Below are 144179 nucleotides of genomic sequence, written 5' to 3'. Positions count from 1 at the left end.
CAGAGGCATGTGACTTTGGTTTAACCATTAATGAGGGTTTGTGGGATGTGGGATTTTTGTTCTGACCATGCAGAAGTGCCTACTAGCTGAAGCCCAACTGGACTTCAAACAGTCACTACAACAGGCTTTGTCATTAGAAAATGCAGCAAGTGGAGCATGTAAAATACAAAGTATGCAGATGGAAGTGGATGCCCTCGACAGACGGACTGAGCTTGGAGGATGCCACTTGAGTGAAGGCAATTGCAGAGCCTCACTCAGGACATATCCTGAACAGAGGGACTCTAGGTCAGCCGTCAGCAAAACTCCGAAACAAAGCCAAGCCGTGGCCAAAAGGTTTTCTTCAGGGTCCAGGCCCGCAAGCTGCCGATATGCAGACTTGAAGCCGCAAAAGAGTCCAACTGGGCCCGCGTGGAGTAGGAGAACTTGGAGGTTCTTATCCAGGAGAGCATGCACCCTGGAGAGTTAAATTCCTCAGCAACATCCAAATCCAAACCAGTCAAAATGAATGTCTGGTTAAATAGTCACCAGGTTCAAATCGAGGTTGATACCTTCATGACTGTATCAGTGATTGCTGAACCAGACTTTATTAAAGTTTCACTCTGGATTCCAATCCTTAAGTTTATGTAAGACCTCAGCTAGATTGAGAACCTTTATTGGTGAATCTTTACAGATTAAGGGTACAACTTTGGTTCCGGTCTCATATGAGAAGCTGTTGGTTTAGTTACCGTAGATGGTAGTAAAAGGTTTGGGCCCAAGCCTGATGGGATGAAATTGTTTAAGAAACAATCACCTTGATTGTCTCAACATTTTTCTATTAGATGACTGTGTAAGTGAAGTCCTACTTAAATACCTGGAGATTTTTCAGAAAAGTCTAGGGCCTATCAAAGGAGCCAAGGCAACATTATAGGAATCAATTCCACATTCTGCCTGGCCTGCCCAGTGCCACTTGTTTTACGTGCAAGAATAAAGGCAGAAAGCTGGAAAGCAAAGATTCCAAGCAGGGCAGTTTACGGAATGAACAGCACCAGTTGGACTGATTGTGAAGCGTGACAGGTCGATTTGCCTTTGTGGGATTTTAAACAAATGGTAAATTGCTTCTTGCAGTTGGATAAACATACAATCCCTCATGTAGCTGAATTATATGCAAAGCTGGTGGGGGGGGGGGGGAGTGGTTGTCTTTCACACAGCTGGACATGAGGCAAACATACATGGTTAAATGAGGATTCCCAGAACTCTGCTATAATTAATGCCCATAAGGGTTTGTACCAACATACGATACTGCCATTTTGGGATATCATCAGCCTGTGCCATTTTTCCGCCAAAGCTGGAGAGCATTTTACAAGGTCTACCCCAGGTTGCCATTTATCTGGATGACATGCTAATAATAGAAAGATGAATAAAGAGCACTTACAGAACTTGGGACATAGTCCTTAGACATTTTTCCAAAGTGAGTGTATGCCTTAGAAGGGAAAAATATGTTTCAGGCACCCTAAGTGATAGAACATTACAGTACATTACGGGCCCTTCAGCCCTCAATGTTGTACTGACCTGTGAACACAATCTGAAGCTTATCTTACACTATTCCATTCTCGTCCATATGTTTATCCAGTGACCATTTAAATGCCCTTAAAGTTGATGCGTCTACTACTGTTGCAGGTAGTGCGTTCCACTTCCCTACTCTGAGTAAAGAAACTACATCTGACATCTGAATTTAAAGCTATATCCCCTCGAGTAAGTCATCGCCATCCAAGGAAAACTGCTCTCAGTGTCCACCCTATCTAATCTTCTGATTATATATCTCAATTAAGTCACCTCTCAACCTTCTCTCTAATGAAAGCAGCTTCAATCCCTCAGCCTTTCTTCGTAAGACTTTCTCTCCATACCAGGCAACATACTAGTAAATCTCCTCAGAACCCTTTCCAAAACTTCCACATCCTTCCTATAATGTGGTGACCAGAACTGTATGTAATACTCCAAGTACAGCTGCACCAGAGTTTTGTACAGCTGCAACATGATCTTGTGGCTCTGAAATTTGATCCCTCTACCAATGCACCTTAACAACCCTATCAACCTGGGTAGCAACTTTCAATGATCTGGGTACTCTGGACATCGAGATCCCTCTACTCATCTATGCTACCAAGAATCTTACCATTAGCCCAGTTCCTGTTACTCCTTCCAAAGTGAATCACCTCACATTTTTCCACATTCAACTGCATTTGCCACCTCTCAGCTCAGCTCTGCAGCTTATCTACATCCCTCTGTAACCCATAACATGCTTTGTCACTACATACAACTCCACTGACCTTTAGTGTCACCTGCAAATTTACTAATCCATTCTTCTACACCCTCTTCCAGGTCATTTATAAAAATGACAAACAGCAGTGGACCCAAAACAGATCCTTGCGGTACACCACTAGTAACAACTTCAGGTTGAATATTTCCAAACATCACCCTCTGTCTTCTTTCAGTCAGCCAATTTCTGATCCAAACCGCTAAATCACCCTCAATCCCATGCCTCCGTATTTTGTGCAACAGCCTACTGTGGGGAACCTCATCAAACACCTTACTGAAATCCATATACACCATATCAACTGCTTTACCCTCATCCATCTGTTTGGTCACCTTCTCAAAGAACTCAAGAAGGTTTGTGAGGTATGACCTCCCCTTCACAAAACCGTGCTGATTGATCTACTTGGGCTGCAGAATTGACAATACTGAGTTAAACTAATTAGAAGATAAAGTGAGGGCGATTGAAGGTGCTCTAGTCTCATGTCAGTACTGGACCTCTGGTGTCTCCTTGGATTGGGTGAATTATTACAGAAAGATCAGCCTTCTAAATGACCTCCTAGCTAAGTCATAGCCTTTAGGGAAGCAAAGAAGCAGCTATCGTTGTCTTAGGTATTGACACATTATGATCCCAAACAAGAACAGGTGCAAACATAGAATGGCTCATTGTATGGTAATGGGGTAGTGTTAGCTCATACATGGTCCAATGGAGAGGAATGCCTGACAACATATGCGTCCCAGACTTTGGTTAACACAAATACACTCAAATAGAGAAGGAAGGCTTTGTGTTCATCTTCGGTGTGAGAAAGTTCTACTAACGTCTTTACAGACGTAAATTTGTAATAGTAACAGTAACAGACCACAAACCCATCCTACGGGACAAGGTGATGCTCCCCATAGCTTTGAGTTGAATTCAGCAGTAGGAGTTAATTCTAAGTGCACCCAGTTACAAATTGGAACACTGGCTGGGAGGCCAGCAAATGTGGATGCCTTGAGCTGCCTCCCACCGGCAGATACACCACTCGTGGTGCCGCTGCCAGAAGAGTCCATTCTGGTTTAAATTTTTTTGGATACTAATATCACATAGTGAACACAAATAAAGATCTAATCCTGGTGAAACTGAAACAGCTGGTGGTGATGGAGGGAACAAAAGGGGCTTCAAACCAGAATTGTACCCTTTCTGGAGCCGGTGAGACCAGATCACCCGAGAAAATAGTGTTTTATGGGGAGCAAAAGTGATTGTCCTGAGCAAAGGTTGCTGCCAGATACTGGCAGAACTCCTAGGTGTTCAAAATGAAGATGTTGGTGAGAGGTTATGTTTGGTGACCAGGAGTGGATGCAGGCATAGCCATGTTGGTGGGGCAGTGCCCAGAATGCCAGCAAAGACAAACACTGTTGCCAGCAGCTCCTCTGCTTTGGTGGGAATGGCGAGGTAAACCCTGGACTTGGTCACGCATTGACTATGCCTGCCCTTTCAATGTTCTTAGTCATTTGTGGACACCCACTCAAAGTGGTTGGACATGCATAGATTTCATTGGTCAAACACTGGGATGATGATAGAAAACTTGCAAGCACCGCATGCAATATATGGATCCTGGTTGTGTTGGTCATGGACAATGTACCATCATTTGCCAGCAGGGAATTCAAGTATTTCCTAAAGTCGAATGGCATTCTGCATACAAAAACAGCTCCATGTCATCCATCATCAAATGGTCTGGTGGAGAGAGCAATCCAAAGTTCAAACACAGCTTCATTTGATACCAAACAGTTCCAGTTTCTATTTGATTTTTGGACCGCCCTCATGCAACTGCTGGGATAGATGCAGCAGAGTTGCTAATAGGGAAAATACTCCATGCCAAGTTAAATCTGAACTTCCTGGACCTGGGGGTGGAGGGTATAATGATGCTGCGGCTTTAAGAGGTGTGTTTTGACCTGGTTTCTTTTAGAGAGAGATTGGGGTAGAGGTGTAGAACTGCCTATGAGAAGATAAACAACTTCTGAAGCCTTATCTTTTTTCTAAGTTCGAACAATAGAAACAGCCTGAATGGGTGTGGATGAGTTCCTGTAGAACTGGGATTTTTTTAGCTTTAACTTCCAGCAGCTGCTGTTGGGGTCTTGAAGAAGTGAAAGTTATTCTTTCCCTCTCTCAGTTACAGCCAAAAGCTGGGAATTATCTGCCTGCTACAGACATTGCATGTGAGGCAATCTGTTTTCTGAATTTGCCTTATGCTATGGGATGTTATTATGTTAGAACAGTTAATTAACAATAGTTACTGTGTCTGTTATTAAGTTTTCCAATAAAGTAATGTAATTCCAAGTTCCTCTTTTTCTTTTATATTTTAACTATAGTGTTTGAATAAATTGTTTTGCTTAATGTTGAGTAGTTTGACTAATCAATTTGCATCTGGAGCCAGCACCTCACGTTTGCCTTTAAAATAAGAGATTGTTAGGGTCTAGGCTACCTTCTTAATACATTTTGAGGGGATCTGGTCTGGTCCATAAAAGGGTGAAATGGCATCAGGAATACCAATGCCACACACAAGGCTCCTAGCCAAGAAATGACCCTGCATGGGTAAGAGGCATGTTTAATATGATGTCAGATCCTGTGATGTACAAAGTACAGGTAGGTGAGGCAGTCCTGAACAAACACACGGACCTTATGAAAGCTGCAAACAGGGCAGGAGTAAAACATACCCAACCCCTCAGAACAGCCGGAACACCTAGTGTTGAAGAAACCCCACAATCTGAGATGGTCTTGATGGATGTTGCAAGGTCAAGAGTGTGATGCTGGAAAAGCACAGGTCAGGCCACATCTGAGGAGCAGGAGAGTCGACATTTTGGGCATGAGCCATTCCTGATGATGAGCTCATGTCTGAAATGTCGATTCTCCTGCTCCTCGGATGCTGCCTGACCTGCTGTGCTTTTCCAGCACCACACTCTCGACTCCAATCTCCAGCATCTGCAGTCCTCACTTTCTCCTCCAAATCTTGACACCTTTACTATCTAAAGAGGAGGATAAATTTCTTCTGAGAGGCTCCGGGCACAAGAAGTGGGCCACACTGCAGTACACGCTGCCCGCCCACATCTGCGCTATGTCAGAAGATCTGGACGTGGTGCAAAAAAGCCCCAGGAGAGGCTACAAGAGAAAACAAAAAGGCCTGTGTTCCCTTGGGGGGAGGGATGTAATGTTTGTAACAAGCCCAGCTCGGTGGACCTCATAAAATGAGCTCCCTGATTTGGGGCTGTTAATCAGGTCCACTCAGGGAACCCTGGCTGACAGTTATAAACAGGAGTGTCAGAGGTTCTGTTCATTCTGAGAGCTGGCTCTGAGGGAGGTGGACCAGTGTCAAGGACTCTCCGCGTGTGAATAAATGGTAACTTGGTGATGGGATACTGGCCTCTATGGAGTTGTTTCTTGCACACCTTGTAACAAGCACTGCCTAATTCAAGCACTAATTCTATTTGACAAGCAATTCAGCAATTTAGAGGTTTGAAAGAACATTTTGTTTTCATCAAAATCTCCCCAGTACATTGCTAGGAATGATTTAACTTGGGAAGGGAAATGGACAGCTTTTTCTGCAGTTGGAGAAATCTAAAACAAGATGAGATGGAGCAAATATAGACAGAAATTGGTGGAGAAACGCAGGTGTGGCAGCATCTGTAGAGAGAGAAACAGAGTTAACATTTTTCGAGTCCAAAATGATGACTTCAGAATTGAAGACCACTCATATTGGACTCATAACATAAACTCTGTTTCTATCTCCACTGATACTGGCTGACCTACTTAGTTTCTGCAGCACATTTTGTCATCTTTTCAAATTCCAGTATCAAAATCAGAATCCCTGCAGTGCGGAAACAGGCCCTTCAGCCCATCAAGTCCACACTGACCCTCCAAAGAGTAACTCACCCAAACCCATTCCCATACCTATATTTATCCCTGACTAATGCATAGTTCTTTGCTTTTTAGATATTTTTCTAGCAATCTGTCACAGATGTTATTATATACTTCTGGCATAGTTGGGACTTCATCCCAGGGCTCCTTGCTCAGAAGTAGGGACAACACCACAGCACACAAGAGCCTGTTGTTATTTTTATTGTGATAGAGTAAAATTGGTTGAAATGTTTTCAGGAAATTCTTCATGCAAAAGTTTGTGGCAACATCGAATGTATTTTTTTTTCAGAAGGCCATTTAGCACTGAAAGATTGTTTAATTCACTGCTAACTGAAAGTCAGAGAACTCCAGTAAATGCCTCCGTGAATAGTGCTGTCATGCAAGCACTATTCACATTTAATCGCCAGCAGATTGTTTTCATCTGATACAATAAAGTGAAGATTTCTAATGTTAGTATTTTGCTGCCCTTCTCTGTGATGTTTATGAGAGCCAAGCATAGGGATAATCAAAGTTAACCAAGTGGCAAATGGTTATGAATACATTCTCTGAAGGAGTCCAGTGCCTGTTGCTGAATTTGAAATAATGAACAAATTATTCCTGCAAACCAAATATTACAAGAGTGTCTTCTCAGTGCTTCATGCAAAAAATGAGTTACGGAGAACAATTCAAGAGAGGAAACTGTAAAAGAGAGTGATGAAACTGAAATCTGGATTCACTACATCACAATTGTAGAATGATGTAGCATAGATTTGGTCTACTGTGCCTGAGCTACCAATGGAAATAGTTATTTAATGAATACCAATTAGCCATTCTTAATGAATCATGGTTTGTACAAAATTCCTACTGTGTTACCTTCTTTTCTATATTTTTTATTTTAGACTGTTTTGCTGTAACTAGATACAAAGGATATTAGCCGAAGGAAATTCGGGGTGTTTAATTAGTCACAATTCAGTGTGATATAAAATAATGGATTAACTGTGATTACATTTCAAAAAGTAAATAATTGTATTTAGGTATGGAATGTTTCATGATGCCTTGAGTATATGATAATAGTAGTAATTAACTCATTTAGATTCATGAATTTTGTTTTTCCGATTATGCCCCCTTCAATATTAATGTAATATTTAAATGGTTCTGAGGCTAGGCAGTTAATGAAGAATTGATGATTCAGTACTTAAGTTGAGAGAAACTTTGAGATGATGGACAGAGGCTGCTGGTTTGCTGTGTAAATCACAGTTCACAACTCGCCAACGCTTGAAGGGCAGTTAGAGATGGACCATAATTGCTGGTCCAGTCAGTGATTCTCACTCCCATGAACAAGTTTTTTAAGAAGAAGTGTTGATCATTATCATCATCATTAGTCTAATGCGGCTATTACTTTTCTGGTTCGTAAAACATAAATGAATAGTCATTTCGTTGTTATGCACAGTTTGTGTGCTGCTGAAGAAAGAGATGTACTGACAAAGCTTTGTACTCAACAGGCCAAACGAAGAATGCCACATTTCAAAGGGGACCATTTATATGGTGTAATAAAGGGATGCTAATTTTTAGGAAAGTTGATTCTGATAGTGCACTAAAGAGCTATTACACACACAGCCTTCTTTAATTCATGAAAGGCACAATGGCTGGACACATTCCTTCTTCCTACAAAGGATCCTTGCATAAGGAGATACGTAACTTCTAGCAAGCGAGAGTGAACCACGTTATATTCCTGGCTGATAAACTGATTGTGAATTTAAGTCTTGGCATGTTCTTGATCATTTAGCAAATACTGTCCAATTACAAAACCACGTCTAATGTTAGGCATTATGTTCTGAGTTTCGTTTGCATAGACCGAGTACAAGCAGTATTGTGCCTATTGTGAATAGCTGATGGGATGTGCAGATTGATATAATCCACTAGATTTTGGGACATGTGGCACATGGCACCTCATGAGTACTGAAATTCAAATACCATCTTACACATTTATGTAGTAAGTGGAACATCTGGCTTGACCATTGCATTCTGTCAGTGTTGAATGTAATCAGGATGACACACACAGTAAGTGTAAAACAGTTAGCTTCATCTGTTGCTTTTTTTTTTCATTTGCTGGATGTAGTAATTTAAGGTAGACTGGCTTTTCCGGTTTGGAAATGGTGGCCTTTGGTCTACTCATGAGCATGTGTCATACACAGGGAGTAATTAACTAACTGGACAAGCCATTATCCTGCAGGATATCTTTGATATGTCTTACTTCAGTGTCAAACTTATACTGTAAGCAAATAGGGAATGGGACCTGTTATAGTGTTGCCAATAGATCAACCTGATAGTATTTAGAAATGTGGCACATAGTAGTACATTTATCTCTGCGCTAAGAGGCCTGGGTTCAAGTCCTGTGTGCTCCAGTGTAATATCATAATATGTCTGAACAAGTTAATTAAAAATCAGTTAGCTCAATTGGCTGGGTGGCAGAGTGATACCAACAGCATAGGATCAATTCCCACACTGGCTGAGGTTACTGTGAAGCACTCTCCTTTTCCACCTTTCCCCTTCCCTGAGGCATGGTGATTCTCTATTTAAAGCACCACCAGTCATTTCTCTAATGATATTCTGATGACTTTACGTTTCGTTTTACCTAACCCTCTGTACTTCATCATTTTGTCAAATCTGCAGAAAAATTAAGATGAGTGAGTGTATTAGTATTTTAAAATTATTATATGCTTTCTATTTGTTAACTAAATGTACACATGAAACATTTATTTTTATTGTTTAAATGCAAGGTAGTTTTCACTAAAATTAGTGCATGTGGCTACAAAAGTATTATGCATTTTGAGATGCAGGAGTTACTGGTGAGGCCAGCATCTGTTGTCTATCCTAATTGTCCTGGAACTGAGTGACTTGCTGGGCCTTTTGAGAAGGCAGTTAAGAGTCAATCGCATTGATGTGGGTTGAATCACAGGTAGGTCAGACCAGGTAAGGATGGCGAAACCTTTCCCTAAAGTGAACCAGATAGGGTTTACAACAATTAATGTTGTCATTAGGTACATTTATTTAAAACAAAGCTTTATATACCATAAAGATTAGTTGAATTTAAATTCCACCAGCTGCCAGGATGAGATATGAACACTCATCTTAAAGCATTAGCTTGGGTCTCCAGCTTTATTGGTTCAATGGCATGACTTCTGCATTGCCAGCTTCCCCAGCTTGTCAGAAATTTCAATTATTTGACCCTGATATATAACAGTATGAATTTTTAATGCAAGCTGATCCTCTGCTGGTGAAATAAAAAAACTACTTCAGTTATTTTCAATCTATGCAAGTCACTTACATCCCAAAGCAATTAATATTTTAAAGTGTAGTCACAATTGTAATGTAAATGAAAATATAAAGAAATAATTCAAACTGTCAGTGATAAAATGATTTTAGTTTGTTGCATTACATTGTTCAAAATAACTATGCTGTGAGTGGGAGTTTGAAATTTTTGGATATTTTTGCCTGAAAGAATTGATTTCCTTGTTTGTGATATTGGGAGCAATATCATTCTGGAACATTCCTGCCTGTTATGGGTGTTGACAGCAGTTCTGTAATTCCTGTTGACTGAATACTGCAAATAAAACATGAATTCTATCATTAGAGGTTAAAGTGCAAGATTATGGGTGGCACGGTGGCACAGTGGTTAGCACTGCTGCCTCACAGCGCTGGAGACCCGGGTTCAATTCCCGCCTCAGGCGACTGACTGTGTGGAGTTTGCACGTTCTCCCCGTGTCTGCGTAGGTTTCCTCCGGGTGCTCCGGTTTCCTCCCACAATCCAAAGATGTGCAGGTTAGGTGAATTGCCCGTAGTGTTAGGTAAGGGGTAAATGTAAGGGTATGGGTGGGTTGCGCTTCGGTGGGTCGTTGTGGACTTGTTGGGCCGAAGGGCCTGTTTCCACACTGTAATGTAATCTAATCTAATCTGACCTCCAAAGATGTGCAGGTCGGGTGAATTGGCCATGCTAAATTGCCCGTAGTGTTAGGTAAAGGGGTAAATGTAGGGGAATGGGTGGGTTGCGCTTCGGTGGGTCGTTGTGGACTTGTTGGGCCGAAGGGCCTGTTTCCACACTGTAATGTAATCTAATCTAATCTGACCTCAATACACAGAATATTTTCTGACTTTATTTGATAGATTAGTAGTTAGAATTACATTTTGTGTGGCTTCATTTTAAGGTGCCATTTTGCCTGGACAATGATAGCTCCAGTGAGGAGCTGGATTAACCTTCGACTGGCTAAGGTTTTACTGTTTGTCAATTTATGCACCTACATGTTGAAGGGATGTATTTGACAAAAATGATAAATATGAGGTTTGGTTGGCTTGGCTTCAATTTCTTCAATTCAAGAGATTGTTCGATCAAGATGTTAAATATTAAAGAGTGGATCAGACATAGGTGCTGTTATATTGGGTGATTATTCCAGAAGGAATGCATAAGTGGAAGATATAGAATGTAGGGAAATAGATGGTGACACCTTGCAAAATGTCCAGATTACAGAGGAGAAAGTGCTGGATGTCTTGAAACGCATAAAGTGGATAAATTCCCAGGACCTGATCAGATGTACCCTAGAACTCTGTGGGAAGCTAGAGAAGTGATTACTGGGCCTCTTGCTGAGATATTGGTATCATCGATAGTCACTGGTGAGGTGCCGGAAGACTGGAGGTTGGCTAACGTGGTGCCACTGTTTAAGAAGGGTGATAAGGACGAACCAGGGAGCTATAGACCAGTGAACCTGATGTCGGTGGTGGGCAAGTTGTTGGAGGGAATCCTGAGGGACAGGATGTACATGTATTTGGAAAGATACCAACTGATTGTGGATAGCATGGCACTGTGTGTGAGAAATCTACCCACTTCCTCTGGCAGCTCATTCCATACACGTACCACCCTCTGCGTGAAAAGGTTGCCCCTTAGGTCTCTTTTATATCTTTCCCCTCTCACCCTAAACCTATGCCTTCTACTTCTGGAATCCCCCACCCCAGGGAAGAGACTTTGTCTATTTACCCTATCCATGCCCCTCATAATTTTATAAACCTCTATAAGGTCAACCCTCAGCCTCCAGTGCTTCATGGAAAACAGCCCCAGCCTATTCAACCTCTCCCTATAGCTCAAATCCTCCAACCCTGGCAACATCCTTGTAAATCTTTTCTGAACCCTTTCAAGTTTCACAACATCTATCCGATAGGAAGGAGACCAGAACTGCATGCAATATTCCAAAAGTGGCCTAACCAATCTCCTGTACAGCCGCAACATGACCTCCCAACTCCAGTACTCAATACTCTGACCAATAAAAGAGTTATGAACCTGCACTCCAAGATCTCTTTGTTCAGCAACACTCCCTAGGACCTTACCATTAAGTGTATAAGTCCTGCTAAGATTTGCTTTCCCAAAATACAGCACCTTGCATTTACCTAAATTAAACTCAATCTGCCACTTCTCAGCCCATTAGCCCATCTGATCAAGATCCCTTTGTAATCTGAAGTAACCTTCTTTGCTGTCCACTACACCTCCAATTTTGGTGTCATCTGGAAACTCAATAACTATACGACTTATACGCACATCCAAGTCATTTATATAAATGACGAAAAGTAGTGGACCCAGCACTGATCCTTGTGGCACTCCAATGGTCACAGGCCTCCAGTCTGAAAAACAACCCTCCATCACCACCCTCTGCCTTCTACTTTTGAGCCAGTTCTGTATCCAAATGGCTAGATCTAACCTTGCTAATCAGTCTCCCATGGGGAACCTTGTCGAACGCCTTACTGAAGTCCATATAGATCACATCTACCGCTCTGCCCTCATCAATCTTCTTTGTTACTTCTTCAAAAACTAAATCAAGTTTGTGAGACATGATTTCCCACGCCCAAAACCATGTTCACTATCCCGAATCAGTGCTTGCCTTTCCAAATACATGTACATCCTGTCCCTCAGGATTCCCTCCAACAACTTGCCCACCACCGACATCAGGCTCACCGGTCTATAGTTCCCTGGCTTGTCTTTACCGCCCTTCTTAAACAATGGCACCACATTTGCCAACCTCCAGTCTTCCGGCACCTCACCTGTGACTTCGATGATACAAATATCTCAGCAAGAGGCCCAGCAATCACTTCTCTAGCTTCCGACAGAGTTCTCGGGTACACCTGATCATGTCCTGGGGATTTATCCCCTTTTAACCGTTTCAAAACATCCAGCACTTCCTCCTCTGTAATCTGGAGATTTTGCAAGATGTCACCATCTATTTCCCTACATTCTATATCTCCCATGTCCTTTTCCACAGTAAATACTGATGCAAGACACTCATTTAGTATCTCCCCATCTCCTGCAGCTCCACACAAAGGCTGTCTTTCTGATCTTTGAGGGGCCCTATTCTCTCCCTAGTTACCCTTTTGTTGTAAATGTATTTGTAAAAATCTTCTGAATTCTCCTTAATTCTATTTGCCAAAGATATCTCATGTCCCCTTTTTGCCCTCCTGATTTCCCTCTTAAGTATACTCCTACTGCCTTTATACTCTTCTGAGGATTCATTCGATCTGTCCTGTCAATACCTAAGACCATAAGACATAGGAGTGGAAAAAAGGCCATTCGGCCCATGGAGTCCACTTCACCATTCAATCATGGCTGATGGGTATTTCAACGCCACTTACCCACACTCTCCCTGTATCCCTTAGTTCCTTGCAAGATTAAGAATTTATCAATCTCTGCCTTGAAGACATTTAACATCCCAACGTCCACTGCACTCCATGGCAATGAATTCCAGAGGCCCATCACTCTGGCTGAAGAAATGTCTCCTCATTTACATTCTAAATTGACCCTCTCTAATTCTAAGGCTATGCCCATGGGTCTTTTTGGAAACAAATTTCCAGGGTCCACCCTTTCCAAGCCATAAATTATCTTATAAGTTTCTGTTAGATCTCCCCATAATCTTCTGAACTGTAATGAATACAATCCCAGGATCCTCAGCCGTCCATCATACATTAGGCCTACCATTCCAGGGATCATCCATGTGAATCTCTGCTGGAGATGCTCCAGTGCCAGTACATCCTTCCTGAGGTGTGGGGCTAAAAACTGGACACAGTATTCCAAATGGGGCCTAACCAGAGCTTTATAAAGTTGCAGTAGCACATTACTGCTTCTACATTACAACCCTCTTGAGATAAATGACAACACTTGGGAAGCATGGACTGGGAGCAATTGTTCCATTGAAAGGGCACTATAGATATGTGGAGACTGTTTAAGGAACAGATGTTGCGAGTGATGCATAAATGTGTTCCTCTGAGACAGGCAAGAAGGGGTAAGATAAAGGAACCTTGGATGATGAGAGCGGAGGAGCTTATCATCAAAAGAAAGAAGGCAGCTTATGTAAGGTGGAGGAAGCAAGTGTCTTGCTCAGCTCTAGAGGATTACAGGTAGGCGAGGAAGGAGCTCAAAATGGTCTGAGGAGAGCCAAGAGGGGCCACGAAAAAGGCTTGGCAGGAAGGATTAGGGAGAATCCAAAGGCATTTTACATGTATGTGAGGAATAAGAGAATGATCAAGGAAAGAGTAGGGCCGATCAGGGATAGCATAGGGAACTTGTGTATAGAGTCTGAGGAGGTAGGGGAAACCCTAAATGAGTTTTTTGCTTCTGTCTTTACAAAAGAAAAGGACCTTGTAGTGAATGAAACCATTGAGGAGCAGGTAAGAATGCTGGAACGGATAGAGATTGAGGAAGCTAATGTGCTGAAAATTTTGATAAACATGAAGATTGACAAGTCGCTAGGGCCAGACCAGATTTGTCCTCGGCTACTTTGGGAAGCAAGAAATGTGATTGCTTTGCCACTTGCGAAGATCTTTGCATCCTCGCTCTCCACTGGAGTTGTACCTGAGGACTGGAGGGAGGCAAATGTAATTCCTCTCATAGGGAAATCCCCAGAAATTACAGACCAGTCAGTCTCACGTCTGTCGTCTGCAAAGTGTCAGAAAGGATTCTGAGGGATAGGATTTATGACCATCTGGAAGAGCATGGCTTGATTAAATGCAGTCAACACGGCTTTGTGAGGGGCAGATCATGCCTTACAAATCTTATTGAATTCTTTGAGAATGTTACTAGACAGGTTGATGAGGGACGAGCGGTAGATGTGGTGTATATGGACTTCAGCAAGGCATTTGATAAGGTTCCCCATGGTAGGCTCGTTCAGAAGGTCAGGAGGAATGAGATATAGGGAAATTTAGCTGTCTGGATACAGAATTGGCTGGTTGACAGAAGACAGTGAGTGGTAGTGGAAGGAAGTGCCTGGAAGTCAGTAGTGAGTGGTGTTCTCAGAGCTCTGTTCTTGGGCCTCTACTCTTTTATTTTTATTAATGACATGGATGAGGAGATTGAAGGATGGGTTAGCAAGTTTGCAGATGATACAAAGGTTGGAGGTGTCGTTGACAGTATAGAGGGCTGATGTAGGCTGCAGCATGACATTGACAGGATGCAGAGATGGGCTGAGAGGTGGCAGATGGAGTTCAACCTGGATAAATGCGAGGTGATCCATTTTGGAAGGTCGAACTTGAAAGTTGAGTACAGGATTAAAGACAGGATTCTTGGCAGTGTGGAGGAACAGCGGGGTCTTGGTGTGCAGGTACATAGATCCCTTAAAATTGCCACCCAAGTGGACAGAGTTGTTAAGAAAGCATATGGTGTTTTGGCTTTCATTAACAGGGGGATTGAGTTTAAGAGCTATGAGATCTTGTTGCAGCTCTATAAAACTTTGGTTAGACTGCACTTGGAATACTGTGTCCAGTTCTGTTTGCCCTATTATAGGAAAGATGTGGATGCTTTGGAAAGGGTTCAGAGGAGGTTTACCAGGATGCTGCCTGCAATGAAGAGAGGTTGATTGAGCTCAGATGCTTTTCATTGGAAAAAAGGAAGAGAGGGGACATGATTGAGGTGTACAAGATAATGAGAGGCATAGATAGAGTTGATAGCCAGAGACTTTTTCCCAGGGCAGAAATTGTTAATACAAGGGCTCACAGTTTTAAGCTGTTTTGTAGAAAGTATAGAGGGGATGTCAGAGGCGGGTTCTTTACGCAGAGAGTTGTGGGAGCATGGAATGCGTTGCCAGCAGCAGTTGTGGAAGTGAGGTTATTGGGAATATTTAAGAGACTGCTGGACATCCATATGGTCACAGAAATTTGAGGGTTCATACATTAGATTTACTTTATATGAGGATCAATGGTCGGCACAACATTGTGGGCTGAAGGGCCTGTTCTGTGCTGTACTGTTCTATGTTCTATTATATTTGCTTTCTTAACCACGGACTCAACCTGCAAGTTAATCTTTGGAGAATCTTGTATTATCACTCCGAGATCCCTTTGTACATTGGCATTACGAATTTTCTCACCATTGAGAAAATAGTCCATGTCTGTGTCCTTTTTTCCAAAGTGCAAGACCTCACATTTGCTCACGTTGAATTTCATCAGCCATTTCCTGGACCATTCTCCTGAACTGTCTAAATCTTTCTGCAGCCTCCCCACCTCCTCAGAACTACCTGCCTGTCCGCCTAACTTTGTATCATCGGCAAGCTTCGCCAGACTGCCCCAGTCTCTTCATCCAGATCATTAATATGTAAAGTGAACAGCTGCAGCCCCAACACAGGACCCTGCGGGACACCACTTGTCACTAGCTGCCATTCCAAAAGAAAACCTTTTATCCCAACTCTCTGCCTTCTGTCAGCCAATCCTCAATCCATGCCAGCAGCTCACCTTGGAACACCATGGGCCCTCACCTTACTCAGCAGCTTCCTGTGCGGCACCTTATCAAAGGCTTTTTGGAAGTCTAGGTAGATAACATCCATAAGACCATAAGACCATTCGGCCCATCGAGTCCACTCCGCCATTCAATCATGGCTGATGCGCATTTCAGCTCCACTTACCAGCGTTCTCCCCGTAGCCCTTAATTCCTCGAGACAACAAGAATCTATCAATCTCGGCCTTGAAGACATTTAGCGTCCCGGCTTCCACTGCACTCCGTGGCAATGAATTCCACAGGCCCACCACTCTCTGGCTGAAGAAATGTCTCCGCATTTCTGTTCTGAAATGACCCCCTCTAATTCTAAGGCTGTGTCCACAGGTCCTAGTCTCCTCGTTTAACTGAAACAATTTCCTAGCATCCACCTTTTCCAAGCCATGTATTATTTTGTACGTCTCTATTAAGTCTCCCCTTAATCTTCTAAACTCCAACGAATACAATCCCAGTATCCTCAGCCGTTCCTCATATGTTAGACCTGTCATTCCAGGGATCGTCCGTGTGAATCTCCGCTGGACACGTTCCAGTGCCAGTATGTTCTTCCTGAGGTGTGGGGACCAAAACTGGACACAGTACTCCAAATGGGGCCTAACCAGAGCTTTATAAAGTCTTAGTAGTACATCTCTGCTTTTATATTCCAACCCTCTTGAGATAAGAGACAACATTGCATTCGCTTTCTTAATCACGGACTCAACCTGCATGTTTACCTTTAGAGAATCCTCGACTAGCACTCCCAGATCCCTTTGTGCTTTGGCTTTATTAATTTTCTCACCATTTAGAAAGTAGTCTATGCTTTTATTCTTTTTGCCAAAGTGCAAGACCTCGCACTTGCTCACGTTAAATTCCATCAGCCATTTCCTGGACCACTCTCCCAACCTGTCGAGATCCTTCTGTAGCCTCCCCACTTCCTCAGTACTACCTGCCTGTCCACCTAACTTCGTATCATCGGCAAACTTCGCTAGAATGCCCCCGGTTCCTTCATCCAAATCGTTAATATATAATGCGAACAGCTGTGGCCCCAGCACCGAACCCTGCGGGACACCGCTCGTCACCGGCTGCCATTCTGAAAAAGAACCTTTTATCCCAACTCTCTGCCTTCTTTTAGACAGCCAATCCTCAATCCATCCCAGAAGCTCACCTCGAACACCATGGGCCCTCACCTTGCTCAGCAGCCTCCTGTGTGGCACCTTATCAAAGGCCTTTTGAAAGTCTAGATAGACCACATCCAGTGGGTTTCCCTGGTCTAACCTACTTGTTACCTCTTCAAAAAATTCCAACAGGTTTGTCAGGCATGACCTCCCTTTACTAAATCCATGTTGACTTGTTCTAATCAGACTCTGCTCTTCCAAGAATTTAGAAACCTCATCCTTAATGATGGATTCTAGAATTTTACCAACAACCGAGGTTAAGCTGATTGGCCTATAATTTTCCATCTTTTGCCTTGATCCTTTCTTGAACAAGGGGGTTACAACAGCCATCTTCCAATCATCCGGGACCTTTCCTGACTCCAGTGACTCTTGAAAGATCTCAACCAATGCCTCTGCTATTTCCTCAGCCATGATATTAGTGGATGTGCAGGTAAAACTTTGATGGATGTGGAAGGCTCCTTTAGGGCCTTGGATGGAGGTGAGGGAGGAGGTGTGGGCACAGGTTTTACAGTTCCTGCGGTGGCAGGGGAAAGTGCCAGGATGGGAGGGTGGGTCGTAGGGGGGCGTGGACCTGTCTATTGTATCCGTTGCTCACTAATATCATCTATTGTATCCGTTGCTCCCGATGCGGTCTCCTCTACATTGGGGAGACTGGACGCATCCTAGCAGAGCGCTTTAGGGAACATCTCAGAGACACCCGCATCAATCAACCAAATCGCCCAGTGGTTCAACATTTCAACTCCCCCTCCCACTCTGCCGAGGATATGGAGGTGCTGGGCCTCCTCCACCGCCGCTCCCTCACCACCTGGAGGAAGAACGCCTCATCTTCCGCCTCGGAACACTTCAACCCCAGGGCATCAATGTGGATTTCAACAGTTTCCTCATTTCCCCTTCCCCCACCTCATCCTAGTTTCTAACCTCCAGTAACTCGACCTGTCCGGACTTGTCCGACCTGCCCAGCTCCTTTTCCACCTATCCACTCCACCCTCTCTTCCCTGACCTATCACCTTCATCTCCTTCCCCACCTACCTATTGTACTCTATGCTACTCTCTCCCCACCCCCACCCTCCTCTAGCTTATCTCTCCATGCTTCAGGCTCTCTGCCTTTATTCCTGATGAAGGGCTTTTGCCCGAAACATCGATTTTGCCTGTCCTCGGATGCTGCCTGAATTGCTGTGCTCTTCCAGCACCACTAATCCAGAATCTGGTTTCCAGCATCTGCAGTCATTGTTTTTACCTTGTATCCCATCGGGGCCAGGAGATTTATCAATTTTAAGACTTTTTAACTTTTCTAGCACTATCTCTTTCGTAATAGCAACCATACTCAACTCAGCCCCGTGACACCCTTTAATTTTTGGGATATTACTCATGTCTTCCACTGTGAAGACTGACGCAAAGTACTTGTTAAGTTCTCCTGCTATTTCCTTATCTCCCATCACTAGGCTTCCTGCATCAGTTTGAAGTGGCCTAATGTCTACTTTTGCCTGTCGTTTGTTTCTTATGTATTGAAAGAAACTTTTACTATTATTTCTAATATTACTGGCTAGCCTACCTTCATATTTGATCCTCTCCTTTCTTATTACACTCTTTGTTATCCTCTGTTTGCTTTTGTATCCTTCCCAATCTTCTGATTTCCCACTGTTCTTAGCCACTTTATAGGATCTCTCTTTTTCTTTAATACATTTCCTGACTTCCTTTGTCAGCCAAGGTTGTCTAATCTCTCCCCGGTTAATCTTTCTTTTCTTGGGAATGAACCTCTGTACAGTGTCCTCAATTATACCTACAAACTCCTGCCATTTTTGCTCTACTGTCTTCCCGGTTAGCCTCTGCTTCCAGTCTATTTTAGTCAGTTCCTCTCTCATGCCCTCATAATTACCTTTATTCAACTGTAACACCATTACATCCGATTTTGCCTTCTCCCTTTCAAACTCCAGACTGAACTCTATCATATTATGGTCGCTACTTCCTAAGGGTTCCCTTACTTTAAGATCTTTTATAGAGTCTGGTTCATTGCAAAGCACTAGGTCCAGAATAGCCTGCTCTTTTGTGGGCTCCATGACAAGCTGTTCCAAAAAGCCATCCTGTAAGCATTCCATGAATTCCCTTTCTTTAGATCCACTAACAACATTATTTACCCAGTCCACCTGCATATTGAAGTCTCCCATGATCAATGTAACCTTGCCTTTCTGACATGCCTTCTCTATTTCCCGGTACATGTTGCGTCCCTGGTCCTGACCACTGTTAGGAGGTCTATACACAACTCCAATTATGTTTTTTTTTGCCTTTGTGGTTCCTCAATTCCACCCACACAGACTCCACATCATCCGACGCTATGTCATTCAATACCATAGATTTAATTTTGTTCTTAACTAACAAGGCAACCCCCACCCCCTCTGCCCACCTCTCTGTCTTTTCGATAAGTTGAAAAACCATGGAGGTTTAACTGCCAGTCCTGACCCCCCTGTAACCAAGTCTCTGTGATGCCTACTACATCATAATCATTCACTATTATCTGTGCCATTAGTTCATCGGCTTTGTTATGTATGCTACGAGCATTCAGGTAAAGTGCCTTAATGCTAACTTCCTTATCATTAGAGATGTTGGAAGTCATATGTCCTAAGTTATCCTTGCTTTTTACTGCATTCTCAGTCTGCCTCAATTTTAAATCCGCCTGGAAACATTCTATCCTGCTGCTTATCTTGCCATTTATCTCCATACTCCCTGTCGTTTTCACTTTCCCTTCCCCCCAACTCAGAAGTTTAAAGTCCTACTGACCACCCTATTTATCCTCTTCGCTAGAACATTGGTACCTGATCGGTTCAGGTGGAGACCGTCCCAACGGTACAGATCCCCCCTGTTCCAAAACTGATGCCAATGCCCCATGAGTTTCCCTGGTCTAACCTACTTGTTACCTCTTCAAAGAATTCTAACAGGTTTGTCAGGCACAATCTCCCCTTACTAAATCCATGCTGACTTGTTCTAATCCAACTCTGCACTTCCAAAAATTTAGAAATCTCATCCTTAATGATGGATTCTAGAATTTTACCAACAATCGAGGTTAGGCTAATCGGCCTATAATTTTCCATCTTTTGCCTTGATCCTTTCTTGAAGAAGGGGGTTACAACAGCGATTTTCCAAACATCTTGAATTTTCCCTGACTCTAGTGATTTTTGAAAGATTACAGCCACACCTCTGCTATTTCTTCAGCCACCTCCCTCAGAACTCTAGGATGTAGCCCATCGGGCCGGGGGATTTATCAATTTTTAGACCTTTTAGCTTTTCAAGTATTTTCTGTTTTGTAATGGCTACCATACACAAATCACAAGGTTCCTTCTTTTTCTTAACCAAACCCTCAATTTCTTTAGTCATCCAGCATTCTTTATACCTACTAGCCTTTTCTTTCACCCTAACAGGAATATACTGTCTCTGGATTCTCGTTATCTCATTTCTGAAGGCTTCCCATTTTCCAGCCATCCCTTTACCTGCGAATATCTGCCTTCAATCAGCTTTTGAAAGTTCTTGCCTCGTACCTTCAAAATTAGCCTTCCTCCAATTTAGAACTTCAAATTTTAGGTTTGATCTATCCTTTTCCGTCACTATTTTAAGACTAATAGAATTATGGTCACTGGCCCCAAAGTGCTCACCAACTGACACCTCATTCACCTGCCCTGCCTTATTTCCCAAGAGTAGGTCTAGTTCTGCACCTTCTCCAGTCGGTACATCCACATATCGAATCAGAAAATCTTCCTGTATACACTTAACAAATTCCTCTCCATCTAAACCCTTAACACTATAGCAGTCCCAGTCTTTATTTGGAAAGTTAAAATCCCCTACCATAACTACCCCATTATTCTTCCAGATAACTGAGATCTCCTGACAAAGTTTTTTCTCAATTTCCCATTGAGTATTGGGGGAGTCTATAATACAATCCCAATAAGATAATCATTCCTTTCTTATTTCTCAGTTCAATCTAAATAAATTCCTTTGATGTATTTCTGGGATTATCCTCCCCGAGTACAGCTGTAATGTTATCCCTTATCAAAAACGCCACTCCCCCTCCTCTCTTGCCTCCCTTCCTGTAGCATTTGTATCCTGGAACATTAAGCTGCCATTCCTGTCCACCCCCGAGGTAAAAACAGTGACTGCAGATGCTGGAAACCAGATTCTGGATTAGAGTGGTGCTAGAAAAGCACAGCAGTTCAGACAGCATCTGAGGAGCAGGAAAATAGACGTTTCAGGCAAAAGCCCTTCATCAGCAATACAGGGCAGAGCATCCCTGAGCCATGTTTCTATAATTGCTATATCACATCCCAAGTTCCTAACCATGCCCTGAGTTCATCTGCCTTCCCTGTTAGGCCTCTTGCATTATATAAATGCAGTTTCATGTATTAGGCCTATCTTGTTCTGTTTTGTCCCTGCCTGCCCTGTTTGACTCGCTTCTTTTCTCAACTGTACCAGTCTCAGATTGATCTCTTTCCTCACTATCTCCCTTGGTTCCCACCCCCTACATTACTAGTTTAAATCCTTCTGAGCAGCTCTCGCAAAGCTCCTTGCCAGTATATTAGTCCCCTTCCATTCAGGTGCAATCCGTCCTTCTTGTATAGGTCACTTCTACCCCAGAAGAGATTCCAATGATCCAAAAATGTGAATCCTTCTCCCATACACTAGCTCCTCAGCCACGCATTCATCTACTCTATCCTCCTGTGCCGACCCTCACTGGCTCGTATCACTCGGGAGTAATCCACATATTACTACTCTCGAGGACCTCCTTTTTAAATTCCTGCCTGATTCTATGTGTTCTCCCTTCAGAATCTCATCCTTTTCCCTTCCTATGTCATTGGTTCCAATGTGGACAATGATCTCCTGCTGGTCCGTCTCCTTGAGAACATTCTGCACCTTCTCTGAGATATCCTTGATCCTAGCACCAGGGAAGCAGCACACCATTCTGATTTTTTGCTGCTGGCCACAGAAGCATCTGTCTGTGCCTTGGACTAGAGTCCCCTAACACAATTGATCAGTTGGAACCCCACGTACCCCTCATTACATCAGAGCCAGTCTCAATACCAGAAACTTGGTTGTTTGTGCTACATTCCTCTCAGAATCCATCACGCCTGACATTTTCCACATCATCCTTGTTTGAAATGTGGATAGCCACAGAAGACTCCTGCACTACCTGCCTACCTGTGTTACCTTTCCAGGAGTTAACCCATCTAAGTGACTGCATCTGCAAGTTTTCTCCCTTCCTATAATTGCCATCCATCGCACCCCCTTGCTCTTGTAAATTTTTCATTGCCTCGGTCTCACCAACTGATCCATTCGATCTGATAGAATTCACAACCAACGGCATTTATTGCAGATATAATCCTCAGTAACCCGCAAACTCTCCCGAAACACTCACATCTAACAAGAGCACATCACTCTACTAAAGGCTATTTTTGCTTCTTTCAATTTACAGACCCAGAAAATAGCACTCTCTTATTCCTCTACAGAATACTGCTCCAGGTTAAAGTAATACTTATGGCTTATGTTTTTAAGTTTAATCAAGAGACATAAGACATATCTCAATAAAACATTAATCAAGAACCCCCTCTACTCATTACTGCAGACTTACTGTAAGGTCACACTTAAAAAAAAACTTATGTTTCTGTGCTGTGACCAAACAGGTTCCTCCAAGATCAGTTGTGAATTTCACTGTTTGTTCCTTTTCCCAGACACACCCCAATGTCCAGTGATCCATGAATTCAAACAGCAAAGGCAGTAACTGCGCAGGTTCACTGCTGTGTCAGTTAGCAGTATGGATTTCTTTCTTTCTATTTTTTTTTCTCTCTCTCCTGCACTGACCTCATCACATACTGCCTTTGTCTGTTCCTCTCCCTTTTCAAAGTGCTGTTGTTTTGATTTTTTCCTCCAAAGTTTCAAAACAATGCAACAGCATATAAAACAGTAATTGCTGCTTCTGGAATTTGAGGAAATCACCTCCAACACCTAAAATACCTCAATAAAAAAGAAGCAGCCTGTTACAGTCAGAAATTTTGCCCATCCTCCATTTTGGATTACCCAGAAGCTTTGTTAAGCCTTTTCAGTTCTGTTGAATTCCTAGACTGTGACCTGCTTTTGTAGTCACGATATTGGTATAAGAACAAAGAATTATAGCACAGGTACAGGCCCTTCTGCCCGCCAAGCCTGCGCCAATCCAGATCCTCTATCTAAACCTGCTGCCTATTTTGCAAGGATCTGTATTCCTCTGCTCCTTGCCCATTCATGTATCATCTTAAATGACGCTATCGTGCCCACCTCCGCTGGCAACGGGTTCCAGGCACCCACCACCCTCTGCATAAAGAACTTTCCATGCACATCTCCCTTAAACTTTTCCCCTCTCACTTTGAACTCATGACACCTCGTAATTGAATTCCCCACTCAGGGAAAAAGCTTCTTGCTATCCACTCTGTCTATACAGATTTTGTCAACCTCAATCAGGGTCCCCATCAACCTCTGTCTTTCTAACGAAAATAATCTTACTCTACTCAACCTCTCTTCATAGCTAGTGCTCTCTATACCAGGCAATATCCTGGCAGACCTCCTCTGCACCCTCTCCAAAACATCCACATCCTTTTGGTAATGTGACAACCAGAACTGTATGCAGTATTCCAAATGTGGCTGAACCAAAGTCCTATACAACTGTAACATGACCTGCCAACTCTTGTACTTAATACCCCATCCAATGAAGAAAAGTATTCTGTATGTCTGCTTGACCACTATCAACCTGCATTGCCATCTTCAAGTTACAATGGACCTGAACACCCAGATCTCTCTGTACATTAATTTTCCCCAGGGCTCTTCCATGTACCGTATAGTTTGCTCTAGAATTGGATCTTTCAAAATGCATCACCTCGCATTTGCCTGGATTGAACTCCATCTGCCATTTCTCAGCCCAAATCCCCAATCTCTCTCTCTCCTGCTGTATTCTTTGACAATCCCCTTCACTATCTGCTACTCCAATCTTAGTGTCATCTGCAAACTTGCTATTAGATCACCTATACCTTCCTCCAGATCATTTATGTAAATCAGAAACAACAGTGGTCCCAACACAGATCCTTGTGGAACACCACTGGTCACAGTTCTTCATTTTGAGAAGCTCCCTTCCACTACTACTCTCAATCTCCTGCTGCCCAGCCAGTTCTCTAACCATCTAACTAATATAATCCTGGACCCCATGCGACTTTACCTTCTCCATCAGCCTACCATGTGGAACATTATCAAACACCTTACTGAAGTCCATGTATATGACACCTACAACCCTTCCCCCATCAATCAACTTTGTCACTTCCTCAAAGAATTCTATCAAGTTGATAAGGCATGACTTCCCCTTCACAAAACCATTTTGCCAACACTGATATGCCCATTTTCTTCAATATGGTTCATCCATAGCTAATCTGGTCAACAGTATCCCCCAGGATGTTGATAGTGGGGGCTACAGGGATGGTAATTTGATGGTATTGTGTGAGGCCAATGCTACTTACCAGCTCAAAACTTGCTACGTTTGGGGCTGCATGACTTAGCACTGCTGTCTCACACCACTAGGGACCTGGGTTTGATTTCAGTCTTGGCGACTGTCTACTTTGAGTTTGTACATTCTTCCTGTGTCTACATGGGTTTCTTCCAGGTGCTCCGGTTTCCTCCCACAGTTCAATGATGTGCAGATTAGATGGATTGGCCATGGAAATGCAGAGTTATACAGTAGGAGGGTTGGTCTGGGTGAGAAGCTCTTTGGAGTGTAAGTGTGGACTCACTAGGCTGAATGGCCTGCATCCATAGTGTAGGGACTCTATGATTTGGAGACACACTGCTTCAATATCTGAGTCATCAATGGTGCTGAACATTGTACAATCAGCAGCAAAGATCCTTACCTCTGACCTAGTGATGGAGGGATGATGATGTGTGAAGCACATGGTTGGTCCTACGACACTAATTTGATTAATTCCTTCAAAGATGATTTGGGGTCACAATTAACCAACAACCACAACCATCTTCCCGTTCATATGACACCAACCAGTGGAGAGTTTAACCCCTAATTTGTGTAGTTTTTTTTGCTAGGCCTCTCCCAGCCCAATTACATGGGTGCCTGAAGATGCACTTGGCTTTATTCATCCATAAACACTTCAGTAAAGTTAACCAAGACTTTCTGGAATTGTAGTCAAGAATGTGATGCTGGAAAAGCACAGCAGGTCAGGCAGCATCCGAAGACCAGGAGAATCAACTTTTCAGGCAGAAGCCCTTCATCAGGAACCCTCTGATCTCCAGCTTCTGCAGTCCTTATTTTCTCCGATCTGGAATTACAGCCCAGAATTAATAAGCTGCTTATCCCCATTCCCCCACCTTATTTTCTACACATAAATCGACATGTTCCTAGCTACCATCATTTGAGGAAGGGCAACTAGACCCAAAATGTTAACTCTGATTTCTCTGCAGATGGTCCCAGACCTGCTGAGCTTTTCCAGCAATTTCTATTTTTGTTTCTGATTTACAGCATCTGCAGTTCTTTTTGTTTTTATTTTGTATAAAGATAAAAATAGGTTAACCTATTAACAACATAAAGGATACACATCTTAAAGGCTCATTGTCTCTTTTAATGTACTGAAGAAACAAGGACTATTGGTTTTATACAATGTTTAATACACCATCACCTCAAACTTAGTTCATAAGGTCAATACAACATTATAGGGTGGAAACATGGTGTGGGCAAAATTTTCTCCCACAGACCCACACCATCCACACTAACCTTTCTTACACAATCAAATTAATATTACAAATTATTAACCTGAACAGTTGACCCTTTTCGCTCTCCACAGATGCTACCAGATCTGCTGAATATTTCCAGCACTTTGTATTTATTTTTCATTCAGTAGCCTCTTCCACGACCTCACTCCATCTTCAAAATAGTGAAGAGATTTTAAGTGAGGTTGACACAAATCTGAATACTAACTGAACCCACCTTCAAAGCAAAGTAAAAGAGAAAATGCTGGAAATACTACAATTCTATGGTCAGAAATTATGATTACTGATGACCAAAGATTGCCCAATTGATTCAGGCCTATGGAGTTGGAAAACATTTTTATTCTTAGTTGTCAGAATGGTGGCTTCTGTAATAAATGTCTTATTCAATGAGATTGAAGGATTAAGTAATAATCAAAGGAAGGACTGAGGAGAGGGAGGAAGAGGGAGAGTGGGTTACTGAGCAAGAGTCCAGGTTGTACTAGCTAGATATAATAGTTATCTCCTGTAATAAGTGTCTTTAACATGATGAGTGGTGGTATGAAAAAAAAAATCAATATGGCACATGATGGTGCAGAAGGCTTTGACTTATATAGAATATTCAGCTGTTTTTCCATGAATTAAAAGAAACTTAAAATATTATATTGTATAAATATTAAAATTGCAAGCTTATATTTATAACACAGCATTGCTTTGGAAATGAAGAGCAAGGATGGTTGGGATTAGCTCAAGAGAGAACAATTGAATTAGGTTGTCCCCCTTCCACGATCACCACATCATTTTCAATATGGTGTCACACTGACGTCCATCAAGAAACTTCAGAGTTCTCAATAAATAATTCTGTTGACAAATCCTGAAAGACTCTTCTTTTATTCAACCCAAGCGTCATTTAATCCTGACGTTAAAAGACGACACTTGAATTGCTCCAGCACAGAAGGATGTCATTATGTCCATGTTCCTTCTTCAAATAAGCAATGTCCCTGCCACCTTCTCCCTGAACCCTGCATGTTCTTCCCTTTTGTTTTTAAATGCTATCCTAAAATCGCAAACAGCTTCATGAAAATAAAAATAAAAGTTGCAAAAAGTAATGATCAAAATAATTCTGACAATTATATGTCAATCCCCTCTTAGATCACGTGCTTAAAAAGGATATGTTTGTATATTTTTTATCATTCCAGACAGTTCAGGAAAATCTTCAGGCAGGAGAGCATGAACCCGACATGTTGGACAAGTGCTGTTCTCTTTTAGCCATTTCTTGATACACTATGGGAGAGCAAATCATAAAAATAATATTTACAGAACAGCTTGAAATAATACTGTATCTTTAATAAGATAAACAGTCCAAGGTGCTTCACAGAAACATTAAAGCAAGGTCTGCCATTGATCCATATGAACAGATTGAAGCAGATAGTCAAAAGCTTGGTCTAAGAAACAGGCTTTAATGCAGTCTCAACTTCACAACACTTTAAATCTACCATGTGCAGAAATTGCAACAATTACCCTTTTTCCAATACATTCCACTTGCATTTTCCAGAACTATCTGAACAGTCATTGGTCAAACAGAGCTTGAGTATCACTTAAAAAAAAGCATTTTGTTGAAGCTTTGAGTGCAAGTAAAAAGCTTTGACAAAATGTGCATTTTTTTCAGTGATACAGCAATCTGAATCATAATTTTATTTCAATGAACGGTAGCCTTTCAATTTTTGGAAATCTTATGAATATCACATAATACTGACAAGGAGAGAATTATACAAAAATGTGCCATTCTTGCAGTACTTTAAATGCTCTTGTATTTATCAAAATATCTTGTCTTTTGTTTTTTTTTGCGGATTGTGGGGGCCTGGCGCTGGACAAATTGGCTGTTATTTTCTGTATCACAACACTAATCTCAAATGCGCTTCCTGGATAAAAGACAATTTTTTTTGAGTCACAGCAAATTTCAATTGTCCTCCCTTGCTGATGAACATGAAAATTCAATTTAATTTTTTTAACAGATCAGAAATAGCTTCGTTGACCCTGGTTTCACTGTGTGCAGCAAAGAATTGGTTCTATGACCATTCTTCCCTGCACACACGTTGTTACCACCCAAGCAGGCCATTTCTTATAACTGATGAATGATGAAAAATGAGATGAATTGACAGCTATGCTTACCATTTTATGGAAGTGATGTTTGCATTGAAGCACACACATAGTGTCTGGTGTTAAATCTTCATGACAAATAATACATGGCTCATCATCAAATGTCTGTGAGAAAAAATAAGGAAAGTTTTTCAAAGACTATTAAAAACTATTTTAAAAACATCTTGCTCATTATGCTCCATCTAATGACCTTAGCTCAGCTATAGGTCTGTCTTCTGACCTTCTTTCCACTAGGAATACATTATGCTACATGGGGAAGTGAGGAGACTTGACATTGGCAAAGTTTGTCCTATCTTAGAATAGAAACAGTCAGCTGGAATTTAATTTTTAACTGATGTGGAATTTACTGCAAAGTGGCATCTCAGGCATCTGTGTTAAACTTGTAACTGCATCCTTCAGTTTAAATGTTTTCATTGTAGACCCCCGAAGTGTGAACTGGTGGAAGACAACAGGATATCTGGGACCTTACTGAATCAATGAGATTGAAGGATTAAACGATATTCAAAAGAAGGACTGAGGAGGAGGAGAAGGAGGAGGAGGAGAAGGAGGAGGAGGAGGAGGAGGAAGAGTGGGTTACTGCACAAGAGGTAGCTGTTTAAGTTGTTTAATACCTGTAGGCTTTCTCTGCAAGAGGAACTGAGTTTGTCCTATTCCTCCACATGTTCCACTTGGCTTAATTCTTTTCTCTTTAGAAATTGTCTAATTATCTTTTGAAATCCATAAACTGACCTGTTTTCACTATACTTACAGGAGTTGCATTTTAGATCATAACCGTTTACCGGGTAAAAAGTATTATCCTCATGTCATATAGAGGCATAAAGGTCTCCAAGCAGCAAAAATGGTCTTCAGCCCATTGAGTTTGTTGGTACCTTAACTCAGTGTCCTCAGGTTTGTGACCTGTCCACTGACAGGAACAATTCATCTCTATCCTCTCTCAGATCTCTTCTCCTGTGAAGGTTAACAGCCCCAGCTTCTCCAATCTATGCTTCAATCATCAATACAAGCATTCCAGTAAATCTTTGTTTTTATGAATCCTCTTTACCTTCCTATCGTGCCTGAAGCATGGTGCCCTGAATTAAATATAATATTCAAGTTCCCAGATCAGTGCTTCATTGTAACTTCCTTGCTATTGCACTCAAAGCTTCTATTTATAAAACTACTTTGGATGTTGGAAATCTGAAATAAAAATAGAAAACGCTGGAAACACTCAGCAAATCTGACATCATCTCTGGATTCAGAAACAGAGTTTCAGGTTGATGACCTTTAATTTGAAATGATTAAGGTGAATAAACTGAAATGTTAATTGTTTCTCTCACCGCCACTCACTCAATTATTGAAACTCTATCCTCTTCATACTGGCTCAGTGGTTAGTACTGCTGCCTTACAGCACCAGGGTCCCACGTTCAATTCCAGCCTCAGGCAACTGTCTATGTGGAGTTTACACATTCTCCCCGTGTCTGTGTGGGTTTCCTCTGGGTGCTCTGGTTTCCTCCCACAGTCCAAAGATGTGCACGTCAGGTGAATTGGCCATGCTAAAAATTGCCCATAGTGTTAGGTGCATTAGTCAGAGGGAAATGGGTCTGTGTGGGTTACTCTTTGGAGGGTCAGTGTGGATTTGTTGGGCCGAAGGGCCTGTTTCCATACTGTAGATAATAAAAACAAGATTTGAAATTCAGCCCTGTACTCGAGTTTTATTTATTCATTGATGGGATGTGGGTGTTGCTGGCTGGCCAGCATTTATTGCCTGTCCTTAGTTGCCCTTGAGGTGTTGGTGCAGAGCTGCCTTCTCGAACCACTGTAGTCCAAATGCTGCAGGCAGTCCCACAATGCCCTTAGGGAGGGAATTCCAGGACTTTGACCCAGCGGCAATGAAGGAACGGCAGGATAGACAGTCTGAGGTCTTTTCTTATCCCTACCTTTTTGTTGTAAGGTATACTTTACTATCACTTACTGGAGGAGTGCTTTCATGCCATTGTGAGGCAGTCTGAACTTTGTTCACTTTCCAAGGCTGTGACCGGGCATTTCTAGCAGCTGAAACAGTAGTTGGTCTCAAACCTTCGCTTGATGCTGCAGGTAGTGTGTGTGAAGCACCAAAGTCAGACGTTGGCTTTTGTTGAACAAGGGTTGCTGGCAGTTGAAAGGTGGCAGGCGCAACCTGGACCTATAAAATGAAAGATAGGGAGAAAGAAGCATACGTGCACCATGAAATTTCTTCAATGAAAATAATGAGTCCTGACAACAGGACGGAGGCACGGTGGCTCAGTGGTTAGCACTGCAGCCTCACAACACCAGGGTCCAAGGTTCGATTCCAGCCTCATGTGACTGTGTGCAGTTTGCATGTTCTCCCTGTGTCTGTGTGGGTTTCCTCTGGGTGATCCGGTTTCCTCCCACAGTCCAAAGATGCGCAGGTAGGTGAACTGGGCATTCTAAATTGTCCACAGTGTTAAGTGCATTAGTCAGAGGGAAATGGGTCTGGGTGGGTTACTCTTTGGAGGGTCGGTATGGACTGGTTGGGCTGAAGGATCTGTTTCCATACTGTAGGGAATCTAATCTAATCATTTAATTTTGAATTTCCCATCATACATACATTTCAATTACAATTTTTAGCTAACTACCACTTGCAAATAACACAGCAGAATTAAGCCTAGTTTTTTTTTCTGAGTTTAATATTTAGCTTTAGCTGCTTCGATCCTAATTCCCTTTCTAAGCCTCTCGCTGCAAACTAACAAACATTAGCCATTGAAGGGGCTAGTGGAATGCATGAAACTTTTGGGAACTAGACCTAGTTCCACTGAAAGTGACAGGTCAGCTCCTGGTGATCACTGTTGGAAGATGAGCAAGAACTGCCTTTGGTGCTCAACTCTGCAGTTTAAGGAGTGTTCAGCGAAAACAACATACTCCTATGACAAAGAATGGATTACCAAAATGTTGTGGAGGGGTGGACAAGGTCAGAAGTCACACAACACCAGGACCTAGTCTAACAGGTGTATTTGAAATTACAGGCTTTCAGAGTGCTGCTCCTTCTTCAGGTGAAGTGAAGAGGAGCACAAAAGCACAGATTTTTTAGGCAGAGAGATCAAAACGTTGTACAAATGATGTGAATGGAGTGTCAACACGTTGAATACCAAATCTCTGCAGGTGATCACAAGTGTCTGATGATATGAGTAGAACGTCACCAGCTGAATAGCAAGTGAAGGGATGATCTATGATCTGATTATTTAAAGCAGAGATATAATTACCACAAGTTAAAAATAAGGCGGCGCTGGAGACAAACCAAATAGCTGGAATAACATGCGAGGTATAAGAGTCGTGTACTGAGGGTCTAACCAAAGTAACAAGTAATCCAAAACTGTACAAACTAATTAAGGTAGAGCGATCATAAATTATCAACATGGTGTCAAAACTGGACAGTAAGGAAGATTTTACAAATAAGACCAATAGAATACCCTTCCTCTCCAGTACTTCTCCGGAGCAGACAGATTATGCTATGTTCTTTGCAGCCTTCAATATGTCATCAGTGACAACGAACATCTCGCCAAGATCATCCCTACACCTCCACTTCTCACCTTTGAACAACCACCGAACCTTAAACAGACCATCATTTGCAGCAAACTACCCAGCCTTCAGGACAACATTGACCAGAACACCACACAACCCTTCCATGGCCACCTCTGCAATATCATTAACATGGATAACCACCATCACTCGTGCAAACACCAACCAGCATGTACATGACAGAGACAATACTGGCTGAATCACAGGAGTATATCTCATACACTGCTAGCAAGGATACTCCAAAATATGGTATATTGGCGAGACCATGCAGATGCTATGTCAATGGATGAATGGACACTGTGCAACAATCGCCAGGCAGAAATGTTCCCTCCCAGTCGTGGAACAGTTCAGCGGTCAAGGACATTCAGCCTCTGATTTTCAGTAGGTGCCCTCCAAGGTAACTTTCTAGATACACAACAACACAGAATCGCTGAGCAGAAACTAATAGCCAAGTTCTGTAGCCATGGAGACGGCCTCAACCGTGACCTTGGGTTCATGTCATGCTACATGTAACCCCACCATGCAGTTCTGTACCTGTGAGGTCTCCCTTACTGTCCAGTTTTGACACCATCATGTTGATAACTTTTGATCGCTCTACCTTTGAACGGCTTTGGATTACTTGTTACTTTGGTTAGACCATCAACATGTGACTCTTATACCCAGCATGTTTGGTTTGTCTCCAACACCATCTTATTTTAAATTTTTTGTAATTACTCCCTGCCTCAATTGATTGGATCACAGGTCATCCCTTCACTTGCTATTCAACTGGTGACACTTTACTCACACCGTCTGACACTTCTGATTATCTGCAGAGACTTGTTATTCAACTTGTTGGCATTCTACTTACACATTTTGTACAATCTTTTGATCACTCTGCCTATTAATTCTGTACCTATGTGCTTCTCTTCACTTCACCTGACAAAGGAGCAGTGCTTCGAAAACTTGTGATTTCAAATAAACCTGTTGGATTATAACCTGATGCTGTGTGACTTCTGACTTTTCCAAAATGTGTTACCTCTGGAGATAGTACCCAGAGAGGTTGTAAAATGAGCTAGTAAATCAACAGCTGTTGTGTCATGATGCTGAGGTGATGGAGAGAGGTCAGTGAAGAAAGGTAGAACAACCAGCTCTTCGCAGTGAGATGGGGACTCTTGGGTTATGGTTGACAGAAGGCTGCACATTTTGCTTGGAATTGGGGCCATTATCAGTCTTGTTCACAGCCCAAAGATAAAAGTAGATCAAAGTGAACAAGTCTGTGTTTTTGACTTAAATCTCTACACATATGTTCAGACGGAGGTATGGAAACTTTTATTTCACCACATCCTTCTCTCTCATACATTATGAGTAAACCTTCAAAAACTTGGGACCACACCTCCATCCTTTGAAACAGTAAACAGGGATAACTGAGGCATCCAGCTGTTGAGTTTTCTTCATTTAGACAATTTTCAGATTCTCACCTTTGTTTTGTCCTGATGATCCAAAATGAGTTCTGCCACTCGATTAATTATTTCATCGCATACTAATCCAGAAAGGGAACCGCCATTTGCATTACGAACCTCTCTAATGAAATTAGTCAGATGGGTGCTGTAAAGCAGAGTGAACAGTTTTGGTTCAGTATTGGCTGTAAACAGTCATTACTGACTTTATTATTCTAGTCGACAAGATGAGAACCTATGTTTAAGCAAAGGTGGCTCATAATAATAGAAATATTCATGTAAGATTACATAAGTGTAATTGATTTGGCTTCAAACCTACCTTGAATAATGAGGAAACATGGTCAAAAGACGGCTGATGATTTTATCAAAGCTGCTTTTGGGTTGCAGAGATGTTGCATTTGCAGGTTGACTTGTTGAATGCAGAGTATCAGGAGACGTTGCAATTTCTGGTACAATGTGTGTGCCTGATCTATTATTTACTGGTATCCAGGCAGACTGTGGCTTTGTCAAAGAACTGTCATGTTGAATTTGGTTTAAGGAAGACTGGCTTTGTAAGCTGAATGTTACAGATGTTACAGGTGAAGCCTTAGCCGTTGCTTCAGCAGTCCTTGGGGCTGCTTGCATTAAAGCCGCCAGAGGTTTCTGTGTTGCAGCAGCTGAGGCTTGTGCAATAGACGCAATCTGGTTTTGTATCTGCAACTCTTTACTTGCAGAAGAGAAAGATGCTATAATGGCAGGATCATCATTCTCCAATAGCATCTAAATTTAAAACAAAAACATCTTTCAATGGGAACAAGATAAATATAGGTTTTCTCTGTATACTTATGTTATGAATTCTGTTACAATGTTACTTTATACAAACCATGTAATCAAACACATTTTTTGACCCATCACCAAAGGATACTTCTATTCCCAAAACAGGAATCATCTCCACATATGCCCCCCTTACTGTTGAAACTGCCTCCTCTCATTTACACAGTCACAGTCTTACGAAATGGAAATAGACTCTTTGGTCCAACTCATCCACGATGACCAGACATCCTAATATGACCTAGCCCCATTTGCCAGCATTTGGCCCATATCCCTTTAAACCCTTCCTATTAATGTAGCCATCCAGGTGCCTTTTAAACGTTTATGCATGAATTTATTCGTGAATTTATGCATGAATTTATGTAAAACTCTGTTATTTCACTTTTTAGATTGGAATCAATCTAAACATCAGGTCATAGACAGAGAACACAGGGGGCTAACACCTTCAACATATTGTCTAGCTATCACCATTGTTAACAGCTAACCCGAGAATGCAACTTTTAAAAAAAGGGTTTTGTAATTTACACATGAAAGGAGTGAAACTATCAATGTATTCTAACAGATGAAAGGCTTAACAGACAATCAATTCTTCAATGTATAACTTCAGTTACAACACACTGCAAATTTTTGCTATAAATTCTGTGTTACGATCGAGCCCTCCACAATCACCTGATGAAGGAGCGTCGCTCTGAAAGCTAGTGTGCTTCCAATTAAACCTGTTGGACTATAACCTGGTGTTGTGTGATTTTTAACTTTATCCTTGAGGTGGCAGTGGTGTGTTGCTTCCTTGAACCACTGTAGTCCAGTGCTTTAGGCTGTGTATTTGCTTGTGCATTCTGTGTCACAGCAACATAGTTAATGACAATCTGAACATCTGGCCTTTTCTGCTAGTTTAAGATGTTCAGTATTCTTAGACCATTTGCCCAGGACCGAATTAATAATTTTTAAAAAGTGTAAGGATTAGATGTAGTGACATATTTTGCGAGTTTATACACACACCCTGCAGATAAATTCTGAAACATGACTACAGCATTTTCTTCAGGTTCTATGATTTTGAATGGAGTAATCTCCAATTCTATATAATTTGAATAACCTGTAATATAAATGACACAAGATGCACATTCTTCAACAGATTGTATCAGCATTATGGTTTCAAACATGTAAGTTTTTGTGATATGTTTCACTAAAAATCACTTACGCTAGAGTTTGGAGGTGCTGGGAGACTTGGAATAGAGATCGGTGGAAGGCTGCTTAGATGAGCTCCATTCTTTAACCGAGTCAACTGGTTATTAAGGTCTGTCTGTAAAGGTGAATACTTACTGTTAGTACTCAATCTTGAGAACCTTTCAATTATTTTCCCCCAAGTATTAATGAAAAGTCAACATGGAAAATGTAACTGTAAAAGACTATCAACCATCATCCAGAATACCCGTGGTTGTCTTCGTGCAAATCTGAACCTGAGCATTATTCAGCTGAAGAAAACAAACACAATATTCTGTCTGCTGACACAAGAATTAACTCTTTCTCCATATTAATTAAACAGTATACAAAGTAATCTGTAGAATTCTATGTGAGGTAAACATTGTACCAAATCCAGCCCGAACTCACCTCACTTTGATTGATTTGTTGGTTGATTGTAAATAGAAATGTTTTCCAGGCTGCAACTGACATTTGCCGTTGTGGATTAGTTGGGATTGGGCTTCTGCATGAAAAGAGAACAGTCAAATATCATAAAATTCCCCTGAGAATTGCATGCCATGTTGTTTCCTACACTGATATAGGTCTTGTCAGGATTTTCCTCCAAAATCATATTAGGCAATTTGTATGCACATCTTTGGCTATATTTTGGGAATAGATTTCTCACCACATCGGATCATATACGGAACCCCTGTTTACAATCCCTGTATTTATTATCTGTTTCATTTCATGATGTTTCCAACAGTGGAAATGCTGAATTTATATCCCATTTCTAATTGCCTGGGTGGCTACCTTTGGAAAGCATTTTTCCATCTTGACTTACTCGTCTAATTCAGAGGGTATTAGGAGTCATGTAGATTAACATCAATTAAAATCAATTAGTGAACCAGTGAGCATTTTATAAAAAAAGAACATAGTTTTGATCGTTACTGATGGCTGCTCACAAAGTTAGTGATCTGATTTTACAAATTGCTGGAATTCTTGACTGCTGGACTGCCACTGCCATGCTTTGGAAATGAGCACCGACAAACACTAGACAAGCTCAGCATGAAGACTAGATATAATACCAGATTAAGAACACAAAATGGAGCATGTGCAGTTGCAAAGCAAGGGAAAAAGAAATGCAGATCAGTCAAATTTGATGATACTAAACATAATAAGGCTAGCAAGTTTGAAAGAAACATCCTAGAAATTAACAAATGAGCTGGATAGAACATTTAGGTGGACCTTAGATGGACAGGACAATGGTAGAGGAATGGATTGGAGAAAAGCATGAGTGGTGCTCATTCAGCAAAGTATGATGGAAAACAGGTCAAACACACTTCCTCTCCCCTTTCAGTATTCCAAAGGGACCATCCCCTCTGCGATACCTTGGTCCACTCAGTTATGAGATGTAACCCCTGCCTTTTTATCTCTTCTCTGCCCAAGGTCCCAAACAATCCATCCAGTTGAAGCAGCAATTTATGTGCATTTCTTTCAAACTTGTCTATTTACTTTGTGCTCACAATGTGATCTCCTCCATTATTGGGGAGAGTAAACATAGACTGGTTTGTGCAATCCAGTTAGCTTCTGCTTAATGTTGACTAATTTAACCTAGTTAATAAAGTAGCCTCAGTATAACTGTTGAACTTTTGCAGTTTCACTTTAGTGACACGGTCAGACTTGCTATTTTGTGACCTGCATACTCAATTGGCCTTCTCTCCAGCTCCTGTCCTCTCTGTTCTTTATTTCCTTGTGCTTACACTTGTCCGCAGCTTTGCTTCCAGCCTGGCTCCTGTCCCTAACCTTGGCTCACCTCTCGCTGTCTCACAGAACCTTTGCCCATTCATGAATTTGCATGGGAGATTCTGGCCTCCGTCTAGTGTTAGGAGTTAGACAGTACAGATAGTCCTGGGACTCCAGCTGATGCATGACTGCACTGACTAACTTCTGCCATGAGATGAACCCTGGTCTATATAAGAATACTGCAATATGAGCAAACTCAGCAAACACCTTGTGTTATGTGATTTTTTAACTCTAAACTCAGTACGGAATGCTTTGGAGAAGCCCTAAAGCGTTCACCCTGGACTCAAACATTAAATCTATTTCTTGTTCTTTCTCCACATATGCTGCCAGACAAATGGTGAGTTTCCGCAGCACTTTCTATTTTTATTTCAGATGTCTAGCACCCATAGTATTTTGCTTTTATTTTACTGTATGGCAAGTGTTTGATTGTAACCTCAGCCATTGTGGGGACGGAACACATGGTGTGGGCATCACTCTGCATTGCAAACCACTCATCTAGCCAATGGAACTAATTGACACTCTACTCATCATGACTGGATAAAAGTGTCCAGAGAGTTCCTCCCTTCCCTGAGGCCTGTCATCACTGCACCTTGGAACCCAGGTCAACAATTGTAATGAAATTCCAGATGCAGACATTGCTTGTAAATGTTGCTGTCGCAGACCCCCACAAACTCCCAAAGCTGTAGCTGCAGCACAGCATCTGCACTGCCATATGTATGGAATCTTATTTTATTGGTTTAATTCATGACAGTTTATGTATCTTAATACAGTTTTTAAAAAACTTTTTAAACTGATTATTTTATCTAATTTAAATTATAGGTGGGATAAATTAATTATTTACTCCTGACCTCCCAGCAACATCTTACAATTTTTTCTCCACACCACTGACTCATTAGAATTAAGTCATTGTCACGTGTACTCAAGTACAAAGTACTGTATTTCAGTGAAATGTGTACAATGTTGCCACACAAGGTGCCATCTTAGGTACAAAGTACCTTGGTACAACAAACCTTAGATACTAAAATGGATTAGGTACAAAAATAGAGAAATAAAGAGAAAAGCTATAACAGCACAGTGTACTCTTTTAGGAAATAATTCATTGCATAAAATAATCAGTGCACAAGGTAGAGAAGCCATGACTTGGAAGTGCTGGTGTTGGACTGGGGTGACAAAGTTAGAAATCACACAACACCAGGTTATAGTCCACCAGGTTTCTAAATAAACCTGTTGGACTGTAACCTGGTGTTGTGTGATTTCTAACTTTGTGGAGAAGCAGGGGTGTAAATCCTGAGATTGTTTAACACTTGATCCAGAATGACAGAGGGGGTTTCAGATGTTTTGGGCCAAAAGACCTCCTCCACCTGTACTTCACTTGTGGAGAAAATGGCAATAGAAAGAGAAAGCCCCCTAATCCTAGAATTATAAATTAAACAACATTTCAGACTCACCTGGTAAGTGCCTTCATTTTATCTATCATACGCTTGGCATCGTCAGCTGCTCTATAATGGGAAAAGAGCTGTGTTCTCCACCAGCTCTCCAGCACAGACACCTAAACAAAAGTAAGGCAGCAATATTACATCGAGGAGATCAAAAATAGAAGTAAAGTAACCGGTAACACTTCAATCAAGTAGCGTTTACTTTAGTATGAAAAAATCCTAACTTCTACAAAATTGTAATAATATTATCCTGGAAACTATCAAGATGTGGCCACATTTCTTTCTGGCTCTTACTAATAAAAGATCACCCTTTGTTCCCAACTCCAATAATCATGTCTGAATGAAATGGTGTCCTGTCGTGTTTTGCCCACATTGAGATTAAATCACAGAACTGTCTGAATTGAAAAGACCCTTACATTAGCTTAATGAAAAAGTATAGCATGGTATAGTTTTGAAGGCTGGAAGTGAAGGTGAACCCTGTCCAATCCATTGAGAGTTGGGTACATTGAGGGAACTGGTGTTGATTTTGGTGAAAAAGGAGATTTATTAGGGAAAGAAGAAATAAATCAGATATTCAGATTGCAATCCAAAATCCTTGGCTGGAAAGTGTGCCAGTGAGAGTATTAACTCCGGAGGAACAGCTTTATATCCTATAAAGACATCAATGAAATAGAAGAAAGATCTTGCTAGTGTTGCTGCAATCTCTAACTTATTGCTGAAGAGCAAGGAGAGGAACTGTCATACACTGCAGCATTCTCATGAAAACATAAAAAAACTAGGAACAGGAGTCGCTATTCAGCCCACTCCATCGTTCGATGAGATCATGACAGATATTCTACTTCAACACATTTCCTGTACCAACTCCTTGGTGTTTCAATACATAAAAAGCTATCAGCCTTAGTCTTCAACATATTCAATTTGGTGACAGAGAATTCCAAGTTTCGGCACCATCTAAGTGAAGAAACTCCCCCTTATCTCAATCATAAATGGTCTTCCCCTTATCCTGAGACTGCGTTCCCAGCCAGCCCCAGCTAGGGTAAACATCTCTCATGCATCTATTCTTTCAATGCCTGTAACCAGTTTGTAAGTATGAATGAGATCATTTTTCACTCTTCTAAACCCAAGAATATTGACCCAGTCTATTTAATTTTGCTACATAGGACAATGCATCCATCCAGGAATTAGGTTAGTGACCATTTGTTGCACTTCCTCTCTGGCAAGTGTATCTTTCCTTGGGTAAGGAGAAAAAATAGCATTCAAAGCTCCAGGCGTGGTATCATCAAAGTTCTGTTTAATTGCAGTATGCCATTTTTAACTCCATGTGCAAATCTTCTTGTAATAAAGGCCAACATACCACTTGCCTTAATTGCTTGCTGTACTTGCATTTCAACATTCAGTGCCTTATGAACAAAAGGGGACATCAAAATCCCTTTGAAATGCAACACTTTCCAGTCTCCCATCATTTAAGGCATACTCTTTTACTACTGGAGTGTTCACATTGTGATTCAGCTGCCAATTTTCTGCCATTGTATCAATTTGACAATTTTAGAAGGATAAAAGACTGACGGAGTCCTGTGGAAAGTCAAACACTTCTGGTTGCAAGTCCAGCAATCAGCAAACTGAATTGCTCAATTGACACACACACACAGTGTGACCTGGAAATAATACCAGTGGGATCCTAAGGCTGTGGGAGTATACTCAAGCACAAGTTACTGCCTTCAGGAGAAGTTTCTCTAAAGGGAAAAAATTGAAAATGAACTTTAAAATCTCTACCTCTGCATCAGTCGCTCTTTTATTAGTTTCTTGGTACATGTCATCACTCTTTCTAATGGCTTCTTCCAGCTTCTTCTTTTCTCTTGATGACTGATTACTAAAAATTCAGCAAAAATAATCATCTTTTTTAAGTATATAAAAGAACATTCAATTATGTTCTTTTTTTTAAAAAGTACAAGAACAAAATACATTCCAGAAATTTCTGTTGGGAGTCCAAAATAAACTTGCCTTATTTGTTCAAATTCTTGTAAACGTTTCTCATAAAGTTGTTTGTTTTCCTGAATATTTTCACTGTGCCTTCAGGGAAAATTAAAATTAAAATTAAGTTTAAGTTTAAGATAAAAATACCACCCATGTTCCTGTAACAGCAAAGGACACATTCTCCTTTTAGAGCTCCTGATTGAAATCAGAAGCCAAGAGGTTTGTTTTTGTTGATTAAGGAAAGAAATTAGCAAACTATTAGAGAATCTGCTTAGAGAAATGCTAAAACAAAGTCCCTTCAAAAAACTGCTGACAGGTTAAACGGTAATGAGAACAGGGAAATACTGGAAGGATTCAACATGTCTTCAAAAGAAATCTGCTGTTCTTGAGGTCTTTATGACATATGAACACGAATTTCAACTCGCGCATATTTCTCTTAGTAAGCTGTTCAACCATGACTTCAGACTATATTACATCTATTAATATGGCTCAAAAGAGAGATAAGTTGCCAAAGCTCTTTTGTCTTTTGCAAGAAGCAAAGCTTTAGCAGTGTCTCTTTCTTTTATTCTGTATTGCCAAACAACTGTTGAGATACTGATGTTCCAAATCCAGTGACCAGGACAATATTCCAACAGCATTCTCTCCCAAGGCAACATGCCCCAATCACTCAAAAACCAGTTCCGTCATCATTATGCCCGACACCAGACTCCTGAAGCACTGCTCTACTCTGAATCCAGTCACTGCAGGAGACTCCCAGCGGGACAGTGGAAACATTTCATCAATGTCCTCAAAGCATCCCTGATCAAAATTTCCACTGATGTGATTGCTGATTAGCCTAACATGAATAGCAGAATCTGTGAAGTATTTATTAGACTAACTTGCCTACAGAGCTACATTGTGCTAAGAAATACTAATACAGAAACAAAATACTATAAAGTAAAATATCAAATAAAAACAGAGTATGTTGAACACACACAGGTCAAACAGGATTCATCAAGACAGAATACAGAGTCAGTATGGCAGGTCAATGATCTCTAGTAAGATTCAATCTCCTACAAATAAACCCTAAACGTCTTTAGCTCGGTACACTGAAGAGCTGAGAGGAGTAACAGGGCCTTGCTTTAATGCCTCATGCAAGAGATGGGTTCAAAATGCTTTCAGATGTTTGAGTGATATGATGAGGTGCCATATCAAACTCAAGTCACATGCTGTTCCCAGCCAGTGTTTTTCTGGCAGCGCTGTACAGTATTTACTGAATGTTTGTAATTTTAAAAGCATTTGATTAAAACTCACTGTAATCTATTCTTGCTGAATGCTAGCTTTCAAATAAAATCCTGACATTTCTCCCATACAAAGATGACACTGAAAAGCAGATTTTGTAATCAGCATGTGAGCTGGAAACTGCTGTGCAGAAATAGGCCGTACACAACATTGGTTAGGCCACTTTTAGAATTTTGCATGCAATTCTGGTCTCCTTCCTATTGGAAGGATGTTGTGAGACTTGAAAGGGTTCAGAAGAGATTTACAAGGACGTTGCCAGGGTTGGAGGATTTGAGCTATAGGGGGAGGCTGAGTAGGCTGGGGCTATTTTCCCTGGAGTGTCGGAGGCTGAGGGGTGACCTTATAGAGATTTATAAAATCATGAGGTGCATGGATAGGGTAAATAGACAAAAGCCTATTCTCTGGGGTGGGGGAGTTCAGAACTTAAGGGCATAGGTTTAGGGTGAGAGGGGAAAGATATAAAAGAGACCTAAGAAGCAACTTTTTCACGCAGAGGGTGGTACGTATATGGAATGAGCTGCCAGAGGAAGTGGTGGAGGCGAGTACAATTGTAATATTTAAAAGGCATCTGGATGGGTATATGAATAGGAAGGGTTTGGAGCGGCAAATGGGACTAGATTGGGTTGGGATATCTGGTCAGCATGGATGAATTGGACCAAAGGGTCTGTCTCCGGTTCTGTACATGTCCATGACTCTGTAACTATATGACATATTTGTACATTTATAAGTGATGAACTGAGAAAACTATTTAACTGCTATTAATTCATCAGGTTAATCAGACAATTCCATATGCAAACCAGGACCTTCCATTTATATCTTTATATTTAATTATGTAAGTGACGCAATCAGATAATATTCAGATCCTATTTAAGGCTTGAATAGTTTGAAATAGCGAAAGGAATAAAATAGAATAGAATGGTCCATATTCTGCTTCATATATTTCAATATAACTTTGCCCCAAAACAGAAAGAGATCCTTTGTTTCTTGAACCTCCTAATATTATGATAGCCACTGTGATAACTTTCTCTGAAAATATACTTGCAACCTGTTGCGCTTTCTACGAACAATGGCCAACCAACTTCCTGTCTTAGATAAAACTTTTAGCTTGTTTCTGATGACAATAGAATGCTTTATTTTAGTAAATAATTTGCTTGGAGGAAATAATTCAGGGCTTCTGGGCAACACTGGCTGGGCCAACATTTATTTCCTATTGCTAGTAGCTCTTGAGGTGCTGCTGGTGAGCTGCCTTCTTGAACTGCTCCAACCCATTTCGTTTTGGTCAACTCACAATGCTGTGTGGGGTGGAGTTCCAGGAGTTTTGCCCAGTGACACTGAAGGAATGGTAATATATTTCTAAGTCAGGACAGCAAATGGTTTGGAGGGAAACTTGCAGGTGGAGTAATTCCCATATATTTGCAGTCCTAGTCCTTCTAGATGGCAGTGGTTGTGGGTTTGGAACCTTGGTGCATTTCTGAAGTGCACCCTGTAGATGGTACACACTGCTGCTACTGAGCGTCAGTGATGGAGTGAGTGAATGTTTGTGGAGGTGGTGTCAATCAAAGGGGCTTCTTTGTCCTTGATGTTGTCAAGCCTAGAGTGTTGATGGAGCTGTACCCATCCAGGTAAGTAGCGAGTATTCTACCACACTCGACGTGTCTTTAAGATGGTAGATGGATTTTAAGGAGCTAGGAAGTGGGTTATTTGTCTCAGAAACTCTAACCTCTTATAACTCCCTATTTATATGGCTAAACCAATTCAGTTTCTGGTGAGTAGTAACACCCCGGTTGTAGATAGGGATTAAGCTATGATATTGCCATTGAATGTCAAGGGTCAATGGTTAGATTCTCTCAAATAAAAACCAAAAGACTTGCTGACGCTGTAAATCAGAAACAAAAACAAAAATTGTTGGACAAGTTTAGCAGGTCTAGCAGCATCTGTAGAGTGAAATCAGATTTAATATTTTGGATCCAATGACCCTTCCTCAGATTCTATCTTGTTGGAGATGGTCACTGCTTGACACTAGCGTGGTGCAGAAGTTACTTGTTATTTGTCAATCTAAGCCAGGATATTGACCAGGTCTTGCTGCTTTTGGACATGGTACTGCTTTGATATCTGTGAAATCTTGAATACTGATGCAAATTGTATAATCATCAGCCAACAGCTCCACTTCATTGATGAAGCAGGCGAAGATGGTTGTGTCCAGGACATTACCCTTGGGAAGTTTTTTTTTTAAAAGTCAACTTGAAAACATATTAGTCTAAATGCATGCATGACAAAATAAACAGGATACCCTGATTTAGAAAATTCCAGGGCTGCAAAAAGAGGGGCTTTTCCATTGCAATAAGAAATTTTCTTTCAAACGTGTATTTGGTTTATTCACATACAGATAAATCAGGCAGTTTATATGTCAACTAAAGACTGGTAGTTATTTAAACTGTGTAAATTCTTAATCCAAATTTTACTTACATTTGATTTAAATCAGCAAGTGATTTAACTTTTGATTTGAGTATTTTTAAGTTATCATTATTTTCTCGCTTTTCTTGTTGACTCTTCTTGATTTCACTTTCCAAGTCTTGGCGTAACAAGTCAAGCTCAGATTTTAGTAACTGCAGAGAGGCATAAAAAAGGAGTTTATTTCCAAAATGCTTCCGAGTGTTTACTTAAATTGATGGAAAGTATTACAGCAAAAGTGACATATACAGGTAGGGAGTTTTGAGATTTGTAGCTCAGATTGAGTTTCTGAATGTAAGTTCGCTCACTGAGCTGGAAGGTTTGTTTTCAGATGTTTCCCCACCATATGAGGTATCATCATCAGTGAGCCTCTGGTGAAGCACTGATGGCATGGCCTGCTTTTTATTTATATGTTTAGGTTTCTTTGGGTTGGTGTTGTCATTTCCTGTGGTGATGTAATTTCCCATGGTGATGTCATTTCCTATTCTTTTTCTCAGGGGATGGTAGATGGGATCCAAGTCAATGTGCTTGTCGATCGAGTTTCAGTTGGAATGCCATGCTTCTTGGAATTCTCACGCATGTCTCTGTTGGGATTGTCCTACGATGGATGCGTTGTCCCAGTCGAAGTGGTGTCCTTCTTCATATGTATGTAAAGATGCTAGTGAGAGTGGGTCTTTTTGTGGCCAGTTCATGGATCCTGGTGGCTAGTTTTCTGCTTGTTTGTCCAATGTAGTGTTTGTTACAGTTCTTGCATGGTATTTTGTAAATGACATTAGTTTTGCTTTTTGTCTGTATAGGGTCTTTCAAGTTCTTTAGTTGCTGTTTTAGTGTGTTGGTGGGTTTGTTGGTTTCCATGGTGTCAAGAGGTGTGAGTAGTTTGGCAGTCATTTCCGAGATCTCTTTGATATAGGGGAGAGTGGCTAGGGCTTCTGGACGCATTTTGTCTGCTTGTTTGGGTTTGTTGCTGTAAAGTTGGCAGATTGTGTTCATTGGGTACTGCACCAAAGACGTCTCGGAAATGATTGCCAGACTGCTAGACCTCTTGGCATCAAGGTAGCCCACAAACCCACCAACACACTAAAACAGCAACTAATGAACTTGAAAGACCCTATACAGATAACAAGCAAAACTAATGTCATTTGCAAAGGACCTTGCAAGAACTGTAACAAACAACAATTGGACAAACAGGCATAAAGCTTGCCACCAGGACACATGAACATCAACTAGCCACAAAAACACATGACCCACTCTCACTAGTATCCTTATATACAGATGAGGAAGGACACCACTTCTATTGGGACAACACATCCATTTGGGACAAGCCAAACAGAGACATGCGCAAGAATTCCTAGAAGCATGCAATCCAACTGGAACTCTATCACCAATCTCATTGACTTGGATCCCATTTATCACCCCCTGAAAAAAACAACAGGAAGTGACATCACCACAGGAAGTGACAACATCAATCCAAGGAACCCTAAACACACATACCATCAATGCTTCACCGGAGGCTTACTGATGATGTTACCTAGTATGGTAATGAAACATCTGAAAACGAACCTTTCAGCTCAGTTAGCAAACTTACATCCATATACAGGTAGTTCATTCTACTTACAAGACTTTTAAAATAATTTATTAGCCGACCACTCATGGAGCTGACAGTGTACAATGAGTGATAGCAAATCAAAAGCCTATTTAAATTTCTAATAATTTGTTATTTCCTTTGACTTTATTAGAAATAAAAAAATTGGCATAGATGCAAAATGTTACTGTAAAGCAAATGATAGCAAATTTCAGCCCATTATACATCTCTGCCAATTTTTGAGATGCCTTTTAAATGACAATTTTAGCTGCCTCAACCACCACCTCTGGCAGCTCATTCCGTACATGCACCACCATCTGCATAAAAAAGTTGTCCCTCAGGTCCCTTTTAAATCTTTCCCCTCTCACCTTAAACCTCTGCCCTTTAGTTTTGGACTCACTACCTTGGGAAAAAGACCTTGTCTATTTACATGCCCCTCATGATTTTATAAACATCTAGAAGGTCACACCTCAGCTTTGATTAGATTAGATTAGATTACTTACAGTATGGAAACAGGCCCTTCAGCCCAACAAGTCCACACCGCCCCGCCGAAGCGCAACCCACCCATACCCCTACATTTACCCCTTACCTAACACTACGGGCAATTTAGCATGGCCAATTCACCTTACCTGCACATCTTTTGGACTGTGGGAGGAAACCGGAGCAGCTGGAGGAAACCCACGCAGACACGGGGAGAACGTGCAAACTCCACACAGTCAGTCGCCTGAGGCGGGAATTGAACCCGGGTCTCTGGCGCTGCAAGGCAGCAGTGCTAACCACTGTGCCACCGTGCCGCCCACACTCTGACACTCAAGGGGAAAAAGCTCAGCCTATTCAGCTTCTCCCTATAGCTCAAACCCTCCAATCCTAGCAACATCCTTGTCAATCTTTTCTGAATTGTTTCAAGATTAACAACATCTTTCCTATAGCAGGGCGACCAGAACTGAACACAGTATTTCAAAAGTGGCTTCACCAATGTACTGTGCAGCTGTACATGATGTCCTAACTCCTATAATCCATGCACTGACCAATGAAGGCAAATGTGCCAAATGCCTGCTTTACCACCCTACATACCTGTGACTCCACCTTCAAGGAACTATGCTCCTGCACCCCTAGGTCTTTTTGGTTAGCAACACATCCTAAGGCCCAACCATTAACTGTGCAAGTCCTATCCTGGTTTGCCTTAACAAAATGCAACACCTCATATTTAGTTAAATTAAAGTCTATCTGCTACTCCTCAGTCCATTGGCCCATCTGATCACGGTGCAACTGTACTCTGAGGTAAGCTTCTTCACTGCCCACTATATCACCAATTTCCTGGTATAAATTTGTACTTAAGAGTTTATAATGAAGTGGCTGCAAATTTGAGCTTGAAAATAATATTTCATATGGGAAAATTTTGCAGGTACCTCATTTCGCTTTACTAATTCAGACATCTTTTCTTCAAGTGCAGTAATTTCATCTCTGCTTCGGTTTGCAAGCTGATCATATTTTTCTTCTGCTTCTTGCAGTTGTTTCTGCAGAACATGATGCTCTTTCTCAATTCTCAAAATATCACCCTATTGATTAGACCAAGCAACAATGTATTAGTTTTACTGATATCAAATCAGTTTAAGTTCACAGAATATAACATTAAAATTTTGTCCTCCATAGGAAGTGCACTGCACTTTATGTTACTGCCGCTATTGTTCCGACACAGGGTAAATCCTCCTGCTCAATTTAAACTAGTAACACAGAAAAGATTTATCCTGTGCAGCAATCTGTGAAAATTCGAGAGGCCAAGAGCTAGTTAAAGTAAAACGTAACAACGTTATTTCTTAAAGTATAACAGAATAATTAACTAACAACCTTTCTCTAACCTATCTTTTACTTTCCCCTTCTATAATACTAGTCCGATAACCCCCCTGAGTAAGGTTTACCAAAAATTCAAATTTAAAATCCAGCCAGCTATCAAATTTTCTCTTTTTATCTTCCTCTGTAGATGTGCCCTCCAGGTCGGTGTTGACGTTTTTTTCCCTCTGTGCAAACTCCTTCTCCAGACTCCTCCTCACAGAGAGATCTTACTCGCAGCCTGTATCTGTTGGTCTTTTGGCAGTTCTCCTCCAATTGTTCCAGTCTTTTCCCAGTCTTCTACCCCAAAATATTGGATTGTTTCATTGTTTTTTTTAATATTGTCAATATACTAAATTCAAACTTGATTGGAGATTGGTATTTTGGGGTATAATTTAAACTGATTGGCCAGGCAACCCAGCTAATCTAGCAGTTCGACCAAATGTTACATTGTTACCTTACTCAGAACACTTGTTGCTGCATCGGGTAGTTCTGCTGGTTGCCAACTCTCTTAAAAGTACAGTACCCCTTACACCTTCATAACTCTATACTATTATTTTATGGCAAAAGCTCAGGAGCATTAGTTGTGATGGAGCCTAACCATAAAACCTGAGCACATAATTCATGCTGGTATCTCTGTATGACAGAGTCATGACGGAGACATTACTCTTTAGACAATATGAAAACACACCAAACAAAATATCTTTTTCAACCACTTGAAAAGAAGGGAAGTTCTTCTAATATTTAGTCCTCAACTAATATCAGCAACACAGGTTATTAGATTTTAGATTAGATTACAGTGTGGAAACAGGCCCTTTGGCCCAACAAGTCCACACCGACCCGCCGAAGCGAAACCCACCCATACCCCTACATTTACCCCTTACCTAACACTACAGGCAATTTAGCATGGCCAATTCACCTGACCCTGCACATGTTTGGATGGTGGGAGGAAACCGGAGCACCCGGAGGAAACCCACGCAGACACGGGGAGAACGTGCAGACTAGGTTATCTGGTCATTTATCTTATTGCTTTGTTTGTGAGATCATGTTGTGTGCAAACTGGCAACCATGATCAAAAATGAATGTATTAGTCATAAGATGTGTTGGGAAATCACCCAACAATGTGAAACCAAGTACATAAACGCAAATGCGGAAAGTCAGGAGGCATGGGATAGAGGGAAATTTGGCCAATTGGATAGAAAACTGGCTAACCGGTCGAAGTCAGAGAGTGGTAGTAGATGGCAAATATTCAGCCTGGAGCCCAGTTACAAGTGGAGTTCCGCAGGGATCAGTTCTGGGTCCTCTGCTGTTTGTAATTTTTATTAATGACTTGGATGAGGGAGTTGAAGGGTGGGTCAGTAAATTTGCAGATGATACGAAGATTGGTGGAGTTGTGGATAGTGAGGAGGGCTGTTGTCGGCTGCAAAGAGACTTAGATATGATGCAGAGCTGGGCTGAGGAGTGGCAGATGGAGTTCAACCCTGCCAAGTGTGAGGTTGTCCATTTTGGAAAGACAAATAAGAATGCGGAATACAGGGTTAACGGTAGGGTTCTTAGTGAGGTGGAGGAACAGCGGGATCTTGGGGTCTATGTTCATAGATCTTTGAAAGTTGCCACTCAGGTGGATAGAGCTTGTAAGAAGGCCTATGGTGTATTAGCGTTCATTAGCAGAGGGATTGAATTCAAGAGTCGTGAAGTGATGTTGCAACTGTACAGGACTTTGGTTAGGCCACATTTGGAGTACGTGTGCAGTTCTGGTCGCCTCACTTTAGGAAAGATGTGGAAGCTTTGGAGAGGGTGCAGAGAAGATTTATCAGGATGCGCTGCCTGTGGGAGTGGTAGAGTCAGAATCTTTGGTGACCTTTAAGCGGCAATTGGATAGGTACATGGATGGGTGCTTAAGCTAGGACAAATGTTCGGCACAACATCGTGGGCCGAAGGGCCTGTTCTGTGCTGTATTGTTCTATGTTCTAAATGTTTTCTTTCATCGCTTACCTGTTGATTTTCAAATGGCTGTAAAGGATCAGTATTGATGTTGGTATTACATAAAGATTCCTGATGAGCCTACAATAAACAAGACAAATATTTTCAAAATTAAGCACCCAATACATAAATGCTAGTGGAAGATCGTTCATTTCTTTTTCCCCAAAACTGTGAAACTTTTAACTTTCCTCAAAATTTGCATCAGCACAGCATTTCCTAATTTACTGCATCCTCTCTAGTACATTTAATCTCTGTGACCAGGTTCATCTCAGTTTTGGCAATAATTACAAAGTATTTTGTGGTAAATATTTACAATATTTTCCTGTATTATCATTTGGGAATTTGGACTTTTACAATATAGGCAGATGGGTTTTGGTTTCAGTCCTGTGAATCACAGAATCCCTACAATGTGGAAGCAGATCCTTCGGCTTATCGAGTCCACACCGATTGTCTGAAAAGCAGCCCTTTCCAGATCCACACCCCTAACCTATCCTGTAACCCTAATACACTTAACCTGCACATCTTTCAACTGTGGGAGGAAACCGGAGCATCGTGAGGAAAATCCACGCAGACATGGAGAGAACGTGCAAACTCCACACAGACAGTCGGATGAGGGTGGAATCAAACCTGGGTCCCTGACAGTGTGAGGCAGGAGTGCTAACCACTGAGTCACTGTGTCACCATAAAGCAGCTGTTTCCATTTAAAGTCAGCATGTCATTTGGAAAAGTGACCTAAATATATCATTTCCAATGAAGCATTAATAGGATTTAGTAAGTATTTCTGTATATAACTGTGGTGTTAATTGATAAAGTATTTACACTACTGAGTCCATGGGCTACTGGTGGTTTTAGTCTGAGTTCAGTTCAGAAGAATCAAATTTCAGTTTCATGTTAGCAGAATATCAGTTTAACCGCAGAAGAATCAGGTTATCAGTTGAGAAGAACAATTTGTTAGGTTTGTAGAATCTTCATTTGAGAGACGTTGTATATGTTTTCTGGTTGTCAGAACTGAAAGGTGGTTAATGCCATTATAACTGGAAAGAAGTCTTAAAACTCGTTCGGCTGGCGAAGGAGGAGAACTGCAAGGAGTCAGTAAAGAAGGAAATTAAAGTGTTGAGAAAGAAGTTACATTTCTCTGGGACTGAGTATCTGTAAAATATATTGTTGGAAAATAGATTGAATCTATAGGTTTGCCGTTTATGTTAAGATCTTTTCAAATTGACTTATATATTTTGTTTCTTTTTCTCCTTTATGCAATAAACGTGAGTCCTGGCAGACTCAGGTGAATGTGTTTGGTGACTAACAAACATGGTAAACAATTACAAAAACAAAATGTAGATCTGTCAAGCCAGATTTCATTGTGGAATCTTACTTGCCCAGTATTATTATCAACTGAGATCATAACAATCTATGGCACTTAAACAGGGAAATCAGCCCATAGATCCATACCTGTGTTTATGCTCCACAGAGTCCCAACTCATCCTGTCTTACCTAACATTATCAATATTATCTTCTCAGTTCCCATCTACCTTGTATTTACCTAGTTTGCCTTAAATACGTGTAAACAGCCTTATGGTAACAAGATCCACATTCTAACCACTGACTAAATAATTCTCTTCTGAATTCCTTATTAGATCTATTAGTGACCATCTTACATTTGTGATCCTTGTCCCGGTTTTACCTGCAAGAGATATATCTTTTTAACGGCTATCCAATCTAATCCTTTCATAATCTTAAAGGCCTCTAGAGAAAAGAGCTGCACTTCATTTAACAACTTTCCTGATAGGTATGACTTCTGTTTTGGTTCCTTTCCAGTAAATATTTTTCCCTCTCCAGTAACTCTATGCCCTGTTCATAATATGAAACCCAAAATCCTCAGAGCACAGCCTGCCAACTGTAAACAAACTTATTACTCCTTTGCAATTCTATTTCTGTATACATGAAATGATATTTAATGATATGTCTGGTTCCTCAAATTATCTCCTACGTTTAGAAACTATTTCTCCAAGTAGCATGTGGCCTTCTTATTGTGCAGAGAAAATATTATCTCACTCTTAATGTGTGAAAATAAGAAACCGCCATCATGAAACAAGCTGATCTACACATATTTTAAAAATATTTTTAAAGACAAACATTCTTTTGTCGTTTGTTTGGAAACATGCGCTATTTGGGTTAAAAGGTCCTTTTAAATTGGCAGCCAGTCTTGCTTCTTTTCTGTGCAAATAACTAAAGTAGTAATATATTTCTTGCCTCACAGTGATCAGAACTGATCAATGTATACCAAATAAAGAACAGTCTCCTAGTTAATTTTTTTTCTGTATTATATTTTCAATTGTTTTATCTTACAACCCCTACCATCACTCCCCCGCCTGTTTCATTTATGACATTCTTATGGTGACCCAGAGAAGTTTGCATTTAGTGTCAAATCTAAATTGCTGTTTGTCCATCATTTAATTCCCAGTTACATTAAAATTCCTTACTATGTTCCTTTCTTTAGCTGCAGTTTCTTTTAAATTTGGGCACTTCAAAACACATCTTCTAACTCTTTCTACCGCTCCTCACCCCCACTTAATCTCCCACTCGTCCTCTCACCACATCAAAGGATCTGGTCCCAATGAAATCAGTGAAGTTTATCGAGCCATGACATATGTTGGCCAGGTCTTGCATCAGAGTATGGATTAATATCCAATGATTTACATATTATTGTTGAAATATTAATTCCTAGTGCAGTACAATGTAAATACTTAATTTCACTTAATGAACTTGTAACTGATGGACATGATAGAGGTGATGATAAATACTCAGCCAGTTCTTTCCTTCCCATGTAACCATACAGAAAATGCTGGCTATAAAGTTACATTGATGTGATAACATTTGATTTCTGTTCCATTATAATGAATTGACTATTTTGGAATGCCAAGTTACGTTCTATAATGATTTTATCCCTGGACTTAATACCTTAAAAAAAATTAAAGCCTCTAACAAAAACTCAACTAGCTACTTCAGGTTTGGTTTTCCTCAGAAACTTGATTTACCATCTCTGAATCTGATGTTAAATAACTGGGATGTTTATTTCCTTACTCCCAACTCCTCCTTTAATGAAGACTGAATTATGGTTCACAGAAAGCATGCAGAACTAACAGTTACAATTACCAACAATGAAATCTACACATAATTATCCTTACCTGTACTGCAATAGTCCTTAGCAATGGACCTCGTTTAATTTCATGCTTATTGTAACTTGTATCAGGCTCGCTGCTGTTTATTTTGCTTGATGCACCATTAGTATCTTCATGTTTAAAATTGCTCTGAGGCATTTCTTCAAGTGCACCCATTACTGTTGTATTAGCACTAGATGACAGTCTCATATGTTCCATTTCATTTGCCATGGGGTTACATCCTCCATCAGAATTGAGAGAATTAAACTGATAATTATAATTAGTAAAAGATAGATTTGAAAAATTAGGGATTGCTTGTGGTATATCAGAAGGTATATGAGTGGATGATACATCATTGCAGAATGTTGGATTAGAAGATGATTGAGCAGCAGGAGCGTTTAAGTAATGATCAGTGAGTGAATTGCTAGTCACCGAATTATGATTCAATAAGCTCATATCTGAGCTATGAATATCTGGTCTTGCATCAGAATATGGATTAATATTCATATACATATTATCTGTTGAAAGATTAATTTGTACTTCAGTATCATAATGTATATGCTGATTAGGGTTTTGTATTTCACTTAGTGAACTTGTAACTGATGGACATGATAAAGATGATTGATGAAAAGACACAGGTTTAAATTCCTTAGCGGTGGGGTTGAGATGAGCCATTGGACGTAGGCTTTCATTAGAAACTTCATCTGAGTTAATCTCGGATTCTTCAGCGCCTCTTGCTGCTGCTTTTTCATTTATAGCCAAGCTCTTCAATTGTACTGCATGCTTCATCAGTCCTATCAGATTGTTAATCACCACAAATCGCAGTGATTCCATAAGGAATGATTTCAAGCCACCTGTCTTTCGCACCAGCTCTTGGGCCTCTGGTGGGAAGTTTTCGAATTCTCCAACTAACATCGGGTTATCAATTTCCATTGGACCATGTTCATTCAGAATTTGAGCAAAGTAACTAGGAAAAAATAAGAATGGGGAGTTGAAAGCAGGGTGGAAAAAAAACCTCTCAGTAATTTTAAACCAGAAACATTGATATTGGTTAAATACTAGTACAAGAGACATGAATTAATAATAAAAACAAGTCAATAACCAAAATGTAGGGTAATATTTCAGGGATACTCCATCCGAACCCAGCCCAATTTAAAACATTTCTTTTCGCATTTGACTATCAACCGATCTATTGTACATTGCTAGCATTTTCTATTTTAAAAAATCAGCATTTTATGTTTTCTTTCACCATTTTATGCATCACTATAATTTAAATACAGTTATAATAAATTTTTTTCAAATGGCGACCCATTTAATTTAATCGATATCCAATGAGCAAACTGGATAACCTAAAATAGTGCAAGTGCATCCTGTTTAGGTTATGGCCTAAGAATGAATTGAAAAAGAAAGGGCAGATTGCTGCAGTGTCTTGATTCACTGAACATCCTGTTGTGCGCAGGCTCAATTTAACAGCTGATGTTACAGTATCACAGAGGTTACTGATGAAGAATCGTTTACTGCTACTTGTCTGTTTCCATGCTGTACATCTCTATGACTCAATGACTCTAACTACTTCTCTTGGAATGCTGGTTTACAATTGCACAATTCAAAATACTGTGATAAAAATAAATTAGTCTTGTATAACTTTAAACAACAAATTACAGATCATTTATCCTGAATATGTGGTGTCATGCTGGGAATAGTTTCATTCGTGATGGCTGCTTTCCACTAACTCACCAAAGTAGCTTGAGGGGAGGTGATGACATAGTGGTAATGTCACTGGACTAGCAAGCCAGAATTCCAGTTTAAAATTCTGGGTGCATACGTTCAAATCCCACCATGGCAGATGGTGATATATGGATGGAAATTTCAAACTGAATATTAAAAGTCTGGAATAAGAAGAGTTTATCCCCTAGGACTAGGTAACCACTGACGATTGTCATTAAAACCCATCAGGTTCACTAACATCCTTTTTGAAAGGAAATCGGCTATCCTTAATGAGTTGTGCCGACATGTGATTCCAGACTCAGAATGAGAAAGTCTCCAGCATGCAGGGTGAAGTCACCTGCTGCTTTTCCACTGAACTACTAGGAAAGTCTGGCTTAGAAAATGCAAAACACAAGAATATATCTCAATAGCATCACCTAAACATATAAATAGAAAGCGGGTCACTAACACCAGTGCTTCACTGATGATGTTACCTAGTATGGCGATGAACCATATGAAAATGAACCTTCCAGCTCAGTGAGCAAATTTACATCCTGAACCTCAACCTGAGCTACAAATCTTCTCAAAACTCGCTAACTGATATGAACACTGCATCTATTTGCAAGGCTAAACTCAAGCATAAAATGGGTGCTCAACAGCACTGCAATCTAAAATAATACAATTAATAAAAAAAAGTTTGACTCAAAATTATGCTAAATGATGCTTAATTATGGTATTAATACAAAGAATATTAGTGGATTTTAGAAACACAGCATAGGTGACTACACTATTTGTGTCATTTTGCTTCTTGCTCCATCCAGGGAATAATATAAATCCATACTTACTCATACAGGCTTTCACGTGTTGGGTCTGGATTATTGTCTAGGACCCGCTGGTAATGATTGCCATATACTTGAGAATCGTAACTATCTTCAAAATTCTCAAGCTGAACACGAAGGTGTTCTGGTACCGTAAAAGGAACTGCAGAGCTCATTTGTGTACTATAGAAGAGAATCACCAAAACAGATTAATACATCAGATACACGGTCAATAAAATCTTAGTAAGATATTTTAATGGTTTCACATTCAATTCTGCAAATGTAATAGCTTCAATTTCTATATTATACCCACCTGAAATGCATCATTTTATTTTTCCCTTCTAACTTCAAGCCAGCTGGAAACAATATTTATAAGCTAAATAACAATTAAGTAGTGCTGGTATGAGTTATTTCAGCTGATGAATTAAGAACACAGTAGTTGGCACACACTATAATCTCACAGAAACTCAATAAAAGTTGAGCTGTTTTCCTGGTATGAGGTTTTCCTGTTTTATTTCCTTCCAAAATTAGTCTTTTCCACTCCAATTGCACTGAAAACACTGAATCGCAATGGAACCAAGGATCATTGAATCCTTATTTTTTTTCATCTTATGACCATGGATTTCATTGTCAAAGAACATCTATCCAAAACAATTGCTATACCTTTTAAATGGAATGACACAAAGGTAGGTGGAGTGATAAGCAGTGTTGAGGAAGCAGGAGACTGGAGAAGGATGTGGGCAGGCTATATGAATGGGAAGAGAAGTGGCAGATGAAATACAATGTGGGAAAATGTGAGGTTATGCAGTTTGGTAAGAAGAAGAGGTATTGGCTATTTTTTAAAACAAGAAAGGATTTGGAAAGCTGAAGTACAAAAGGAGTCTAGTTTTGAATTCCCTTAAGATTAACAGACAGGTTCATTTGGCAGTTAGCAAAGCAAGTGTAATGCGAGCATTCATTTCATGAGGGCTAAAATGTAAGAGCAGGGATGTACTGCTGAGGTGGTACAAGGCTCCGGTCAGACTGCATTTGGAATTCTGAGAGATGTTTGGGCTCCATATCTAACGAAGGATGTGTTGTCCTTGGAGGCAGTCCAGAGAAGGTTCAGAAGAATAATCCCAGCAATGAAGAGCTTGTCATATAAGGAATGGGTGGTATGGTGGCTCAGTGGTTAGCACTGCTGCCTCACAGTGCCAAGAATCCGTGTCAATTCCACCCTCGAGTAACTGTCTGTGCAGAGTTTGCACGTTCTCCCAGTGTCTGCGTGGGTTTCCTCTGGGTGCTCCAGCTTCCTCTCACAATCCAAAGATGTGCAGGATACGTGAATTGGCCATGCTAAATTGTCCCAGTGTTCAGGGATGTATAGGTTAGGTGAATTAGTCAAGGGTAAATGTAGGGGGATGGGTCTGAGTGGGTTACTCTTCAGAGGTTCAGTGTGGACTGGTTGGGCTGAAGGGCCTGTGTCCACACTGTAGGGATTCTACAGTTGAAGACTGTGGGTCTGTGCTTGATGGAGTTTAGAAGAATGAGGAGGGAATCTGATTGAATCTTAAAAGTACTTACAGGCCTGGATAGAATGGACATGGAGAAGACATTCCCAATAGCAGGAGAGACTAGGAGCCATGGGCACAACCTCAGAATGAAGGGATGACCCTTTAGAACTGAGATGAGAAGAAATTTCTTCCACCAGAGGATGGTGAATCTGCAGAACTCATTGCCGCAGAAGGCTGTAGAGGCCAAGTCATTGAGTGTATTTAAGACAGAGATAGATAGGTTATTGATTTTTTAAAAAATCATTCATCGTTTGGCTGGCCAGTATTTATTGCCATCCCTAGATGCCCTTGAGAAAGTGGTGGTGAGCTACTGTCTTGAACTGCTGTAGCCCTTGTGCTGTAGGTCGACCCACAATGCCCTTAGGGAGGGAATTCCAGGATTTTGACCCAGTGACAATGAAGGAATAGCGATATATTTCCAAGTCAGGAGGTAAGTAACTTAGAGATGAACTTGCAAGTGATGGAGTGCCCATGTATCTGCTGGCTTTTTCCTTTTAGATGTAAGTGGTCGTGGGTGTGATGATACTGCTTCTTTAACAAGCTTATGTTGCCCTTGGTTTAATTTCAGGTCATAAAAACATAGGTTCCAAAAAGTCTAAGTTTGAAGGGTTTTGAGGGTCACTTTGATTGGAGCTACCAGATACTGCCTTGGGTAAAAGGCTTCCAAGTTTCAAATAAAAAATGAATGGAATGTGGCCAATTCTCCCAGCTCAGCTTTTCTCTGTCTGATTTGATGTTTACCTGTCTGGCTATTCACTGAAAGTAGTCAGGCCGTGTTGTGAAGCTGCTGGACCCAAAGAAGCAGGTCCATGCTGATCCTCCCGCTCTGACCTCTCTCCTGTAAGACCCTGTGTTTGATTTTACCTTTTGTGCCATGGGGTGTTTATGGGGATTGTTGCAAATATTGGGAACAGCATCATTAAGTTGGTAGAATTTGCTGGGTTCTCGGATAGGTTAAGTTATTCTGTATTCTATTTTCTTTTGTTTGTGTTTTATTTGGTAATCTTGTAGATAAATTCTCTGTTTTGTTCAGAGCTAAGTGGTTTGACCAGCTGCATCCCTCCTGGAATATCCACATTACACCTGCTTAAAACAACGAGAAAGGTTAGGGTCTGGGCTACTTTCTTGAAATGTTTTGAGGTGCTCTGGCCTGGTCCATAACAGTGTCTTTGGAAAGTGTTGTATAAGAATCTTTGGTGAATTTCTGCAGTGCATCTTGTGGATATGGTGCCAATCAAGCAGGCTTTATCCTCGATGTCGTCAAGCTTCATAAGCATTGTTGCAACTGCACCCATCCAGGCAAATCATAGTCATACAGCACGGAAAGATGCCCTTCAGCCCAACCCATTAAAGCCAACCAGTTCTCCTAAACTGAACTAGTCCCATTTGCCTGCATTTGGTCCATACCCCTCTGAACCTTTCTTATCCATATCCAAATTTCTTTTAAATGTAACTGCACCACCTATACTACCTCCTCTGGCAGCTCATTCTATACACGCACCACTCTCTGTGTGAAAAAGTTGCTCCTCAGGCCCTTTTTAAATCTTTATTCTCTCACCTTAAACCTATGCCCTCCAGTGCTGGACTCCCCTGCCCTGGGGAAAAGATCTAAACTATTCACCCTATCTATGCCCCTCATGATTTTATGAGCCTTTGTAAGGTCACCTCTCAGCCTCCTAGGCTGGGAATTCTTTCCCTGGAGGATATCAGCCTCTTTTTATAACTCAAATCTTCTAGTCTCGGTAACATCTTTGTAAATCTATTTTTGCACCCTTCAGAGTTGCAATAACATCCTTTAGCAGGGTGACCAGAATTGTACCCAGTACTCCAAATGTGGCCTTCACAATGTCTTGTACAACCGCAACATAATGCCCCCAACTCCTGTAAACAATGCTCTGATCGATGAAGGCAAGCATGCCAAATGCCATCTTCACCACCCTGTCTATCTGTGACGCTATTTTCAAGGAACTATGTACCTGAACCCCTAGATCTCTCTGTTCGACAACACTCCCCACGGCTCTACTATTAACTGTGTAAGTCCTGGTTTGCCAAACCAAAATGCAATACCTTGCATTTATCTAAATTAAACTCCATCTGCCCTGCCTCAGCCAACTGGCCTAGTTCATCAAGGTCCCGTTATACCCTTAGATAACTTTCTTCACTGTCTTCTATACCACCAATTTCAGTGTCATCTGCAAACTTACTCAGCATATGTCATATATACTCATCCAAATCATTTACAGAAATGACGAACAACAGTGGACCCTGTACCAATTCCTGTTGCACACTGCTGGTCACATGCCTCTAATCTCAGCAACGATCCTCTACCACTACCCTCTGTCAACTACCGTCAATTTTGTATCCAATTGGAGAGTTCTCCCTAGATCCCATGTAATCTAACTCTACTTACCAATGTGGAATATTCCATCAAACTCCTGATTTATGGACAGGCTAGAGGAAGTCAGGAGGGGAGTTACTCACCACAGTATTCCTAGCTTCTGACTTGCTGCCATAGCCACTGCATTTATGTGGAGAGTCCATTTGAGTTTCTGGTCATTGTTACCCCCAAGGACATTGATATTGTTGTCAGTAATTGGGAACATAATTGAATATCAAGGTGCAGTGGTTATATTGTCTGTCATTGTCATTGCTTTGCATTTGTAGGGTGTGAATGTTACTTGTCATTTGTGAGCCCAAGTCTATGTATTGTTCAGATCGCATTGCATTTGAACATGGACCGCTTCAGTATCTGAGGAGTTAGGGATGGCGCTGAACATGATGCAATCATTGGCGAACATCCCCACTCACCTTATGATAGATGGAAGATCATTGATGAAGCAGCTGAAGATGGTTGGGCCTATGACACCACCCTGAGGAACTCCTGCAGAGATGTCCTGGAGCTGAGGTGATTAACCTCCAAAACCCACAACCATCTTCATGTGTGCCAGATACAATTCCAACCATAACAGTTAGGGGAGATCAAGGATTAAAGGCAGGAGAATGGGGTCGAGAAAATGTCAGGCATGACTGAATGGCAGATCAGACATGATAGACCAAATGGCCTAATTCTGCTCCAATATCTTATAGAATTAAAGGGAAATAAGGATCTGATGTAATCCAATAAAGGTGGTGCAATAAATAAGGTGTTATACCAATGGGCTGACAAAGACAAAAAATCATTAAACCATCTTACCATCTTCCTTTTTTCCCCCCAATCAAATAATGAAGTTCACTGATCTTATGCATGGAGCTCAACAAGCTATTTTAAAACAACTTTAAATGTTTAATTTAATTAAAAAGTCAATAATTCATTTGAACTATTTACTGAAATTGGAACACCTCCAATCAGGAACAAATCTGATTCACAGTATACGTTTTTTCTTGCTGCAGAAATTGGTTCTTGAAATACTACAGAATTCCAGAAAATCACAGCATGTGGGAATATTGATAAAACATTCACATACAGTACTGCATTATGAGGCATTTTTGGTACCAAAATACCAATTAAGTTTAATCACAACAAACGATTTATTTACAGCAGTAAAAACAAACTCTTTATAAAAAGACAAACCTACCCTGCCATGTGGTTAGATGTCCAGTAGCATGACAGGGTCTGATTCTCAGACCAGGAAAGGTAATGGTTCAGTGACTCAAAATGTTGCCAGGAATGGAGGATTTGAGCTATAGGGAGAAGTTGAATAGGCTGGGGCTGTTTTCCCTGGAGCATTGGAGGCTGAGGGGTGACCTTATAGAGGTTTATAAAATCATGAGGGGCGTGATAGGATAAATAGACAAAGCTTTTTTTCCTGGGGTAGGGAAGTCCAGAGCTAGAGGGCATAGGTTTAGGGTGAGAAGGGAAAGATATAAAAGATACCTAACAGGCATCTTTTTCACACAGAGGGTGGTACGTGTATGGAATGAGCTGCCAGAGGAAGTGGTGGAGGCTAGTACAATTGCAACACTTAAAAGGCATCTGACTGGGTATATGCATAGGAAGGGTTTGGAGGGATTTGGGCCAGGTGCAGGCAGGTGGGACTAGATTGGGTTGGGATATTGGGTCGGCATGGACGAGTTTGACCGAAGGGTCTGTTTCCGTGCTCTACATCTCTATGACTCTAGTTGTTGAGAAGTGTGGTGCTGGAAAAACACAGCAGGGGAGGCAGCATCCGAGGAGCAGCAGAATCAACGTTTCGGGCTTAAGCCCTTCTTCAGGAATGTCCTCACTTTCTCCTAGTTGATCTCTATGATTCTAAGCTGGGACATTTAGCATTTGTTAAGACTGACTCCAGGGCCATCTGGTTAGGAAAAGGCAATCAGTTTCCACTATCAATTTCTACCAGGTAAGAAATATGGCTGCCAACTCACTCAAGGTTCACACATAAATCCCACCCACTTATATCAGGTACTAGAAAGTTCACTAGGAACCTTGGTATGTGAGGGTGGCTGGGGCAGGAAACAAACCTTGATTGTGCACCATTAAAGTTTAATTACAATGGACACAAAATAGTCAGGCATATTATAAAAAATTTCAGAGAATGATGATGTTAGGAGCAGGTTAACAATTTTATTACAATTTAGCATGCTCACAAAAGTTCACATATTTATCAGAAACGTATTAGTTAACTTCAGTACTTGAGTTGAAAGTTATTATTTTGGCAGGAAATCAACAAAAGCAATACTTCAGGGAAATAATATAATTTTCATATAAAGTTAACAGAGGATCTATATATTGCTGCAGGGTTCAATAGAATTGTTTTGAGATTCACATATTCTTTCTCAAGTAATTAAGTAACCATTTTCATCATTATTTCTGCCTTATTTGGCTAAAGAAAGCCAAGTGTATCAAAGAAGTGACAATTCTTTTAAAATTAAAAATTCCTGGAATTTAGCTTCAAGCGAAGCCACAAGTATATTACTATCAACACCAATGAAAAGCTGCCTAAATAACTGTATATCTATATTGTCAGAAAACAGAACTTCCTTACTGCTTCATTTTATTGGAGTACATCTGACTCATTCATTTCCATTTAATTCCATTTATAAGCTACAGCTTTTTTTAAGCTAAATATTTCTTTACATCTTAATGCTTAGTGTTGCTATGTGAACCTGTCTTTAGATAAAGCATGCTTCGGTGATACTCCCTCAAACTTCCAGGAACACCTAAGAGGGGCAATATTCCTCTTAAGCTAATTCTCTTACTTAGTAATACTGTACATGAATATTGCTTAAAAGAGAGACATGTCACCAAAAACTTCCTTCTTGCATTCATCATGACAAAGTCAAGAAATCCAAATTTCAAATGAGAATTATATCAAAAGAGAAAAGGGCGCTGATCAGTTTTGAAAGCCGACTGATTAGCTGATGCATTGCCAAAAAGAATGCAATGGGGCAGAATAGACTCCCCAAGCTCCAGGGTAATGCAAAAAAGGGTCATGGGCTACCTCCCAATTATTGACGGATTGGCCAAAGCTATTGATTCTATCATAGTGACAGAGTACAGACCATACACAACTAGCTTGCAGGTATAAACCCAAAATAAAATTTAATTGCTCGATGTGATTCTGCCAAAGTGAAGGACTTGCTGAACAATCCTAAATATGCTAATAGTCACTCTAACAATCAAATTAAGGCAGTCATTTGAGCTTGAAACATTTAAGTTTGCTACTGTTCTTTGCAAACAAACAGAATTATTTTCAAGCCTTACGCCTTTTTCTGAATTCCTGGGAGCTTTGCTTTCTGCTTGGCAGCATTTCGCCAATTAGTTTACTTGCCTGTATTGTATACTGATGTGGCCATTTGAAAATTGGCATTTCTGAAACTATCCAAACTACTGCAAGACAAAGCACTTTGGCAACATATTTTTGTTATTCTTACTTGCAGGTGTGCTGTTTTACTGGGAATACTTACAAGATGCCATCATCGGAGAATATTTCATCATCATCCTCCTCACGGGCTCCAGTTCTGACTGACCCAGACAGAAGGAGAAAAGGCTGAGAAGCAAAATTAAGTGTGAATAAAAACACAAGTTTAGAGTCTGCACAGTTATGAAAAACACAGCAAAAAGAGTATTTGTAATCTTGTTTCATTATGGCTTAAGGCTGGGTAGAACAGTTTGGATTTTAATCCTTTCCGTAATCCTAAAGAATCTTTGATGGGAATTTTCTCTCATGGAATATTAGGCAGAAAGCATCATAATATCATAAATCTTGTCATGAAAGCAGATCAATTTGAAAACGTAGAAGATAGGAGCAGGAGGAGGCCATTCAGCCCTTCGAGCTTCCTCTGCCATTTGTCACAATCATGGCTGATCATCCAACTCAATAGCCTAATCCTGCATTCTCCCCATAACCTTGGATCCCATTCACCTCTAGTGCTATATCTAGCCACTTCTTGAATATATTCAATGTCTTGGTATCAACTACTTCCTGTGGTGATAAATTCTACAGGTTCACCATTTTTTGGGTGAAGAAATGTCTCATCTCTGTCTTAAATGTTTACCCTAATCCTCAGACTGTGACCCTTGATTCTAGACACACCCACCAACGGGAACATCCTCCCAGCATCCACGATATTTAGTCCTGTTACAATATTTTAAGTTTGTATGAGATCCCCCTCTCACATACATCTGAACTCCAGCGAAAACAATCTTATCCTAGTTAATCTCTCATGCATCAGTCTCGCCATCCCCAGAATCAGCCTGGTAAACCTTTGCTGCACTCCCTCGTGAGCAATACCATCCTTCCTCAGAAAAAGAGACCAAAACTGCACACAATATTCTAGGTGTGGCCTCACCAAGGCCTGTACAATAGTCCACAAAACAACAGGACTAGCTCAGAACCACAGCAACCTCCATTTCTCTTTCACCCATTCCCAGCATTTTGATACACAAAAACATCTTGGTTTGAATCTTTTCCAAATTATTCCACCGACTACATTACAACAGCAGTTACTCAATCTCATCTTTAGGTGTTTTTGAGACTCTTGCATTGCTCTTCATCAACACCCCCCTTTTCTGTAAACACACTATTTCGAGTTACCCCTGAAAAGACTGTTAATTTTCTTACAATTGCACTTGCAAAATCCAAATTATCTACCTTTGACCTCCAGTCATCCCAAACTTTCTGTAATATTAAAACCATTATATTCTTACTCACTCTTACTGTTCCAGATTATGACCGTCAACTTCACTTCCTTAAATCCAAGAGACTGGGACTTAATCAGATGTGGCATGCAACTGAGCCTGTCCATGAGATCTTACTCCTCTTTTGACCCTCTTTCCAATAAATTACAGGTCATTCAGTTCTCATTTATAACTGACACTATTAACGGTTCAATTTCTTTAAGTCCTGCTCCCGCGCCCTCAAATCTATCGCCATCCACTCCTTCACCCTTGCAAACTATCTCCCTTTTCTCTCCAAATCTCTTCAACACATTATTGCCTCTGAAATCCACTTTTATCTTTTTGGAACTTTATATCCGAATCTCTCTGTTCTGGTTTCCATACCACTAATGAAGTAAACTGGCTCTTAACAGAATAAAAAATTATATCTTCATTGATTGAGACAAAAGTAAACAATCCTTTCCTGGCATTCCTGGATGTGTCTGCAGATTGTAACATGGATAACTATACCATTCTTCTCCAACGCCATTCAACTGTCATTCAGCCAGGTAAGACTTCACTTGCCTGGTTCTAAGTCTTATCTAATCATAGTCAGAGAATTACCTGTTATGTTTCCTTTCCACATTCCAGCACTATTACCTCTGGTACTTCCCAAATATCTATCCGAGTCCCTCTCCATTTCCCATCTACAACTTTCTTCTTGCCAACATCATCTCAAATCAGATTCCACATACATGCTGATGACATCATATTCAATGATCCCACCATTGTCTCCAAAAACTCAGACTGCTTATCTGACATCTACCAGCAGAAGGGCTGAAACTAAGTGCAATAAATTTTGAGTTATCTGGACCGGGTGGTGCACTTGGATAAACTGCAGAATTGGGCTGAGAGGTGGCAAAAAGAGATCAATGCAGATAAATGTGAGGTGATTCACTTTGGGTAGAATAACAGGAAGGCAGAATACTGGGTCAATGGAAAGATTCTTGGTAGTGTGGATGTGCAGAGGGATCTTGGAGTCCATGTACATACATTCCTGAAAGTTGCCATCCAGGTTGATAGTGCTGTTAAGAAGGCATACGGTGTGTTAAGTTTTATTGGTAGACGGATTGAATTCCAGAGCCGTAACGTCATGCTAGCGTGGCCGCACTTGGAATATTGTTTGCAATTCTAATCGCTCCATTACAGGAAGGATGTGGAAGCATTGGAAATGGTGCAGAGGAGATTTACCAGGATGTTGCCTGGTCTGGAGGGAAGCTCTTATGAGGAAAGGCTGAGAGACCTGGGTCTGTTCTCATTGGAAAGAAGAAGGCTAAGAGGGGATTTGATAGAGACATACAAGATGATCAGTGGATTAGATAGGGTAGATAGTGAAAGTCTTTTTTCTAGGATGATAACGTCAGCTTGTATGAGGGGGCATAACTACAAATTGAGAGGTGATAGATTTAAGACAGATGTCAGAGGAAGGTTCTTTACTCAGAGTGGTAAGGGCGTGGAATGCCCTGCCTGTCAATGTAGTTAACTCAGCCACATTGGGGAGATTAAACAATCCTCAGATAAGCACATGGGTGATGATAGGATAGTGTAGGGGGATGGGTTGAGATTAGTTCACAGGTCGGCCCAACATAGAGGACCGAAAGGCCTGTTCTGCGCTGTATTGTATTTGTTTTATGTTCTATAGGTTTAGGGTGAGAGGGGAAAGATATAAAAGAGATCTAATGGGCAATTTTTTCACGCACCATGTGGTACGTGTATGAAATGAGCTGCCAGAGGAAGTGGTGGAGGCTAGTACAATTGCAACATTTAAAAGGCATCTGGATGGGTATATGAATAGGAAGGGTTTGGACGGATATGGGCTGGGTGCTGGCAGGTGGGACTAGTTTGGGTTGGGATCTCTGGTCAGCATGGATGAGTTAGACCAAAGCGTCTGTTTCCGTGCTCTACAACTCTATGACTCTATCTGTATTTTATGTCGTAACTTTGATTTTTAAGGTTTTGGCAAGGGCTTTAGCATCTGCAGTTTTGTTGTTTACCTGGGTGCAAATGAGCTCCCATGGATTTCACATGGAATACTGCATTTTGTAAGCTGGCAACAGATTAAAAGCTGCTTCTCGCAAGTACTAGAAAATGCCAGTGGATGGAGCATTTCAATTTGAAAGGAGATGAATAACACTGGACAAAGAGTGGGCAGGAAATAACTACAATATTACTAGAGAAGAAATGCTCGGGAAATTAATGGGGACTAATGACCAATAAATCCTTGAGACCTGGGATATTAAACAAAGTATGTACAGAGACAGTGGAGGTATTTGGTAGTAATCTTTCAGGAATCCTTAGATTCTGGTAAAGTCTCAGAGGATTGGAAAACTGCCAGTAATAACACATTTACTTTAAAAAAAGGAGACAAAAAAGGTAATTATATGCCAGCTGCTTAATGCCTTTTATTGGGAAAATATTTGAGTCTATGACAAAGGATGTTATAACAGAGCATTTAGAATTACATAGTGTGATCAAACAGAATCAGCATGGCTTCATGAAGGGTAGGTCATGCCTGACAAATTAATAGAATTCTCTGAGGAGCTAACAAGCAGGATAGATGAAGTAGAAACCCTGGATATAATAAATTTGGATTTTCAGAAGGCTTTTAATAATGTATCACACATTAGGCTAATTAATAACAGTCCATAGTGTTGGAGGTAATACATTAGCATGGATAGAGGATTGGCTGTCTAAGAGAAAACAGAGTTAGTAAAAGAGGGACATTTCAGAACTGCAACTAGTGGAGTGCCACAGTAATCAATGTTGGGCCTACATATATTAATGATTTGGAACAGAAAAGTGAAGGTACTATCATGAAGTATGTGGCTAAAGCAAAAATAGATGGTACAGCAAGTGATGAGGGGAAGTGTGTCTACTTCAATGCCAGAAGTATCCAGATTAAGGTAGGTGAGCTTGAGGCATGGATAGATACCTGGGACTTCAATGTGGTGGCTATTTCAGAGACATAGATAGAGCAGTGTCAGGAATGGATGCTGCAGGTTCCAGGGTTTAGATCTTTCATTAAGAACAGGTAAGGCGGTAAGAGAAGGGGAAGTGTGGCCTTGTTAGTCAAGGACAGTATAACGGTGGCTGAAATAATGTTTGATGAGGACTCGTCTACTGAGGTGGTATGGGCTGAGGTTAGAAACAGAAGAGAGGTCACACTGCTGGACGTTTTTTTTTAGAGGCCTCTGCAGAGTTCCAGGGATGTGGAAAAGAGGATTGGCAAAACGATTCTGGGTAGAAGTGAAAGGAACAGGGTGGTCATTATGTGGGGGACTTTAACTTCCCCAACATTGACTGGAAATGCTGTAACTCTACTATGTCAGATGGATCAGGTTTTGTTCAATATGGGCAGGAAGGTTTCCTGACACTGTATGTTGAAGGGCCGGCAAGCGGGGAGGCCACACTGAATCTGGTGCTTGGTAATGAACCATGCCAAGTGTTTGATTTAGTGGTAGGTGAGCACTTTGGAGAGAGTGACCATAATTTGGTTACGTTTGGTTTATCGAGGGAAAGGGATAGGTATATGCCACAGGGCAAGAGCTATAGATGGGGGAAGGGCAATAATAATGCAATTAGGCAAGATTTAGGATGCATAGAATGGGTAGCAAAATACAGGAGATGGGGACATTCGAAACGTGGAGCTGGTTTAAGGAACAGATATTGCATGTCCTTGATAGGTATGTCCCTGTCAGGCAGGGAAGAAGTGATAAGGTAAGCGAACCGTGGTTTACCAAAGAAAATGCATCCCTTGTTAAGCGGAAGAAGGAGGCATACGTGACATTGAGGCGAGATAGTTCAGATGAGGCGATGGAAAGTTACAGATTAGATAGGAAGGATTTAGAGAGAGAGTTAAGAAGAGCAAGGAGAGGAAATGAGTAGTGTTTAGCAGGTAGAATAAAGGAGAACCCTAAAGCTTTCTATAGGTATGTGAGGAATAAAAGGATAACCAGGTTATAAATAGGGCCTGTCAAATACAGAAATGGAAAGTTGTGTGTGGACCTTGAGGAGATCGGAGAGGTGCTAAATGAATATTTCTCATCTGTTTTCACTCAGGAAAAGGAGAATATTATTGAGGAGAAGAATGTGATATGGGACATTAGATTAGAAAGGATTGAGGTTAGTAAGGAGAAGGCGTTATCGATTCTAGAAGGAGTGAAAGTAGACAAGTCCCCTGGGCCGGATGGGATTTATCAGAGGATTCTCTGGGAAGCTAGAGAGGAGTTGTTGGAGCTTTCGGTCTTGATCTTTGAGTCATCATTGTCTACAGAGTTAGTACCACAGGACTGGAGGATTGTAAGTGTTGTGCCCTTGTTCAAAAAGGGCAGTAGAGATGACCCAGGTAATTATAAACCAGTGAGCCTTACATCCGTTGTCAGAAAAAGTTTGGAAAGGATTATAAGAGATAGAATTTATGATCATCCAGCAAGCAACAATTTGATTGCAGATAGTCAACATGGTTTTGTCAAGGATAGGTCATGTCTCACAAACCTCATTGAGGTTTTTGAGAAGGTGACCAAGCATGTAGATGAGGGTAGGGCAGTTGACGAGGTATACGTGGACTTCAGTAAAGCCTTTGATAAGGTTCCACATGGTAGGCTGTTGGAGAAAATGCAGAGACATGGGATTGAGGGTGATTTAGCAGTTTGGATTAGAAACTGGCGTTCTGTAATAAGGCAGCGAGTGGTGGTTGATGGAAAATATTCAGCCTGGAGTCTGGATATTAGTGGTGTGCCACAAGGATCTGCTTTGGGATCACTGCTGTTTATCAGTTTTATAAATGACTTGGACACAGGCATAAGTGGATGGGTTAGTCAGCTTGCAGATGACACTGAAGTCGGTGGAGTAGTGGATAGTGTGGAAGAATGTTGCAGGGGGATTTAGATAAACTGCAGAATTTGGCTGAGAGGTGGCAAATGGAGTTCAATGCAGATAAATGAGGTGATTCACTTTGGGAAGAATAACAAGAAAGCAGAATACTGGGTCAATGGAAAGATTCTTAGTAATGTGGATGTGCAGAGGGATCTTGGAGCCCATGTATATAGATCCCTGAAAGTTGCCATCCAGACTGATAAAGCCGTTTAGAAGGCATATGGTGATTTCGGTTTTATTGGTAGAGGGATTGAGTTCCAGGGCCGTAATGTCATGCTGCAACTATACAAGAACACTAGCACGGCTGCACTTGGTATATTGTGTCTGGAGGGAAGCGCTTATGAGGGAAGACAGAGAGACTTGGGTCTGTTCTCATTCGAAAGGCGGCGGCTAAGAGGGGATTTGATGGAGACATACAGGATGATGAGGATCAGGTAGATAGTGAAAATCTTTTTTCTAGAATGATGACGTAAGCTTGTATGATGGGGCATAGCTGCAAATTAAGGAGTGATAGATTTAAGACAGATGTCAGAGGCAGGTTCTTTACTCAGACAGTGGTAAGGGCGTGGAATGCCCTGCCTGCCAATGTAGTTAACTCAGCCACATTAGGGAGATTTAAACAATCCTTGGATAAGCATATGGATGATGATGGGATAGTGTAGGGGGATGGGCTTAGATTAGTTCACAGATCAGCGCAACATTGAGGGTCAAAGGGCCAGTTCTGCACTGTACTGTTTTATATTCTATGAGGATGACAAAATGTCTGCAGAACGATATAGACAGATTGAGTAAACACTAGCAAATGGAAAATGAAAGCTTATGCATTTGCCAGGGAATATAGAGGAGTGGAATATTATTTAAACAGAGAAAAATGTCAGTAAGCTATAGAATAGGTTGGATTTGGGAGCCCTCATCTAGAAATCACAGAAGCTAGCATCCATGTTCAGCAAGTAATAGGGAAGTCAAATGGAACGTTGGCCATTCTTGCAAAGGGAATGGAGTAGGAAGGTTTTGTTACAACTATACAACGCACCACTCAGACCACAATGGAATTCCATAAACAGTTTTGGCCCCTTATCCAAAGGAAAGAAATACTGACATTGAAGCTCAGAGAAGATTCACAAGGCTGACAGCAGGAATGGAGGACTGTTTTATGGCGAGATGTGGAGCAGGGTGGTCCTGTACTTACTGTTGATTAGAAGAATGAGGGGCGACCTTATTGAAACATACAAGGTTCTTAGGGTTCTTGACAGGGTAGATGTGAAAAGGTTGTTTCCTTTGTGCCAGACGGCATAATCCTACAGTAAGGAGTGACACATTTGAGAGAGAGATGAGAAGGAATTTCTTTTCTCAGAGGGTAGTGAATCTGTGGAACTCTTTATTGCAGAGGGCTGTCAATGCTGGGTTGTTAAGTACATTCAAAGCTGAGATAGATTATTAATCAGCGAGAGAATCAAGGGTTATTGGAAAAAGGCAGATAGCAGAGATTAGGATTATCAGATTAGCCATGGTCTCTCTGACTGGCAGAGCAAATTTGATGGTTTGAATGGCTTACATCTGCTCCGATGTCTTATAAAAGATGTCCTCATAATTAACAAAGAGCAAATTGTATTAAGGTGCAGAACTGTGATGGCTCAGTGGTGTGGTAGTCAATATTTACTCAGCCGTACATAACTAGAAAGATATTAATCCAAACAGTTGTTGGAATCCCACAAATATTTTCAGTACTATAGAAGAGGGGTTTAAAGTCAGTGATGCCATATATATTGGGCACACATTACTCCTGCTGGAAAAGTTCATTCATGTGGTTTGATGTCAATGCTCTCAATAATAAACAGCTGTGAATGTTCAAACATAGAAATGTAAAGAGAGGATTCTTGTGGTGCAGTGACATTACCCCTCCCTTTGAACCAGGAGGCTCCGGTTCAAGTCCCACCTGCTCCAGAGGTGTGTAATAATGTTACTAAATCGGTTGATTGGAAAATATCTAAAAATAAGAATGAGGTGCCAAAGGGATGTCAGTGCTCACAACAGCACGAGCTAGGGTCTTCAAGAGATCAGCATCCAGAATGGAATTTTTAAAATATAAAAACATGTCTACATGCAGAATATTATTACAGAGTCTTGAAACAATAAGATAGTCCAAATTATGGGAAATTACTAAACTACAGTGGGAACTATATCATTGCAAAGCATGAGTGCATAGGTATGGTAGTTCTTCACATGTTAAGAAAGAGAAAAATCAGAGACACAACCAGAGTGTGGTTCTAGTCTTCACTCAGTTGCTTCCTAGTAGACAGTTTCAGAATAAACTGTGCAAGCATCAGGCCAGAATAATTGCCCATTTCCACAAGTCAGAATAATAGTGATAACACAATAAAATGCAGGGGTCACTTCTGAAAAGCAAAGATGAAAGACTCAACAAAAATCACATGATGCTATTAACAAACCAGTGAAAGTTAGACAATAATTGATTATCAAAATACACCTTACCTTGGAATCCTTTGGTTTCTTTTTTCTGTTTCTAATTTTACTCCTAAGGCCAATATTCTGCACAAAAATCAGAACAATTAACAATTAGTACATACAATGAATCAGGTAATGGTCATTTCTGACCATTACATACATTTCCATTACACTTTACTGAACTTTATTTCTGGTTCAAGCAAAATGTTTTACATTTACGTATAACATAACGTCTTTAATAAGGGGTTAACATATTACCAAAACTCCCAATGTTTTCTGTATGGTTTTGATTTAAAATTCAACTATTCCTCAGTTAGAAGTTGGAATTGCAATTGTGTAATAAAACCTCAAGAGAGGAGAGTACTGCATGGACTTATAATTATCACTGAAGACTCACTTGATTGTGCTTGAATTTGAATTTTCAATAAGATAGTAAAGAAAATGCAACCACCAAAAATCTAACTGCATGTGTGGCACTAATTAATGTACTGCAGATAATTTGTTCTTATTTTCACATTTTGTCTGAAGGTGCTGACTAAGGCTCTCTTTTTTTTAACTTGCATGATTGAGTGATGCCTTGCAATACATTTTTGACTGGAATGTTGCTGTATCACATTCTTCCTTATCAATTAGATGGTTCGGATGACTGGAGGACATAGGAAATGTCCATTTTCCTTCTGTTTTTTTTCTTTATTCTTTCATGGGATGTGGACCTCATTGGCCAGGCCAGCACTTTGAACTGACTGGCTCTCTCGGCCATTTCAGTGGGCACTTAAGAGTCAACATTGTTGTGGGTCTGGAGTCACATGCAAGTCAGGGTAGATAATGACATTAGTGAACCATCTTACCATGTTTGACAATGGTTATCTGGTCATTATTAGACAGTTAGAGTTTACTGAATTCAAATTTTACCACCAGTCAGTAGGATTTGAACTCATGTCTCCGGAACAGTAGCGTGGGGCTCTGGATTATTAATCCAGCGACATTACCACTCACCACTGCTTTCCCATTGGGGATCTGCTCTTAGTGGATGCATTATAATGTAGGTTCTCGCCATGGAATGAATGGGAAATGTTTAACCGCTCTTGCTGCATGTGAAAGAATCCGTAAATGTCATCCTATCATTTTATTTCATGACTTTGTTTTCCAATAGTATTTTAGAAGAGAAGGGGATATTGAAAAAAAAATCATTGCAGTTCATCTTGTTGGTATGTACAGCAAATATCTCATTTCTTGCAATGAAGCTTTTCTCCAGTATTAATTTACTTTGCTGATACACTGTCTCTGTTGGTAATCCATACTAAATGTTCCACCTCCAGTTTGCAAGGTTATTAAATCTAAATTGCCTCCTCATCCTCCCTCTGTGCTGAAACCCCAGGAACCCTGAATCATCAATGGTTATGTTGTGTTTATTGATATCTATTTCATCCATATCCTTTCGGACATAATGAGTGTCACTCCTGTCTCAGTGATATTTCTCATCTTTGTTTCAGAAAGTCATGAGCTCACTACCAAAACTGAGCCACTTGTACAGAATGACATCTCCGTGCACTTTTTGAGGGAATGATGCATTATTCCAATGTGGCTGACACCTTAAAATTCACAGTCCTTTGAACTGCTTTGCTAGATGGAAACAATCCCATGTAAAATTTGAAGGGGAGTGGGGATTTCTTCCAGTTTCCTGGTCAATATATATTCCCAGGCTGACACTAAAGAAAAAATCTTTGGTTATTATTTTATTGCTACTTATGCGTTTTGTATGCGCAAAAAAAAATTGGTCATTGCCTTAACAGCATTGAATATGCTTTACATGTACTTAATTGGTTGTGAAGCACCTTGGAAAGTTTTGAAGTCATGATATAAAAATGCAGCTTTTATACAAAGGATTATACAATGTCTTCTCGATTCAGTGTAAACATTCCAGTTTAGTGAAGCCACACCTTTCAACTCGGATGTATACATTTTTAGTCCAGCTATCTTTCTTGCACTATTTCTCAAAAACAGTTGACCATAAGTGTACACATCATTCCACATAGGGGTAGACCACAATATTTGATGGTCAGTAGTGCTCAGGAGTAATAGGCTATAGTGATCTGGGAAGCAAATATTATCCAAATGATAAATTTCATTTTTTACATGGAAATCAATCATAAATGAAATGTTTGCGCAGCATGGAACTACAACTTACAGATAATTCTTCATTCTCCGGTTTCTTTAGTACAGTATAAGGTGCATCTATAGAAGGAAGAAAAGTAATTTAAGATAATTGATCTGGAATTAATCAAGTGAAGTGATACCATGATTGGAACCAAACATAAAACTTTGTCCAGCAACTATGTAGAAAATACAGAACTTATACAAGTTAATTTACAAAGCAACATACATGCTGGTTAAAAGTTTTACGTATCACACTTAATTTCATAAAAGAAAACTTCACTTCTTTGTCTCCAAATTATAAAAACAACAGAAGAATTTTTGCTACTATCTATTTTGCTCACAAATAGTCAGATTCTGGAAGTAGATAAGCCAGTAGAACATGAATTAGATTTGTTCTATCTTTGAAAAGGAAACTGCTTTTTTTTGATAATGTGGCAATTCAATTAAATCTCAAATCCTGAAATCAGCAATTGGCATATTAAATGCTGTAGGCTTGAGGAGCGTGAATTGCTTGTTCCTGCTCCGACCACTTATGTTCTAAGAGCTGATGAGTAAAACAACTTCATCATGAATAGTTCCACATAGAAAGGAAACTGCTACATGAGAATGGATTCTGATCCAAAAGTTAAAGGACAGAATGCAAGGCTTCTTCAGTTCTGAAGATGTCACATCAGACTCAAAATGTTAACTATTACTCTCTACAAATGATGCCAGACCTGCTGGGTTTCTCCAGCATTTACTTTTGTTTGTTTTACATTTTCAGTATCTACTTTAGCCACTTCCAATCTTGCAAATGTCGCAACTCCTTTAGCAGAGAGGTGTTGGGAAGGAATCAAAAATACTGTATGTCACTGCCTTCAAATGTTCAACTTAGAAATGTATTACACAAACTAATTTCTGAAATAGCAATTTTTACATATAATCTTCAATTATCATTTACAGATTAAAAATGGAATTTTATGAAGAATTTGAAAAGTCATTAGTAAGTAGCTTTGATAGTTGCTTAAACACATACTCGTTACTTAAATACATACCCATTGTATTAAAATATTCATCTAACGGAACGTGTAGGGATGGAAATTGTTCTCTTTTTTCCTCCAACTTCCATATAAAACTGCGGGTTTTTGTAGGTGATTCCTGTTTCAACTGCTCTACAATTTCTTTAGTGCTATCAGAGAATGGGAGATCAATCTTTGATGCATCCAACAACTCTAGTAGAGAGTTCAAGTCCAACTGCTCTATGCAGTTTGAGTAACGACTCAGAAACAGCTCAGCTGCTTCACTGCCTGGAAACAATTAAATCAATACTTCAAAATCAACATAATAAAGTATAGAAGTTATTCTTTATATATTAAACACTCTTAACTTTCTTAAATTACAGAAAAGGTTCTGCTTAAAACAAATAATTCTTAACAATGACACAGGAACAATTACCTAAGCACATTGATTGAAAACATCACATCAAATTGAATACAAATTCACTTTTATGCAGCTTTAGCATTCAGTACATTTTGCTCACATGTGCAGTTCCTTCTTATTTCACCATTATTCTTAAATTAATTCATCGGACACTTTTCTGTTTCATACAACATTGCATCATAGCTTGTGTGCATATTTGGATGCATTGTCATTACCTGCATCATTTAACCAATTGATCCAATCTAACAGCTTGTTGTCAACCTCTTGGCACTTGCTCAGTGTGTAGAGGAATTCCCTGGTTTTTATTCTGTTATTCTTTTGTACAATGAGGTCAAGAAGTTGGCCCATAATCTGGCATGATTTGGAGGAACCTGCACAAAGCACGTCATAATCCTGTTCACTTAGAACATGAAATGAAAGCAATTCTTGAAGTAGATTTGAAACATTCTGCACCCCAGCTTTTAACTGTTCCTTGTTCTCAGTTATCAGCTGCAACATTCGATCGCCTAGAGGATTCCATGAATGACCTGTGTATATACAGACATCACATTATAAAATGAAAATTCAATATGCACTTGAAATCCATACATCTTCCTTAAAAGTCCTCTATGAATTATTGTGAATGACAGTACAGCAAAACCAGATAATACCAAAGCACAAATACATTTTTTTGCATAATTGTTCACCAATCACATTCAACCATAATTAATGTGATACAAGCAGCTGAAAGCTACATCCCTTTAGGTAAAGTCACCATAGCCCCAGGGGACCATAGGGCTGCTCTCTCATTACAGACAGACAATAGGTGGTGTGGCACCATGACCCAGGCGATGGGAGAGTTTGAGGAGGAGGGACCTTCATGGTAATCTCAGCCTGTGCAGGGATTGAACCTACTCTGGTATCGCAAACCAGCTGTCCATTCAGTTAGCTCAGCTGGTTCAATTCCCACACCAGCATGAAGGACTCTGCATCCTAACCTCTCCCCTTGCATGAGACATGGTGACCCTCAGGTTAAACCACTACCAGTCTCTTCTCTCTCTCTCTCCCCCTCTCTAATGAGAAAGCTGCAATATGGTCTGGTAAGACCAAGGCGACTTTACCTTTACATTCCTTTCCCAACAGTACGGATGTATAAGCAAGTCAAATGGTTTAAATTCTCCCTGCCTGACTCCCTTCCTCAGTTTAGGCCAGCAGTAATTGAATGAATGATTGAGCAAATTCAAGGCTGAAAGGTTGCCCCCTGTTCCTCTGCTCATCAAGCCTAACCAAATAGGATTTGACAATTCAATTTGACCCTTATGGGGTAAATTTGAAAAAAAAAAGCAAAATCGACATCACTGTGGCTATGGACTAATAAATTCACTAGTAATTGAGCTTGTCAAAAAAAATCTATTTATAAGTAAGTTTCTAAAACTAAAAAGTGTTACAGCACAAATCAGCCATTTGGCCCATTAAGTGTGTGCTTTACATCCCAAGCAACTAAACAAATTCCATTCACCTTCCATTCCTTATACACTTTATTATTCCTTTACAAACATCTAAGCAAAAAGTTCTACAATGTAACTAATCAAAATAAAAAATATTTTTCTAACATCTCTCTTTCAATGATCTTATACTTATGCCTTGAATCATCACAACGAATGAACATTTTTCTTTTTACCTGTTTTAGAATTGTTTTCATCGTTTTTGCTATTTTTTTCAGTCTTTTCTTTTATCTGTTTTTCAGCGTTGTACCTTGAAGCTTCTTTTTTCAACTGTTTTCGGGATTGTTTACGATCTTCTTTAATTTTCAATTTCAATGCACTACAAAGAAAAATATTAACGGCTCAGTAACAAATATATATTATTTGAACAATTGCTACTTGGAGATGACCACAGCAACAAAGAAACAGGTCAGAAATGATGACTGCAAGAGCAACAATGAATACAAGTGTAATCACCTTAAAGGGAAGAGAGACATTGTGTACATCAATAATGACAAACACTGTGGCTGTGTTGGAGAGGTTACCTTCTTAAGGAGAGCAAGATTGACTTACAGAAATTTAACTATGCAAGTGCCAGATATTGCTGAAAAGCAAATGCAATTTAAACATTTAAAATATGAATGTAAATAACTCGTATCAAAATTAAAAACTGAGAATACAGCCAAAATGCAACAGCAATATGTCAATGCTTTATACAAAAATGGAGTTCAGCCAATATTCAAAATCTTCCAACAAGACCGCAACAATTTATGCTAAGCAAAACTTTTCAGCTGAACACAAAGTTGAAATTAGACAAGCGGTGAAAAGTCACCTTTAGAAATAAAATGCAAAAAATGTAAATGTAAAAATTTCAAAACTTTTTACAACTTAAGGTGAACAGATAAAGTTAGCTCTTTAATATCAAGAATTAATCACTAACAGGGATCTGGTTTTAAATGCAAACTGGGCTTCCTTTACTCTGACCAGAAGAAAACCAAAAAGTAGCACAGTCCATGTGTATCTAGTTCAAACAGCTATTTGTGGTATCACAATTAAAAGCTCGTGGCTACTTGTGACAGGTACAAAGAAATCTTTACCTTGAACATTTCTGCTTCACAACTGTTTTTGCAGGGTCTTTGTTTTTAGTTATTTTAGCCTCAAACTGAAAAAAAATACATTTAGTCAGGATAAAGATATAAATGTGCACCTTTTCTGTTAAAGGATCACTAACAAAACATTCTCTAATGCTCATATATATCTAAGTTGCTAGATAAATTGCAACATTCCATTGCAAATGAACTTAAAAATACAACATTGTCTGCTTTGGACACCAGTAGACAACACTATAGATCAAACAGTCAAATCTAATTGGGGTGGAATTTTACTGGTGCATGCAAGTGTTGAGGGTGGGGAGGGGTCAGGAGATTGAGTTACATGACATCATCAGGATGGCTTTGTCAGAGAGTTGGACTGTCACTGGAATTAGCAATCCACTTCAACAAGATGGAAAGGCAAACAAAATAATTAAGTTTTACTGAAGAGATGTGACAGCCTCCCTTTTGAAGCTGCTCTAGATCTCCTTTTCTCAGCAGTGCTCTCCCAATGGGATTGTCAGCTAGCTCTCCTTCTCTTCATCCTTCCATGATCTAATGAAAATTAATTGACCCACAGAAGACTGCTCCAGAAACTAATCCAAGAGGGGTAGGAACCCAGAAGTACTCCAAGCATCTAAAAGTTTTACACAAGTAAAAGTAATTCTACAGGTGTGCTTGAGCTTTGTTTGTGCCCTAATGTTACTTGAAAGAATCCCCAGCTTATATTAAATGTTGTCCCACGATGTCTGTGACAAATAAGACCAGTGGATGTCAGGAAAATAAAGTTAGGCAAGCATCAAATCTATCAGAACTATAAGTTCTCCAGCCACTGCTGAGAGGATGTGTGGAAGTAAAGGTCAGGAGAGATGAAGATATCTCTCATAATTAGGTCTTCCTTCAGTACCTTCATGGTGAATCTTCCTGACATGCTCACTGGCAGGCCTGATGATACACATCTTTTCTTTGGTTGCTTCCCAAATTCTATCTGCTGCTAAGACCTCATTATGTTCTTGGGTGCGTGTAGTCTCATATCTATCTGCAACTTTGTAGATTGAAGAATGCTTTAAAATAATCCCTGAAAACTGTTCAAATTAATCAATGGCAACCTTGCATCTTAATCCATGCACTGGGCTGGATACAGTGCTCTCTTCTCCAAATTCCTATTCCACTCACACTTCATGAAGAATGATGGTCAACTGACTGTCATAATGCCAGCTCTCATCTCACCCCTAGGGAGTTGTAAGCCCTCCTGAGAGAAGCTTGATGCTTTAGCTGTTTCTGGTGCTTAGAAACAGTTTGCAACCATCCTCTTTCTGAGGTAATTTATGAAACAGTTCCCCTGATACTGGTCCCAAGGGCACTATACTGATTTCCTCTTGTTTTTCTCTTTCAACTCCCCTCACAACTTATCCCACCTTCACAACTGCCTGTTTCAGTCTTCCTGCCTCCTTAACATAAAGCTGCTTTATGCCCCTTACCTGTTTGACCCAAATAACTAACTTAGTTGTTTACCTCCCTCGAGAAAACAATAAAAAATAATGAAACACAATGATTGTGAAAAATAACTTCTTTTTTTGCCTAAGGAGATCTGCTTAAGAAAATCCTTACCTCGCATTTCACAAGACCTTTTGAATTAAAGATGACAATTTTTGAAATCTGTCCTCCACAGTCAGGCGTGAAACATTGACTTCTGAGAAATTCCTTCAAAATGAAAAAAATGGTCTGATTACGTTTAAAAGGAACACTTTAAAAATCTGATCTATTAGGATTTATCTGTAGTCCACTAAAGTTGAATCCCTTAAAACTTATTTCAAATTTGTACCTGAAGTTCCTGCCATGGTTCACTTGATAGCCCTCTTTGCTTTAATTCATAGTTTCATAGTAATAGAAGCAGGAAAAGGCCATTTGGCCCATCGGGCCTGCTACACCATTCATTAAAATCATGGCTGATCTCTCCGTTGTCTCAGCTCCTCTACCGTGCATTATCCCCATAATCCTTAATTCCCCTACTATGCAAAAGCCCATCCAACTGTGTCTTGAATATATTTAATGAAGCTGCCTCTACTGCTTCCTTCGGCAGAGAATTCCATAGATTCACTACTCCTTGGGAAAAGCAGTTCCTCCTCATCTCTGTCCTAAATTTATGCCCCCTAATCTTAAGGCCATGTGCCCTAGGTCTAGTCTCACCCACCAGTGGAAAAAACTTGCATACCTCTACCTTACCTATCCCTTTCATCAGTTATATGTTTCTATAAAATCCCCTCTCAATCTTCTAAATTCCCAGACGGCTCAACCTCTTCTCATAGGGTAATGCCCTCATCTCCAGAATCAACCTGGTGAACCTCCTCAGCACTGCCTCCAAAGCCAGTATATCCTTCCTCAAATAAGGAGATCAGAACTGCACCCATTACTCCAGGTGCGGCCTCACCAACACCTTGTACAATTGCAGCCGAATCCCCTTGCCCTTAAATTCAATCCCTCTCGCAATGAAAGCCAATATTCTATTTGCCTTCCTGATTACCTGTTGCACCTGCAAACCAACTTTCAGCGATTCATGTACGACCACGCCTCAGTCCCTCTGCGCAACAGCATGCTGCAATCTTTCACTATTTCAATGATACTGACTTACTAATTTTACTTTCAACGTGGATAACCTCACATTTACCAACACTGTACTCCACGTGCCAGATTCTTGCCCACTCACTTAACCTATCTAAATCTCTCTGCACACCCTCCACATACTCTGCACAGTTTGCCTTTCCACTCAATTTAATGTCATCAGCAAACATGGATATGTTAACTTGGTGTCCTCTTCCAAACCATTTAAATATATCATGAACAGTTGCGGGCCCAACGCCAACCCCTGCAGCACCCCGCTCACCAGTGACCTCCAACCTAAGAAAGCCTATTTATCACAACTCTCTGCTTTCTACTGGTTAACTCTATCCAAGCTAGTACATTCCTCGCAACTTCATGTATTCCTATGGAGAGTCTTTTATGAGGCACCTTATCGAAAGCCTTCTGGAAATCCAAGTATATAACATCCACCTCTTCCCCTCCATTTGCCACACTTGTTAAATCGTCAAAGAACCCCAGCAAGTTTGTCAAACACAAGCTTCCCTTCCCGAATCCATGCTGTGTCTGCCTGATGGAGCCCTGTCTACCCCAGATGTCTCACTATTTCTTCTTTCATTTTCCAGCATTTTCCCGACAATAGATGTTAAGCTAACTGGCCTATAGTTACCCGCCTTTTGCCTACACCCTTTTTTAAACAGTAGCATGACATTCCCTGTCTTCCAGTCCACTGGGACCTGCCCAGAGTCCAGTGAATTTTGGTAAAATACCACAAACGCACCTATTATAACTTGCATTATTTCTTTCAGCACCCTGGGATGTATTCCATCATGACTGCATCTACGTTTAGTAGGGGACTTATCTACCTTTAGACCCTCGAGCTTGCTCAACATTACTTTAGTGAATATAACTGAATTGAGGTCCTCACCTTCCATTGTAACCTTAACATAATTTTTGGCATTTTAGATACATCATCCACTGTGAAGAATGACACAAAATTGTTACCTTATGGGTTCAAGTGCCACTCTAGAGCTTCAGCGCAAAACATAAAGACACAGAGAGAATGCTATCTTAAGTTCCAACTTACTAAAATGCAAACCAAGGTCCTGCCTGCTTCTCACTGGATGCAAAGATCACATGGCATTGCTTTGCAGTGTCTCAGTGTCATTGTCACATAACTATTTGTTACAGTTTATTCACATACTTGCTTCCAATTTTCTTATGTTACAACAGCAATTACAATTTTATTTAATTGGAGAGATACTAATTACATAGCTTGAGGGCACCACCCTACTCCAACTGTCGGACAAGGTAGTACGCAGACTCCATGAGCCACTATAGCACAGAGATTAAATCTGCGCAGTTGGCACTATTCTATGCCATACTTCACCATATCTGCCAATCTTGAAATGGGATTTTCAGCAAAAGCTTGGATGGGAACAAACAAAATTGTAACTTCTTTAAGACAAATAATAATGGACTGAGAACTATTTTGAATGCAATCCATTTCACTACTGTAAAATTCAACTAGTCATTGGTTTTGTGCACAATCTCAACCTTGTTCATATTCTTGCAGAAATCCCACAATATGCATTCATCACCATTTATCAAGGGAACTAACCTTGTCATTTTTATCTTCAAAGGAAGCTGCTTTCAATTTCTTCCAGCAATTGATGTGATATTCCACACAACACTGGAGGCAGCACATTACTTGAATAAAACCCTGGAATATGAGAATCGAAATTATCAATAACATGTATTGTAAAGTTAAATAAATTACTAATTTCCTGTAGGCACAGTGAATGGTTACTGACTCAGCTGAAAGTACAAGGTCAAAGATGACCATAGCATAATTCTGATTTAGCAAAAATGACTGTGTGTATGTCCCTGGCTAAGTCAGCATTTGTTCTCATTGTTCTTTCTTAATCCTGGAGGACTGATCAATTAAAACCACTTGGAATGTGCCAGTTGCACCTTAAAATTCATTACCTTAAAATCAGGGTCTGTGAAGTAGATCTGGACCTTAGAATGTCCCTGGCAATGTTGATAGCGACAGATTGCATCGGGTACTGGAGGAAATCGGCATTTCTCTATGTATTCTTCCAACATAGCCTAAAAGATAAATTTACATGAAGAAACAACAACTTTACACTGAACATTTTTAAAGTGCAACAGAAAATCATATTTAAAAACTAAAAGAACTGCGGATGCTGTGAATCAGAAACAAAAACAGAAGTTGCTGGAAAAGCTTAGCGGGTCTGGCAGCATCTGTGGAGAGCATTTCAGGTCCAGTGAGTTCTGAGGAAGGGTCACCAGTCCCTGTAACATTAACTCTGATTCCTCTTCACAGATGCTGACAGATTTGTTGAGCTTTTCTAGCAACTTTTGTTTTTGTGTTATAAAAATATATTTGTTTTAATTAGGAAACTTTAATGATGAGCATGGTCCACAATGCAGGATAATACAGGGATGAGAAAGATGAAAAATGGCAAAACAAGTGGATAAGATGGTAAAGAACCAAATAGCAGACTTGCCTTAATCGGTCAGGGCATTGTGTATAGAAGGTGGCAAGTCATGCTACAACTATTTAAGACTTTTCTTAGTCCATACTTGGAGTCAATGTGTGTTGTTCTGATCCCCACATAGAGGAAGGATGTGGAGGCTTTGAAGAAGGTGCAAAAGAGGCTTGCTAGAATGTTAACTGGATTGGAATGTATTCACTACAAGGGGAGGTTGGACAAACTTGGATTGTTTTCACTAGGGGCTCTGGGTGACCGAATAGCAGTATATAATATTATACGTGTTATGGACAGTGTGGATAATTGGAGTCTTTTTCCCAGGGTAGAATTGTCATATCCTAGAGGGCACAGGTTTAAGGTGAGAAGAGCAAAGTTTAAAGGAGATTTAAGAGGAAAGTTTTTTTTTTAAACACAAAGGTGTTAAGTGCCTGGAATATGCTGCCAGGGGAGGTGGTAGAAGCAGAAACATTTGTAAAGTTTAAGAGACATGCAGACAGACACATGAACAGGCAGGGAATAGAGGGACACAGACCATGTGTAGCAGATAGGTTAGTTTAAAATAGCATCATGATCGGCACAAACATGGTGGGCTGAAGTGCCTGATCCTGTACTGTACAGTTCCACGTTCTAGAAAGGCTTAAAAATTAGTGATCAGAGACAAAAAGCTCAAAGCTTTCTGCAACAAGAAATCACAAACACAATAGAGCAAAAAGTAATTACCAAAGTAATTTCAGCATAAAGATTCTGAAAATTTTTACATTCTAAATGCGACATTAAATAAGTAGAATTCTGAAAGTACTGAGAGATAAATGCAGTTTGGTTCATTTTTGAACTCTAAATCTAATAGCCATTTGACTTGGTCAGAATGTTAACTTTCAAATATTATGCTCAGAGCTGTTGTTGATATTGGACAAGTCAAATCCCAGAATTAAACTTGATAATTTGGCTAACGTGTGATCAGTCATATGAGATTGTGAATGTACCTTTAAGAAAAATTGACATTTATTGCATGAAAAGAACAAAAGCAATGCTGCATACAGAAGACAATTTGGAAAGAGCTCATCATAGACAACATTAAGAAAGTTTCAATCCTTTTCCCAGAAATATCCTTTACAGAGTCAATCCCAGTGAAGTCTCAATCCTATTGCCACTTTAAAATGTTTTACTTAACTGACAAGGTTGCAGTGTTCTCTTTTGGAAACTTTCTGCATACTCACCAAACCAAAATTCTGCACATTCTCAGTTTCTCCCTAAGACACAGGCTAACTCTGATTCTGCCTTTTCTCACTGATCTCTAAAATCAGCTTAAAACTTCTGATGGCCTGGACTGCTAAAAGAGTTTAAGACCTCCTTCCAGCTCTGATAGCCTTCCTGCTTGATGACACTGGTCACTTGATGCGTAGATCATTAAAAGTTTAAGGTTGTAAACAATTAGCAATTATCATGTTTTAGTAATTTAGTTTAAGTAGGATGCTTTCTTAGAAAGGCTGTTTTGAATTCTCTATTCAAAAGTTACTTTCTGACTTTTTTAAAGAAACAAGACACTTTCACAGAACTATGCAAAACTTAACCCTACTCTGGATTCCAAGTTCCTAATTAACAATAATATATCGTATTGCAATGTATTTAAAAAGTGTTACCTTTAATTTTTCAGCCTGTGTTTCTTCAATAACAACAGTTGTTGTGGGCCATGTTAGTATGCCTGGAACAATCTTACGGTTTACCATAATTAAGGATTTAGTGAAAGGATCTAAAGCATCAGCAAATCTGGGGTAAAAATACAATAGAAATGGAGAAGAATCAGTTGAAACAATGTGTTTCAAAAAGTAACAGCCACTTTATAGGCAATGGATTTGAGGGTGGAAGGAAAGAACAAATAAACAGTATGAACCAACACAAAATAAGATATGAGGCAGGACCAAATTTACAATAGAAGACTCAGTGCAGGTCAAATCTGAATCAAGTCTAACTTGTGCACCTGCTTCCACTTCACAAACTTTCGCTCAGTCATTAATTACTAAAGCAAAACGTTTCACCAATGTCTCTAGTGCCCAAAAGATATAAAAAGCACATAACCTTCCTTGATAACGCAAAAACAGAAAGATATCAGTAGGCTATTGATTTTTTCAGATTGGTTCCAGGGGCAAGAGCGTTGTCTTATGGTGAGAGATTGAATAAGATGGGCACATACTCTCAAATATAGAAGACTGTGAGGCAAACCCCTGGAAATATAAATTTTGAGGAGCTGTACAAGGTAAACACAAATAAGTTGCTTCCCCTGGCTGTGGAATCTAGAACATGGGAACATAGTTGACTATGAGGACTGATAAGGAGAAGTTTCTTCACTAACGGTTGGGAATCTTTGCAATTCTCCACTCCTGAATGTTGAAGATGCTCCATCATCAAATTTCATGCTCAAATGCTGAGTTATGCTTTGGCCATCCCTGAAAGTTTGTCGTAATTCTCAGCATACCCCATGATGATATGCAAGACATGACCCGAAGCAACGGAACCACAACAGATCCAATTCACATGCAGACCAGGATCAAACAAGGCTGTCTCATTACATGAACTCTTGATCAGTGACTGCATGACTTGATCAGCTCTGCCATATTGTCTGCACACGTGACTTGAGACTCCTGAGACAAGGAGTGTTGACATGGCAAGACAGCCCCAAGAGGACAGAAGAAACACTTTATGGATTCTCAAAGCCCCTTAAAAAAGTGCAATTTTCCTATCAACAACTCGTAAACAATAGTCCAATACTGCTAAATGGAAGGTATGCATTTGGGAAGGATGTGCACATCTTGCCACTCCAAGTTGTGCAGTGATACCTAAACCTCATAACTCTCCAAAAATACTTATTTTCTTTCCATTATGAACATATTCTCTTAATCTTTATCACAGGCAAATTAAATACCCTAACACTTGCCCCCTCATGAAATTCGTTCACTGCTCCCTCACTTTTTCTATGTTCTACTGTAGCTTTCTATTCCATCTCCACAACTTACCCCAACTTTATATACAACTCTCCTTTCCTTCATCCAAAATTATTGATACGAATGGTAGAATCCTGAGATTCCAGTAATTCCCACAGGACATTATACTTTGTCAAGCAAACAGAGGTCCCCCATGCCACTTTCTATCAATGGATTTTGGCCACCAACCTGTTCTGTCGGAAGTACACTTTGCCCAGGCCGAAGAATGCCAAACAGTCAAGCCGCTGCTCTGGGAATTGTTCCAAGATTTTATTAAATTGATTTTCAGCCTCAGTCAGCTCCTACGTTTAGGTAAAGTACAAATTAGTGGTTCCCAAATAGGATGTACACAAGAACGACAGCTACTAAACATTTACTGCAAACGCTTAATGTATCCTCTACCATGTAGGTGAATTATCACAGTTATGCTGGGGGTCACTCCATATGACATGGAGTGTTTGATGTCAGTTACAAAACATTTTGGTTCTTTAAAGGATATTAATGTGGGTAGATATTCAATAGAAAAAAAAAACAAAAACAAATTGTGTAGCCATTTTTTGATATTGCTTATGTATGCAACAGTATACACTGTTTAAAATTTCATAAGTGATATTAGTCCATTTCATCTCTTAATAATAAATTACCTAGTGGTCACACTCGACAGGAGGAGCCTGTATCTTTTTCTGGTACTGCATTTATAAGTGCTATTTAATGTGTATGTCAGCAAATGAAACTTTTTTGGTTATGTCTGCTTAATAAGTACAACCAAAACAATGAAAGATGAAGTTCATTTTTGTAAAGTTATTTGCATTTGCATTTTTCTCCTTTGGTTGGTTTGTTACATGTCTACATGTCCTTCCTGCATTTATAGGCTAAATCAGCATGTGGTAAGCGATTTTGTAAAACAAATATTAATATTCTGTATCAATTTCTGACTGTTTTTTAAGAGATGGTATGAGTGGAGATTGGAAAAAGAGGTCATCACTTCTTCAAACAGGTAATACTCCTAATTCAAGGCAGAAATTGCATTGTGGATATTTGCACAGGACTCCCAAGTGTGTCTCAGTGCTGAATATGCTAAATAGAGTGCTACCCAAGGATTCAGGTGAGAGAGAGAGAGGGGAACATGTGTGAGATGCTGGTGATGGTGTCAGTCTCATTGGTGTAGGGGAGGAAAGACACTAAGTTTTATCACAAGTTGTTATTCCACAGACTTATGTCAACACAAAACAAGTCCCTGTGTGAGTGTACTGGGTGAGGTCACGTGGCAAGAATTATCAAAGGACTAACAGCATACTAGAATCCAATGTTTAGTTTCCAACACGAAAAATTGGGAGTCAGATATTGATATATTAATGGTAACCATTGCACTACCGTTCACAAGAAGAATGCCCATGTGGTCCACTTATTAGATGGAGTTCTGGCTCAGTTACTGATATAATAGTTTACTTCCCACAAAATACATTTCAAACATGCTCACTTACAGTAATAATTGAGAACTCTCAAAAAGGAATCTGAGAAAATGATGGCTCATACCTCAGGTAATCCAATACCAAGGAGGGCACAGGCATGACCATAGATAATTATCACATATTCACTAGTGGATAAAGATGCTTCCTAGAAAAGGAAAAAAAATTAATAGCTAAGTATGTTGGAAAATAGGAGCTCTGGTTTGTACTTAATAGATTTCTAAACGTAATAGAGTTCTAAGTGCAGATGACATAAGTAAAAAAAACTAAGTATGTATCAACTTTAACCTTATGGCTTCAAGACAGACTCTACAGTTCTCAAGTCCTTGATCAAATCAACATCTTTATACTAACAAGTGCTTCCAGAAGACAATACATGATTCTTCAGCATAACACTGTTAACAAAGAATGCTTATGTGGCTCGGTTTTTAATCCTTTGAGATGACACAAACCATTTTCTCTCTTTGATGAAGTTGTCTTGACATCTCACAATTGATTGGCATAGTTTTAATTATAATCTTATTGGTTTTAGATCTTCTATGTAATTAGCTCTGATCATAGGAACAAAGGCATCAATTGCATGTTCACATCTTACCTGGGATATACATTATTGCTCTAGTCATAAAACTTCTCGATTAAGACATATTTATATTTCAATCTAATGGTTCAAGGGTATGTCTTGGGGGCCAATTAAACATTATCTCATGTTATTCACTTTACAGTAGTGCAAATTCTTCTCCTTTCTTTCAAACTTCTGGGGTCAACATTTTAAAGTTATAGTCATTGAGCCTTTTGAAAGGTTCATATACTGATTCCAATAAATTAATCTGTGGTATGAAAACTTAATACAGTTATCTTATTGAGGTTGGAGCTTGTAAAAAGACAAATGGCATTATACCTTCTAATACTAATGGCAGTTTCTCCTACTAAATATAGGTTAAATCTTTGATTAAGTACAAATTCCGATCAATTGTCTTACTAAGGTGTATGCCTCAGTACATTGCTGTAAACTCAATACATCTAGTTGGTATTGAATTTCAGCTATTTTGCTGAGTGCAGAATTACACTGAGTTTAAAGTATCTTCCAAATTATGTACTGCCTTCTCTAAGATTGCCATTTCTTAAGGGTTTAAACTAGTTTGGCAAGGGAGCGGGAATCAGTGCTACATATCTGAGAAGGGGCAGTTGGAGATGGAATTGTGACAGGATGTAGTGAATCTATTGGGAAGGTTTCTCACATGATGAAACAAAGGGATTGGTTAAAGTGTGTCTGCTTTAGCGCAAGGAGTGTCAGAAATAAGAGTGATGAACTTAGAGCATGGATCAGTAGTTGGGGCTACAATGTTTTGACCATAACGGAGACATGAGTTTCACAGGGGCAGGAATGGTTGCTAGATGTTCCAGGATTTAGAACATTTAAAAAGAACAGGGAGGGTGCAAGAAGAGGAGGAAGTGTAGCATTGCTAATCAGAGAGTGCATCACAGCTACAGAAACGAAGGTTGTTGAGGAAGGTTTGTCTACTGAGTCAGTATGGTATAGGAACAGCAAGGGAGCAGCCACCTCATTGGGGGTTTTCTACAGATCACCTAATAGCAGTAGAGAGATTAAAGAATGCATGGGCTGGCAGATTTTGCAGATGATTTGCAGGATTGTTTTTATGGGTGAATTCAACTTTCCCGATATCGACTGGAATCTCCTAAGTGCAGACGGTTGGATGGAGCCGTTTTTGTCAGGTGTGTTCAGGACGGCTTCCTTATTCAGTATGTAGACAGGCTGACGAGGGGAGAGGCCATTTTGGCTTTGGTGCTTGACAATGAGCCAGGACAGGTGTCAAATCTCGCATTGGGAGAACACTTTGGTGACAGTGACCATAACTGCCTCATATTTACCAGAGCCTTGGAGAGGGAATGGAACAGTTACCAAGGGAAGATATTTAATTGGGGAAAAGGAAATTATGACACTGAGCCAGGAGTTGGGAAGTACAGACTGGGAACAATTGTTCCACAGAAAGGGCACAGCAGACATGTGGAGACTGTTTAAGGAACAGTTATTGCGAGTGATGCACAAATTTGTTCCTCTGAGACAGGTAAGAAGGGGTAAGATTAAGTAACCTTGGATGACGAGAACAGAGGAGCTTCTCGTCAAAAGGAAGCAAGGATCTAGCACAGCTTTAGAGGATTATAGGCTTGCTAGAAAGGAGTTCAGAAATGGACTGAAGAGAGCCAGGAGAAAGCACGAAAAAGGCTTGGCAGGAAGGACTAGGAAGAACCCAAAGGTATTTTACTCATATGTGAGGAATCAGAGAACGATCAGGGAGAAGGTAGGGCCGATCAGGGATATCGTAGTGAACTTGTGCGTGGAGTCTGAGCAGATAGGGGAAGCCCTAAATGAGTTTTTTGCTTCTGTTTTCACTAAGGAATGGGACCTTGTTGTGAATGAGAACTTTGAGGAGCTGGGATACAGTCTAGAACAGATCAAGATTGATGAAGTTGATGTGCTGGAAATTTTGGCAAGCATTAAGATTGATAAGTCCCCAGGGCCAGACCAGATTTATCCTTGGCTGCTCCGGGAAGCGAGAAAGGAAGTTGCTAAGCCGTTAGCAAAGATCTTTGCTTCCTCACTCTCCACAAGTGTCATACCGGAGGATTGGAAGGAGGTGAATGTTGTTTCCCTTTTCAAGAAGGGTAAAAGGGAAATCTCTGGCAATTACAAACCAATCAGTCTTACATCTGTGGTCAGCAAGATTTTGGAAAGAATTCTGAGGGATAGGATTTATGACTATTTGGAAAAGCATTGCATGATTAAAGGCAGTCTGCATGGCTTTGTGAGGGGCAGGTCATGCCTCACAAATCTTATTGAGTTCTTTGAGGAGGTGACAAGAGAGGTCGACGAAAGACGAGCAGTGAATGTGGTGTATATGGACTTCAGCAAGGCATTTGGTAAGGTTCCCCATGGTAGGCTCATTCATAAAGTCAGGAGGTATGGGATACAGGGAGATTTGGCTATCTGGATTCAGAATTTGTTGGCTGACAGAAGGCAGAGAGTGGGTGTAGATGGAAAATATTCTGCCTGGAGGTCAGTGGTGTCACGTAGGGCTCTGTTCTTGGGCCTCTGCTCTCTGTATTTTTTATAAATCACTTGGATGAGGAGGTTGAGGGGTGGGTTAGTAAATTTGCAGATGACACAAAGGTTGGAGGTGCCGTTGATAGTATTGAGGACTATTGCAGGTTGCAGTGCGACATAGACAGGATGCAGAGCTGGGCTGAGAAATGGCAGATGGAATTCAACCTAGATAAATGTGAAGTGATGCATTTTGGAAGGTCGGACTTGAATGCTGAATATAGGATTAACGACAGTATTCTTGGCAGTGTGGATGAACAGAGGGATCTTGATGTTCAAGTACATAGATCCCTCAAATTCACCCAAGTGGATAGGGTTGTTAAGCATATGGTGTTTTGGCTCTTATTAACAGGGGGATCGAGTTTAAGAGCTGCGAGGTTTTCCTACAGCTCTACAATTCCCTGGTGAGACCACACTTGTAATATTGTGTCCAGTTCTGGTCGCCCTACTATACGAAAGATAGAGGCTTTGGAGAAGGTGCAAAGAAGATTTACCAGGATGCTGCCTGGACTGGAGGGCTTGCCTTATGAGGAAAGGTTGACTAAGCTTGGACTTTTCTCTCTGGAGAGAAGGAGGAAGAGAGTTGACCTGATCGAGGTATACAGGGTAACGAGGGCATGGATAGAGTCAATAGCCAGAGACTTTTCCACAGGACAGGATTGACTGGCATGAGGGGTCATAGTTTTAAGATATTAGGAGAAAGATATAAAGGGAAGGTTCGGCAGAGGAAGGTTCTTTACACAGAGTTGTGAATGCATGGAATACGTTGCCAGTGGTGGTGGAAGCAGAGTCATTAGGGACTTTTAAGCGACTGCTGGACGTGCACATGGATAGCAGTGAGTTAAGGTATGCGTAGGTTACATTATTTTATTTTACATTAGGATTAATCCTCGGCACAACATGCGATGGGGAGTATTACACCATCAAAAGATTTGAGTACATATAAATGTACAAGATTTATTGTTAATACTAGTTTAAAATGCAATCAGTTGTAGTAACAATCTTCCATTGTATATGAAATTTAAAAACCACTGAACGGCACTGATATTTTTCATGTATTTAATACCATTTTTATTCATTCCAAAGTATAGAGACCAAATAGCAAACATTATACTCATGCTCCTTGGAACACAGGCAGAATAATCATAAACTTACCCCTAGTTTTTCAGGATTCACTAGGTTCAGCACCTTTAAGAAGGCATATTTTGCATTGTGGGCACGCTTGTCCGATAAGGCTATATGCCCATCATGAATCAGAGACTTCAATTCATTCATCATGCTGTTTGAGTTATTTACAGGCATCAGCATCTAACAAAAGAAAACAATCAGAGGCTACCACCTTGGCATCTTCAAGTTTATACAGTACTTTTGTTTTCAAATTCCTATATGGTCTCATTCCTCCACTCCTGTCTCTGGCAATTCAAGTTCCACAGCCCTCCAGGACATCTGTGCTCATCTGACTTTAGCCAATTAGCATCCCAAATGTTAACTGCATCAACATTGTTGATGCCTTCAGTTACCTTGGCCCTAATCTCTGGAATTCCCTCCATAACCTGATGGCCTCTCTAGCTATCTCTCTTTCTTCCATTAAAACTTGCCTAAGACCTAAAAGTTTGCTGAAGATTTTGGCCTTCTGCTCTAACATCACTTTATGTTGTCAAGGTTTTATTTTTGTACGGTCTTGTGAAACATTTCAGAACATTTTATTATTTTAAAGGCTATAATATAAATTGATGCCCTTGACTGCCCTTCACATTCACTCTGTAGTTTAACAGAAACCGAAGGTGCAATCAATCTGCACCAATATACAACGTGAAAAAGGACAGAAAAAGTACCATACATTTTATGTTGGCAACATGTTCTGACGTAAGCACAGCATTTCTGGTTGTTACTCATCCCTGGTTTCAATGAAAGATGAGGGAGCAGATTTTCAATACCAGCAGTATCAGACATTATCAAATGGCCACCACCATCTCTCAGGTTCAAGAAGGTGCACTGGAACTGCCAGTCACTGTCGGATTGCGTTCAGCAATGGGGACAATGTTTTGCAGTGGTGCTCACACTTAAGGTAAGTCGAGAATCCTATCTGTGTCAGGCTGGCAGGCCCCAGTGGGGTAATGTTGGGTTGGGTTGCAGGTGAATAAGAATTTGAAGGTCATGAGAGTATATGCTTACATTTAGTCAGCCATGAGCCTAACTGGCAAAACCTGCTGGGCCTGAGCCTCTCTTGCCATGGTTAAAAATGGGAAGCTCTCAAGTGATTAATAATTAGCTACATAAGAGCTTAGATTGGCCGCCAGATACCTTTCGTCACTGGGAAGATTGCAGTGGCAATGCTAGGAGGTGCTGGGAACAGTACTTATGATGTGATGCCGAATTTTACAGCCTTTTCCATTGTTTGTCAATACATCCCTGAGCTTTGGAGAGATATTTAACACCTTTGTTGAAGTCAGAATGCATACAGCAGACCAATTAAAATGACAAATTAGACAGTATTATGAGTATTACCACTGCCATAATTAAAAGATCTATTTTCTATAATGTGCTTAGATTCTAATATTACGAAGTTCCAGTATGAGTGTTTAGTCATGCAATAATTAAATATTACGTGTGTTTAGTCACCATTTCTGGGTGGTGTGGAAGACGTGATCTCATTCCATTTCTTTCCTGGTTTCTCTTGGCCTCATTCTTGTGGCTTTCAAATACTGGCTTAATTGGTACCTTTGACTGCTCTCTGGAGAAAATAGAGTTCACAAATATTATGATTCCAGGTTACTACTGGACAAGTCAGGTGCCAGAATGCAATCTAGATTGATAGTTTATTTTTGTTGCATACCATACACAATCCGGTTTGCTTATAATAATATGGTTATTAAGCAAAAGAAAGAAAAATCAAGTAAACCAAATGAAGCTATCTCAATATATCAGTTTGAAGGATATCAAAGCACAGAGCAAAACAAAACTTCAATTATACCTCTTTTTTATATGCGGTACTGGGCTTGAAGTAAATAAAATTTCAACTCGTCTGCTGGAACTGCAAGTAACTCTTTAATTATAATCATGCTCCTGAGCTTTCCTTCCAATACTATACTATCCCAGATGGAACTTCAAAAATTTAACTTCACCTCATTTCCGCCAATTGTATCCCAATACTCTGACTGGGATTAATAACAGCGACTGCTTATTTTAATACAATTTACTTTCTCTAAATTCCTTTTCTTGGGAAGAATGCTCAGTGTATGTTACTCCATCAAGACTTCTCAGCACTTCTAAGCTTGATACATGCTTCTTTCTTGATTGTCTCACCAGCAGAGAATAAAAAAATTAAAGTCAGAGTCTGAAAAATTTTTCCCATCATCCTTCTGGGTAGTTCCCTATGCATTCTAGGTAAGAGCATCTTGCTTAGAATTATGGATATTGTAGGTTTTTTTTCCCCAGTGCTGATCAACAACTCCTATAACACAACAACATATGTTTAACTTCAAATTCCAAGAATCTAAACTTGCAGTGAACAATGTTAAAATGTGTATTACATTTATTTAAATATGTATGTCAGTTTCATCACACAATACAAATAAATTCTCATCATCACTCCAGGGGCTAACTGACACTCTCTCAGGAATATCAGTTAATCATTAAATCTCCTCATACACATTAACCTAATCCACATACCACTAGTTTAAAATCCAAACTTAAAAATAAATGATATCAATATGTAAATCTCACACTTCATATCACATGGTACAAAAACATGCTCGGAATTGCGTGGCAAGTAACTTGCCTCCTGAATTCCCAAACATGTACACTATCTAAAAGGCACAATTCAGTACAGCAATTGAATACTCTTGCCTTACTATGATGCCTTGCCATTTCCAAAGCACTCAAGAAGCACGACACCATCCAAGAAGAATCAATCCACTTGGTCAGCAGCATCCCATTCACCACATAAATGTTTACTGACTCCAGCATGTTTGCACAGTGACGGTTGTGTATACACCATACACAAGATACATTGCAGCAACTCAAACACGTTCTGACAAGTCTTTCTAAACCTACAACTTTTATTATCTTGAAGGAACACTGTAGGAGATCGACAGGGATACCATCACCCACAAATTCCACTCCAAGCTACACACTATTCCAACTTGGAACTATATAACATGCCATTCAGCTTCACTGAGCCAAAAACCTGGAATTCTACTCCAAATAAGACTGAGGGTTTACATGCATTGAACATTCAAATTAGGGAGAGGTTTAGGTGATTTACCCCCTTCAGACCTGCTTTGTTACTTAATAAGATCATTGTCGATTGGATTTTGGCCTCAACTCTAGTTTCATGTCTACCTCACATAGCCTGACTCCGTTCTCTACCAAGGATCTATCTAACATAACCTTAACAATATTCAATGACTCTCCCTCCACTGCCCACTGGGAAAATAATTCAAAAGAACAATCTTAATTGTAGTTTCCTCTCTACAAACCTGAGAGACCTGTTGAGTTTCTCCAGCACTTTTGGTTTACCTTTTCAATTTCCTGCATCTGAAGTATTTTGCTTTCATTTCTGAGAAAAAAAGTTGTAACTAGCCATCCAATTAACCAACGGTACAACTGCCACCAGCAGCAGCTTTCTTTCCACCGATTGCAACTTTAAACTCAGCTTGTAGTTAAGTTTTATGCCGACCATATAACCTAAATCTCAGACTTTGAAGAGTTTTGGATCAGCTGAGAATAAGGTGCCACATTTCTATACTATCTGAGCATACTTACTTTTTGGTGTTTGCTTCTTCTTTTAACCCATCAGTCTTTGATCTTCTATGATCTGAAGAAAAAAAATTTAAAATTAGTGTACATAAAAAGATAGACAATAAAGGTTTATAATGCAGAGTTAATCAGTCTCGTCATTTCTGATTGATTAAGTCATTGAACCAATCGGGAGTTTGCACTACAGGAACAGATTTTTTTAAAATTAGAGTCATTCAGCATAGAAGCAGGCCCACTGGCCCACCATGTCTATTTTAACCAACTAGCAAATAACCTATTATGCCATGGCACTTTAAATGCTCATCCAGATACTTCTTAAAGGTTGAGAGACTACTTCCTCCACCAGCCTCTCAGTCCCATAAATCTACCATCCTCAGGGTGAAAATATGTTTCCTCAGATCTCCTCTAGACCACTTATTCTTAAACCTTTGCCCACTGGTCTTAGATATGTCTGTGATGAGGAAGAGATTCTCATTATCTACTCTATCAATATTTGTCATAATCTTGTATATCTCAATTCAATCTCCCCTCAGCTTCTGCTGCATGGAAAATAAACCCAGCCTATCCAGTCTCTCCCCATAACTAAAACATTTCCTTCCAGACAACATTCTGGGGAATGTCCTCTGCACCTCTTTGGTGCAATCACATCCTTCCAATAGTGAGGCAACTAGAACTGCATACAGTATTCCATCTGTTGTCTAACCAATGTTTCATAAAGTCGTAACAAGACTTACTTGCTCCTATATTCTAAGCACCAGCAAATGAAGGCAAGTATCCCTTAGGGCAGCACAGTAGCTCAGTCATTAGCACTGTTCCCTCATAGCGCCAGGGACCTGGGTTTTGATTCCAACCTTGGGTGACCGTCTGTGTGGAGTTTGCACACACTCCCCATGTCTGCATAGGTTTCCGCAGGGTCCTCTAGTTTCCTCCCACAGTTCAAAGATGTCCAGGTTACGTAGATAAGTAATGCTAAATTGCCCTGTTATATCCAGGGATTTGCAGGCTAGGTGGATTAGCCAAGAGAAATGTGGGGTTATGGGGATAGGGTCTGGGCAGGAAATTCTTCAGATGGCTGATGCAGACCCGATGGGCCGAATGGCCTCTTTCCACATCTATGATCCCATATGCCTTTTTCACCACCCTGTCTATGGATCAATATTTGTGAAAATAGTAGCATTACAATGACTAAAGTGGGACATAATGATCCAAAATGTGAATGTTTAAACTCTGTAAAGCAAATGGAAGTCAGACAGAGCAAGAGCTATAGCAACTGAAATAGGAAATTGAAAACATGTTACTGAAAATGCACATCTCTGAATGAAAAATTCTTAAAATGTTTTATTGCACCGGTAAAATACGAAGCATCCCAAAAGTATAATGAGTGATTTTGTAAGACCACAAGGAACAGAATTAGGCCATTCAGCCCATCAAGACTGTTCTACCACTTTATCTTGGCTGGTATGTTTTTCAACACCTTCTCCCCCTAACCCTGATTCAGGGTCAGACATGAGATGAAGTGTAACAGCATTGTTGTTAGCATGTCAAAAAAAGAGACACTCAAAACACAGGTAGACTTTGTTGAATGCAAGCATGACATATGGTTTAAAACAGCTAAAAGCAATTATGACCTCCACCTCATAACTGTAATAGTAAGGATCATGGATCTTCAAAATGTAATTGGAACATTCAGATTTCTGCATCCAAGACAATAAAAATTAAGTTTAATCTATGATTTCCTGTTGAATTAAATACTTAAAATACATACACATCTTTATTAATTTCCAAACACTGTGGAATATCACTGAATAGGCTAACAGGGACTACAACATAATCACCATTCACTAATGTGAATATCGATCGAGCACATGTTAAAAAAGAAAAAAAATCAGTGACAGTCTTTATCAAAATATAGTATGGACCAAATGTGGAACTTTTTAAAAATTTAAACGGTATGTATATAAACAGAAGTACTATTACTTTCATCTTGCAGCTTTTTAAGGAACTTTTCTTTCTGCTGAATTAAATCTCGAATTCCATCTGAAACATCTTTGCATAATTCCTGAGCTTTAGCATTAGCATCGATGGCTCGTTTGTGCTCTCCCATCGAAAATAAGGCATCACACAGACGATAATGACCCTGACAAATTAAAGTTAAGAATCAAAGTAAGAATTTGAAGCTAGAGTGCTTTCACAGGATATATCGGGGGAGGGAAAAAAAAGGTGTATAACAGCCATTTTCACATGAACATAGCAGCTTGCCATTTATTTAAACCCAAAAACTGTGACGTGCCTTTCAGTATCACTTTGTATACAAACATATGAAGCAGTCCATGCCTGTTCACACCAACACTTGGGCAACTGCTGATAAAGAGCAAATGGCATTTGCTTCACACATTTAGCGCCAGGTAACGTACATCTTCAACAAAAGAGAAACTAAACATTTCCCCTTGACATTCAACCATTATACCGGATCCCCACCAGCAACATTCTGAAGCAGCCACTAACTAGAAACCTTGGAAAAGATCAGAGGTGGGTATTCTGTGGTGAATAACTCACATGTCCCTCCACTCACCCATCCCACCCCCACCCACGCCCCAAAAATTGCAAGGAATAAGTTGGCAGAGGTGGTGATGGAATATTCTCCATTTGCTTGGTGAGTACAAAGAATTTGATGTCATCTGGAAATAGTAACCCATTTGTTGTTTTAAATATTCATTCCATTCATCAGTGACAGACAGTGGCTGCAAATTGACTCATTGACTAGATATGCTACAGCAACTTGCCAAAGCTAATTTGATAAGACCTCCCATAGCTGTGACCTCTACTGCTTAAAAGAACAATGGCAGCAGGCTGAGGAGAACAGTTACCTACAGATTCCATTCTGCAACATCACCATCCTGACTTTAGCAGTATAATTGCTCTTGCTTCACTGTCACAATCAAAATTCTGGAATATCCAATTTAACTGCTCTGAGAGTGCATGGAAACAGACCCTCTGGTCCAATTCATCCACACTGACCAGACATCCCAATCTGACCTATTTCCACCTTCCAAAATTTGGCCCATATCCCTCAGAACCCTTCCTATTCATATACTTGTTCAGATGCCTTTCAAATGTTGTAATTGTGTCCACCTCCACCTCTAACAGCTCATTCCATATACGCAGCACCCTCTGCGTTAAAAAGTTACCAGTCAGGTCCTTATTAAATCTTTCCCCTTTCACCGTAAACCTATGTTCTCTAGTTCTGGACCCTGCAATTCAAGAAAACAGCTCACTCAACTAACTCAAGGGCAATTAGGGTTGGCATTGCTGGTGTTACTGACAATGCCTCTCTCCCACTAATGCCTAAGAAAAATATTTTGTCCAGTTATTCCACTATATCAGTGCTGGGTTAAGAAAACTTAAGTATAGGAGATTTTTGTCAGCTAGTCAAAAGAAACTGAGAGCAAGATCTTCCATTTTCACCGAGTATGTTAACTGAAGGGTTATTATAGTTGTTCTAAGGGCAGTTATATTTTCTGAAATAGACATCATATCCAGAAAATGAAATAAATGAAACAAACCAGAAATGAAATGAAATCAATTGGAGAGAGGCAATGTGAGAATATGACAGCACCATATTTGTCAACAGTGGCTTGGTCGTAAGTGAGCTATGTCAGTTTCACATTTCATGAGTTTTTTTTAAAATAAATCCTCTACCTTGGCTTTTAACATTAATATTAATGGTTCAAATAATTCAAATTCTAAACCTGAGAAGAATTATGGACATTAGCAATATTAAGATTAGCTTTATCATATTACAAGCGCAGGAAACAAAAGAATTATCCTACAAGCCATAAATCTTTAGCAACTAATGTACGAGTCATAGTACTGTATATCCTTAAAATTAGACCTCTTAAACATGTATTCTATTCAAACCATCCTTATCATATAAGGTCTGAATGTAAATGTCATCACAATTTGCATTTCTTTTAATATGGGTTACAAACTGATTCCAGGAATATTACTAAGCATTTTGTTGCAATATAAGTTTGCCCTCAATGTGTTATTAGATTAGATTACTTAGTGTGGAAACAGGCCCTTCGGCCCAACAAGTCCACACCGACCTGCCAAAGCACAACCCACCCATACCCCTACATTTACGCCTTCACCTAACACTATGGGCAATTTAGCATGGCCAATTCACCTGGCCTGCACATCTTTGGACTGTGGGAAGAAACTGGAGCACCCGGTGGAAACCCACGCAGACACGGGGAGAATGTGCAAACTCCATACAGTCAGTAAGAAATTTGAAAACCACATTATCAGGGCTATAATGATAACACATGATAGTGGATACACAGCCGGGAGAGAAATATAAATGGAAAATAAACTAACCTTGGGCCAATTAGGTTTCAATACAATGGCTCGTTTTCCATCACCAAGTGCTTTCCTGTAAAGGAAAATAAGAACATGATCAAACATCTCTTTCCACTAGTAAACAAATTACCAATTTAAAGCATTTTTTTCTGGTAATAATTAACAGTGCAACAAATGAAGTTAAAGACATTGGATACTGGCAGGCTGCTGCTGGAACCGGTTCTCAGCAAAACGTCAACACCTTCAGGAGAGGGTGGGGAATAAAACAAGTACAATGGGTTTGACACAATACAAATGTGCTATTGGCCCATACTTAATCATTCACCTGTTGCATGTTAAGTGATCTGGTGAGAAGAACAGGTTTTAATATGTATTCATGACTAACTCAAAACTTGGCTGATAGCTTTCTGGTTGCTCCTTCCCCCGGACAAATCTAACAAAACACAGCTTCTAATATTTTCAAACAAGTCAAGGCTCATATTGCACTAAGTATGTGCTGATCCCTTATTACAAAAAGTGTTGGGTTTGAGTAGGAACCCTTCTCTAAGGCTTTGACTGGGAAAAATATATTAAAAGTATTACTGAACTCCAAATTAATTCTTTGTAATTTATCTGAAGTATACCTGAGATTACTGAATAAATGAACCAAAACTAGGCAACTTCCCGAAGGAATGCTCAAGAGTATTCAGTCATTTCTCTGAAGAGTATACTCAGTTTAAAAAGTTCTTTACAATAACTGGCCTCCTGAACAGAGCATCTACTTGCTGTACATATTTCCCCTCTGCTGAATGGCAAGAATGCTTTACAGCTTAAACTACACAACAACATATTTCAGCAGCTCACCTTCCAAAAACATAGGAAAGCTTAAACAAAAAGTTAGAGGGAGGATTGTGTTCCAATGGAATTTAAACTGCAAAGGAGTGAATAATTATCCCATGAAAAAACACCAGTGGCAGCAAAGGATTGACTGGATTGATTGTATTGCAACACGCAATGAAAATCCCAACCTACTTCCAACAAGGATTGCTGGGTAACCTGAACAGGTCCCCTTTCCATAACCCAAAAGTGTTGAAATAGAAGTTTATCCCTACAACTGCTTCAGTTCAAATCAACTAAAGTCTTGGAGTGAGTGTAGAATTTGGAGCATTCTGATTGACATACACAACTAGCTACGAGATAAACTTGCTCGCCTCTCAGGTGAAGAAGCACCAACAAGTTTGCTTGGAGCCAGAAAGATTCTAGAATGTTAAAAGAGAGAAATTTCCAGATATTTGCAAAATTCATTAAAGGTAAAGAGAGCTTATTGCTGGATTTTCAAAATGATATTCTTCTGCTGCGATTCCAACATGGGACAGTGATTAGTTAACATTGCTTTATGCATGGAAAATCATGTCTCACAAACTTGAGTTTTTTTTTGAAGAGGTGAGCAAGAAAATGGATGAAGGCAGAGCAGTAGATATTGCCTACACAGACTTTGGCAATGCCTTCGACAAAATTCCACAATGCAGAGTCATTAGTAAGTTTAGATCACATGGGATCCAGGGAGAGTTACCCAATTGGATACAAAATTGGCTTGAAGGTAGGAGACAGAGGGTGGTGGTAAAAGATTGTTGCTCAGTCAAGAGGGCTGTGCCACAAGGATTAGTACTGGGTCCACTGCAGTTCATCACTCATATAAACAATCTGGATGAGAATATAGGAGGCATGGTTAGTACATTTGCAGATGACACCAAAATTGGTGATGCAGTGGACAGTGAGGAAGGTTATCTAAGAGTACAACAGGAGCTTGATCAACTAGGCTAGTGGGCTGAGGAATGGATGTTGTATTTTGTTAAGACAAACCAGGACAGGACTTGCACAGTTAATGTTAGGGCCCTGGGGACTATTATCGAATAAGAGATCCAGGGGCAGGTAAATAGTTTCTTGAAAGTGGCATCACAGGTAGACAGGGTGGTGAAGGAGGTGTTGGCACATTTGGCTTCATTGGTTGGAGCACTGAGTACAGGAATACAATTACAACATGTAAAAATTATTTGGACAGTTGCATGGATCGGAAAGGTTGAGGGGGATTTGGACCAAGTGCAGCAAATGGGACTAGTTGGATTTCAGTAACCTGATCACCATGATGAGTTGAGCTAAAGGGTCTGCTTTCATGTAGTATGCCTCTGACTATGTTTCAAAGGTATTTTACTGGTTGTAAAACATTTTGAGTCTTCCTGCGGCTGTGCAAAATGTTACATAAATGCACATCTTTCTTTAGGATAAAGCAGAATAACATCCCCTACTGGGGAGAGGATGGCATAATGGTAATGTCACTGGGCTAATAATCTAAATATTCAGGTAAATATTCTGGGGACACTTTCCTGAACCCAACAATAAGAAATAACAAGGGTTAAATATCTTTTCTGAACAGTCGTGTGTCAACAACGCATACATCAATGAGCACCAGAATACCTAACTAGTTGTAATTACGTAATTATTTTGAAGACTTACCCGTAATTTTCAATTCGTGAAAAGCAGAGCGCTCGATTTCCATACAGAATTTGATTATCAGGCCTGAAAGAGATTGAAAATTAATGTAATCAATAATCCATAAACTTAATATTGGCTGCAAATTTTGATGGGAGAAAATGAGGTCTGCAGATGCTGGAGATCAGAGTGAAGAGTGTGTTGCTGGAAAAGCACAGAAGGTCAGGCAGCATTCGAGGGGCAGGAGAATCAAAGTTTCAGGCCACAGCCCTTCATTAGGATTGAGGCTGGGAGCCTCCGGGGTGGGGAGATAAATGGGAGGGGGTGGGGCTGGGGAGAAGGTAGCTGAGAATGCACTAGGTGGATGGAGGAAGGGGTAAAGGTGATAGGTCGGAGAGGAGGGTGGAGCGGATAGGTGGGAAGGAAGATTGACAGGTGGGACAGGTCATGAGGAAGGTTGGAACTGGGGTAAGGTTGTGGGAAGTGAGGAAACTGGTGAAGTCCACATTGATGCCTTGGGATTGAAGGGTGGCACGGTGGCACAGTGGTTAGCACTGCTGCCTCACAGCGCCAGAGACCCGGGTTCAATTCCCGCCTCAGGCGACTGACTGTGTGGAGTTTGCACATTCTCCCCGTGTCTGCGTGGGTTTCCTCCGGGTGCTCCGGTTTCCTCCCACAGTCCAAAGATGTGCAGGTCAGGTGAATTGGCCATGCTAAATTGTCCGTAGTGTTAGGTAAGGGGTAAATGTAGGGGTATGGGTGGTTTGCGCTTCGGCGGGTCGGTGTGGACTTGTTGGGCCGAAGGGCCTGTTTCCACACTGTAAAGTAATCTAATCTAATCATAAGGCATTCTTCCTCCAGGCGTCGGGTGGTGGAGGCGGCCTAGGACCTGCATGTTCTCGGCAGACTGGGAGCAGGAGTTGAAATATTCGGCCATGGGGTGGTGGAGTTCATTGGTGTGGGTGTCTGGAGAGGTTCTCTAAAGCGCTCTGCAAGAAGGCGTCCAGTCCCCCCACTGTAGAGGAGTCCGCATCGGGAGCAACAGATACAATAAATGACATGTGTGGAAGTGCAGGCGAAACTTTGATGGATGTGGAAGGCTCCATTGAAGCCTTGGACGGAAATGAGGTGGGGGGAGATGTGGACACAGGTTTTGCAATTTTTGCGGTGGTAGGGGAAGGTACCAGGACACCCGCACCAATCAACCCCACCGTCCTGTAGCCGAACATTTCAACTCCCACTCCCACTCTGCCGAGGACACGCAGGTCTTGGGCGTCCTCCATCACCATTACCTCACCACCTGACACCTGGAGGAAGAATGCCTTATCTTCCGCCTCAGGACCCTTCAACCCTAGGGCATCAATGTGGACTTCACCTGTTTCCTCATTTCCCTTCCCCCCCACCTTACCCCAGTTCCAATCTTCCAGCTCAGCACTGTCATGACCTGTCTCATCTATCAATCTTTCTTCCCACCTATCCTCTCCGACCTATCACTTTTACCCCCACTTCCATCCACCCATGCACTCTTAGCTAAATTCTCCTGAGCCCCACCCCCTCCCATTCATCTCTCCACTCCCGAGGCTCCCAGCCTCATTCCTGATGAAGGGCTCTCACCTGAAACGTTGATTCCCCTGCTCCTCGGATGCTGCCTGACCTGCTGTGCTTTTCCAGCAACACACCCACGACTGCGAATTTTAATGAACTAGAAGCACTTAACTCCTGTGAGACAGAAATTATGTGACCCTCTGGTGAAAGCAGTTTTTGAGTCATTCATGGGATGATGGCATCACTAATGGGCGTGTGTTACCCATTCCCAATTAGTCTGGAAAAGACATTAGTGAGATGCCTTCTTAAACCACTGCAGTCCTTGAGGTGTATTATTAGTAAAGTTAAAGTACTGTTAGGGAGGGAGTTCCAGAATATTGATGGCATGACAATCTATTTCCAAGTCAGGATGATATGCAGTTTGAGGGAAATCATGCAGGTGGGAGGATCCTGTGCATCTTCTGCCCATGTCCTCCGAAACGGTTCAGGTCACACATTTGTAAGGTATTGATGGAGGAGCATTGTTGAGTTACTGCAGTACACCTTGTAGGTGGCATGATCAGTGATGAAGGCAATAAATATTGTATGTGGTAGGTGACCAATTTCTCTTGTTACAGTCACAGTGATGTACAGCATGGAAACAGACCCTTTAGTCCAACTTGTCCATGCCAACCAGATATCCTAACCTAAGCTAGTCCCATCTGCCAGCACTTGGTGCATATCCCACTAAACTCTTCCTATTCATATATCCATCCAGATGTCTTGCATGATATAGAGATTCTGGGGTGAAGAGGAAAACATTGCATCACACTCTTATAGAGGGTGAATAAGGAGATAGGAAGCAAATCACTTTCTGTAGAATTCCTACCCTCTGACCTGTTCTTGTGGCCTCAGTATTAAAAAAACTAGTCCAGTTCAGTTTCTGGTCAATAGAAAACATCAGAATGTTGGTAGTGGGGGATTTACCAATGATAGTGCCATTAGATTGTCTCTTGTTGGAGATAGTTATTGCCTAGAATCTCCATGGCATGAGTAATACTTGCCAGTTATCAGTCCAAGACTGGAATGTTTCTCAGTCTTGCTGCACATAGGGGTGGACTAATTTAGTATCTTAGATGTTGCACAATGATTAGGTTTATCAATTTAAAAAAAAAATATCAAATAGTAATTAATCCCTTGTATCAATAGAACAAATTAAAACAGTGACAGAATTTAGATGAACTTAGGCTCATGTTCTCATAATTGAATAGTCAAATCTTTACATTTTCAAAATTGTAAGGTTTAAGATCTTCCTCATCATTAATTTAAAAAAGGCTTTTATTCAATCATTTAGAACACAAAACAAGACTGCCTACAAAAAGCATCTAATACAAATATCAGTCTGTACAAACAAATATGCAATGTTCCATCTTCATTCAAATACCTTAAATCAATTGCCTTGGAGTACCAGCTTACTGCAGCTTCATAGTTTTCATTTTTAAATTCTTCATTGCCTTTTTTTTTATATTCTTCACTTTTCTGAAATGATAAAAAGAGAATTTAAATTCTAAAATATGTTACAGTCTCATGTACCGTCTTTGCTACAAATATATAAATTCCTACAAAATCACAAGCATATCCCTTACATACATAACCACTGATCTAGTGCCTCTGATTTATCTGAAGATTGCAATAGAAATGCAATATTTAATGTATTACCAGCAGCTATAAATGTTACAAATATGGGAAATCTAGAATTGCATCTCAGTCAAATTTTTAATAAGTTCCTGCCCATTTCTCCAGGAAAATAAGTTTGATAAATATTAGAAATGGATAGTAATCCATCAAATACTCAGTGTATTTTGTTTTTTCTATTCCTTATGAAAGGTATTTTACACTTACCCCAATATATTTTACATTGGATTACATATAAAACAGGATGCATTTCAAGAAAATTGTCAACACAAGTTGCAGGAAAGGGATTTGTAACTTTTCGAGCTTTGCTCACTTATTAATCCCCTTGAGCATAACTCCAAAGTCTATGTACACCTCTCCCAAATAAGAATAAAAAAAGTTCGTCTTTACAGTATCTTCAAACTTCCCAAGCACTTTACAACCAATTAAGATCTTTGGAAGAGAAGTCACGGCAATGATATAGGAATTGTGATACCCAGTTCGCACATAGAAAACTCATATAACATCAATGCGATAATGACGAAGTAATTTGTATTTAAGATACTGTTGAGAGGGTAAATTTTGGGCTGGAGATAGAAACATAGTAGGATTAGACTACTCAGCCCTTCGGACCTGCTCCTGTATTCTATTTGATTATAGCTGATCATCCACCCCAGTAGCCCTGTTTCCGCTTTCTCCCCACATCCCTCGATCCCTTTAGCCCCAAGAAATATATTTGGATCTTTTTTGAAATTTTTCAATATTTTGGCCTCCTGTGGCAGAGAATTCCACAAGCTCACCACTGTTTGGATGAAGAAATTTCTCCTTACCTCTATCCAAAAAAAGCTTACCTTTTATCCTTTGGACTTGTCCTTTTGACAGTGACCCCTGGTTCTGACTTCCTGATCATTGAGATATCTTTCCTGCATCTATTCTGCATAATCCGGTTAGAACTGTACAAGTTTCTACGAGGTCCCCCTTCCTTCTTCTAGACTCCTGCAAATATAGTTGTAACCAATCCAGTCTCTCCCTGCCATGCCAGACATCAGTTTAGAAAATCTTCTTTGCAATTCCCTCAATAGCCAGAACATCCTTCCTCAGATAAGGAGACCATAATTGCACACAATACTCCAGGTGTGATCTTACTAATTGCCTGTTCAGTTGCAGCAAGACATCCCTGCTTCTTTATTCAAATCCTCCTGCGATGAACGCCAATAAACCACTTGCCTTCTTCATTACCTGCTGCACTGCATGCTTACTTTCAGATACTGGTGTACAACGAGACTGAGGTCTTGTTGCAGCTCACCTTTTCAAAATCGTACTCTATTCAAAAAATAACTTACCTTCCTGTTTTTTCAACCAAAATGGATATCCTCACATTTATTCACATAACACAGCGTCTGCTGTGTATTTGCTTGCTTATTTATTGTCCAAATTGCATAGAATCGTCTATACGTTCTCCTAACAGCATACCTTCACAACTAGCTTTGTCTCATTTGTGATCTTGGAGATATTATATGTAGTTTCCTCATCTAAATAATGAACAAATATTGTAAATAGCTGGGCTCCAAGCACTCATCCCGATAATATCACACTAGTTGTTGCCTGCCACTTAGAAAAAGACCTGTTTATTCCGACGTTTTGGTTCCTGTCTGCCAACCAGTTCTCAATCCATTTCAGTACACAACCTCCAATCCCCATGCTAAGCTCTTATGTGGAACCTTATTGACAGGCTTCTGACACCAAGGTAACACCACTACTCTACTTCAAAGAATACCATGTGATAGGAGATAAAAGAAACTGTCCCAAAAAATCACTTTATAACATTTAATGGCTACACACTAGCGTGACTGTAGGACTATACATTATTTAAATCTCTTCATAAGAGATTTACTTTGCTTTGTAACCTCCCACAAATCATTATTTCAGCAGAAGGCCATTTTCCCCCTCCAGTGTGTTCTACCACTCAACAGGATTATGGTTTATACGTAATTTCGTTCTATACCTATGCCTTTGCCAAATATCCCTTAATAATTTTGCTCGTAAGCCATTAATCATTTTGGCTAACAAAAATTTATTCCTACAACCCGTTAATTGTACAATGAAAAATATTTATTACTTTGAGCAGTTTGATAGGTACAGTTTTTATTCCCCATGCAACAAGAAACAAATGACCTAATCCCAACATAAAGAATTTTGTTGAAAATGCATATCAGTCTTCACAGCAATGGTCAAGAAAATGTCAGGTAACATTAATATTGGAAGGAAACATTCAAACATATTTCAGCTGTAAATTCTTTACTTCAATTTGCAGCTGCATACAATCCCATAACAGAGTTCTTTTCTCTCTTTCTACTTACCTGATGATCTCCTTTTGGCACTAAATTAAGAATATTTTCACCACCTAAGACCATCTTTACAATATATGCATCTGCAAGAAAAAAAAGTGTTGAAAATAAACATAGTTCCTTCACAATTTGCATAAACTTTTGATTTATGACAGATCAATTAGTAACAAACAAATAACACATCTGCAAACCTTAAGATCCCAAATTTGGTTTGGAGTCAATGTTGAGAGGGTTCATTTTGCAGATTGGACAGTAGGGGTAGCTTGCCACTACTTATTTTCCCTCTATTAAAACACAATTTTAGACAAGCAGGTCTGCATTCAGTTACAGTCCCTCCTACATGAAATATTTGCTAGATATGCTCACAGTTAAGCAGCCATAAAGGCAAGATGTGAGAGCAGGCTTAACGGGCGGCACAGTGGCGAGCTCTGCTGCCTCACAGCACCATGGTCCCAGGTTCAATTGAGGTGACTGTGCAGAGTTTGCACATTTTCCCTGTGGGGTTTCCTCCATTGCTCCAGTTTCCTCCCACAGTTCAAAAATGTGCAGGTCATGTGAATTGGCCATGCTAAATTGCCCATAGTGCTAAGTGCATTAGTCAGAGGGAAATGGGTGAGTGTGGACGGGTTGGGCCGAACGGCCTGTTTCGACACTATAAGGAATCTAATCTAATCATATATGTCCTCCAAGAATTGAAACTTTTAAAAAAGGATGAGAAAAGGCACAGAAAATTGGAGACAAATGCAGGAACTCAAACTTCTAAAGTCACACATTATTTTCAAAGACTTACACTGGAGCAGAAATTCTCCTCAATACTTGACCCATAGCAAATTCCTAATTTCAGCTGGAGCAGACATACAACAGTGGTCAGGATGTTACCTCATTAGATGGGCTGGGCTGAGAAGGTACATTTATGAACGAAACCGCTTTGTAATAGTACTGAAAAGTAGCCACTAGCTGTTATAAAGCTGATTTATCTTTTGCTGCCAACTCATACAATGATGCATATCACAACAGACATGTGAACATTTCCAAAATAGAATTAGAATGGAGAGGAGAGAGGCTGTTGGAGAATAAATAATGTGAGAGGGCAACACATAAAGGCAAGAGAACCAACAGAAAGCCACTGAGGGCACAGAGTGAGCAGGAGGAGAAATTGGGAAGTCAACAGAAAAATGCCAGAACAGAGAGCAGATGTATCAGGTGGAAAGGTTAGCTGAGGAAAGAGTTGGTCTATTAAGGATGCAAAAGAAACCTTCATGTATCAGCAAAGGAAGGATGCTGCCAGGATTGGAGGATTTGAGCTACAGGGTTAGGTTGAGTAAGCTGGGGCTGTTTTCCCTGGAGTGTCGGAGGCTGAGGGATGATCTTATAGAGGTTTATAAAATCATGAGGGGCATGGATAGGGTAAATAGACAAGGTCTTTTCCCTGGGGTGAGGGACTCCAGAACTAAAGGGTATAGGTTTAGGGTGAGAGGGGCAAGTTATAAAAGTAACCTAAGGGGCAACTTTTTCACGCAGAGAGTGGTGTGTGTGGAGAATGGGCTGCCAGAGGAAGTGGTGGAGGCTAGTACAATTGCAACATTTAAAAGGCATCTGGATGGGTACATGAATAGGAAGGGTTTGGAGAGATATGGGCTGGGTGCTGGCAGGTGGGATTAGATTGGGTTGGGATATCTGGTCAGCTTGGATGAGTTGGACCAAAGGGTCGGTTTCCGTGCTGTACATCTCCATGACATGCCTGAAGTACAACATTATGACATTGCATTGCTGCAAAAGGAGGTACATGTTCTGAGTGTTACACTTAGAGATAAGGGAAGGTATGAACAAGTTAGTACAGAATAAAAAAAAACCCAAGAGACAAGCAATATTGAAAACTGGTGGCTCATCTGGTCTGGATAGAAAACATGTTACATTGCTCAGCAGGTCCTTAATGAGTAGTTCGTCAAGGGTCATGGGGAGAGAACAGGAGAATGGGGGTTGAGGTACATCAGCTATGATCAAATGGTGGAGCTGACTCAGTGGGCAATATGGCCTAATTCTGCTCCTGTACTTTATGGTCTTTATGCATGTGCAGAGCCAGCGACTCACAAGTTTGTTAATGGTACTCAATATAATAATTCAAGAAATGGGAAAGAATGAACCAGGAAGCTCGAGATCAGTTAGTATAACAGCACTGGGAAACAATTTATCAGAAATTTGGTCAGTGATAAAATAACATTTCAATTGGAAAAGCATGAGGTAAACAAGGAAACCTAGCTCAGATTTATAAAAAATAAATTATTTCTGATCAACTTGATTTACTTCTCATCATGAAATAGCTAAAGAGAAGATATTACAGGGGATAGCTTGGAGTGAGTGGAAGCTTGTGAGCTGGGCTATTTTATATCTCCCCTCCCCCCCTTCAGCCAAAAACATACCTTGCAAAGGTCTGGAATACCTAATCCGATTAATCTTCCAATTTTTTTTAATCATAATCAGGATGAAGGAAGTATTATAGCATTTGCAGATGACTTGAAACATAGCAACATATTAGTGATTAGGTGTCATGAAGCACATTTTTCTGGTATCCATTTGTTCTGTGAAAGCCAGAAAGCTGTGAAAATTATAACACGCAGGGGGTATCCTCTTCCATATTTGAACTGATGCCATGAGATTTCATGACTTCCAGAGTCAATGTTGAAGATGCCTTTGACAGCTTCCACCTTAGTATATACCACTGTGCACCTATCTCTGGGTCATTCCTACTGGTGGAACAAGACATATCCAGGATGGTGTTGTCTGGGATGTTGTAAGATTTGATTCTGTTGGTATGACTATGTCAGCTTGTTGTCAGACAGTTTTCTCAATTTTGGCATTAGCCTCCATATGTTAGTAAGGAAAACTTCATACGGTTGACACGGCTGCATTTGCCATTGTCACTTCCAGTGCCTTAGTTGATGCCAGGTGGTCCACCTAATTTATTCCTTATTTTCCTTTCTAGATGTTCATACAACCACCATTTCATATGGCAACTGCCCAGACTTCAGGTTGGTGTTACTAAAGCCAAGACATTAGATTTTTATGACAAACATCATCATTCGACCTTTATTTCAAATACAACCATCTGTGACAGGTGGATTCAAACCCAGATCCCCTGTACATTACCTGGGTCGTTGGATTTCTTGCTCAGTCACAATACCACAAAGCAATCGCCAACACATCAATCGATACATTGGCTTTCAGCTTAAGTATTTGCATGCTGAGATCCCCATGGGTAATCTCCTTTCGTGTTGTACTGTTCTCAGACTACTTACATTGAAAGCAGACAATCGCAACAGCTGACATCCGTGATCGTTTGGTTCCAGAGTTCACTTCCACACGCAGAGTATTAAATTCTCCTGTGTTTTCGATCTTTTCAATGACCTTATTGAGGTCATAATTATTCTGTGTAAAGGAAATGAAAAGAAGATGCAGAAACTACATTTTTTCTGCCCATCTTCAGCATCAGGCAAAAAAATGGTGCGAAATTAAACAATAATTACTGTCATAAAAATAGAAAATGCTGGAAATACTCAGCAGAATCTGTTGAGAGTGTCAAGAGTTAATGGGAAAGTTAATAACTTTACTCCGACTGCCATTCCTTTCCACATACAAGCAGTGAATGCTGTCTGATTGAGCAGGAAGGTATGGGGTGAGAATTCTACTACTTTCCCGCCTCCCTTTTATTTACTCCAGGGCAAGAAGGCTCGAGGGTAACATTCCTTTTAGAGCTCAAATGGAAGCCCTTTGGTGGGAATTTAAAGATATTTGAAAAATGGTAGGTGCCACACCATGCCAGGAAAACCTCCCTGCTGGGTAGGCCTAGAATCTAATAATGGGGGTCCCTCCACATTGGGCCCTCTTCCTGCTCTTCATTAGGTCCTTCAATGACCCTGCTCAACTCATCTTTTCCACAGCTTTCAGTGTCAGCCCACACCGCGTAGGCCACAAAGCAATACTGACTGTTGTCCACTGCTCCCTGCATCCCGCTGATACTGGACAAGGGTCAACCTTTGATTGTCCATAGCGTTTGGAGACAGGATATCTGCTCTGTCCAGCATAATTTCTGCGAGAGGTGGATATGGGGGAGAAATGATCATCAGAGGCAGGGAGCATCCTCAAAAAGGCTGGTTTCTGATTGTGATTATATCCCTTCTGGATGCGTGGAAATGGCCAGTACAGGTTGAGCCAGCATTCCAATTGGTAGATGGGCTCTGAAAAATTTTTACAAAGCTTTTCAATAATTTGCAAGTATTCAAGCTTGGGTTAATATATAATACTTCAGCATTTGAGAGAGCAGTGCTTCTCAACCTGTGATCCATGAGGGTCTTTCAGGTAATATGTGGCATAGTCACAGGCAAGGAGAAAGTGAGGACTGCAGATGCTGGAGACCAGAGTTGGAAAATGTGATGCTGGAAAAACACAGCAGGCCAGGCAGCATCCGAGGAGGAGAATCGACGTTTCGGGCAGAAGCCCTTCTTCAGGAATGAGGCTGGTGCGCCAAGCGGGCTGAGATAACCTTGTAGAGGGAGGAGGAGAGCTTCTTCAAGGTAGGCATATTTGCAAGAGGATTCGCAGTAGGTTAAGATCAACTAGGAGAAAGTGAGGAATGCAGATGCTCTTCTCCTCCCTCTACAAGGTTATCTCAGCCCGCCTGGCACACCAGCCTCATTCCTGAAGAAGGGCTTATGCCCGAAATGTCGATTCTCCTGCTCCTCAGATGCTGCCTGGCCTGCTGTGTTTTTCCAGCATCATATTTTTCAACTCTAGTCACAGGCAAGGCCTTATGATAGACCACGCCAGAACCTTTATTCCATCAAATAACCAAACCAGCTGTGTGTGGCATAAGCCACCCTGCACATGAGAAATAACTTGTTTTCAAGCAAAGTTAATGTTACTGTTAGAGCAAATAACATTGCTGCATTGAATTTCCAACTTCGAAGGACTGCGAACAAGGAAGAAGAACTGACTGAACATAGAGCCAGCTCACTTCAAAAGACTGAAGTTTACCATCTTAGAAGCAGATATTGCAGTATTGAAGCCTCACCAATTGATTTGCCATGCTTCCTATTAATTCTGCTGAGGATTTTGCCAATGGAAAGCAAAATGTGTCAGACACAGGACTGGTTGGCACTTTGCTGGGTGCCTTTTATTCTACAAAAGTTCCAGAATCATTACCACTGGGGCTATTTCGTAGATATTACACACAAATGCACAAAGACAGGGAAGCTTACTGTCTCAATTCTCTTAGCAAATATTTTACATCTGGACATTCATTAAAATTACATTTTAGACCCCAAGACTGAAGACTGGTCAAAAATTCATCCAATAAAGGTTCTATTTCTTTACATTATTTGACCTAAATCCTGCTGCAGAACAGTAACTTGATTTAAGTTCTTTACAAATAACTACATGCAAGTTATTAGTTGCTCCATGAAGTCAATTATCTACATGCTTTACTCACCTTATCTATTTCATTCCATAAATCTAATAAACAGGACAGAAATGTTGTAGAACGCTGCAAAAGAAAACTTAAAATGTAATTGAGTTTCTCAAATTTACTTGCAGTGGATTTTAAAAATTTCAGCAATGTTTCAGTGCAGATAAATGTCACAATTTCCTGTAAATAAATTGCAGGTCATTGTAGTAAGCAGTGACCTATTCATTGAAACAACAGGTGGAAAGCCAGAGTCTGACTAGAAATTTGAAAATAATCTTGGCTGATACTTTAATGGATTACTGAGTGACTGCTGCATTGTTATGAGAGTTATCTTTTAGATCATATTTAAACTGATGACTTTAATGTGTCCCTGTGAAGACATACAAGATCTCTGACAGTATAATTTGAAGAGCTGTACAAAAAGGCCTAGCAAACCACTCAGTTCAAGGGCAATTGGGGATTAGCAATAAAAGCTAGTCTCGCTTGCAATGCATATATCCTATGAAAGAACAAATAAAAGGAAGGCGTTCATGGTGTCTTAGCTGACAATTACAATACTTTCAATACTAAATTAAAATTATCTGGTCATTTGTTGTATTGCTATATGTTGGATCTGGCTGTCCATTAAGCAACTGACATAGTGCCTACACAATAAGTGATTACACTTAAACAATTTAAATTTTACCCCTCCTTCCATAAGTACACATTGCTGGGAAAGGGTGCGACAAGCGGTAAAACTCTCCAGAATATTCCTTATAGCATTGTCATTATGTTCTTCTCAAAGAGATATCAACCAACAATAGAAGGGCATCACAGGCAAGGTTCTTTTTCCAATGAACAGAAACTCATCAACATAAATCACCAGACGTCAGTTGATGAAATTAGGGACAATATACCTCCTCTCTGCAGAAGAAATTTCATGTCTGATTGTGGCAGCATAGATTTAAAAAAAAAATGTTATCCTTTGGATGTTGGCAAATTGGATGCAGAATCTGCTGACTGACAGAAGGCAGAAGATGATGGTCGAGGGATGTTTTTGTGACTGGAAGCCCGTGTCCAATGGGGTTCCTCAGTGATCAGTGTCAGGGCCCTTGCTGTTGTGGTACATGCAGACTTAAATGAGGGAGGGTTGATCAGTAAGTTCACAGATGATACGAAAATTAGTAGGATGATACAAATTGAGGAGGATAGTCACAGATTACAACAGGATATAATCAGGCTGGTCAGACGGGATGATCAGTGGCAAATGGAATTCAATCCTGATAAATGTGAGGTGATGCACTCGGACAGGACAAACAAGGAAAGGGAATATAGGACAGATGGTAGGACCCTAAGGAGCACCATGAATCAGAGGGACCTTTGTGTGCATGTCTACCAGTCTCTTAAGGTAGTGGGCAGGTAGATAAAGCAGTTCAGAATCCATGTGAGACACTTGTCTTTATTAGCAGAGGCATAGAGCTTACAAGCATAGAGTTTAAGAACAAGGAGGTGATGCTGGAAGAGTATAAAATGTTGTTTAGGCCACAGCTAGAGTATTGTATGCAGTTCTGCAATGTGCATTATAGGAGGGATGTGATTGCACCGGAGAGGGTGCAGAGAGATGTACCAGAATGCCGTCTGGGCTGGAGAGTTTTTGGAGACTGCAGATGATGGAGAATCAGATTCGAAAAGTGTAGCCTTGGAAAAGCACAGCAGGTCAGGCAGCATCTGAAGAGCAGGAGAGTCAATGTTTCAGGCATAAACCTTCATCAGGAATGGGGAGGGGGAAGGGGCCAAGAGATAAATAGTGGGTGTGTGGTGGGGCTGGCAGGAAGGTAGCTAGGAAGGCGATAGGTGGATGCAGGTGGGGAATAATAGTAGCAGGTCGGTGGGAAGCATGTAGCAGATAGGTGGGAAGGAAGGTCGGACAGGTAGGACAGATCAAGAAGGCGGTGCAGAGTTGAAAGGTTGGATCTGGGATGAGTTGGAGGGAGGGGAGATTTGGAAACTGGTGAAGCCAATATTGATGCCATGTGGTTGGAGAGTTTTAGTTATGAAGAGAGATTATATAGACTGGGGTATTTTTCTCGGAGCAGAGGAGACCGAGACAGAACTTGATTGAGATGTATACAATTGTGGGGTATAAGACAGGGGGGATGGGAAGAAGCATTTTCCCTTGCTGAAGGGATCAGTGATTCAGAGAGAGGGGCGTATAGATTTCAGAGAAGGTGGAGGAGGTTTAGAGAGGAAGGGAGGAAAGATGTTTTCACCCAGAAAATGGTATGAATCTGGAACTCACTACTTGAAAGGGTGGGAGGGGCAGAAACCCTTATAACATTTCAGAAATATTTCAATAGAGTCATATAGCATGGAAATAGACCTTTTGGCCCAATTCATCCACGCGACCAAGTTTCCCAAACTAAACTTGTCCCATTTCCTGCCTTTGGCCTATATCCTTCTAAACCTTTCCTATTCGTGTAATTATCTAAACATCTACTGAATCTTCTAACTACCTTCATCTACCATTTCCTCTGGAATTTCATTCCACATCCAAGTCACCACATGTGAAAAAGTTGCCCCTCAGGTCCCTTTTAAATCTTTCATCTCTCGCCTTAAAATTAAGTCCTCTTGTTTTGAACTCCCCACACCTATGGAAAAGATTTTGCTATTCACTTTATCTATGCCCTTTATGATTTTATAAACCTCTATAAGTAACTCCTCAACCTCCTATGCTCCACTAAAAGAAGTCCCATCTTATCCAGCCTCGCTTTATAACTCAAACCCTCCAGTCCCAGTTACATCCTCGTAAATCTTATCTACACCCTCCCCAATTTAATAATATCTTTCCTATAGCAAGGCGACCAGAACACATGTGATACCAAAGCAGACAAAGCTATGGCTGGAAAATGGTATTAGAATAACGAGGTTCTTGTTTTTGACCTGTGCAGATTCAGTAGGCTGAAGGGGCTGTTGTAGACCCCTATGACTATGTTGACATTCCAGCCAAGGCCAGCAATAGTACTTCAGTGCACAATCGAGTGTAAATGCTGGGGAACTGGAGTCAAAGACAAAGACAAAATCAGGCAACAAGGGCATACCTAAACCTGTAGGTTCTCTTTTACAGCCACCATGCCAGTGGATCCAAAGAAAGGGAATTCATGGAATGCTTACAGGATGGCTTTTTGGAACAGCTTGTCATGGAGCCCACAAGGGAGCAGGCTATTCTGGACCTAGTGCTATGTAATGAACCAGACTTTATAAAAAATCTTAAAGTAAGGAAACATTTAGGAAGCAGCGATCATAATATGGTAGAGGTCAGTCTGCAGTTTGAAAGAGAGAAGGCAAAATCGGATGTAATGGTGTTACAGTTAAATAAAGGTATGAGAGAGGAACTGATGAAAATAGACTGGATGCAGAGCCTATTGGGGAAGACAGTAGAACAAAAATGGCAGGAGTTTGTGGGTATAATTGAGGATACTGTACAGAGGTTCATCCCCAAGAAAAGAAAGATTATCCGGGGAGTGATTAGACAGCCATGGCTGACAAAGGAAGTCAGGAAATGTATTAAAGAAAAAGAGAGATCCTATAAAGTGGCCAAGAGCACTGGGAAATCAGAAGATTGGGAAGGCTACAAAAACAAACAGCGGATAACAAAGAGAGAAATAAGGAAGGAGAGGATCAAATATGAAGGTAGGCTAGCCAGTAATATTAGAAATGATAGTAAAAGTTTCTTTCAATACATAAGAAACAAACGACAAAAGTAGACATTGGGCCACTTCAAACTGATGCTGGAAGCCTAGTGATGGGAGATAAGGAAATAGCTGGAGAACTTAATAAGTACTTTGCGTCAGTCTTCACAATGGAAGACATGAGTAATATCCCAACAATTAAAGGGAGTCAGGGGGCTGAGTTGAGTATGGTTGCCATTACAAAAGAGAAAGTGCTAGAAAAGCTAAAAGGTCTTAAAATTGATAAATCTCCTGGCCCCGATGGGTTACATCCTAGAATTCTGAGGGACGTGGCTGAGGAAATAGCGGAGGCCTTGGTTGAGATCTTTCAAAAGTCACTGGAGTCAGGGAAAGTCCCGGATGATTGGAAGATCGCTGTTGTAACCCCCTTGTTCAAGAAAGGATCAAGACAGAAGATGGAAAATTATAGGCCAATTAGCCTAACCTTGGTTATTGGTAAAATTCTAGAATCGAAAATGTGTTGCTGGAAAAGCGCAGCAGGTCAGGCAGCATCCAAGGAGCAGGAGAATCGACGTTTCGGGCATAAGCCCTTCTTCAGGGATTCTTGAATCCATCATTAAGGATGAGGTTTCTAAATTCTTGGAAGAGCAGGGTCGGATTAGAACAAGTCAACATGGATTTAGTAAGGGGAGGTCATGCCTGACAAACCTGTTGGAATTCTTTGAAGACGTGACAAGTAGGTTAGACCAGAGAAACCCAGTGGATGTGGGTCTATCTAGACTTCCAAAAGGCCTTTGATAAGGTGCCACACGGGAGGTTGCTGAGTAAGGTGAGGGCCCATGGTGTTCGAGGTGAGCTACTGGTATGGATTGAGAATTGGCTGTCTGACAGAAGGCAGAGAGTTGGGATAAAAGGTTCTTTTTCGGAATGGCAGCCGGTGACAAGCGGTGTCCCGCAGGGTTCAGTGTTGGGGCCGCAGTTGTTCACGTTATATATTAGTGATCTGGACGAAGGGACTGGGGGCATTCTAGCGAAGTTTGCCGATGATACGAAGTCAGGTGGACAAGCAGGTAGTACTGAGGAAGTGTGAAGGCTACAGAAGGATCTAGACAGTTTGGGAGAGTGGTCCAGGAAATGGCTGATGGAATTCAATGTGAGCAAATGCAAGGTCTTGCACTTTGGAAAAAAGAATACAAGCATGGACTACTTTCTAAACGGTGAGAAGCTATATAAAGCCAAAGTACAGAGGGATCTGGGAGTGCTAGTTGAGGATTCTCTAAAGGTAAACATGCAGGTTGAGTCCGTGATTAAGAAAGCGAATGCAATGTTGTCATTTATCTCAAGAGGGTTGGAATATAAAAGCACCGTTGTGCTACTGAGACTTTATAAAGCTCTGGTTAGGCCCCATTTGGAGTACTGTGTCCAGTTTTGGTCCCCACACCTCAGGAAGGTCATACTAGCACTGGAGCGTGTCCAGCGGAGATTCACACGGATGATCCCTGGAATGGTAGGTCTAACATATGAGGAACGGCTGAGGATCCTGGGATTGTATTCATTGGAGTTTAGAAGATTAAGGGGAGATCTAATAGAAACTTACAAGATAATACATGGCTTGGAAAGGGTGGATGCTAGGAAATTGTTTCCATTAGGCGAGGAGACTAGGACCCGTGGACACAGTCTTAGAATTAGAGGGGGTAAATTCAGAACAGAAATGCGGAGACATTTCTTCAGCCAGAGTGGTGGGCCTGTGGAATTCATTGCCGCGGAGTGCAGTGGAGGCCGGGACGCTAAATGTCTTCAAGGCAGAGATTGATAAATTATTGATGTCACAAGGAATTAAGGGCTACGGGGAGAATGCGGGTAAGTGGAGTTGAAATGCCCATCAGCCATGATTGAATGGCGGAGTGGACTCGATGGGCCGAATGGCCTTACTTCCACTCCTATGTCTTATGGTCTTATGAAGGCTCACTCTTATTGCAATTACTGTTAAAATTGCTGATTTCTTTCAAATTGAACTCAAGTAACACACCAAAGAAAAACAGCCGTAATATTACATTAAAATTCTTAACTGCAAGGACCATGATAATTTTGCAAATTTCTGACATCATCTTTTCCACCTGGCTCCATTTTGTTCCTTGGTAAACTCTTTCCCACTGACTCCCCAGAAACCAACGTTCCAGGTTCAAAAATACCAGAATTGTCAACAATTCCATTTCTAATTACTGCCTTGTCTTTAGCATAGGCACAAAATATCTTACAATCAAAAATTCTCAAGTTATAAAAATGTACTTACGTGATGTTTCTGTATTGCCTCAACAACTGCTTCCAAAAGCTCAATATTTTGGAGCTTTACAATATTCATTTCAAAGACATCATAATTCCTGGAAAAAAATGCAAACCAAAGATTGAAGCTTCGGCATTTTAACCTATTATTTTTAATTTGCAGATGTTGTCTGAATATTTGCCATTCACATTAAAGTAAAAAGTCAAAAATGTTTAAGAATTCCTTCAATCCAATGTCCTTCCGTAAAGTTTAAGACTTTGCCAACATGTGTCATATCTGACTTTTCAAGAACAATAAGCATTTTTTTTATTCTTAGCTGCAATGTCACCGGTCTAGGATGATGACAGCAATTAGTACTAAATTTGGGTCAACAGCTGAAAGTAATCGGGCAATTTCATGTCACTTAGATCACAGTTAAATATAGAGGCTTGCACAATTTTGGAGAAGGTTTATAGCTCAGGTTGATGTTCAGGTTATAAGTTTGCTTGCTGAGCTGGTAGACTTGTTCTCAGACGTTTCGTCACCACGCTCGGTAACATCATCAGTGAGCCTCAGTTGAAGTGCTGGTGTTCCGTCCCACTTTCTATTTGTGTGTCTTCATCTGTTGTAGTGGGTGATATCACTTCCAGTTCTTTTTCTGAGAAGTTGTTAACTGGGGTCTAAATCGATATGTTTGTTAATGGAGTTCCGGTCTGAATGCCAGGCCTCTAGGAATTCAGTGTGTCTCTGTTTAGCCTGTTCCAGGATGGACGTGTTGTCCCCGTTGGACTGGTGTCCCTCTTCATCTGAGTGTACAGATACAAGTGATAGATCGTCATTTTTTTGGTGGCTAGCTGGTGCTCATATATCCTGGTGGCTAGTTTCCTGCCCGTCTGTCCAACGTAATGTTTGATGAAGTCCTTGCAGGAGATTTTGTAAATGACATTCGTTCTGCTGGTTGTTGGTACGGGGTCCTTTAAATTCATCAGGAGCTGTTTCAGTATGGTGGTAAGTTTGATGGCTACCATGATGCCTAGGGGCCGGACTAGTCTGGTTGTCATCTCAAATGTCTTTAACGTATGGCAAGGTAGCTAGAGGCTCTGGGCGTGTCGTATCTTCTTCTTTACATCTGTTGTGTAGCAATCAGCAGACTGCACTTATCTGGTACCTGTCGTTCCTGAATACATTGTAGAGGTGTTTTTCCTCAGCTTCTTGTACTTCTTAGGTGCTGCAGTGTGTTGTTGCTTGTTTAAATAATGTTCTGATGCAGCTCCATGGGATGATTGCTCCTGGAGTTGAGTATCTGTGTGTGGCTTTCCTGTAGACTCGGGTCTGCAGCTCTCCATTGGCTTTTCGTTCTACTGTGACGTCTAGGAAGGGGAGCCTATCGTTGTTCTCTTCTTCTTTGGTGAACTTTATACCAGTAAGGATGTTCTTTATGTGTTGTGGGTTTCTTCGAATTTGTTGCGTTTCATGAACAAAGGTGTCATCCATGTGGTGGACCCGAAGCTTGGTCTGGATCGTGGGAAGGGCTGGAGGAGAACTTTGCAGCAAGGTTACAATCAGCTGGGAGAGAGTGAGCACTGCAGATGCTGGAGATCAGAGTCGAAGTGTGTGGTGCTAGAAAAGCACAGCCAAATAGGCAGCATCCATGGAGCAGGAAAATTCCTGATGAAGAGCTTATGCGCGAAATGTCGATTCCCCTGTTCCTCGGTTGCTGCCTGACCGGCGGTGCTTTTCCAGCACCACACTTTTTGACTCTGATCTCCAGCACTTGCAATGTGCACTTCCTCATGACAAGGGCTGTTCATTCTAACCTCTCCATAATTGCTTCTGCTTAAAGTCCTAATATTGGTGTTTAGTGATGTTTAGTCTTGAGGCCAGACGGCCCTATTCACATCAATAAATATCACCGTGGCCAAAGAAACACTAGAAGACCTGTGCCTCACAATCCACTTCACCTATGGGATCACCAATATCAGGACTCTTAGCAGAACAAATCTACCAACAAAGCAAGCAAACTCACAACCTCCAGAGGTTTCCATTCCAATTATCCAGAATGATGTGAACCAAAATTCTAGATAATAATTCAAGTGATAAGTTATTTAAAGTCTAGGATAAAAGTCGAATTAAGGTAAACAGAGTCAGTACTACATGGTTAATAGGCACATTAATACATAGGAACAATACAACAGGAGTAATCTATTCAACTTATCAAGTCTGCTCTGTCATCCATTGTGATCATGGCTGATCTGTAATCTAACTCTATATTCTTGCCTTTGGCACATATCTCTTAATACCTTTGTGCAACAAAAATTTATCTGTCTCAGATTTAAAGATAACAATTGATCTTATATCAACTGCCATTTACATAAATGAGTTCCAAATCTCTACCACCCTTTGAATGTATAAGTGCTTCCTGTCATCTCTTCTGAAGGACCTGATCTTAAATTTGGACTATATTCCCTAGTCTAGAATCCCCATCTGTCCTGTCATTCCCTGCTAACATCTTGAAGACTTTTTAGATTAGATTAGATTCCCTAGAGTGTGGGAACAAGCTCTTCTGCTCAACAAGTCCCACCGACCCTCTGAAGAGCAATTCACCAAAACCCATTCCCCTACATTTACGCCTGACTAATGCACCTAACACTACAGGCAAATTAGCATGACCAATTCACCTAACCTGCACATCTTTGGACTGTGGGAGGAAACTGGAGCACTTGGAGGAAACCGACTTCAATCAGATCATCCCCAAATCTTCTAAATTCTGGAGGAAACAGGTCTAATCTGCATAATCTCTCCTTATAATTTAACCACTCAAGTCTAGGTATCAGCCTTGTTAACCTATGATGTAGTCCCTGATGAATACAAAACATTCTATTCACACTCTTCAGAGATGATGAGGGTAATTCTCCCAGTACTGTGTATGACATTCACCCTCTCAATGAACGCCACAAAAATATGTCACAGCTCTTTGGGGGACTTCGAGGAGCACAAATTGGCAACCACATTGATCTATCTTAATGAATGACAATACAGCAATAAATAAATCAATTTAACTTTGGAATGGCTTGAGGATATAACAGGTGTTATTTAAATTCAGAGTTCTTTTACTCCTCCTTTCTTTCCCACTTTAAATAGCGCAATGTTCCATTCTCAATTCCCAGCTTGCCATTCTCTTCAGCAAACCACAAAGACATTTTCTTAGGGTTCACTTAGAAGCAAGCTCAGAATTCATATTATGAACCACAATGTTATCTAGGTCATTGTAGAATTGCAAAATCAAAACAAGTGTCCTGCAAAAAGCACAAAGACTTACTCTGCATCTATGAATTTCGCTGCAAAGGCCCACTGTAGACAGCGATCAACCTTTTCTGCCTGAGCAAATAAATATGGCCATAATAAGTTTATGGCTATTGTATGCCAATGCACCTGATTATTTACTGGAATGACAGAACACCAAATGTGAGCAGCTTCCACTGAAAGAAAGGAGAGAACAAAGAATCAAACAGATTAAATGTTGAAAATGTCAAAAATGCATTTTAACTTTTAACATTGTGTCTCTGATTGTGTTGTCACAAAACAGACTACTGTTTCCCAGACTGACAAAACTCCATGATGTTACCTATGACTTTTGTCATGTGCGAGTCTAAACTGCGAAGTGTATGAGACACACAGCTCTTCTACAGTAAGACATCGCAGCCTCTTCTCAAAGGTTATCCAGATACAAAATATTCTTCAGCAGGAGGCAATTTTTTAAAACCCTCACTTAGACAATTATGCAGGTCGCTCGCTATAGTTTGAATAAAGTTAAGAATCACACAACACCCGTTGGACCATAACCTGGTGTGTCATTTTTAACTTTGTCCACCCCAATCCAACACTAGCGCCTCCACTTTATGGCTTAAAAGATCTTTCGGCTGCAAAATACACTTCATTTCAAATCTTTAATGAAGACGGTATTTAAATGTTTCTGTGCTTTTTAAAAGGTTTTAAGAGATTTTCAGAAAATTAAAACACACAACTTAGGAAACAGAAATATAGCAATCAGGATGTCTTTCTGCAAGTGTTGGTCAGGATAGTGTCCTTGGCCTACCACCTTCAGCTGCTTCATCAATGATAGCAAAATATAAGAGACATTTAAACAGATACATAAAGAGGCAGAGAATTGAGGGACACGGATCATGTGCAGGCAGATGGGATTAGTTTTGATTAGCGTCAGAATCAGCACAGACATCACTAGCCAATTTCTTTTGACAAAACCATGCTGACTCTTTCTGATTACCTTCAGTTCTTCAGTGGAGATTCATTAGGATGTTGCCTGGAGTAATTCATCTTTGAAGAGAAACTACATAGACTGGGGTTGATTTCCTTAGAGCAGAGAAGGCTGAGGGGAGACCTACTGTGGGCGGCATGGTGGCACAGTGGTTAGCACTGCTGCCTCACAGCGCCAGAGACCCGGGTTCAATTCCCGCCTCAGGCGACTGACTGTGTGGAGTTTGCACATTCTCCCCGTGTCTGCGTGGGTTTCCTCCGGGTGCTCCGGTTTCCTCCCACAGTCCAAAGATGTGCAGGTCAGGTGAATTGGCTATGCTAAATTGCCCGTAGTGTTAGGTGAAGAGGTAAATGTAGGGGTATGGGTGGGTTGCGCTTTGGCAGGTCGGTGTGGACTTGTTGGGCCGAAGGGCCTGTTTCCACACTAAGTAATCTAATCTAATCTAATCTAATCTAATAACACATTGAGGGCAAACTTATATTGCAACAAAATGCTTAGTAATATTCCTGGAATCAGGTTGTAACCCATATTAAAAGAAATGCAAATTGTGATGACATTTACATTCAGACCTTATATGATAAGGATGGTTTGAATCGAATACATGTTTAAGAGGTCTAATTTTAAGGATATACAGTACTATGACTCGTACATTAGTTGCTAAAGATTTATGGCTTTGCTAGTCATTTACAGAACAAGTTACTCAGAGAAACTAATGAAAGCATTCTATGAACGCTTCATACAAGATTGTGAGGTGGTGTCATACTGGGCTTGAAACATGAATGTTTTAGGTCTCCACAAATGCTGCTAGACCTGCTGAAACTCTCCAGCATTGTGTTAGCGTGTGTGTGTTGTGCTCGTGTTTCAGATTTCCAGCAACCACAGTATTTTGCTTTTATTCTGTAAACTCCTCATCCAAGCTATTACTAGCAAACTGATTTTTCAAGGTTTTTTTTGTTGATTAAAGTCACCTACCAATATTGCCATCCCTTTATCACTGCATCTTAAGAAGAATATATTTAGAGGGTGGGCATTCAACATTTCACTATAATGATACCTTACTTCTGAAGGTTACATGACGAGATTACACAAACTGGGATTGGATTCCCTGGATTTTAGAATGTTAAGCTGTAATTTGATTAAGTTTTCAAAGTGCTCACAGGAATAGATAGGATAAACTATTTCTGCTAGTTGGGAAGTCTAAGACTAAGGGATATAGCTTAAATATTCAAGACAAACCTTCAGGACTGAAATTAGGAAACATTTCTGTATAAAAAAGGGTAGCAGAAGTCTGGAATCTTCTTCTGCAAGAGGAAATTGATTCAGAATCAACTGCAGATTTCAAATACAAGATCCACAGAATTTTGTTAAGCAAAGGTATAAAGGAATATGGAGGAACCAAAGATATATTGCAAGGTCACACATCAGCCAGGGACCCGGGTTCAATTTCTCGCCTCAGGTGACTGACTGTGTGGAGTTTGCACATTCTCCCCGTGTCTGCGCGGGTTTCCTCCGGGTGCTCTGGTTTCCTCCCACAGTCCAAAAATGTGCAGGTTTGGTGAATTGGCCAGGCTAAATTGCCCGTAGTATTACGTGACGGGGTAAATGTAGGGGAAGGGGTCTGGGTGGGTTGCACTTCGGCGGGTCGGTGTGGACTTGTTGGGCCAAAGGGCCTGTTTCCACACTGTGAGTAATCTAATAGGTTTGAGGAACTGACTGGCCTGCTCACATCCTTGCATGCCCTAATACCTTCTTTGTCTTAGATCATTATTGTAAAACCTCTTTATGTTTCTGTAAACTGCAATAAATTTTTTTTTGTATTAAAAATTATAGAGGTTCTTAAAATCATGAACGGTATGGATAAGGTGAACAGCCGAGATCTTTCTCCCAGGTTAAGGGAGTCTAAAACGAGAGACATAGGCTTAAGGTGTGAAGGAAAGATTTAAAGGGCAACTTGGTCACACAAAGTGGTATGCATATTGAATGAACTGCCATAGGAGGTGGATATAATTGCAACATTTAAAATACATTTAGATAAGCCCATGGAGAGGAAAGGTTCAGAAGAAAAAGGAAAGGAAAATTTGTAAGTAATGCAAATCTAGTCTTAAATTATACAGAACTACAACAGTTTGATGCACTTACTATTATTTTTTGGCTTCATTTGACAATATTTTTCAGATATTGCTTCACTCTGAAAGAAAATAATAGAAGCAATTATTACTTTGTGGGTAGGCCAAATACACACAAATATAAATCATTCAAACAAATAAGTTTGTCAAGGAGAATGATATTAGGACAACCCTTCTTGACAGCATTGTCTCAACCATGACAGGCTTCTTCATTTATGAACAGTCATCGATTTACTTTCACCTGAGCAAATAACAAGTACCTTATGAAAGAATTACTGAATCGAGTAAATACACAATTCACTGATATAGCATTGTAGAGTAAGCAAACTTAATATAAAAGAATGTCCTGATAACTAGAAAAAAAATGAAATCACAAAATAAAATAAATATATTTAACATACAATTTATTCCCCTCTAACCATCATTGACAAACTGGAGAGTCATTACAGATTTTAAATAGCATACTAGCTCTATTTATGATTAACAGTTTGTCTCCATCTATTTCAATCCATACCTCACAAATTGCATGATCCCAATACTTCCAAGGACACTAATGCTCTTTATTCTGTATTACTATTCACCATCACCAGTAACATCTTTAAGTGCATTATCATTCTGCAGCAATGTCAGTCACAATTCCTCAAACTTCCCCATCTTGTTTCATGTTTCCAAACAAAGTTTCTGTTCAATGAAAGGCCTGAAGGTCACTCTCCAACCCCTTGAATATTTATTCTGCTCTCCTGCTCAATGTCATAATTATTGTATAAAGTTGTCTGTGATGCCTTAATGGAAAAAAAATGCATCTAAGAGCATTGTTGCTGCCTAGTCAGTTTCATCTCAGTTGGATGAGCTGAAGCCCAAGTTCAGAAAAGTTCGTACTAGGTGCTCATTAGTGTGCATAAAATTCTTGGGTGGTTTGACAGCATAGATATGGAAAGGTTGCTTCCTTGGAGTTCTGTCTGTAGAGTTCAGTTTTTCATCTTTAAAGATGATGGTGATTAATCAGCTGTCAACTTCTTGCATTTTATATTTTATTTCAGATTTCTAGCATTTGCAGTTTTTCTATGTTCATTCTGCTAAAATTATCATAGCATATCAAGCAATGAATAAATATCCAGTCTCACTTATTAATGATACCCATTTTGAAGATAATTAATAGCAAATAATTTACTTTCTTACACAAGGGGAATGTTTCAAATCTCCTAATTTTAGCAATTTCCTTAATGCAGTCAGAATTTCTAACAAGCTGTAAAATAAGGTGTACTGAATATAAGCTGACTGGCCTGCTGGCAGTTCCCAAGAATATTTGTTTTTTCTCAATTTCAAAATCTACTGCTTTTGCTTATAGTTACACTGTATATCACACAACAAAGGATCTTTCATTTTAAATAACGACAAACAGATTCTTCCCGTCATATAAAATAACATACCATAAATCTAATTTGATGATGGACGATCGTCCTACTGTCATCTGAGTCTGAGCTGGAATCATCCATGCTTGTGGAATCTGAAACAGCATTATTATATCGTTTTCAGAAGGAAAGTCAAAGGACTAAGGTCCCAGTACACAATATTACTCACACATAATGATGAACACTGAAATCAATTTCCCAGTTGCACAAACCAAAAGCTTCCTCCATCTGAGTGAAAAACCAAACCAATCATTAGCTCCTAAACAAGGAATGGATATTTGAAACTCAACAAGAAGGTGCATTCACTCTTGCACAGATGACACTGAGAAAAGCCTCGGCAGACTCCGTCCTCGTCAGCCCAAACAGAAGGATAAAGTGGCCAGATTGCAGTCTTATCTGCCATAGTCAGATATCTCCTCCCCTCATGACCCACGGACAGGGAGGGGAAAGTTAAAATTATATTTTAAAAATAAAAAAAATCTTAAAACCTGTTTCGTGAACGCTGTTGATCTCCCATGAAAATCATGATACTAAAGGTTACCAGCATAACTCAAACTGGCACAAACGTTTTCACACAAGCAGCATTTATGTTATGCTTCCTTCAAAGTTTTTATGGATTCTGGACACAACTTTAAATTTATAGGAATACTATATACCAATATTACTTCTTATTCCAAGATGTAGAGGTATTGAATCCTTAAAATCCAGAGTCAAAATAGGCATCCTTGAATTCCCTACTTACCACCAGTAGATCTGAAGAAGTCATTGGGGAAGACTCATTGTCTACTAAGATCAACATTACATGGGGAATAGGTTAAGACTTCCTAACATTCTGAAAAAATATTTCAAAAGATAGTATACATTTCACTCCAAAGGCAGTAGAAAATCAACTCTTCCTAAAATTCAGTACTCAAAAGGTCAGAAACTTGAATATTTATCATTTTTAAAAATATAATTTTTAATTCATGAGATGTTTGATCAATGGCAAAGCCAGCATTTAATGCCCATCTCTACTGTCCTGAAGAAGGTGGCGATGAGTCACCTGTTCAAATTGCTGTAGTGGATGTTGTGTTAGGTATACTCACAATGCTGTTAAGTATGGAATTCGAGGATTTGGACCTAGCAACAGTGAAGGAACAATAAAGGTTTTCAAGGTCAGCTGCTGCATGACTTGGAAGGAAATTTGCGGGTATTGTCTTTTTTTTGGGTGGTAATGTTCACCACTTCGAGATGCGCTTTGGAAGGAACTTTAAGGAGTTGCTGTGGTGTTCCTCACAAATGGTGCAAATGCTGCCAGTTTTGGATCTGAGAGTTGAGAAATCTTCTTCTTTGATTCGCACAATTGAGATCCTTACATTGAACTAATTTATTTCCTTTCCTGACCCAAACAATCTCATTTTTTGAGTAAAATCAATTCTTATATCAGACTTCAGTTGGATCTCCATGGAGTTACCCAAAAGCTTTAAATAAATATCAATTCTTGATTATTCTAAACCAAAAAGACTAATGTCTTTCAATGCCTTTTCTCTGCTGACATAAAACTCCACAACATCAACAAACTTCCATAATTCTTCAGTATGGCTTCTGTTACCAGCCCTCTGATATATACTGGTTTAAAATCATGGTTTCAAAAAGACTGACCTAAATAAATAGATCAAATAGACCAAATCCATATGCTACTAAATTAAAATTCAAACTGTTAAAAAATGTTATCAACATATGATAACCTGTAATTGTAAAAGGACAGACTTAGGAAACAGTGACAGGATTGGAGAGAGTCAGCATGGATTTATGAAAGAGAAATCATGCTTGACAAATCTATTGGAACTTTTCGAGAATATAATTTGTAGACTTGGTAAGAGGAAGCCAGTGGTTGCAGTTTATTTGGACTTTCAGAAGGCTATTGATAAGGTCACATAAGAAATTAGCATGAAAAATTAAACTGCAAAGAATTGGGAGTAGTGTAATGATATAGACCAAGAATTCATTGGCAGACAAGAAACAAGGAGTTAGAACAAATGGGTCTTTTTTCCAAGTGGCAGACTGTTACTAGTGGGGTACCACAGGTGACAGGGCTTGGACCCTAGCTATTCACAATGCATACAATTATTTAGATAAGAGAAATAAATGTATTTCCCAACTTTGCAGATGACACAAATCTGGGTAAGAGGGTGGTCTGTGAAGAGGATACAGAGGTGTGTCAGCATGATTTGTACAGGTTGAGTGAGTGGACAAATGCATTTCAGATTACCTACTTTGGTAACAAAGACAGGAAGATAGAATACCTGAATGACAATAGACTGGGGAAGGGGGAGGTGCAATGAAACCTGGGTATTCTTAAACACCAGTTGAAGGAGAAAAATGATATGCTGGCCTTATTAGCAACAGGTTTCGAATACAAAAGCAGGGGTGTCTTGCTGTAATTGTCTCTTATCTAGGAAGCATGTTCCAGCCATTGATGAGTGTTTCCCAAAACCCACAATTAAATTCTGTCATTTCTCCATGTTGAAATTCACTGAACCCAAATACTACTGCATAATTTCTTCTTGATCTCTTCACAAGAAGTTAAGGTTTTTATCTTGTACTATACTTCTGTTCCCTAAATTCTTATTATCTACAGCTTGAGAAATGCTGATGCTAGGAGATATGTTTAATCAGTTTGCCCTTGAAAAAGGAACATTACAGCAATCACATTACGTACATAAGTACATATAATGTCCAGGCATGAATGCAAAATATTATTGCAACTCCATCCTCATATTAGAGTTTTGGTGCCACAGATACAGGTTTCATTCTTACATGATTCGTCTGTTACTCATAATTAAAACTGAAAATACATTTTTTTTAAGTTTCACTTTCCATTCTAAAGCAAGCAGGCAACGTAGAAGCTTCAACGTAGATTGTACACAAGCGCATTTCTGTTTTTATTGTCAATATGTTTCCACCTACTTCAGTCACAAGGTAGTAATACTGTAACTATATATTTGCAGCCAGGGCAAGGTGGCGTACAAAATCTTTTTAAAAAATAGGTGTGAGAAAGAGAATGCTGATCTGTACACCTGACATCGTACATCCATTTTCTATTATAATTCTATTATGTTAGATATGTTTGGAGAGCTCCACTCTTAAACTTCAAAATGACAAATATTGATGGTAGAGCCAAAATATTCTTAACTGTATGAACTTCAATTAAGGAATACAACTTTATCAGACTGTTTTTTTAATAAGGGGGAACAATTCAGATAAATGTTCATAGTCTAATTTTCAGAGCTTCAAATTAAATAGAGTAGGATAAATAGTGAAATTAAAATGTAGTTAAATGCAATGATCTTAAAGGCATGTGTAAATCCGTACAAAGATAGGGCAGGCAAAAAACTTAATAGTGTTAAGTTTTGCACAGTAGATCTGATCTAGCAGAGACTACATGGAAGAAAGGTTGTTTTGACGTAACAGAAATCATTTAGAAAAAAAATTTCCCTTTTAGAAACAGACTCCAGCTTCACGTAAATTACCGCTTCACACAGAAAACATGACGTGATGGAGAGTTGACCAATCTCATGTGGTAAGAAAATTTCTTCCCAGAATAGGTGAATAAAAAATTGCCAATTACAACAATCAACTTTCTCCTCAGAAATAAATAATGCAATATAGATAGACTAGACAAAGAAAAGAGTGACCATATAATCGAACCCTTCTTGCTTCGTTGTGGCAAGGGAGTTATTAAATTGTATGCTTGAGAAATTATTAAATCGTATGCAAAGATAACTCACACGCTACTAGTGAAGAATGATCGTCAGTCATGAGTCATTAGAACTATCAAAATGCCTTACAGTTCAAAATTCCACATTACCTACTCATACGATGTTCACATAATTCGGAACAGGAAGGACCAAATTACATTTGTCACTTCATGGTAGGGTGAAACACGATTTTCTGAATCTGCATCAGGACTGTAGTTGAATATGTAGTGTGGGCTAGGCCATCATAACCATCTTGTTTTCTGATATTTTCAGAGGCATAGAGATGTACAGCATGGAAACAGACCCTTCGGTCCAACATGTCCATGCCGACCAGATATCCCAACCCGATCTAGTCCCACCTGCCTCCACCTGGCCCATATCCCTCCAAACCCTTCCTATTCAAATACCCATCCAAATGCCTCTTAAATGTTGCAATTGTACCAGCCTCCACCACTTCCTCTGGCAGCTCATTCCATACACGTACCACCCTCTGCATGAAAAAGTTGCCCCTTAGGTCTCTTTTATATCTTTCCCCTCTCAACCTAAACTTATGCCCTCTAGTTCTGGAATCCCTGACCCCAGGGAAAAGACTTTGCCTATTTACCCTATCCATGCCCTTCATAATTTTGTAAACCTCTATAAGGTCACCCCTCAGCCTCCGACACTTCAGTCTGTTCAGCCTTTCCCTATAGCTCAAATCCTCCAACCCTGGCAACATCCTTGTAGATCGTTTCTGAACCCTTTCAAGTTTCACAACATCTTTCCGATAGGAAAGAGACCAGAATTGCACGCAATATTCCAACAGTGGCCTAACCAATGTCCTGTACAGCCGCAACATGACCTCCCAACTCCAGTACTCAATACTCTGACCAATAAAGGAAAACATACCAAACGCCTTCTTCACTATCCTATCTACCTGCGACTCCACTTTCAAGGAGCTATGAACCTGCACTCCAAGGTCTCTTTGTTCAGCAACACTCCCTAGGACCTTACCATTAAGTATATAAGTCCTGCTAAGATTTGCTTTTCCAAAATGCAGCACCTCGCATTTATCTGAATTAAACTCCATCTGCCACTTCTCAGCCCATTGGCCCATCTGGTCCAGATCCTGTTTGTAATCTAAGGTAACCCTCTTCGCTGTCCACTACACCTCCAAATTTGGTGTCATCTGCAAACTTACTAACTGTACTTCTTATGCTCGCACCCAAATAATTTATGTAAATGACAAAATGTAGAGAACCCACCACCGATCCTTGTGGCACTCCACTGGTCACAGCCCTCCAGTCTGAAAAACAACCCTCCACCACCACCCTCTGTCTTCTACCTTTTGAGCTAGTTCTGTATCCAAATGGCTAGCTCTCCCTGTATTCCATGAGATCTAACCTTGCTAATCAGTCTCCCATGCAGAACCTTGTCGAACACTGTACTGAAGTCCATATAGATCACATCTACTGCTCTGCCCTCATCAATCCTCTTCGTTACTTCTTCAAAAAACTCAATCAAGTTTGTGAGACACTATTTCCCACGCACAAAGCCATGTTGACTATCCCGAATCAGTCCTTGCCTTTCCAAATACACGTTCTTCCTGTCCCTCAGGATTCCCTCCACCAACTTCCCCACCACCGAGGTCAGGCTCACCGGTCTATAGTTCCCTGGCTTGTCTTTACCGCCATTCTTAAACTGTGGCACCACGTCTGCCAACCTCCAGTCTTCTGGCACCTCACCTGTGTATCGATGGTACAAATATCTCAGCAAGAGGCCCAGCAGTCACTTCTCTGGCTTCCGACAGAGTTCTCGGGTACACCTGATCAGGTCCTAGGGATTTATCCACCTTTACCCGTTTCAAGACATCCAGCACGTCCTCCTCTGTAATCTGGACATTTTGCAAGATGTCACCATCTATTTCTCTACAGTCTATATCTTCCATAACCTTTTCCACAGTAAATACTGATGCAAAATATTCATGAGGTATCTCCCCCATTTTTTGTGGCTCCACACAAAGGCTGCCTTGCTGATCTTTGAGGGGCTCTATTCTCTCCTTAGGTACCCTTTTGTCCTTAATATATTTATAAAAACCCTTTGGATTCTCCTTAATTCTATTTGCCAAAGCTATCTCATGTCCCCTTTTTGCCCTCCTGATTGCCCTCTTAAGTATACTCCTACTTCCTTTATACTCTTCTAAGGATTCACTCGATCTATCCTGTCAATACCTTACATATGCTTCCTTCGTTTTCTTAACAAAATCCTCAATTTCTTTAGTCATCCATTTCTTTAGTATATTTCTGAATAACAATTAGAATCAATAACACAGGTTAATTTTCCTTGTCTCACATCTAAGGTGCCATAATTATCAGAATGGAAGCAATTTTAACTTCATTACATTTAAATTCAACTGACTCAATGATACTGAGCTCTGGGTTAGTTCTGGTGTAACGCATGTTTCTTCAACGTGAATTAACGTTAATGTGATTGAAGAATTTAGACCCGTTATTTGTCAAATGCGAACTTCCCTCACCTGTATTGGCTATAACGCGATTCCGGCCCCATTAGTTTAAATGGTGCTGCTATTGCGCTATTGTCTTATAATGTGAGATCACACGAGAACAGAACTATCACGTTATATGTGAACCGACTGTACTTGAATCCTCTTTTTATAGGAACTTTAAACTCTGCTTCAACAAGAACTAATGGCAGAGAATTTGACAGACCAATTGTAGGAAGATGTTACTTTATAATTTAAACTCTTCAATTCTGTGATCATTTTAACCTCTGTTTCAGTCAATGAGATAAGAACAAATATACCATTATATACTTGATCATTACCCATCATGATCTTGAAGATGTCCCTCCGTAAACCAGTGAAAAAGCTTTAACGGGCAGCATAGTGGGTCAATGGCTTCCTCACAACGCCATTGACAGGATTCGATTTCACTCTCAGGCAACTGTCCGTGTGGAGTTTGCACGTTTTCCCCCAGGTTTGTGTTGGATTCTTCTAGGTGCTTTGGTTTCCTCCCATAGTTGGCCTTACTATATTGTCCATAGTGTCCAGGGATGTGTAGGTTAGATGAATTAGTCAATGGAAATATCAGGGTTATGGGGATAGTGTTTTTGAGTGGTTGGTGGGTTTGGTCAGGGTGGGAAGCTCTTCAGAAGGTCGATGCAGACTCTATCGGCCAACTGGCCTGCTTCCACTTAGTAAGGATTTTATGATTGTTGTCAATTTTTTCTTTCTCTGGACAAAGTGACCCACTTGATCAGCATCCCATCCACCACCCTAACCATTTATTCAAGCATAGATATAGTGTAGACCATATCAACACTTCTTTCTCTAAACATCACCCTAACCATTAACCGCTACTTTTTATTCCTGATAGGTTCACTAAGAAACTATCATGCAGCTTTTCCATTTTTCTTGTATGTGTTCATATAACATGCTCCTCATGGTTCACTCCAACTACAACCTAACAAAACACCTCTGTAGTTGTCATGGCACAGATGGAAAACAGGAGAGATTGAATGCTGAAAGAATGCAGCATTGGATGGGGCAAGACCCATAGAAAAATCTGGGGCTCTGACAATATACAATTAGATATTACAGCGTGGGGTGGAAGCAATTGAAACAAGAACCTGTTTTCCCATTTTGTCATGTTTGACTTAGGTCTCAAACTCATCCTATAAAGTACAAGACAGTGGGTTCAAGCCCCAGAAACGTGAACACATAATCTATGTCAGTAACCCAGAGCAGTATCAAGTGCTACACTGTGCATATAAAGGCATCATTTTTCAGGTGAGATGTCACACCAAACTCTTACTTGCCTTCTCAGTCAGGCATAAAAGATTCCGACTGGCACATGACTGCTTATTTACTGCACAGGTGGCTGTGTTAGGACCTTGAACATAAATTAACCACCACATTTCCTAATGTTATGAATCCATGATTATCCCGAAACTGTAAATAAAAATACAATCCACCTTCTTCAAGAGCTTCCGTTAAAATTAACATTTTGGAAAGAGCACAAAGACTCCATCATGTCTACACTGCCATTTAAATGGATCACCGCTGATGACTGACCTTAATGCCATTTTTCCACATTACAACCATATTTCTCATAGTCTTTAACATCTGGAAACCTAGCTATCTCGGTTTGGAATATACATGGTTGACTTTATTTTGTTTCTGATGCAGGACAGGTTCTGAAATTATTCAAGAGTGACACATTTTCCAGAATGGAAAGAAGAACAGAAGGTGGGGTAAATTGGGTGACTCTTTCAAAGATACAGCAAAGTCAGGATGGGGAAATGAGCTCCGCTTGCACAGCCTGATTCCCATGGCTGAGACATGGCTGGCCAATTAGGGAGGGGGGCAGAATGAGAGGCGGCCCTGAGCCACTTGCCCCACACTGGGGCTGACAAGGGTGATGGATCTAGGCTGGATTCTCCTTGAGCAGCAGGGGCAGCATCGGGAGCATTCCATGGGTGTGTGAACGGGTGAACGGATGGATGGAAGGAAGTCTGTAGAAAACCTCAATGCTTTACTTGTAGAAATTCCACCTTGCTGGCCCTGGCCATCTTCCATCCCTATCTCCCTGATCACACCTGTCTCTCTCTCTCTCCCCTTCACTTCCATTCCTCCTCTTTCTCTCAACCCAATTCTCTGATTCCCTCTTCTTTTACTCCCTCCCCTTCCGTCTTCCTGTCTTTCTCATTCTTAGCTCTTCCTCATTATTCCCCATCTCCGATCACGCCCTCTTCCACTTACTCCTCCCATCTCCGATCACGCCCTCTTCCACTTACTCCTCCCATCTCCGATCACCCCCTTTCCTCTTTTTCCATCTCCGATCTCCCCCATCTCTGATTCCCCCTGACAAAATCTATAGCCATAAAACTTGTCCTTCAACATTTATACTAAAATGTAATACTGAATTATAGAACACATTTGCTGCACACTAGAAAATAAGCTGACAGGCAGGGAGGGTCAGGCCACAAAGAGGGTGAATCCAGGTTATGCAGAAGATAAAAATATCTGTTCTCATCAAGTGATGGCAGGATGCTCTAAGGCTACTAAAAACATTTGCCTTAACATCAGTGAATCTGTGTAAATCGGACACCAAGTGATAAAATTCACGGCTATTCCCTTGTGAAATTAATCACAGTGTTTGATTCTGACCTCGAAACAAAACTTGCTATCATCAAAAGCCTTGTAATTAACAGTGAGGTCCTGTCAATTATAATGGATTCTTATTACCCTTGTAAGCTAGGCAGACGCAGAGGGGAAAACATCTTTCTGTTACAAGTCCCTGACTTGAGAGTTCAAAAGGACACTAGAGAGGGAGAGAGAGAGAGACCATTTTAGCACTGAGTCTGCCTAAGCCAGTAGAAAATCAACTTTTTGTGCTTACATGCTATGGATTGAATTTAATTGCATTCAGAGATATTATGATTTTGAGTAGTCATTACTGGTTATGAAATGCAAACTCTGTAAAAAGTAATATCGATGAAGCTTTAACTTACTTGCTGTTCTTACAGACCATGACTAGCCCACTATCAATTCTAACTAAATCAGATCTTATGTCTTATTTGAATTTGAATCACAACCCTGAAAAGAAAGCATGTTTAATTCGAGACTAATGAATCAATTTAAATAAACTTTTCAGTAACATCTCAGCCTCAGGTATAGAATGGTTCTATGCTTAAGATAAAAAGCAGGAGTCTGCTCCTAGCTTAAAAAGAGATTCTGACACAATCTGTCAGGAATCCATTTTATGGTCAAAAATTTGCCCTCCTTGCTAAGAAGCCATTTTGTAAAAAAATGGTATCTGACATGCCAGCTGGGCAAGGTTATCTTATGAACACTTCCAATTAGCTCAGACTGGTCCTTCTTTCTGATAGGAACTTATCTCACCAGCAGATGCCTAACTCGACTGGATTTGTTTTTCCCACCTGATGAATGGCTCAGGGCCTGTAGGAGCGATCAGTCAAGCACACACAGACCTATCAACTAACTTCTCTTCCTTACGAATTATTATCTTTCACTGTTATCTGTCTAACTAAGAACATGCAGTGTTTTTGTCAACTTTTTGTATAAAGGAAGCCACTTTGTGACAGCACAGCAGAGCTCTTGAAAAGCTCATATCCTACTCTCCTGGGTTATCAGAACTTAGTTAGTTTGGCTTATAGGTACCAGTGTTATGTTGTAACAGTAATGCTATTAGTAAATAAAGGGGATGACTAAAATTAAACTAAACTGTCTATAAGAGGTTTTTATTCCAGGCTACCAGAGTACGATCTCTGGGACAAACCAAGACAGGCTTACAGGTTGAGTCCACAAGGGCCATCTCAAATCTGTACTTTGACACCCCCTTCTTTTCTCCTCTTCCTCCCCCACCTCTGATTACCCCCTTTCCCTTCTCCCCCACCACCCATTCCCCGTTCTCCTCTTCCCCCCCACCTCCGACTCCCCCTTCTCCTCTTCCCCCACCCACCGATTCCCCCTTCTCCTCTTCCCCCCCACCACCCATTCTGCCTTCTCCTCTTCCCCCTCACCGCCCATTCCCCCTTCTCCTCTCCCCCCCGATTCCCGCTTCTCCTACCCCCCACCTCCCGATTCCCCCTTCTCCTCTCCACCCCCGATCCCCCCTTCTCCTCTTCCCCCCCCACTGATTCCCCCTTCTCCTCTTCCCCCACCCACCCATTCCCCCTTCTCCTCTCCCCGATTCCCCCTTCTGCTCTCCCCCACCCGATTCCCCTTTCTCCTCTTCCCCCCCCACCCACCCATTCCCCTTCTCTTCCCCCCCACCCACCGATTCCCCCTTCTCCTCCCCCCCGATTCCACCTTCTCTTCCCCCCGATTCCCCCTTCTCCTCTCCCCCCCGATTCCCCCTTCTCCTCTCCCCCCCCATTCCCCCTTCTCCTCTCCCCCCCCATTCCCCCTTCTCCTCTCCCCCCCCCATTCCCCCTTCTCCTCTCCCTCCCGATTCCCCCTTCTCCTCTTCCCCCCCCATTCCCCCTTCTCCTCTCCCCCCCGATTCCCCCTTCTCCTCTCCTCTCCCCCCCCGATTCCCCCTTCTCCTCTCCCCCCCGATTCCCCCTTCTCCTCTCCCCCCCGATTCCCCCTTCTCCTCTCCTCTCCCCCCCCCGATTCCCCCTTCTCCTCTCCTCTCCCCCCCCCCGATTCCCCCTTCTCCTCTCCTCTCCCCCCCCCGATTCCCCCTTCTCCTCTCCCCCCCGATTCCCCCTTCTCCTCTCCTCTCCCCCCCCCGATTCCCCCTTCTCCTCTCCCCCACCCATTCCCCCTTCTCCTCTCCCCCCCGATTCCCCCTTCTCCTCTCCCCCCCCCATTCCCCCTTCTCCTCTCCCCCCCCCATTCCCCCTTCTCCTCTCCTCTCCCCCCCGATTCCCCCTTCTCCTCTCCCCCCCCCGATTCCCCCTTCTCCTCTCCCCCCCGATTCCCCCTTCTCCTCTCCTCTCCCCCCCGATTCCCCCTTCTCCTCTCCTCTCCCCCCCGATTCCCCCTTCTCCTCCCCCCCCGATTCCCCCTTCTCCTCTCCTCTCCCCCCCGATTCCCCCTTCTCCTCCCCCCCCCGATTCCCCCTTCTCCTCCCCCCCCCCGATTCCCCCTTCTCCTCTCCCCCCCGATTCCCCCTTCTCCTCCCCCCCCCCCGATTCCCCCTTCTCCTCTCCTCTCCCCCCCGATTCCCCCTTCTCCTCCCCCCCCCGATTCCCCCTTCTCCTCTCCCCCCCGATTCCCCCTTCTCCTCTCCCCCCCCGATTCCCCCTTCTCCTCCCCCCCCCCCCGATTCCCCCTTCTCCTCTCCTCTCCCCCCCCGATTCCCCCTTCTCCTCTCACCCCCGATTCCCCCTTCTCCTCTCCCCCCCGATTCCCCCTTCTCCTCTCCTCTCCCCCCCCGATTCCCCCTTCTCCTCTCCTCTCCCCCCCCGATTCCCCCTTCTCCTCTCCTCTCCCCCCCCCGATTCCCCCTTCTCCTCTCCCCCCCGATTCCCCCTTCTCCTCTCCTCTCCCCCCCCGATTCCCCCTTCTCCTCTCCCCCCCGATTCCCCCTTCTCCTCTCCTCTCCCCCCCCGATTCCCCCTTCTCCTCTCCCCCACCCATTACCCCTTCTCCTCTCCCCCCGATTCCCCCTTCTCCTCTCCCCCCCCCATTCCCCCTTCTCCTCTCCGCCCCGATTCCCCCTTCTCCTCTCCTCTCCCCCCCGATTCCCCCTTCTCCTCTCCCCCCCCGATTCCCCCTTCTCCTCTCCCCCCCGATTCCCCCTTCTCCTCTCCTCTCCCCCCCGATTCCCCCTTCTCCTCCCCCTCCCCCGATTCCCCCTTCTCCTCCCCCCCCCCCCGATTCCCCCTTCTCCTCTCCCCCCGATTCCCCCTTCTCCTCCCCCCCCCCCGATTCCCCCTTCTCCTCTCCCCCCCCATTCCCCCTTCTCCTCCCCCCCCCCGATTCCCCCTTCTCCTCTCCTCTCCCCCCCGATTCCCCCTTCTCCTCCCCCCCCCCCGATTCCCCCTTCTCCTCTCCCCCCCGATTCCCCCTTCTCCTCTCCCCCCCGATTCCCCCTTCTCCTCCCCCCCCCCGATTCCCCCTTCTCCTCTCCCCCCCGATTCCCCCTTCTCCTCCCCCCCCCATTCCCCCTTCTCCTCTCCCCCCCGATTCCCCCTTCTCCTCTCCTCTCCCCCCCGATTCCCCCTTCTCCTCCCCCCCCCGATTCCCCCTTCTCCTCTCCCCCCCGATTCCCCCTTCTCCTCCCCCCCCCCCGATTCCCCCTTCTCCTCTCCTCTCCCCCCCCCGATTCCCCCTTCTCCTCTCCCCCCCGATTCCCCCTTCTCCTCTCCCCCCCGATTCCCCCTTCTCCTCTCCTCTCCCCCCCGATTCCCCCTTCTCCTCTCCTCTCCCCCCCCCGATTCCCCCTTCTCCTCTCCCCCCCGATTCCCCCTTCTCCTCTCCTCTCCCCCCCCGATTCCCCCTTCTCCTCTCCCCCACCCATTCCCCCTTCTCCTCTCCCCCCCGATTCCCCCTTCTCCTCTCCCCCCCCCATTCCCCCTTCTCCTCTCCGCCCCGATTCCCCCTTCTCCTCTCCCCCCCCCATTCCCCCTTCTCCTCTCCGCCCCGATTCCCCCTTCTCCTCTCCTCTCCCCCCCGATTCCCCCTTCTCCTCTCCTCTCCCCCCCCCGATTCCCCCTTCTCCTCTCCCCCCCGATTCCCCCTTCTCCTCTCCTCTCCCCCCCCGATTCCCCCTTCTCCTCTCCCCCCCGATTCCCCCTTCTCCTCTCCTCTCCCCCCCCGATTCCCCCTTCTCCTCTCCCCCACCCATTCCCCCTTCTCCTCTCCCCCCGATTCCCCCTTCTCCTCTCCCCCCCCCATTCCCCCTTCTCCTCTCCGCCCCGATTCCCCCTTCTCCTCTCCTCTCCCCCCCGATTCCCCCTTCTCCTCTCCCCCCCCGATTCCCCCTTCTCCTCTCCCCCCCGATTCCCCCTTCTCCTCTCCTCTCCCCCCCGATTCCCCCTTCTCCTCCCCCTCCCCCGATTCCCCCTTCTCCTCCCCCCCCTCCCGATTCCCCCTTCTCCTCTCCCCCCGATTCCCCCTTCTCCTCCCCCCCCCCCCGATTCCCCCTTCTCCTCTCCCCCCCCATTCCCCCTTCTCCTCCCCCCCCCCGATTCCCCCTTCTCCTCTCCTCTCCCCCCCGATTCCCCCTTCTCCTCCCCCCCCCCCGATTCCCCCTTCTCCTCTCCCCCCCGATTCCCCCTTCTCCTCTCCCCCCCGATTCCCCCTTCTCCTCCCCCCCCCCCGATTCCCCCTTCTCCTCTCCCCCCCGATTCCCCCTTCTCCTCCCCCCCCCATTCCCCCTTCTCCTCTCCCCCCCGATTCCCCCTTCTCCTCTCCTCTCCCCCCCGATTCCCCCTTCTCCTCCCCCCCCCGATTCCCCCTTCTCCTCTCCCCCCCGATTCCCCCTTCTCCTCCCCCCCCCGATTCCCCCTTCTCCTCTCCTCTCCCCCCCCCGATTCCCCCTTCTCCTCTCCCCCCCGATTCCCCCTTCTCCTCTCCCCCCCGATTCCCCCTTCTCCTCTCCTCTCCCCCCCCGATTCCCCCTTCTCCTCTCCCCCACCCATTCCCCCTTCTCCTCTCCCCCCCGATTCCCCCTTCTCCTCTCCCCCCCCCATTCCCCCTTCTCCTCTCCGCCCCGATTCCCCCTTCTCCTCTCCCCCCCCCATTCCCCCTTCTCCTCTCCGCCCCGATTCCCCCTTCTCCTCTCCTCTCCCCCCCGATTCCCCCTTCTCCTCTCCCCCCCCGATTCCCCCTTCTCCTCTCCTCTCCCCCCGATTCCCCCTTCTCCTCTCCTCTCCCCCCGATTCCCCCTTCTCCTCCCCCCCCCTGATTCCCCCTTCTCCTCCCCCCCCCCGATTCCCCCTTCTCCTCCCCCCCCCCGATTCCCCCTTCTCCTCTCCCCCCCCGATTCCCCCTTCTCCTCTCCCCCCGATTCCCCCTTCTCCTCCCCCCCCCCCCGATTCCCCCTTCTCCTCTCCCCCCCCCATTCCCCCTTCTCCTCCCCCCCCCCCGATTCCCCCTTCTCCTCTCCTCTCCCCCCCGATTCCCCCTTCTCCTCCCCCCCCGATTCCCCCTTCTCCTCTCCCCCCCGATTCCCCCTTCTCCTCTCCCCCCCGATTCCCCCTTCTCCTCCCCCCCCCCATTCCCCCTTCTCCTCTCCCCCCCGATTCCCCCTTCTCCTCCCCCCCCCCCGATTCCCCCTTCTCCTCTCCCCCCCGATTCCCCCTTCTCCTCTCCCCCCCGATTCCCCCTTCTCCTCTCCCCCCGATTCCCCCTTCTCCTCCCCCCCCCCGATTCCCCCTTCTCCTCTCCCCCCCGATTCCCCCTTCTCCTCTCCCCCCGATTCCCCCTTCTCCTCCCCCCCCCCGATTCCCCCTTCTCCTCTCCCCCCCGATTCCCCCTTCTCCTCTCCCCCCGATTCCCCCTTCTCCTCCCCCCCCCCGATTCCCCCTTCTCCTCCTCCCCCCCCCCGATTCCCCCTTCTCCTCCTCCCCCCCCGATTCCCCCTTCTCCTCCCCCCCCCCCGATTCCCCCTTCTCCTCCCCCCCCCCGATTCCCCCTTCTCCTCTCCCCCCCCCCGATTCCCCCTTCTCCTCCCCCCCCCCCGATTCCCCCTTCTCCTCTCCCCCCCCCGATTCCCCCTTCTCCTCTCCCCCCCGATTCCCCCTTCTCCTCTCCCCCCCCCCCCGATTCCCCCTTCTCCTCCCCCCCCGATTCCCCCTTCTCCTCTCCCCCCCCCCTCCGCTTCCCCGTTCCCCTCCCCCCATTCGCCTTCCCCCCGATCCCCCTCCTCTCCTCCGATCTCCCTCAGTCCGCCCCCGTCTCTTACCTTTTCCTGTTTTCTGTCAGTCGCTGACCGGATCCTTCAAACTGCCAGCCGCGATGCACTGCACCTTGCGTCACTTCCGCCCCGTCCGGCCCGCCCCTCTCCCGGCTCCTGTGACGTCCCTGGCTCTCACGGCCCCCTCTGGCGGCCGGATTGATCGCTGCAACCGGAAAGAAAATGGTGCAGATGCTGCCAACCTGAGATAAACGGGGCAGCATCTGGGGAATAGAGTGGGCACATGCAATATCGCTTTATTTTTGAGCTGATTGTGGAGTGGACTGTAAAATTGGGAGCCTGATCGAATTTTCTGGTGATTACGTTCTCAGCTTCTTGCGTGTGCTTGCACAGAAAAAATGCCAGTTAACTGACAGCAAAGTGTGTCCTCTGCCAAGCAGAGACCTTCTGGACCAAAAAAACAGAAATTGTTGGAAAAGCGCAGCAGGTCTGGCAGCTTCTGTGGAGAGAAATCAGAGTTAACATTTTGGGTCAAGTGACCTTCTTCAGAACTGATGGTAGCTGGAAAATGTGGGTTTTATGGCAGAGGATGAGGAGGGAGTAAGGAGTAAATGCTAGGTTAGAACCCAAAGAGAGAGAAAACCAGTTGGACAGACAGAGGAATAGATAACAATTGGCCAGGTCAGTGAATTGCTGTTCATAGAAACTGTTGGTGGCTAACAATGGGCACCAACTGGGAGACCTTCTGGGCACCAACTTCCAAGTCCAAATCATTTCACCCAGTCCTTGGGTGAAGTACGTCTTTCATTACAGTTCCAGACAGGTTACTGTAAATATATGGCTTACTTGTAAAATAGAAGGCTGGCTGCGAGTGTAAATGTATTTGGTATTCGGAAGTCTGTGGTGATGCTGTTTAACGCGCGCAGAAGGGGGTCACTTGACGTTCCGTTTCGCGCCCCGGAAGAGTGCGAGGCGGTCACGTGACTTTCCGTTTCGTGCCCTGGAAGAGTGCGAGGAGATCACGTGATGCTCCGTTTTGTGGGCAAAAGAAGGTCACGTGGGGTCGGACATCCGGGAATGCGAGGAGGCAGAGAATGGAGTCAGATCAACAGCCAATCAGAAGATAATTCTACCTCAGTGATTGTATGACTTTTTTATAGTATAAAAGACTGGCTCAGGGACAGGAATAGGTCTTACTTTTTGAACTGGCACACTTTGTAGTTTGTCAGGGACAAAAAGGTTTAGACCCAGAGCTATGAATGCTTTGTCCACTTACTGTTTAAAATAAATTAAGAGTGTGAGACCGAATATCTTCTCCTATTGCTTCATTTAAAAGAACACACAGGACTGGGCTCACACATAGAAGAAAGTAAGTTTGTAGATTGAGCCAAAGTCTGACAAATTGGTGACCCCGACGTGATGAAGACGGAGAAGTGACGGAAAGAGAGAAAAATAGAAACAACGGACAACTGATGTCTGATGACAACAACAAGCGGAGCCGCATAAAAAAGGTGAGCAGATGCCTGTTTATATCGAAGTTCTGCAATTGGAGATACTAAATTGATTGTTGTTATTATACTGCAAGTGTCCTAGTAATAGTAAGTGGATAAAGTATTGAACAAGGTACGTACGGGTTTAAAGTCCCTTGGAGTTAGAGTCCCCATAAAAGCAACAAAGTTTAATACGTACAGGTTTAAAGTCCTGTGGGGTTAGAGTTCCCATAAAAGCAACAAGGTACGTAAATGTGAGGAGGTTTAAAGTCCATTGAGCAGGATCTCATAAAAGCAACGCTCACAAATTGTGGTGTATGATTGTGTTGTATGTTTCAAAGCTTATATTGGGGAATGTACGGAGGGTGGCAGAAAAGCCAGTAGTGTCTTGAAGACAGGGACGGTGGTGTCTCAGCGAGAGAGAGTCGGCAGTGGAAACCTAATGGTGATAACAACGACACTGCTGATAAATCTCGCTGAAAGGGTCAGTTGCTCGGGTGTACTCCATACAAACTGACTGGCCACCGGATTTGTCTCTGATTGGGTTAGTTGCTCGATTATATTATATCCAAACCAATTGACTGCTAGACGGGAGGATTAAAACAAAAATACGTAAAATGGAAGGGGAATTTGATAGAGTGTGAGGAATACGGAGGATGTTCTTTTGATTTAATGTTTCCCGTAAAACAGCAGTGGGGTAAAGCCAGAAGTCAGTTAGTCAGTGGGCTTGCAAAGAACAAACAAAAAACAATGATGGAGAAATATGATAAGATTTGGGAGGAATTACAGAAACAGGGCAAAGTCCCTAAAGATGAGGAGAGGAAGAAATTGTCACTGTGTTTAGGAAAAGCAGAAGAGCAAGCTAAATTAGAAGTAGAAGAGCACATGAAGGGAAAGAAAGGGTCAATATTAGTTTGAAGAAAGTGGACAAAAGAAGGCGAGGAGAAAGAAGAGAGGAGGATTCATCTGCACAACATGCCGTTAGCCTGTATGGCAGTAGAAACATTACAAAAGAGAGTAGGTGGTACCTCTAAAACAGAACTGGCAAAGGAGACAGAAAAGGCAGGACCAACCGCGCCATTATATCCTAAATTGCCTGGGGCACAATCACCGCCCCCATATCCTGTAACACAAATGCCACTTATGTATGTTCAAGAAGGGGTGTTGGATGTGCAAGTAGTAGGAACGAGAGAGTACGAAGCAGTAAAAGAGAGACTGGCGGAAGCAGAAGAAGAAAGCATCAGAAAGGTAGAAAAACTAACACTAGAAGCTGACGGAGAGTTAAAGAAGCGGAGGAGGCAAGCAGGGTGATAATGACACACAGCAGAAACAAAGAACAGCTGAAACAGGGGAGACATTCATTATTGGAAGAGCCAGATGCTCACTCAACACCATATAGTGTTGAGAGCAAAA

General features: G+C 41.4%; 1 protein-coding gene across 4 annotated transcripts; it reads right to left on the bottom strand.

Moving 5' to 3' along the window:
* Positions 1–25707: 25707 nt before the first annotated feature.
* ttc3 (tetratricopeptide repeat domain 3) lies at positions 25708–141347 on the bottom strand. Of its 4 annotated transcripts, none has more exons than XM_087992505.1 (43): positions 141325–141347; positions 126222–126298; positions 124805–124853; positions 121709–121868; positions 118420–118507; positions 112483–112536; positions 110294–110423; positions 107010–107080; positions 104420–104514; positions 101476–101538; positions 99001–99055; positions 96601–96760; positions 94630–94681; positions 92485–92596; positions 91018–91170; positions 86809–86889; positions 85462–85574; positions 83935–84061; positions 81765–81887; positions 81397–81498; positions 78810–78902; positions 77205–77269; positions 76305–76447; positions 74860–75171; positions 74260–74511; positions 73257–73303; positions 71096–71152; positions 62476–62558; positions 55043–55198; positions 52518–53457; positions 49345–49413; positions 46929–47078; positions 43953–44092; positions 40233–40301; positions 40005–40101; positions 38244–38344; positions 35422–35515; positions 35012–35113; positions 33323–33762; positions 33025–33151; positions 29964–30173; positions 28025–28117; positions 25708–27136 (listed from the first exon to the last, which is right to left on the bottom strand). In XM_087992505.1, exons 2-43 carry the CDS (start codon positions 126285–126287, stop codon positions 27014–27016), a joined length of 5817 nt encoding a protein of 1938 aa, XP_087848631.1. In that variant the 5' UTR covers positions 126288–126298; positions 141325–141347; the 3' UTR covers positions 25708–27013. The 4 variants fall into 4 exon arrangements, with proteins under 4 accessions (XP_087848631.1, XP_087848629.1, XP_087848628.1 ...); XM_087992503.1 differs by lacking the exon at positions 141325–141347 and adding an exon at positions 135189–136266; XM_087992502.1 differs by lacking the exon at positions 141325–141347 and adding an exon at positions 132767–134617.
* Positions 141348–144179: the final 2832 nt, after the last annotated feature.

The sequence above is a fragment of the Chiloscyllium plagiosum genome, unplaced genomic scaffold (genome assembly GCF_037043375.1).
Source record: "Chiloscyllium plagiosum isolate Xiang-an unplaced genomic scaffold, Cpla_swu_hap1 HiC_scaffold_12, whole genome shotgun sequence".
NCBI classification, from domain to species: Eukaryota; Metazoa; Chordata; class Chondrichthyes; order Orectolobiformes; family Hemiscylliidae; genus Chiloscyllium; species Chiloscyllium plagiosum.
Note: the sequence above shows the minus strand (reverse complement) of the source record. Positions and strands in the feature narration are given on the sequence as shown.

Coding starts and splice junctions, on each gene's coding strand:
- ttc3 (XM_087992502.1), bottom strand. Junction 99,056..101,475: donor TCACGAATTGAAAATTACGG/GTAAGTCTTCAA, acceptor TTTCCTTTACAG/GAAAGCACTTGGTGATGGAA. Junction 53,458..55,042: donor ACACGTGAAAGCCTGTATGA/GTAAGTATGGAT, acceptor ATTTTTTCCTAG/TTACTTTGCTCAAATTCTGA.